The sequence below is a fragment of the Ranitomeya imitator genome, chromosome 3 (assembly GCF_032444005.1).
Source record: "Ranitomeya imitator isolate aRanImi1 chromosome 3, aRanImi1.pri, whole genome shotgun sequence".
NCBI classification, from domain to species: Eukaryota; Metazoa; Chordata; class Amphibia; order Anura; family Dendrobatidae; genus Ranitomeya; species Ranitomeya imitator.
The window spans coordinates 27,201,185-27,345,363 of record NC_091284.1 but is presented as its reverse complement, the minus strand read 5'-3'; the positions used below and the strand labels follow the sequence as shown (position 1 = coordinate 27,345,363).

Here is a 144,179-nt window from a genome sequence, read left to right as displayed (position 1 = left end):
TGTCAAAAACACATGTTTTGGTGTGTTTTTGGTTTTCCGGACCCTAAAGTTCAGCTTTGCTTCCACCACAGAAGCATGAACACAGTTCACCAATACAAGACATACGTTCATGTAAAAATACACAATTCAAATGTAACAGCGGAGGGAGGGGAAATTGTCTGGAATAATTTACCTAAGACACTGGCAGTGCATTGAGTTTGTGGGGCGCTGTTTAACTTTCACACTTTGGTCAGCCATTGAGTTGCTCATGCATTGTTCAATCTCACACCTTTGTTATCCAATGTTTACTTTTTGCGCATCACTAATTGAATAAAACTGTACCAATCCCAAATTACATCTCAGGTGACCAAGACAAGATGGTAAACCTGGAAGAAACACAAAAATAAATGGGTTTCATATACTGCTGTACTTGCTTTGTTTCATTTTGCCAGTATTTTCCTCATGACCCATTGCTTTCGATGGGTGAAAAACATCAGCGGAAAGAAGTGACATGCCTTATGGGTCAATACTTTGATGTACAGGGGCTCTTTATGGTGAGTTTGGGGGAAAATAATGACACAGAATCAGACCCCTTTTAGGTCAACTTTTGACAAGGATGTGTGTGAAGCCATACAACTAGTGATGAGCGAGCGAGTTGGGATAAGGTGTTATCATACTCGGGTGATAACGTACTTGAAAAATATTTTCGCGTCCCCACGGCTGAATGTCGCGCAACCTGTTTGTTAGGCAATCCCTGCATGTGTTTTGGTTGTCGAACAGCCGCGACTCCGCGAGACATGCAGCCGCGGGGACTCGAACACATTTTTGAAGCACGCCCAAGATACTTGGTTAGCACCCGAGCATGGTCGGATAAAACCTCACCCCAGCACGTCACTCAGCACTACATACACCCTCCACGCCCATTCCCTACCTTTCCACACCTTGTTCTCCACCGCGACACTTCATATTTTCTACTTCTCTGAATGAAAAAAGCGCTACTTTATGTGCATTTTCAGGCAGGTTCAGAGGGATTCCAGGGATTTGTTGATCCTTCCATTAGACCGAGACGTCTCCTCTTATTCCGGGAGCCTCCTGGACATTCCTGGAGAAGTCTAAGCTCGGAATACGCACCGATAAATCAACTCTTAGCTGTAAGGATCTCAAGAACCAAACCCCAAATCCTCAAATATCAACACCTCTAATGAATGGCATGAAATAAGGAATTTTGCGGTTGACTGAAGTCACACCTGATTTTACTTTTAGTCATGTATTCCAGACCTAGAAGTTATGCATCTACTAAAGAGGTTGGGAGAAGAAACATCATAAACCTCAATTTCCTCCAGTCCCACCGCTCAATATCCAGAAGGTGCGTAAATCTTCTGTAGTGTGAAAACCTTGCGGTGAACCATGACGCACTAAGCGCTCTCTCTTTTTCTCTAACCTATATACTTTTCCTGGGCTATTCTCAGAAATGGTGTCACGGCTTTACAGATTGAGAATTTCCTTTCCTGCTAGATATTTTCTTCTTTCTTTACTCAAATTTTTATGCTCGAATGATGGCTTACCAAAATACATATGGGGTCAGATATCCAATTCCTGTTCCCTCCAGGAGCTCTGACTCTTCCTGTGCAGGACTCCATAAAGTCACATAATTTTGGCTTCCTGCAGCCACCACTAGGGGGAGCTTAGTTACTATCTGCATACATGTTCATTATATAAATTAAAGGGGTTGTACTGTTAAAGAAAAAAAAAGGCCTCCACTGTGCAAAAAATCAAGTTATACTAGGAATGTACTAGTTTAAAATCAAAAGTGTCCACTTCTGGCCTTTTTTCGACTAAGGAGAGACACCTGACCAATGCTGTGTTTAGGGGGATGGTTGACAACGCTTTTTAATGTCCAAACCAGCCCCCCTCTACCATTGACGAAAAGGTGGAATGGAGCTACATTCTGTCACCTTAAAACCCAGCTTTGATTATAAGTCAACACCTGAGGATTGGTCCTGTACCAAGCACTATCCAAGGATCTAAGAGATTAAGTTTCTCCATGCAGTGCTCCCCAGGAGCCTCCTTCACAGGTTCTTCTCACAGGGTCAAGTCCTTTTGGTAAGGGCTTGTATGCCAAAAGCTTTTTAACAAAGGAAGAGAAAAGTATCCTTAGGGTACCGTCACACAGTGGCATTTTGATCGCTACGACGGCACGATCCGTGACGTTCCAGCGATATATCCATGACGTTCCAGCGATCTCGCTGTGTCTGACACGCTCCTGCGATCAGAGACCCCGCTGAGAATCGTACGTCGTAGCAGATCGTTTGAAACTTTCTTTCGTCGTCTAGTGTCCCGCTGTGGCGGCATGATCGCATGGTGTAACAAAGGTGTGCACGATATTGTATACGATGTGCGCATAGTAACCAACGGCTTCTACATCGCACATACGTCATGAAATTATCGCTCCAGCGTCGTACATTGCAAATGTGTGACAGCAGTCTACGACGCTGGAGAGATATTGTTACGATGCTGGAGCTGTTATGATCAGGCAATTCAGCACCACAATGGACATAGAAGTCAGAGCACATACAGTGACCTGACAATAACCCAAAAACATAGAACGAGCTCTGAGACGTGGGAACTCTGCTGACCGCAATCCCTAATCCTCTCCAACCACAGTAGAAGCAGCCGTGGATTGCGCCTAACGCTCCCTATGCAACTCGGCACAGCCTGAGAAACTAGCTAGCCTGAAGATAGAAAATAAGCCTACCTTGCCTCAGAGAAATACCCCAAAGGAAAAGGCAGCCTCCCACATATAATGACTGTGAGATAAGATGAAAAGACAAACGTAGAGATGAAATAGATTTAGCAAAGTGAGGCCCGACTTTCTGAACAGAGCGAGGATAGGAAAGGTAACTTTGCGGTCAACACAAAACCCTACAAATAAACACGCAAAGGGGGCAAAAAGACCCTCCGTACCGACTAACGGCAAGCTGGACAGAAAAAAACAGCAAACAAAAATAACAAAAGCGGAACTTAGCTATGCAGAGCAGCAGGCCACAGGAACGATCCAGGAGGAAGCAAGTCCTATACTAGAACATTGACTGGAGGCCAGGATCAAAGCACTAGGTGGAGTTAAATAGAGCAGCACCTAACGACTTCACCACATCACCTGCGGAAGGAAACTCAGAAGCCGCAGTACCACTCTCCTCCACCAACGGAAGCTCATAGAGAGAATCAGCCGAAGTACCACTTGTGACCACAGGAGGGAGCTCTGCCACAGAATTCACAACAGTACCCCCCTTGAGTAGGGGTCACCGAACCCTCACCAGAGCCCGCAGGACGACCAGGATGAGCCATATGAAAGGCACGAACAAGATCGGGAGCATGGACATCAGAGGCATAACCCTTCCACTTAACCAGATACTGGAGTTTCCGTCTTGAAACACGAGAATCCAAAATCTTCTCCACAATATACTCCAACTCCCCCTCCACCAAAACCGGGGCAGGAGGATCAACAGATGGAACCATAGGTGCCACGTATCTCCGCAACAATGACCTATGGAATACGTTATGGATGGAAAAAGAATCAGGAAGGGTCAAACGAAAAGACACAGGATTAAGAACCTCAGAAATCCTATACGAACCAACGAAACAAGGTTTAAACTTAGGAGAGGAAACCTTCATAGGAATATGACGAGAAGATAACCAAACCAAATCCCCAACACGAAGTCGGGGACCCACACAGCATCTGCGATTAGCGAAACGTTGAGCCTTCTCCTGGGACAAGGTCAAATTGTCCACTACATGAGTCCAAATCTGCTGCAACCTGTCCACCACAGTATCCACACCAGGACAGTCCGAAGACTCAACCTGTCCAGAAGAGAAACGAGGATGGAACCCAGAGTTGCAGAAAAACGGCGAAACCAAGGTAGCCGAGCTGGCCCGATTATTAAGAGCGAACTCAGCCAAAGGCAAAAAGGACACCCAGTCATCCTGATCAGCAGAAACAAAGCATCTCAGATATGTTTCTAAGGTCTGATTGGTTCGTTCGGTCTGGCCATTAGTCTGAGGATGGAAAGCCGAGGAAAAAGACAAGTCAATGCCCATCCTTGCACAAAAGGCTCGCCAAAACCTCGAAACAAACTGGGAACCTCTGTCAGAAACGATATTCTCTGGAATGCCATGTAAACGAACCACATGCTGGAAGAACAATGGCACCAAATCAGAGGAGGAAGGTAATTTAGACAAGGGTACCAAATGGACCATCTTAGAGAAGCGATCACAAACCACCCAAATGACTGACATTTTTTGAGAGACGGGAAGATCTGAAATAAAATCCATAGAGATATGTGTCCAAGGCTTCTTCGGGACCGGCAAGGGCAAAAGCAACCCACTGGCACGAGAACAGCAGGGCTTAGCCCGAGCACAAATCCCACAGGACTGCACAAAAGAACGCACATCCCGCGACAGAGATGGCCACCAAAAGGATCTAGCCACTAACTCTCTGGTACCAAAGATTCCAGGATGACCAGCCAACACCGAACAATGAACCTCAGAGATAACTTTATTCGTCCACTTATCAGGGACAAACAGTTTCTCCGCTGGGCAACGATCAGGTTTATTAGCCTGAAATTTTTGCAGCACCCGCCGCAAATCAGGGGAAATGGCAGACACAATTACTCCCTTAGATAAACCCGGAGAGTCGGGCACAAAACTCCTAGACAGGGCATCCGCCTTCACATTTTTAGAGCCCGGAAGGTACGAAACCACAAAGTCAAAACGGGCAAAAAACAGCGACCAACGAGCCTGTCTAGGATTCAACCGCTTGGCAGACTCGAGATAAGTCAAGTTCTTATGATCAGTCAAGACCACCACGCGATGCTTAGCTCCTTCAAGCCAATGAGGCCACTCCTCGAATGCCCACTTCATGGCCAGCAACTCTCGATTACCAACATCATAATTTCGCTCAGCAGGCGAAAACTTCCTGGAAAAGAAGGCGCATGGTTTCATCACCGAGCAACCAGAACTTCTCTGCGACAAAACAGCCCCTGCTCCAATCTCAGAAGCATCAACCTCGACCTAGAATGGAAGCGAGACATCTGGTTGACACAACACAGGGGCAGAAGCAAAACGACGTTTCAACTCTTGAAAAGCTTCCACAGCAGCAGAAGACCAATTGACCACATCAGCACCCTTCTTGGTCAAATCGGTCAATGGTTTAGCAATACTAGAAAAATTGCAGATGAAGCGACGATAAAAATTAGCAAAGCCCAGGAACTTTTGCAGACTTTTCAGAGATGTCGGCTGAGTCCAATCATGGATGGTTTGGACCTTAACAGGGTCCATCTCAATAGTAGAAGGGGAAAAAATGAACCCCAAAAATGAAACCTTCTGTACACCAAAGAGACACTTTGATCCCTTCACAAACAAAGAGTTAGCGCGCAGAACCTGAAACACCGTTCTGACCTGCTTCACATGCGACTCCCAATCATCCGAGAAGACCAAAATGTCATCCAAGTATACAATCAGGAATTTATCCAGGTACTCTCGGAAGATGTCATGCATAAAGGACTGAAACACTGATGGAGCATTGGCAAGTCCGAATGGCATTACTAGGTACTCAAAATGGCCCTCGGGCGTATTAAATGCAGTTTTCCATTCATCGCCTCGCTTAATACGCACTAGATTATACGCACCACGAAGATCTATCTTGGTGAACCAACTAGCCCCCTTAATCCGAGCAAACAAATCAGATAACAGCGGCAAGGGGTAATGAAATTTAACCGTGATCTTATTTAGAAGGCGGTAATCTATACAAGGTCTCAGCGAACCATCCTTCTTGGCCACAAAAAAGAACCCCGCTCCTAATGGCGACGATGACGGGCGAATATGCCCCTTCTCCAAGGACTCCTTCACGTAACTACGCATAGCGGCGTGCTCAGGCACAGATAAATTAAACAGTCGACCTTTTGGGAATTTACTACCAGGAATCAAATCGATAGCACAATCACAATCCCTATGCGGAGGTAGGGTATCGGACTTGGGCTCATCAAATACATCCCGGTAATCAGACAAGAACTCTGGGACCTCAGAAGGGGTGGATGACGAAATAGACAGAAATGGGACATCACCATGTACCCCCTGACAACCCCAGCTAGACACAGACATGGATTTCCAATCTAATACTGGATTATGGACTTGTAGCCATGGCAACCCCAGCACGACCACATCATGCAGATTATGCAACACCAGAAAGCGAATAACCTCCTGATGTGCAGGAGCCATGCACATGGTCAGCTGGGTCCAGTACTGAGGCTTATTCTTGGCCAAAGGCGTAGCATCAATTCCTCTCAATGGAATAGGACACTGCAAGGGCTCCAAGAAAAACCCACAACGCCTAGCATACTCCAAGTCCATCAAATTCACGGCAGCGCCTGAATCCACAAATGCCATGACAGAATAAGATGACAAAGAGCAGATCAAGGTTACGGACAAAAGAAATTTTGACTGTACCGTACCAATGGTGGCAGAGTTAGCGAACCGCTTAGTGCGCTTAGGACAATCAGAGATAGCATGAGTGGAATCACCACAGTAGAAACACAGCCCATTCTGACGTCTGTGTTCTTGCCGTTCAACTCTGGTCAAAGTCCTATCGCACTGCATAGGCTCAGGTTTATGCTCAGATAATACCGCCAAATGGTGCACAGATTTACGCTCACGCAAGCGTCGACCGATCTGAATGGCCAAAGACATAGACTCATTCAGACCAGCAGGCATAGGAAATCCCACCATGACATCCTTAAGGGCTTCAGAGAGACCCTTTCTGAAAATAGCTGCGAGCGCACCTTCATTCCATTGAGTGAGTACGGACCACTTTCTAAATTTCTGACAATATACCTCTATCTCATCCTGACCCTGACACAGAGCCAGCAAATTTTTCTCTGCCTGATCCACTGAATTAGGTTCATCGTACAGCAATCCGAGCGCCAGGAAAAACGCATCAATATTACTTAATGCAGGATCTCCTGGCGCAAGAGAAAATGCCCAGTCCTGAGGGTCGCCACGTAAAAAAGAAATAACGATCCTAACTTGTTGAACTGGGTCACCAGAGGAGTGAGGTTTCAAAGCCAGAAATAGTTTACAATTATTTTTGAAACTCAGAAATTTAGTTCTATCTCCAAAAAACAAATCAGGAATAGGAATTCTTGGTTCTAACATAGAATTCTGAACCACAAAGTCTTGAATATTTTGTGCTCTTGCCGTGAGCTGATCCACACATGAAGACAGACCTTTAATGTCCATCGCTACACCTGTGTCCTGAACCACCCAAATGTCTAGGGGAAAAAAAGGCAAAACACAGTGCAGAGAAAAAAAAATGGTCTCAGAACTTCTTTTTTCCCTCTATTGAGAATCATTAGTACTTTGGGCCTCCAGTACTGTTATGATCAGGCAATTCAGCACCACAATGGACATAGAAGTCAGAGCACATACAGTGACCTGACAATAACCCAAAAACATAGAACGAGCTCTGAGACGTGAGAACTCTGCTGACCGCAATCCCTAATCCTCTCCAACCACACTAGAAGCAGCCGTGGATTGCGCCTAACGCTCCCTATGCAACTCGGCACAGCCTGAGAAACTAGCTAGCCTGAAGATAGAAAATAAGCCTACCTTGCCTCAGAGAAATACCCCAAAGGAAAAGGCAGCCCCCCACATATAATGACTGTGAGATAAGATGAAAAGACAAACGTAGAGATGAAATAGATTTAGCAAAGTGAGGCCCGACTTTCTGAACAGAGCGAGGATAGGAAAGGTAACTTTGCGGTCAACACAAAACCCTACAAATAACCACGCAAAGGGGGCAAAAAGACCCTCCGTACCGACTAATGGCACGGAGGTACACCCTCTGCGTCCCAGAGCTTCCAGCAAGCAAGAAAAATCAAACAAGCAAGCTGGACTGAAAAAAACAGCAAACAAAAATAACAAAAGCGGAACTTAGCTATGCAGAGCAGCAGACCACAGGAACGATCCAGGAGGAAGCAAGTCCTATACTAGAACATTGACTGGAGGCCAGGATCAAAGCACTAGGTGGAGTTAAATAGAGCAGCACCTAACGACTTCACCACATCACCTGCGGAAGGAAACTCAGAAGCCGCAGTACCACTCTCCTCCACCAACGGAAGCTCATAGAGAGAATCAGCCGAAGTACCACTTGTGACCACAGGAGGCAGCTCTGCCACAGAATTCACAACATGGAGCGTCACGGATGGTGCCGTCGTAGCGATCAAAATGCCACTGTGTGACGGTACCCTTAGTGCTACCAATTAAAAGGAGCAATCCTAGAAGTCAATATTGGCCCTTGAAACTTGAACTAGGATTTAAGAACAGAATCTTCTCCAAAAGACAGTATAAAAACAACAGTGCAAAATAAGAGGCTGGTTTTCCAGTTAAGAGGCTGTTTGCATGTTTTTTTCCCAGAGAGTATATCATGACCTATACATATCCCCATTGATGGTGTCCTTAACGAGAAGCATTAACCTCATCAAAGTTCGCTCATCCATCCAACCAGTCTCCTACTTTGCTCTAATGAGAGGCGAAAAGACAGAAACAGCTCTGTGTAAATGGAGGTCTTTTCTTTTAGGAGTAGATTCAGGTTTGTCTATAGATTCGAAGTCATGTGGAATGGATTGATATCGGCTTTCTTTCTTCCGATAATAACAATTTCCGGTTTTGCAGACAGCAAAGATAATCGTTGCTGAAAAACCAGATAAGAGCTGCCCGAGCTGCCGCCTCACCACCATCCAAGCTGCCGCCTCACCACCACCCGAGCTGCCGCCTCACCACCACCAGAGCTAGAGCCTCACCACCTGAGCTGCCGTATCACCACCATCAGAGCTGCAGCCTCACAACCACCCGAGCTGCCGCCTCACCACCACCAGAGCTGCCGCCTCACCACCACCAGAGCTGCAGCCTCACCAGCACCCGAGCCGCTGCCACGTCACCACCACCAGAGCTGCTGCCTCACAACCACCCGAGCTGCCGCCTCACCACCACCAGTGCTGCCGCCTCACCACCACCCGAGCTGCCGCCTCACCACCACCCGAGCTGCCGCCTCACCACCACCTTTTTTCTTTTGCAAATGGAAAGAAATGTCCAGATGTTAATCTTCTATGATTGCCTAGCACAAACAAAGCCATAATTGCAAAAGCGGATGTATATGCAAACATGAATATATTAATATTTTACTGCTGAGCACTTTAGCCCGAGGTTTATGAAGTTCCTTGCACACAATATTACTGTATGAGAGACTCCTCTCTCTCTCATCACACGTTCAGTTTGTGGTCAGTATTTTACATCAGTAATCGTAAGCCAAGCTATAAGTGGGTGCAAAATGTCACTGCGCTTGATTGTTGGAGCGGCGCAGGGTTATACAGTTGAAACTCTTACGCACGCCAGTGTTGCACGTGGTTGGTGGACCCACTGAGCCCCAGGGCCAGACTCCCCTAGGAGTGGCATAGCTAAGAGGTTACCTGGTGTTCACTGGAGCCCCTGATGGTGGAGACAGCCTGGGCTGCAGGTAGTCTCCAGGTACCACTCCTAGGCAGGCGCCAGTACTGCAACTGCTAACCTCAGGGGTCAGGTACGCTGACACGGATAGGACTAGGGCTCCGTTCAGACTAATAGGTTCAGGATCCTTTGGAGAACGGTTAATGACATGGAGTCTCAGGCAGGACTGATTCGGAGACTAATTGTAGCATTCTGGATATATGGGGTACTCAGATAAGCACACGCTCAGGCACACAGGGTCTCGGATACTGATTCAGGGACTGACCACACACGGACCGAGGGACGAGGTTCAGGCACTGGCTGCACTAGGCCCAGGAACTTTGGGTTCAGGGCTGGTTGCAAAAGGACCCTGGACTTTGGGTTCAGGCACTGGCTGCACTAGGCCCAGGGACTTCGGGTTCAGGACTGGTCACAAAAGGACCAGGGACTTCAGTTTCAGGACTGGATGCAAAAGGACCAAGGACTTCGGGTTCAGGACTGGCCACAAAAGGTCCAGGGACTTTGGGTTCAGAACTGGCCGCAAAAGGACCAGTGACTTTGAGTCCATGCCTAGCTACACAAGGACCAGTGACTTTGAGTCCAGGCCTAGCTACACAAGGACCATGGACTTTGAGCTCAAGATTGGTTGCACAAGGGCCAAGGACTTCGGGTTCAGGACTGGCCACAAAAGGACTATGGACTTTGGGATCAGGACTGGCTGCAAAAAGACCAGGCACTTCGGGTCCAGGACTGGCCGCAAACGGACCAGTGACTATGAGTTCAGGCCTAGCTACACAAGGACCAGGGACTTCGAGTTCAGGACTAGCTGCATAAGAACCAGGGACTTCGAGTTCAGGACTGGTCGCACAAGAACCAAGGACTTCGAGTTCAGGACTGGCTGCAAAAGGACGAGGGACTTTGAGTTCAGGACTAGCTACACAATGACCAGGGACTTCGAGTTCAGGACTAGCTGCATAAGAACCAAGGACTTCGAGTTCAGGACTGGTCTCACAAGGACCAAGGACTTCGAGTTCAGGACTGGCTGCAAAAGGACCAGGGACTTTGAGCTCAAGACTAGCTACAAAATAACCAGGGACTTCGAGTTCAGGACTGTCCGCACAAAGACCAGGGACTTCGGTTTCAGGACTAACAGCACAAGGACCAAGGACTTAGTGTTCAGGATTGGTCACACAAGGACCAGTGACTACGAGTTCAGGCCTAGCTACACAAGGACCAGGGACTTAGTGTTAAGGATTGGTCACACAAGGACTAGGGACTACGGGTTCAAGACTAGCTACACAAGGAACAGGGACTTAGTGTTCAGGATTGGTCACACAAGGACCAGGGACTATGGGTTCAGGACTAGATGCACAAGGAACAGGGACTTAGTGTTCAGGACTGGCTGCACAAGGACCAGGGACTACGGGTTCAGGACTAGATGCACAAGGAACAGGGACTTAGTGTTCAGGATTGGTCACACAAGGACCAGGGACTATGGGTTCAGGACTAGATGCGCAAGGAACAGGGACTTCGAGTTCAGGACTGGCTGCACAAGGACCAGGGACTACGGGTTCAGGACACTGGCCACACCAGGATAAGGGGACGTCACGGCTCACTAGGAGACTACCTCACTCACTAATGATTAACTGTGTTGCTGGTCACCTCCCTGTAAGGGAGGGTGCTTCATATACAAGATGCCGCCCAGCTATTTGCTGGGAGCCATCTTGCAGGTGTACACTGTTACTAAATGCCTTGGCTGGGAGCATGTTACTATGTGTGCGCTGCTCGTTTAAGAGCAGGGGAGCGCTTTGCTGGTGTGTTGTGCGCTACACTAGGAAGACAGGCAGCATATCTTACACCACGCCACGCGGCCGGTGAGTATATCGGTGTCCCTGCATGTGGAGGGGGAAGGGAACCTCCATAGTCAGTGGCCGAGTGACCAGAAGGGAGCTCTGCATAGGCGGCAATGGAGAAGACATAAAATTGCATTGGGCTCTCCCACAGCTCCTGATCACTCCTCTTGCTTGTAAATTTGTGAGAATTGTCTCAAAATAATTAAGAAGACTGACATTATAATAAACTTTAATTTTGTATTTCCTTTTTTATCAGTGCTAGGGTTAGTGCTAGGTATAGGGGTAGATATAGGACCAGAGTTAGGGTAATAAAATAATTGCTTTAAATAAAACAAAAAAGTTAAGATAGCATTGTATAGTATAACGGTATTTTTATAATGTTCTGTTTAACACTAACGGGTTAGGCCTGGGCCATGGCAACTCAAGCTATGACAGTGCTTGTTCCGGAACAAAACAATGGATCGTCATAAAAGACAAGAGGCGTCCATCTGAGCACCATCTGTTTCATTGTACTGAATGGCTCCATCAGGGACAGGTGTGAATACGGGAACCTAAAAAAAACAATTAACTGTCACAATGAGAACGTTGATTTTTTTCCAAGCCTTTATCATTGAACAAATACATTTCAACAATAGAGTTGATGATCGTGAACTTCTCCTTGTGAATATGGAGGCAGGAGGATGTCTAAACACCAGAGTTCCCCGTGGCTTAAACATCAACATGGAACCAATGTTACACAACGGATTGATGATTTCTCTCAAGTTCTAATTAATTTTGACTAGTCCTGGTGATTAGTCCACTTCTGGCCCAACCGAAGCCAGAATCTATCATAACTGTGTCTATGCTATACTTCCTTGAGGCACCATGAGTAACTGTACATAACGTGCCTGAAACGTGTTGGTGATACAGATTTCTTTGGTATTTTCCATTATTTTAATGAATTTTGAATAAGGCATCTAATATTTTCACACAACTTTTGAGCCCGACCTTCCATCTTTTTGGATTGTTCATTGTACCAAGCCCCTTGTGTCTCTCTTGGTTAAGTGGTGTGCGTCAATTGAAGTTGCTAATGACGAGTCCCATCAATCTCTATATTTTCTGGTCTGAAGAGATGTCCTGTCGGGGTGGAAGGGGTTGTGGTTTCCCACAAACACTTTCGAAAGCTTATCCCCATTGTAAATGTGGCCTAGACTTCATCTCATTATAGGCCATGTCTATAAGTATTTCGCGTGACGAGAAGCCGCACATTTTAAAGCCTTTTTGCCGTATGTCAACTTTTCTGCCTATTTTTTAGGGTCCAGTTTAATTAATAAACTGTAAAAACTGCTTACTAAATATTGGGCCATAGAATTACGGACCGGCTACAGAATTTTTTTATGGGGTCTTACAACCCAAAGCCCCTGCCGGTCTTAAACTCTTTTATTTGTAAGATGTGTTGTGCATCTCGGATACTTCTAGGGTGTTTTTTTTTAGGCACTAACATGCACTCACTGTGTTTCCATTTTTTTTTTTAGCAAAATGTCATGCTATGATGCAAAAGTACACGAAGGCAAAAATATTTAGGAATCATGCGCTATGTTTTTTATTATTATTTTATGGTTTTGAATACCAGGTAGCAAAATGGTTAACGTCCACTTGGTCAATGTAATCTCAACCTGCTCGTAAATAATTGCCTAAGTGCCGTTTATTTTCAAAGAAATGTTTTATTACCTAGATGGTTTCCAGGAAGAAGGAACGAAGAGATTCGTTAATGGAAAACCACTTAGAAAAAAATCTCGTCATGACATAATTAACCGCTTTTCACTGTGTTATGACAATATAAGACTTTCATCAATTCTGGGCGTGACTGGTTATACTGGGAATACAGGATGGAGAGGACATTTCTGATCACTGGAGTGGATCATGGTATGACTGATCATGATCAGCAGAATAGTCCATCTTACTCATCGTGAGGGTCCGACCGTAGTGATCTCACAATCTGCAGGTTGGAGCAGCCAAGGTGCCAAGAAATGAGCCGTTTGTTCCCGTGATTAGCGGAGATCTGAGAGGTTGGATCATGTAGTAATAACACATCCAAGAGAAATGTCATAAGTGAAAAAATAATATCTCAAGTTCAATCGCTGTCAGATGAGAAGATTGGGGCTCATTCTGCCGATTGCTAGACTACCGTGGTAACCAATGCACATCCAAATGAGTGTTCTTCAATCCAAGGAGATTGAGCTTCTTCCAGTCCCCATGCTCAATTCCTCTTTCCTCCAATGTCTGCCATGGAGGAAGACTCAGGACACCATCATACACACTGAATTTTTGGTCAATCCTACATTTAGAGAAAAGTTTCTTTTAATGTCTACGGTAGGGTCATTTTGTCACCGTAGAACCATATTAGGTGATCCGAAATGTAAGTTTTAAATCCCGTTAAGATACTTTCAAATTTTCAGGTTGCCGATTAATTTATTTTTCATCAAGGTCAAAGTCGCTCGCTCCAAAGGTCTACTCTTACATGACAAGCTTCACTGGGCCATGTACAAACACATTAGTAGAGGGACGCAATCGGCAGTCATTGTGGATGAAGCAATAGCGGTCACACTTCATTACTCTTCCACTCTCTCCCTGCGGAGAATTCTGTGGACACAACAAACATGAAAGGAACAGTAAACCTAAAAATGAAAGTAACCAGAAGGAGAACGCTGGGAAAACGACAACATGTATCAGCAAGTGCCAAGGACATATGCGAATGACCCACTACTATCTCTAGGACAATGTTGTGGGCGAGCTGACATGGATCATTCACTTAGAGGAGAAATATGGGGCACATTGCATGGGTCATATCTTCTTGGTGGAAGAGCAGCATGATCATTGAGTAGACTTTGTATGGGGTTTTCTTATGTTCCCAGTGATGAAGGCCAAAATTGGATAAAACTCAGATCCTGGTAGCTTAAAACTTGTGACTGTGATGGACATCGGTTCTCTTTGCTCTGCGTTAACGAGATTGGGGGGCCTGACATTGCGTACCACCATAGGATGGATCCAGTAGCGTGACATGGCTACTGGAGTCAAATAAGAAAGAGAGCAAGTCAGACAAAATATTTGCCTATTGTGCTACCCAAAAGAAAATGGCACGCAAAGTGAGGCTTGCAAAATTTTTGCCATTTGAAACATGCCCCACCCTATGGCAAAGGAGCATATGACCCCAAAAGATACAAAAACTTTTCTCACCCTCTTGTGCTCCAGCCATACATAGAAGGACCACAGCAATGTAGGTGAAACTGGTGACTACAAGACTAATGCCCCATCACAATGCTGCCGAGGGGCATGCCTCCCGCCAAATATCAAGGCAGCCTCCCGCCAAAGATCGAGGCTTTCACCTTAGAGGTCAGTAAAAAAACATTGTTAGATGCTACGGTAAACAAGAATTGGATTTTGTTTCTCAAACAAGACATGAACACACTGGATTACATGATCAGAGGGTTGACAAATCAAGCCTTAGACTTAGACCACCAAGGATGTTGAGAATTGCTCGGTAAACTGCTCTCCACCATCAGTAGTATTAAATCATGAACCCATAAGCCACACAATGTAAAAATGTGAAGTACTACCTATACGGTCATGGTCTCCTTGTGGCTAGGGGGTGCTAAACACTGAATTATCATCCCTCCGACCCATTAAGGTCATTCTCTATTAAGTGTCCCCTGATGAACCCCAGAATGGTGGGAAGAAACGTGACAGAATAAAGGGATTGGGCATTAACCATGAATACTCTTTCCCCAATATCTGGGGGTTTCTCTTTTTATTAAGGGATTTTTACAGTATAAGGGATAATGGGTCAGGAAATATCTGGGGGTTTCTTTACGTATGGTGTCTACTTCTAGGTACTGTATTTATGGCTGTATCTCTAGAAAATGTTTATGTGTACCAACCTTAAAATATATGTCTTAGGTATTTTGGAGGACCTATGTATGTCATGACATTACTTATTCTGATTTCTTCGTAAGGCCACCAATTTTTACTTGAGATCCCCAGTAGGGTGGTGTATATGTACTCTATACCTTGTATTTATTGTTTAGCACAGGTGGCACAAGGGTTTACGGGACTGCTGTCATTGAGCGGGGGCTGTTATGATAGGCAATTCAGTAACACAATGTACATAGCGATCAGAGCACATACAGTGATCTGACAATAACCCAAAATAATAGAAAGAGCTCTGAGACGTGGGAACTCTGTAGACCGCAATTCCTGATCCTCACCAAACACAACTAGAGGCAGCCGTGGATTGCGCCTAACGCTCCCTATGCAACTCGGCACAGCCTGAGAAACTAACTAACCTGAAGATAGAAAAATAAGCCTACCTTGCCTCAGAGAAATCCCCCAAAGGAAAAGGCAGCCCCCCACATATAATGACTGTGAGTAAGATGAAAAGACAAACGTAGGGATGAAATAGATTCAGCAAAGTGAGGCCCGATATTCTAGACAGAACGAGGATAGGAAAGATAACTTTGCAGTCTACACAAAACCCTAAAGAAAACCACGCAAAGGGGGCAAAAAGACCCTCCGTACCGAACTAACGGCACGGAGGTACACCCTTTGCGTCCCAGAGCTTCCAGCAAAACAAATAGACAAGCTGGACAGAAAAAATAGCAACAAATAGCAAAGAAGCACTTAGCTATGCAGAGCAGCAGGCCACAGGAATGATCCAGAGAAACACAAATCCAACACTGGAACATTGACAGGAAGCATGGATCAAAGCATTAGGTGGAGCTAAATAGAGAAGCACCTAACGAGCTCACCAGATCACCTGAGGGAGGAAACTCAGAAGCCGCAGTACCACTTTTGACCACAAGAGGGAGCTCTGCCACAGAATTCACAACAGTACCCCCCCCCCTTGAGGAGGGGTCACCGAACCCTCACCAGAGCCCCCAGGCCGACCAGGACGAGCCACATGAAAGGCACGAACAAGATCGGGAGCATGGACATCAGAGGCAAAAACCCAGGAATTATCTTCCAGAGCATAACCCTTCCATTTAACCAGAGGAGTTTCCGTCTTGAAACACGAGAATCCAAAATCTTCTCCACAATATACTCCAACTCCCCCTCCACCAAAACCGGGGCAGGAGGATCAACAGATGGAACCACGGGTGCCACGTATCTCCGCAACAATGACCTATGGAATACGTTATGTATGGAAAAAGAATCTGGAAGGGTCAGACGAAAAGACACAGGATTAAGAACGTCAGAAATCCTATACGGACCAATGAAACGAGGTTTAAACTTAGGAGAGGACACCTTCATAGGAATATGACGAGAAGATAACCAAACCAGATCCCCAACACGAAGTCGGGGACCCGCACAGCGTCTGCGATTAGCAAAACGTTGAGCCCTCTCCTGGGACAAGGCCAAATTGTCCACTACATGAGTCCAAATCTGCTGCAACCTGTCCACCACAGTATCCACACCAGGACAGTCCGAAGACTCAACCTGTCCTGAAGAGAAACGAGGATGGAACCCAGAATTGCAGAAAAATGGCGAAACCAAGGTAGCCGAGCTGGCCCGGTTATTAAGGGCGAACTCAGCCAAAGGCAAAAAGGACACCCAGTCATCCTGATCAGCAGAAACAAAACATCTCAGATATGTTTCCAAGGTCTGATTGGTTCGTTCGGTCTGGCCATTAGTCTGAGGATGGAAAGCCGAGGAAAAAGACAAGTCGATTCCCATCCTACCACAAAAGGCTCGCCAAAACCTCGAAACAAACTGGGAACCTCTGTCAGAAACGATATTCTCTGGAATGCCATGCAAACGAACCACATGCTGAAAGAACAATGGCACCAAAACAGAGGAGGAAGGCAATTTAGACAAGGGTACCAGATGGACCATTTTAGAAAAGCGATCACAGACCACCCAAATGACTGACATCTTTTGAGAAACGGGAAGATCTTAAATAAAATCCATAGAGATATGTGTCCAAGGCCTCTTCGGGACCGGCAAGGGCAAAAGCAACCCACTGGCACGAGAACAGCAGGGCTTAGCCCGAGCACAAATCCCACAGGACTGCACAAAAGTACGCACATCCCGCGACAGAGACGGCCACCAAAAGGATCTAGCCACTAACTCTCTGGTACCAAAGATTCCAGGATGACCAGCCAACACCGAACAATGAACCTCAGAGATAACTTTATTCGTCCACCTATCAGGGACAAACAGTCTCTCCGCTGGGCAACGATCAGGTTTATTAGCCTGAAATTTTTGCAACACCCGCCGCAAATCAGGGGAGATGGCAGACACAATTACTCCTTTCTTGAGTATACCCACCGGCTCAGACAAACCCGGAGAGTCGGGCACAAAACTCCTAGACAGAGCATCTGCCTTCACATTTTTAGAGCCCGGAAGGTACGAAATCACAAAGTCAAAACGGGCAAAAAACAGCGACCAACGAGCCTGTCTAGGATTCAACCGCTTGGCAGACTCGAGATAAGTCAAGTTCTTATGATCAGTCAATACCACCACGCGATGCTTAGCTCCTTCAAGCCAATGACGCCACTCCTCGAATGCCCACTTCATGGCCAGCAACTCTCAGTTGCCCACATCATAATTTCGCTCAGCAGGCGAAAACTTCCTGGAAAAGAAAGCGCATGGTTTCATCACTGAGCAATCAGAACCTCTCTGCGACAAAACAGCCCCTGCTCCAATCTCAGAAGCATTAACCTCGACCTGGAACGGAAGAGAAACATCTGGTTGACACAACACAGGGGCAGAAGAAAAACGACGCTTCAACTCTTGAAAAGCTTCCACAGCAGCAGAAGACCAATTGACCAAATCAGCACCCTTCTTGGTCAAATCGGTCAATGGTTTAGCAATACTAGAGAAATTGCAGATGAAGCGACAATAAAAATTAGCAAAGCCCAGAAACTTTTGCAGACTTTTCAGAGATGTCGGCTGAGTCCAATCATGGATGGCCTGGACCTTAACAGGATCCATCTCGATAGTAGAAGGGGAAAAGATGAACCCCAAAAATGAAACCTTCTGCACACCAAAGAGACACTTTGATCCCTTCACAAACAAAGAATTAGCACGCAGGACCTGAAAAACCGTTCTGACCTGCTTCACATGAGACTCCCAATCATCCGAGAAGATCAAAATGTCATCCAAGTACACAATCAGGAATTTATCCAGGTACTCTCGGAAGATGTCATGCATAAAGGACTGAAACACTGATGGAGCATTGGCAAGTCCGAACGGCATCATTAGATACTCAAAATGACCCTCGGGCGTATTAAATGCAGTTTTCCATTCATCGCCTTGCTTAATTCGCACCAGATTATACGCACCACGAAGATCTATCTTTGTGAACCAACTAGCCCCCTTAATCCGAGCAAACAGATCAGATAACAATGGCAAGGGGTACTGAAATTTAACCGTGATCTTATTAAGAAGGCGGTAATCTATACAAGGTCTCAGCGAACCATCCTTCTTGGCTACAAAAAAGAACCCTGCTCCTAATGGCGACGATGACGGGCGAATATGCCCCTTCTCCAGGGATTCCTTCACATAACTGTGCATAGCGGTGTGCTCAGGCACTGATAAATTAAACAATCGACCTTTTGGGAATTTAGTACCAGGAATCAAATTGATAGCACAATCACAATCCCTATGCGGAGGTAGGGCATCGGACTTGGGCTCATCAAATACATCCCTGTAATCAGACAAGAACTCTGGGACCTCAGAAGGGGTGGATGACGAAATTGACAGAAATGGAACATCACCATGTACCCCCTGACAACCCCAGCTGGACACCGACATAGATTTCCAATCTAATACTGGATTATGGACTTGTAACCATGGCAACCCCAACACGACCACATCATGCAGATTATGCAACACCAGAAAGCGAATATCCTCCTGATGTGCAGGAGCCATGCACATGGTCAGCTGGGTCCAGTACTGAGGCTTATTCTTGGCTAAAGGCGTAGCATCAATTCCTCTCAATGGAATAGGACACTGCAAGGGCTCCAAGAAAAACCCACAACGCTTAGCATAATCCAAGTCCATCAAATTCAGGGCAGCGCCTGAATCCACAAACGCCATGACAGAATATGATGACAAAGAACATATCAAGGTAACGGACAGAAGAAATTTTGACTGTACCGTACCAATGGTGGCAAACCTAGCGAACCGTTTAGAGCGCTTAGGACAATCAGAGATGGCATGGGTGGAATCACCACAGTAGAAACACAGACCATTCAGAGGTCTGTGTTCATGCCGTTCAACTCTGGACAAAGTCCTATCGCACTGCATAGGCTTAGGTTTAAGCTCAGGTAATACCGCCAAATGGTGCACAACTTTACGCTCACGCAAGCGTCGACCGATCTGAATGGCCAAAGACATAGATTCATTCAGACCATCAGGCATAGGAAATCCCACCATGACATCTTTAAGGGCTTCAGAGAGACCCTTTCTGAAAATCGCTGCGAGCGCAGCTTCATTCCATTGAGTAAGTACAGACCACTTTCTAAATTTCTGACAGTATACCTCTATCTCATCCTGACCCTGACACAAAGCCAGCAAATTTTTCTCTGCCTGATCCACTGAATTAGGCTCATCGTACAGCAATCCGAGCGCCAGAAAAAAACGCATCAATATTACTTAATGCAGGATCTCCCGGCGCAAGGGAAAATGCCCAGTCTTGAGGGTCACCACGCAAAAAAGAAATAATAATTCTCACTTGTTGAGCTGGGTCACCAGAGGAGTGAGGTTTCAAGGCCAAAAACAGTTTGCAATTATTTTTGAAATTCACAAACTTGACTCTATTTCCAAAAAACAAATCAGGAATAGGAATTCTTGGTTCTAATATAGGCTTCTGAACCACCAAGTCTTGAATCTTTTGTACATTTATAACGAGATTATCCATTGAAGAGCACAGACCCTGAATATCCATGTCCACACCTGTGTCCTGAACCACCCAAATGTCTAGGGGAAAAAAAAAAAGACAAAACACAGTGCAAAGGAAAAAAAATGGTCTCAGAACTTCTTTTTTCCCTCTATTGAGAAACATTAGTACTTTTGGCTTCCTGTACTGTTATGATAGGCAATTCAGTAACACAATGTACATAGCGATCAGAGCACATACAGTGATCTGACAATAACCCAAAATAATAGAACGAGCTCTGAGACATGGGAACTCTGTAGACCGCAATTCCTGATCCTCTCCAAACACAACTAAAGGCAGCTGTGGATTGCGCCTAACGCTCCCTATGCAACTCGGCACAGCCTGAGAAACTAACTAACCTGAAGATAGAAAAATAAGCCTACCTTGCCTCAGAGAAATCCCCCCAAAGGAAAAGGCAGCCCCCCACATATAATGACTGTGAGTAAGATGAAAAGACAAACGTAGGGATGAAATAGATTCAGCAAAGTGAGGCCCGATATTCTAGACAGAACGAGGATAGGAAAGATAACTTTGCAGTCTACACAAAACCCTAAAGAAAACCACGCAAAGGGGGCAAAAAGACCCTCCGTACCGAACTAACGGCACGGAGGTACACCCTTTGCGTCCCAGAGCTTCCAGCAAAACAAATAGACAAGCTGGACAGAAAAAATAGCAACAAATAGCAAAGAAGCACTTAGCTATGCAGAGCAGCAGGCCACAGGAATGATCCAGAGAAACACAAGTCCAACACTGGAACATTGACAGGAAGCATGGATCAAAGCATTAGGTGGAGCTAAATAGAGAAGCACCTAACGAGCTCACCAGATCACCTGAGGGAGGAAACTCAGAAGCCGCAGTACCACTTTTGACCACAAGAGGGAGCTCTGCCACAGAATTCACAACAGGGGGCACCATGTCAATTATTTAGGGTGCCAACCTCCGCGGTTAGGTGAGCTAACAGGTACATAGGGTCTACTAAGGTCTATTAGCCTTACAATTGTTTTTCCCTGTGCACACCCTTTATTGTGTAGTATTTGCTTTTATTTCTCAGAGTCGCTCATATGCGAACATGGTTTTAGATAATAAATAATAAAGGTTATTTTTTTTTAGGATTTTTTTCCCCATTTCGTACCTAATCTTCTGAAACCCCACATGATTTATTTATACAGTATATACTTTTGGCTTTCTTCAGTAGTACCTATAGACAGTTATTAAAAAGCGCCTAGATTTGCTCATGATTATGATGTTCTGCAGCATTTTAAATGTCAATTCCAACAAAAATAGAAAGACTAAAATTACCGTCCAAGATAAGACCCAGCGTGCAGCCGTTCATTTAACCTTATTAAGTTTCTTTTTCTGGTTTCTCTGCCCGGTTTCTCATCATATGGAAATCCCCGCTCCTCAGATACAAGGTCAATCACGAATGGAAAAAGTCCAGATCTAAAAGAGACAGCACACATAAATTATTGGTAAGGCCGGAGGTGACCTCAACCACAGTGATTGTCTGCAGAATCTCCTGTTCCTCCTCAATAAAACAGTGTTGTAGGCATCATCCAGACCACAATGGGTTCACTTGTTCCCGTTCCCTTTGTCTCATGCTCGGTTTCTTTTTCTCTTTTTTGAAGGTAGAAAAATGGGGAACAGCTCCCGCCAAGATCAGTCACCTCACATCGGAGTCTATTGAGATGAGGATGGTAATGGCGGATCTCTTGGGACACACTTTCTACTTCTCTTTCTTCATTATTAGATATTCATCACTTTAAAAATAAGTAAATCTCCGAACATCAGGTAACATGATCGTAGCACCTCATGGGTTTTGGAAATGATTGTTTTTGCCTCCAGAAAATTGGAAAAAGTCTTTTGGCGGTAAAAGAATAATGGAAATGTAAGATAAAGACGGACGGGGAGTTTTCTGGACTTATGATCTTCCATCCCTTTAAAGAACAATACAGTAAATGTCTACTTGGTCTGAACAGTATCTTATACATCCCCACATATCAATTGCATGGATAATGGAATTTAGGTCCCTTTTATTAAACGTGGTCTGATTAGTAAGATTGTATTTTTTATTTATTATTTAAATTATTATTATCTATTATTATATTTTATTTATTTATTTGTTATTTATTATTTGCATTATTTAAATTATTAATATTATTATTTATTATTATATTTATTTATTTTTTATTTATTTTTATTTATTATTTAGGTTGGTGTGTCAGATTCTACAGGACTCCGCGTAGACTTCTTGCTCCTTGTATTTCCTTCTGTGTTTAGGTAAAAAGTAGTGGTTATACATAATTATCTGTAAATATCAATCATGTATATCAAGTCTAATTATTCTACGTATCGAGGGTAATTAATCTCCATTCACATCACACCCTAAACAAGTCTTCAGTTCTTCAGCTCTGGACGTCCCACGATGGTGGCAGCTCGGAGTCTTCAGTAAGAAGACGGCAGAGGAGATGCTCTAACACACACATACACTATACAGTTCCTTGCGAAAGTATTCGGCCCCCTGGGACTTTTCAACCTTTTCCCACATTTCATGCTTCAAATATAGAGATACCAAATGTAAATTTTTGGTGAAGAATCAACAACAAGTGGAACACAATTGTGAAGTTGAATGACATTTATTGGTTATTTAAAATTTTTGTGGAAATTCAAAAACTGAAAAGTGGGGCGTGAAATAATATTCGGCCCCTTTACTTTCAGAGCAGCAAACTCACTCCAGAAGTTCATTGTGGATCTCTGAATGATCCAATGTTGTCCTAAATGCCTAATGATGATAAATATAATCCACCTGTGTGTAATCAAGTCTCTGTATAAATGCGCCTGCTCTGTGACAGTCTCAGGGTTCTGTTTGAAGCACAGAGAGCATCATGAAGACCAAGGAACACAACAGGCAGGTCCGTGATACTGTTGTGGAGAAGTTTAAAGCCGGATTTGGATACAAAATGATTTCCAAAACTTTAAACATCCCATACATATATAATATTACGCTCACCATCTCCCCAGTGTGACCTTCCTCAGAGGGCAGGGAGAAGACGTGAGATCTCTTTTGAACTGCTACATATACTAACGTAGGACACAAAGCTGCATAACTTCACAAAAATAGTTATCAGAAAAATAAAAAAATAAAAATGAAAAAGTACTCAAAGGGTTAATGCAGCCTATAATTTCTCACCAGCATTATGTACGGTATATAACTATACAAACTCAATAAATATGTACACCCTTATGTATACCCCTTTTCACATGTAAAGTGCCATGGAATAAACGGCCCTATAATAATAAATAATCTACTATATAATTGTCTAAGGCTGGTTTCACACTTGCGTTTCAAAACGCATGCATTTTGAAAAAAAAAAACGCATGGTGAAAAAACGCATGTAAACGCGTGCAAACGCTGCGGTTTTTTTTACGCATGCGTTTTTGCATGTGGTGAAAAAAACGCAGCGTTTGCAAGCGTTTACATGCGTTTGCGTTTTTTGAACGCATGCTGAGAAATGTGTGACAGCTGCCAATCATCAAAATAAAGTAAAAAACCCACTATAAACAAATAGTTAGGGTTAGGGATAGGGTTAGGGATAGGGTTAGGGATAGGGTTAGGATCCCTTTAGGGTTAGGGTTAGGATCCCTTTAGGGTTAGGGGTAGGGTTAGGGTTAGGGATAGGGTTAGGATCCCGTTAGGGTTAGGGTTAGGATCCCTTTAGGGTTAGGGTTAGGATCCCTTTAGGGTTAGGATCCCTTTATCACCTTTATGGTGGGGGGTGGCATATCAGTGTGTTTTCTGTTTTTTTTTTTAAATAAAAACGCATGCGTTTTTAATGCAAACAAACGCATGTGCTTAAAAACGCATGCGTTTCCATTGACTCCAATGTATTTTTTGACACAAAAAAACGCATGAAAACGCATGCGTTTTTATGTGTCAAAAAAACGCCTCTCAAAAATACTACAAGTTGCATTTCTGAAAAAGAACGCATGCAGCAAAAAAACGCGACCAAACGCGTACAACAAAAAACGCATGCGTTTTCAATGTTAAATATAGGAAAAAAACGCATGCGTTTTTTTTGTGCAAAAAACGCTGCAGACAAAAACGCAAGTGTGAAACCACCCTAAGGGTCACTTCCGTCTATCTGACCTTCTGTCTGTCACGGATATTCATTGGTCGCAGCCTCTGTCATGGAATCCAAGTCGCTGATTGGTCTCGCCAGCTGCCTGTCATGGCTGCAACGACCAATCAGCGACGGGCACAGTCCGCTTAGTCCCTCCCTACTCCCCTGCAGTCAGCGCCCGCTCCATACTCCCCGCAGTCACGGCTCACACAGGGTTAATCCCAGCGGTGATGGACCACGTTATGCCGCGGGTAACTCACTCCGTTACCGCCGCTATTAACCCTGTGTGTCCCCCACGTTTTACTATTGATGCTGCCTATGCAGCATCAATACTAAAAAAATCTAATGTTAAAAATAATAATAATAATAAAAAAAAACCTGCTATACTCACCCTTCGCGAGACCGCTATGTCTTCTGTGTAATTTCGCAATGCATCATGGGAACGGAAGATGGCGGCAGCCGCGCGCCCATCGCCACAGCGCCGTTGGATCCCAGGGGGTGAGTATGTAACTAATTTTTATTTTAATTCTTTTTTTTTTAACAGGGATATGTGCCCACACTGCTGAATACTACGTGGGCTGCGTTCGCTACATGGCTGCTATATACTACGTGGGCAGTACTATATACTACATGGCTGCTATATACTACGTAGGCAGTACTATATACTACATGGCTGCTATATACTACGTGGGCAGTACTATATACTACATGGCTGCTATATACTTGGTGGGCAGTACTAGATACTACATGGCTGCTGTATACTACGTGGACAGTACTATATACTATACGGCTGCTATATACTACGTGGGCAGTACTATATACTACATGGCTGCTATATACTATGTGGGCAGTACTATATACTACATGGCTGCTATATACTACGTGGGCAGTACTATATACTACATGGCTGCTATATACTACGTGGACAGTACTAGATACTACATGGCTGCTATATACTACATGGGCATTACTATATACTACATGGCTGCTATATACTATGTGGGCAGTACTATATACTACATGGCTGCTATATACTACGTGGGCAGTACTATATACTACATGACTGCTATATACTACGTGGGCAGTACTAGATACTACATGGCTGCTATATACTACGTGGACAGTACTATATACTACATGGTTGCTATATACTACGTGGGCAGTACTATATACTACATGGCTGCTATATACTACGTGGACAGTACTATACACTACATGGTTGCTATATACTATGTGGGCAGTACTATATACTACATGACTGCTATATACTACGTGGGTAGTACTAGATACTACATGGCTGCTATATACTACCTGGGCAGTACTATACACTACATGGTTGCTATATACTACGTGGGCAGTACTATATACTACATGACTGCTATATACTACGTGGGCAATACTAGATACTACATGGCTGCTATATACTACCTGGGCAGTACTATACACTACATGGTTGCTATATACTACGTGGGCAGTACTATATACTACATGACTGCTATATACTACGTGGGTAGTACTAGATACTACATGGCTGCTATATACTACGTGGGCAGTACTATATACTACATGGCTGCTATATACTACGTGGGCAGTACTATACACTACATGGCTGCTATATACTATGTGGGCAGTACTATATACTACATGACTGCTATATACTACGTGGGCAGTACTATATACTACATGGCTGCTATATACTACATGGACAGTACTATATACTACCTGGCTGCTATATACTACGTTGGCAGCACTATATACTACATGGCTGCTATATACTACGTGGGCAGTACTATATACTACATGACTGCTATATACTACGTGGGCAGTACTATATACTACATGGCTGCTATATACTACGTGGGCAGTACTATATACTACATGGCTGCTATATACTACGTGGGCAGTACTATATACTACATAGCTGCTATATACTACGTGGGCAGTACTATATACTACATGGCTGCTATATACTACGTGGGCAGTACTATATACTACATGGCTGCTATATACTACGTGGGCAGTACTATATACTACATGGCTGCTATATACTACGTGGGCAGTACTATATACTACATGGCTGCTATATACTACGTGGGCAGTACTATATACTACATGGCTGCTATATACTACGTGGGCAGTACTATATACTACATGGCTGCTATATACTACGTGGACAGTACTATATACTACATGGCTGCTATATACTACGTGGGCAGTACTATATACTAAATGGCTGCTATATACTACGTGGGCAGTACTATATACTACATGGCTGCTATATACTACGTGGGCAGTACTATATACTACATGGCTGCTATATACTACGTGGGCAGTACTATATACTACATGGCTGCTATATACTAGGTGGACAGTACTATATACTACATAGCTGCTATATACTACGTGGACAGTACTATATACTACATAGCTGCTATACACTACGTGGGCAGTACTATATACTACATGGCTGCTATATACTACGTGGGCAGTACTATATACTACATAGCTGCTATACACTACGTGGGCAGTACTATATACTACATGGCTGCTATATACTACGTGGGCAGTACTATATACTACATGGCTGCTATATACTACGTGGGCAGTACTATATACTACATAGCTGCTATATACTACGTGGACAGTACTATATACATGACTGCTATATACTACGTGGGCAGTACTATATACTACATAGCTGCTATATACTACGTGGACAGTACTATATACTACATGACTGCTATATACTACGTGGGCAGTACTATATACTACATGACTGCTATATACTACGTGGGCAGTACTATATACTACATGGCTGCTGTATACTACGTGGCCTGTGTTAGATACTGCATGGGCTGCGTTATATACAAACGCATCGGGTATTCTACAATATGTATGTATGTATATTGCAGCCACATAGTATATAGCACAGGCCACGTAGTATTTGTCTGCTATATACTACATGGCTCCTATATACTACGTGGTCTGTGCTATATACTATGTGGCTGCTATATACATAAATACATATTCTAGAATACCCGATGCGTTAGAATCGGGCCACCATCTAGTAATAATAATAATATACTAAAAATATCTCCATTAGTGAAGAAACATAATGTAAAAATAATAGCTGATGGAAATAAAAAAGCAAAACAGAAGGTCGATTGTTAATGAAGAGTGATATAAACAGTGAGCACTTTGTTCTCTCCTGAGACAAGGACTGTTGTCTCTAGGCTTCTGAGAGGGGTCATGTCTGCGGATGGCGCCACAAGACGATGACTTGTCACTGGGGTCTGTGGGATGGTAAGCGGCTTTTCTACTTTGCTGCTATTAGTTGCATGTTCATACCTGTATGTACCTGAGCACGTATTAAAGGGGCCCAAGGCCAGAAACAGCGCCACTCCTGTGTCTGATATCGTAGTCCACCCGACTCATCTCAGAAGTGGGACTTTGTCCTGGAAAATATAAACACTGTAATTCCTGGGAACCCCTTTAAATTTACCAAAAATGTCAGTGTGTTAGACTGAAGCAGTGGTCATGACGGTCCGGGCCGAATGGAGAAGAAAAGGGAATGTGAATGCCTATAATCTGAGATGTGGCATGAGAGTCACTGGATTTATCTGTGCTGTATACTCATAGAAGGTCTGAGGAGAGAATCTGTACAGCCAGCACCGGGTCTACTGTCATGTATGGGGGGAATAGTAGCATTACATAGGACTGCAGGTGACATCTACTACATTATCTGTGGCCAGAGAGTTATCACTGTGTTAGCTGTGCTGTTACTTAGGACTGCTGGGGATATCTGCTACATTATCTGTGGCCAGACAGTAATCACAGAGTATTATCTGTGGTGTTACATAGGACTGTAGGGGATATCTACTACATTATCTGTACTCAGAGAGATATCACTGTGTTATCTGTGCTGTTACTTAGGACTGCTGGGGATATCTGCTACATTATCTGTGGCCAGACAGTAATCACAGAGTATTATCTGTGGTGTTACATAGGACTGCCAGTAACATCTAATATATTATCTGTGATCAGTCATCACCATGTTATCTATGGTGTTACATAGGACTGCAGGCGACATCTACTACATTATCTGAACTAAGAGTTATCACTGTGCTATCTGTGGCATTATATAGGACTGCAGGTGACATCTACATTATCTGTGGCCAGAGAGTCATCACAATGTGTTATCTGTGGGGTTACATAGGACTGCAGGGGATATCTACTACATTATCTGTACTGAGAGAGTTATCACTGTGTTATCTGTGCTGTTACTTAGGACTGCTGGGGATATCTGCTACATTATCTGTGGCCAGACAGTAATCACAGAGTATTTTCTGTGGTGTTACATAGGACTGCCAGTAACATCTAATATATTATCTGTGATCAGTCATCACCATGTTATCTATGGTGTTACATAGGACTGCAGGCAACATCTACTACATTATCTGTACTAAGAGTTATCACTGTGTTATCTGTGGTGTTACATAGGACTGCAGGTGATGTACTACATTATCTGTAGTCAGAGAATTATCAGTGTGTTATCTGTGGTGTTACATGGGACTTCAGTGGCATCCATTACATTATCTGTACTTAGTTATCTGTGGCGTTACGTGGGATTGCAGGTGACATCTACTACATTATCTGTACTCAGAGAGGTATCACTGTGTTATCTGTGGTGTTACATAGGACTGCAGGTGATGTACTACATTATCTGTAGTCAGAGAATTATCAGTGTATTATCTGTGGTGTTACATGGGACTTCAGTGGCATCTATTACATTATCTGTACTTAGTTATCTGTGGCGTTACGTGGGATTGCAGGTGACATCTACTACATTATCTGTACTCAGAGAGGTATCACTGTGTTATCTGTGGTGTTACATGGGACTGCAGGTGACATCTATTACTGTACATTATCTGTACTCAGTTATCACTGTGATGTGGTGTTACACAGAACACATACAGAATACTCCCACTGATCACAGTATTACTTGTCCCCTCGCCCAATACTATTATACCACGACCTCCTCACACGGCGGGACTGGCCATCTGGCAATTCTGGCAAATGCCAGAAGGGCCTATCTGGTCATGGGCTGCCTTGTCTACTATGTTGTTCACAGAATCGGTGTTCTCAAGACATCCCTATTATTAAGAGTTGTGATGGAGCACAAAGTCACCCCAGCAGGCCACGGGAATCATTAGAAATATTGATCATGTAGTAAATCTTGCTTTCTTCCATCCAGGGAAATATTAGTAATATATTCCATCTGGTGCTTGTGTGGCGCCCCAGGGTCCTGGTCATCACAGTAGCATTGCTTTCCTCACGGGGGGGGGGGGGAGTGATGTTACGTTTGGAAGCGATGAAGGAGATCTTTTATCAGGTAATCACATTGCAGAAAACATTTTCACACTCCAGGCCACAAGGGGGAGCTTTTGATCCTATTTACTAGGTGACTCCCCTATCTATATTGTTGTTTAGAGGGAAAGAGAGTTTTAGATTGTCAGAGAGACAGAAGAGAGCAGATGGGCCTAGAGTGTCAGAAGGTCTGAAGGGGCCGTGTGGTCTGAAGTACTACAGCTCCTTGAAAGGGACATACAAAAAGCCGATCATTGTTCAGTGAGCGTACAAGAGAGCGAAGCACAGGAGAGTAACATCAGGGGAGAACAGCTAAGAGCAGGCTGCCTCCCTCTGAGGCGCAGATAACCGGTAGCTGGACCACCGAGGTTGTAAGGGACTCTACGACTTACATCAGAGACTGGCAGGACAGCCGAACTGCAAGTTACCTGTCCGCCACACACACCTGAGACACAGTAACACATAGAGCCCGGGGCGTGCCAGAGTCCATGTAAAAAGGCTCGAGTTACCTGTCATGCAGGTATTGTCCTATCCTAAATGGGGGACAGAGAGAAGAACTGTGAGGACCTTATCTGAAGCCATAGGCAGTAAGGGACTACAACACCACCGGGCTAGAGGAAGGCTTATAACTCCACCTGGATAAGGGGACTCTGGATTATCTTCCAAGCCGGCCGGACCCTGCCTGCCCTGTGATCTGGTGCCCTGGACTGTGGCTGCCTGAAGTCTTCAGTAAACCAGGTAAAGAGACCGTAAACCTGTGTCCTCGTTCTTTACTGCGCCATTCACCATCCACCATCTACACACTGGGAGCCATGGGGACATACTTCACCTGTGGGAAGTTGTACCATCTAGCTGCCATAACACCACCCCAAAGGACCCCTTAAAGCAGCGTCGGTCCCCACTGACCGAATACCACAGGTGGCGTCACGAGCACAAACTCTAGTCACCAAATCCCTTTAAAGACTTTCCCCTTTTACATTGGCGCCCAGGGCCACGGACCGGGTCGCCACCGTGACATCCCACTGTGAACACCGGACCCAGTACCGAGTACCCCACGGCCCTGGTAGGGCCGCTCACTTGGGGACGGGGACAACACGGGCCTGTGTGATTTCAAATGCCAGGGCTGAATTTCAGTCCCAGTCCGTCCCTGCCTCCATGGCCAGTAAAATAATCACAGACCAGTCATAAGGCAAAACCAAAGAAAAATTAAGTGGACACACAAACTTTATTTATCATGACTATTCAGTTAGAACAATCCTTCACAGTATAAATATGCAAAGCACATGAGCACACCAGACACTCGGAGAAAGACCATAACCATAAGATGATCCCGTAACTAAATTACCCCCTACTAGAAGGACAAAAGCTCCCTAGTACCAATACAAGATAATGCCATGAAAAACAAAGGAAACAAATACCACATCAGCCACAGATTATCATAATGGAATTCAAGAGAAAATATAATGTAATGACATCCCGGAAAGTTATCAATGTATATAATCAGGCTAAAGATAAAGAAAATACACAAAATGAGACCATAAAATAGGCTAGGACTGAGGCTAGTGGATAGGGTTAAGGTTAGGTTTAAGGTTAGGGCTAGGGTTAAGGCTGCGGCTAAAACTAGGACTGAGGCTAGTGGATAGGGTTAAGGTTAGGTTTAAGGTTAGGGCTAGGGTTAAGGCTGAGGCTAAACCTAGGACTGAGGCTAGTGGATAGGGTTAGGGTTAAGGTTAGGTTTAAGGTTAGGGCTAGGGTTAAAGCTGCGGCTAAACCTAGGACTGAGGCTAGTGGATAGGGTTAGGGTTAAGGTTAGGTTTAAGGTTAGGGCTAGGGTTAAAGCTGCGGCTAAACCTAGGACTGAGGCTAGTGGATAGGGTTAAGGTTAGGTTTAAGGTTAGGGCTAGGGTTAAAGCTGCGGCTAAACCTAGGACTGAGGCTAGTGGTTAGGGTTAAGGTTAGGGCTAGGGTTAAGGCTGCGGCTAAACCTAGGACTGAGGCTAGTGGTTAGGGCTAGGGTTAAGGTTAGGGCTTGGGTTAAGATTGGAGCTTTGGCTAAGACTGCGACTAAACCTAAGACTGAGGCTAGGGGCTATGGCTAGGGTTAAAGTGGGAGCTTGGGCTAAAGTTGTCGCTAATCCTAGGGCTGAGGCAAGGGTTAGGACTGGAGATAGGTTTAGGGAAATCCAATTCCACCATTGTTTTTTGGGCTTTGTTTTTGTGGCGTTCATTGTGCGGTACGTACTTTTACAGCTATGTAAAACTTGCATAAATTTTATTTTTATTATTAAAGCAATGAAAAAAATTGTGGTTTGTTGAAAAAATAATTACATTTTGGTTTGTGTCACATTATTCCAAGCGTCTAAGGAGGAACGTTTCTTCTTGCAGACAGTGCCAATCCGGCGTAAGGAGACTTGTAGGCCATACAATGCTCCTCTGTGAGTTTTAATATGTAAATAGCATCTTCACAGAGGAAGAGGACCTCTAGCCCCAGCTATTGGGGGTAGAAAACCTAAAAGTCAATATTACGCTTTCATGAGCCTTGCTACATGATGTAGTATAAGACGCCAAACCAGAAACTCCATTTGCAGACACGTGGTGTTTCGGGGTGTTTGCCCCTCATCAGTGCAAAGCATGAGGTTTGATATGTTTAATTGTTTTTTTTTTTTTTTTTTTAGTTTTTAATTTCTTTCTTATTTTTTTATGGGGGAAAGTAATCAACACTTTAAAAGAACCCCAAATTGGTGTAAATCAAAATGTCAGCTTGTTAAACTAAAACTAAAGTAAGATAAAGAATATAATAAAGATCTCAGAAAATGGCGACAAAATAACAAATTCTTGATTCATAAATTTCAGATTGTTTTTAACCACTAATATATACGTGAACTGTACATGTTGACATCACTGTCATTGTACGGTCTTGGAAGATTTATGTGACGGGTTAATTTTATAATTTAATGAACCCTGAAAAAAGGTGGGGTTGCATCTATTTCATTATTTCACTGCAAGTTGTTTATTTTTCTATTTTTTTTTTCAACTCATTGTATGGTAAAATGAACGGTGTCAATCAAAACTACAACTTGACATTTTGACCTTAACTTGACATTGTGACTTTAAACCCTAATATCGTCTTAAATAATAAAAAAAAAAATGAAAATAGACAATATAACTGTAAGGCTATGTGCACACGTTCAGGATTTCTCGCAGAAAATTCCTGAGAAAAACCTGAAATTTTCTGCAAGAAATCCGCAAGAAATCTGCATGCGTTTTTGCCGCGTTTTTGATGCGTTTTTTTCCGGACATTTCCCACTGCATTTTGTAGTGGGAAATCCGCAAAAAAACACAAAATTAATGAACATGCTGCGTATTTACCGCTATGCGTTTTTTTCGCGGAAAAAAGCGCATCATGTGCACAAAAAATGCGGAATTCATTCTAAATGATGGGATGCTTATTGTATGCATTTTTTTTGCAGTTTTATAGCGTTTTTATCAGGAAAAAACGCGAAAAAACAGCAACGTGTACACACAGCCTAACAGATCATACTACCTGCTACATACTATACTTGATATAGTCATTGCTCTTCTTCACTTCTAAAGTTCATAAATAAGACCGTCGCAATGTGCGCATAAATAATACTGTTATACTGTCAAAATAAGGAATGTTTCCAAAATGTATAAAACGAAAATCAGAGCATAATAGAATAAGAATATCAACTTTTTATCTTAACCTATTCTCTAGTTCTTTGCCCCAGCCTGTTTAAAGGGTTTCTCGTAGAAGTAGTAAACCGCCGGCTGTCGGGCTTCCGCCGAGTCTTGCATTCCATAAAGCCCAACGTCATCATGTTGGATGTGGTGCAATTCAAAGATATGCATCTTTCCCCACATGACAGCGTGGGGCCAAGAGAAGGAAAGACCCCCTGGAAGGAAGATAGAGGAGTGACGAGCTGTTCAGAGGACTGATGGTGGTGGAACAGGTATGAGGAGGCCTGAAGAGAAGAGTTATGATAATAAAAAAAATTGAAATGTAAAGACACTGTAACAGAGAACCAAAGCGGCTTATTGGATAGGACTGATGGGGTCTTGGAGTCGTTTCCATTGTTTCTTCTTGTATTTTTTTGTTTTCCATCATGCTCCAAAAACATCTTGATTTGGCATCTGACGAAACGGATCCATTACAGACAGAAATTGTCCGTGACAGCAATCTGCAGACAGCAACACGGAATAGGGGTCTGCCACCCAAAATAAATAAAATATAAAAAATAATGATAAATTATAGGTGGTCCTGTGAACTGCTGTATGTTGGTCGCTGTGGGTTGTCGAAAAACTTTTTCTCCGTGAGGTGGGCTGAAGAAGGGCTTCTCAACAAGCCTGACATTAGCTATGAGCAGGAAGGTAGCTGATAGAGGTGCCGAGACAGAGGTCGTACTTGGGGTCCTGGGCTTAAGATTATACAAGTGATAGACCGTAGTTTCATTATTCCTTCCGCAATGTATGTAGCGATCTCAGGAGCTGTCTCTACCAACAGCAAGCAGAGCCGACCTCTGCTCCCTGCTGTCAACCCTTTAACTTCCTTGTCAATCTCTAACAGCGGCATTTAAAGGTGTATGGTCTTGGGGTGCAATTTTTCCATGTGCGCATCGGTACTCGGCTGCCAACTTGTCATGTAAGCCGGGGGTCTGCTGAAGGACAATGTGCCCTCCATGAAGGTAGTGCTTTGAAAATCAGACTGTTACTTAAAGCTTCAGAGGAGCATCTGGGTCCAGCGTCTTTGGCTTATTCTCTGTGTCATTTCTCATCATTTTTCATTTCTGTTTGGAAACAAAAGAATTGTAATATTATAGTGATGTCCCCACTCTAAACAGAAAAAAAGAAAGAGAGGATGAATAGGCAGGTAGTTACTAACTACCTGCCTGCTCTGCACGGGAATGATCTGTGCCAGCACAGCTGGCAATTCCCCAGATTCATTTCACCTCCCATCAACAGAGCAGCCCTTCCTCTTCAGCTCTGCTTTGTTGACAGAGAGTCACTGCTGACGTCATGCTGATTGACAGCCAGCTCCTTACTGCCTAACTGCTGGGAACTGGCAGTCAATCAGCACGATTGCCCCAAAATATTTAAATAAATAAACAAACAAAAAACAATAGTTTTAGTAAACAATTTTATTACAGGTGAATCATAATAATTCTTCTATCCAACCCTTATCAATTAACTGGAAAGTGATGTGAATGACTGCTGGGTATTTCTAGTATCACCAAGGTCATTGTTTAAAAAATAAAAAAAATCCTCCACCACTAGGGGGAGCTTACTGTATACTGATTTATTATTGCATTCAATGGGAGTTGTTTAAATCTCAATATAGTGAGCTCCCCCTAGTGGCAGATGGAAGCTGGCAAGTCTTTGCCTTTTAACTGGATTGTGTCTGAGAAATTGGAAAATGTCTATCACAGCAATACTACTATCTTCTCACCTTTCAGATTCATCATCACTGTCTTCCACATTTGTTACTTCTTTAATGTGTACCCTTTAAAAAAACAACAACATTTTTTAAGAGACCTTACTTTTTTCTGTATCAAGAAATTCAGACTAAAAACTGCATGCTAAATTAAGTTTCAATGTTATCATTCTAAAACAGAGGTGAAGAATCTCTGACCCGTGGGCCATTTCCTCCAGCATTTGGACATAATCTAGAGTAGAGGGCAGAATACTTCTGAACATTCTTTATGGGTGAAGGTAGCAAGCTCTGCTCTCCCGTTCCATTTCTCCTATAATAATGTAGCAGCTTTAGTGTCTCATAGGTGATGTATATACAGCAGACTTTGTCTCCCCTACCTGATGTATACAGCAGACTCACCGTCTCCTATGTGATGCATATACAGCAGTTGCAGTGTATCTTATGTGGCACCCCTAGGGGTATTTGCCACAAAAATAGTTACTGACACTAAATACAAATATTAAGATAGCAAAACTGCACTACCACCTCCGGCCAGAAGGGGGAGCTCCAGAGACTCCCCTTGATCCATTCTGGTCTGAGAGAAGAAATGGCAGTTGGGCTAAGGAGCTGATAGTGAGAGGTCATGCAGTTGAATCTCTAACAGCCCTGTGACTGTTTCCAGGCCCAAATCACTGGCCTGAGGAGAAGAGGGATAGAGAAAAAGGACATTGTGAGAACCGGGTAGCATTAATCACTACCCAGAACAGGTGCAAAGACGGATACCGGATCCGTGGCTGTATTCATTATATATAATACAGCAACCGGAAAAACGTGAGGTGATATCAGCTTCACTAGGGCCGGACGCAGCAACAGACACAGAGTTCAGCGGTACTCCCGGAGGGGGTAAACCGATAAAAGGACTCGGGTTGCCCGTCGAACCAGGACCCGGAGGGGACAGATTGGGCCGGCAGCCAGTTCACATACAGCAGCAGGGCCACACAGAAATTGCGCACAATAAGAGGCGAAGACCCCGGCAGGGTCAAAGTAACTCAGAGTTCCCATACAGACTCCGGTGACAGGACTGGTTGTAAATCCTTTTATGTTGAAGTAAACTGGTTAAACGTTTCAGTGCTTCAGTCTTTCATTTGGATAACAGCCATCTATCTAGGATCGGGATCATCACCGCTGGGAGAACCTGCTGCTGATCAAGTAAGTGCCTGTCCCCTCACGATACCCCTTACACTGTGCATTGCCTGAGGCCACAGCACCGGGTCAAGCCACCCGTGACATCCCCCTTAAGAGATAGACCCCATTGGTCCGGTGGTGGGTATCCCGGTCTCCTGGGCGTCACAATTGGCGTCACGAACAGGATTTAGCCAGCCCGTATACCGGGTATTGTGTGCCATGATTGGAGCCCAAAACTGTGAAAACTTGGATGAAAAATCTTGAAAATTGACTTTATTAAAGAAAAATCCATTCCCCATTGAAAACTATTAAAAGTGACTTTTCCCCATTGGTTATAATGAAGTAAAGATGGCCGCCATCCCCTGAGGTGATCACCTCATAACCGTTAGGCACGAGACTGTTAATTGAGCTACGCCATCACCTGAGCCCCAGTCTGACTGAAAAACTTCAGAATCCGCCATTACAGTGCGTGCGGCGGGCGGGAGCAGCAGGGGGCGTGTCATTGTGGGCGGCACCAAGCTGAGCGCTCTGACGTCAGAGCAAGGGGAAAACCGATCCTGCTGCACAGCGGAACGAATCTACACTATCCCGATGGAAGCGGAGGACCGGAAGGGTCCGGATTAACTAAGGGGGCACAGTATGTCGCAGCACGGAGACGCCGCAGCACCCGGCGACGCTAATGCAGCTGAAAGACAGAGTGTCGATAGAGAGTCCGGTAGCGCAGCGGTGCAAGGAGTGGCGCCCATCATGCCGGTGCTGATGCCATATACCCCGGGTGGCCCATGGCTTCCAATGTATGAAGGTGAGCCTAATACCCTTGACGATTTCAGAGAAAAGATGCTGGCCCATTTTGACATGTTCCCCGTGGGTGAAGTTCAGCGTGTTAGTCTCCTGATGATGCAGTTAAGTGGCCATGCTAAGCGAGAAGTCACAGCATGGGCAGCTGACCTAAAAGGCACTGTTGAACGCATATTTGCTGGATTAAAAGCTACATTTGAAACCACTGCCAGCAGCAAAGCTAAAGTACGATTCTTTAATTGCAAACAAAAAGCTAATGAGGGCGTGAGAGACTTTGCCTTAAACCTGCAGGAAGCCCTTAAATCACTTACACTGGCTGAACCCATTTTTAACACCGGAGCGGATAAACTGGTAAGAGATCAATTTATGGAGGGACTCTACACCCCTTCTCACCGGGGGCATGTGAGCATGCTTGTTTTTAAGAACCCTGAATTGACATTTGCCCAATTAAAGGAGAGCGTTATACGTCTCCAGCTGGCAGAGGCACCTCGGGATCAGGAGCCTGCGCAACTCATGGCAGAGGCTCCTCAACAACATGGAGTACCAGTGACATCAGCTATGTCCGGGGCCATTGCTAAGCCCCTGGGGCCCAGTACTAATGAGGCTCTTCAACAAAAGCTTGATTCTTTAACTGATGTTGTTGCTTCAATGGCTAAAACCATGCAGGAGATGAGAGGACCCAAGATGGAGTTGGCAAACCGTAGAGAAGATGTTCCATGGATGAGACCCCGGGGATACCCGACATGGAGAGGACGACCCTGCGACCGCTACCAACCGGATGGACAGCCCATTTGCCGCCGTTGCCAGCAGCCAGGCCACTTTGCACGAGATTGTGATTTAAACGGGAATCCCCTGGGAATGCGGGCCGCTTCGCAGGAATGAACTTTCAAGGCCCAACACCCTGGCACGACAGGTACATCGGAGGACGACCCATTATCCCTATCGTGCTGGACGGAATGCCCCTCAACGCTTTGCTGGACACAGGTTCCCAGATTTCATCTATACCGTATATCCTTTATAAGAGGTACTGGGCTGATGCAGATATTGATAAAGGGCCCTCTGATGTTGAACTAGATATATGGGCCAGTAATGATAAGTTGGTACCGAAACTAGGATTTAGGGAGATGACCATAAAGATTGGTAAAGTAGAATTGAAGAAACAGGGTATAATTGTTGTTGACCGGCGGAACTGTGAACCAACTGTATTGATAGGAATGAATGTGTTAGAGAACTGCTTTTCCGAAGTCATTTCTGTTTTACAGCAAATTGCTGAAACTGCCCAATCCTGCCAGCAGAGAGTTCTCCAGAGGGAAATAAAAGTATTGATGTTAAGGCAACAGGTAGAAGTTGCAGGTGGAGAAATCGGCAGTGTGAGGGTAAGTGATCCAACGTCTATTGTAATCCCACCAAAAACAGAAATGCTGGTATGGTGTAGAGCAGCCATTGGTGCTAAGGGACGAGATTATCAAGCCTTAACAGAACCAGTGTACACCGACAGCAGGCCCACTATACTCACAGCACGAGGGATAGTCGAGGTACACCGAGGACGGGTGCCGGTACGACTTTTGAACTGTGGAGAGGAAGAGGTCACTTTGCCAAGGTATGCTACAGTGGCAAAGCTATATACTGTTGACAACAATGCCATCACAACCATTGAGCCCTTAGAACCAACCTGTCAGGTGGAAGGCAACGGCTCAGATGGAGAATTGGAGGATTGGTGCCAACAGCTACACGTGGGCATAAATTCAACACCTACCCATCAAAAACAAGGGGTGTATAGGCTAGTGACGGAATATGAACAAGTCTTCAGTAAACACCCATTGGACTTCGGACGGATAGAAGGGGTAGAACACACAATCCCCACCAGTGACCATCCCCCAATAAAAGAAAGATATAGACCCATACCGCCCGCTCACTATCAATGTGCAAAAGATATGCTGAGGGAGATGAAACAGGCCGGGGTAATAAGAGACAGCTGTAGCCCCTGGGCGGCCCCTCTAGTGATTGTCAAAAAAAAAGACGGAACCATGAGAATGTGCGTAGACTACCGGAAGATTGATAACATCACCCATAAAGACGCCTACCCCTTGCCTAGGATAGAAGAGTCCTTAACTGCTTTGAAATCTGCTAATTATTTTTCCACCTTAGACTTAACAAGCGGGTATTGGCAAGTCCCTGTGGCTGAGAGAGATAAGGAAAAGACGGCATTCACCACACCAATGGGTCTAAGTGAATTTAATCGCATGCCGTTCGGACTCTGCAACGCATCCGGTACCTTCCAGCGGCTGATGGAATGCTGCCTCGGACACAAGAACTTCGAGACCGTCCTCCTGTACCTAGATGATGTGATCGTCTACTCAAAGACTTACGAACAACACTTAAAAGACTTGGCAGAAGTGTTCGAAGCCTTATCCAGGTATGGCATGAAAGTCAAGCCATCCAAATGTCACCTTCTCAAGCCAAAGGTACAGTACCTGGGACACATCGTGAGTTCGGAGGGAGTATCACCAGATCCCGAGAAAATAAGCGCCATAAGGGATTGGCCAAGACCTACCAGCGCAAAAGAAGTGAGACAATTCCTGGTATTGGTGGGTTACTATCGCAGATTTATAAGAGGATTTACCAAGTTGGCAGCACCCTTGCAAGACGCCTTGGTAGGGCAGACGAAGAAACCTTCAAACCGAAACCCTCCTTTCCAGTGGAACGACGAAAGGGAAGACTCCTTTGAACAACTAAAGAAGGCACTAACCGGAGAGGAGGTTCTGGCATACCCAGATTACCATCAGCCTTTCATCCTCCACACCGATGCCAGTAATGTGGGACTAGGAGCGGTGCTGTCACAAAAGCAAGAAGGTCGGGAGAAAGTCATCGCCTTTGCAAGTAGAAAGCTCCGGCCTACTGAAAGAAATCCAGAAAATTATAGCTCCTTCAAATTGGAACTACTGGCAGTAGTTTGGGCTGTGACTGAACGTTTCAAACACTATCTAGCCGCTGCAGAATTTATTGTCTATACTGACAACAATCCGTTGACCCACCTGGACACAGCCAAATTAGGTGCGTTAGAACAGCGATGGATAGCCCGGTTATCTAATTACAACTTCAAGATCAAGTATCGAGCAGGTCGCAAGAATGGAAATGCCGATGCCCTATCCCGGATGCCACACTTGAAAGATGTAGAAGAAGAAACGGGGGAGCTTGAAGAAATTGAACTACCAGCCTTCCATCATCCCAAGGCAAAACATCATCAGTCAAGTACCTATCAGAAACAACAAGAGGTGAATTTTAATCCGTTAGCACACCATAGATGGGCTGACACCCAAGACAGCAATCCGGCTGTGAAGTTGGTGAAGGAACTGTTAACTGAGCAAAGTGCATATCCCGATGAGGATGCCCCAGAAGAGACGCATCAACTCTGGAAAGAGAGAGGCAAAATGTTCCTGTATCAGGGGAAGCTCTGTAGAAGGTACACCAATCCGAAAACACATGAATTGGTTTGGCAGATTATCGTGCCTAAACAAGATGTCAAGATGGTCCTCGAAGCTTACCATAATGGTGCTGGTCACTTCGGTTGGAAAAAGTTAGAAGTAATTCTAAGAGAAAGATTTTATTGGGTCGGGATGAGAAAATCAATCGAACAGTGGTGCAGAAATTGTGGCCCGTGCAACCTCAGAAGAAACGATCAAAAGAACCAAAGAGCACCACTGCAGCCCATAATCACCAAACAACCACTTGAACTTGTAGCCATAGACCACGTGAAGTTAATACCAAGCCGGTCCGGCTATGTCTATGCCTTGACCATCGTGGACCATTATTCACGCTTCTTGGTAGTAGTACCCGTAAAAGATCTGACAGCAAAAACAGCAGCCAAAGCGTTCCAAACGTACTTTTGTAGACCCCATGGATATCCGGAACAGGTTCTCACCGACCAAGGTACAGCCTTTGAATCAGAGATCTTCAGAGAATTCTGTAATATGTATGGTTGCAAAAAGATCCGGACGACGGCCTATCATCCACAAACAAACGGCTTATGCGAGAAGATGAACCATATTGTAATAGACCTACTAAAGACTTTACCTGAGACAGAAAGGAATCAATGGCCAGAGAAATTGCCTGACTTGGTGGATCTGTATAATCATGTCCCGGTGAGCTCCACCAACTGCACCCCAGCTTACCTTATGCGTGCAAGACCCGGCCAATTACCAATCGATCTAGAAATGGGAATTCTGAAACCAGGCGCAGAAGTTCACGACTCTAATTGGGATATCCTACGGCAAAAGCAGTATCGCCAAGTGCAAGAGAGTGTGGAAAGAAGCCTTCAGCAAACTAGAGAAAGACAAGAGCGAACTTTCAACCAGAATGCTCTAGCGACCCCTTTAAGACCGGGTGACCAAGTGCTCAAGAGAAATCGTCGAACCAATAAACTGGACAATCAGTGGGAAGCCGTACCCTACACAGTTTTACCAACAAGAGTGGATAATCCTAAAATGTGTCTCATTAGCAAAAACGGAGGCTTAACATCTGTACTAGTGTCAAGAGACAATCTTAAATTATGTCCGGAAGCATTGAAAGAGCCAGACGTTGTCCAGCCAGAACCAGAAGTTATTCAACCCATACAGGTTCAACCAGTAAAGGAAAAAGAAGAGGAAGTGTATCACACCTGTATAGGAGACTTTCCCAAAACCCTACTAACATACCATGGTGCAGTAGTGGTTCCCATGGTGGCCTTTTACCCAACACCGAACCCAATACCAGAAGTCCCAAGACAGGAAGAGGCTGACCCCGTACTACAGGAGGTTCCAGGCCAGGAAGAACAGATTCCTGGTCAGAGTAATCCCATTCACGGTGGACTTGCCAACTCCATAGTCATGGAATTATCTTTAGCAGAGCGGGCAGATACTACATCCGCAGTAGACAGTAGTACACCACATGAAGAGACACCGCTATTACGTAGATCACAGCGTAGTACCCAGGGTCAATTACCGGCCAGGTATGCAGATTACCAACTATAAAGCTCATAATGTGAATTGTATATATGTTATGCCGTATATAGTTAAACAGAAAATGTAGTATAGTCATTGTTATCAGTCTGCAACGTTTAAGCCCAGTGCCTACAGAGACTTGTCTGTATGAACTTCTTGCATATTCTTGAACTTTTTATCAGCCTGGAGGCACTAAATCAAAGCTCTGGAAAGACTGCTTTTTGAACTTTGCTTTTTGCTCTTTTTGAACTTTCTTTAGACTTTATATTAATAACTCCGTTGGAAAAATGGAACTAAATTCCTGGACACAAAGTGCAGTGCCTTTCCTAGTACCTTCAAGGATAGAACTGTATTAATAGACGCTATTTGAAGTGACTTTTTACAGAACTCTATTTTTGTTTCCTTGAGTGGTTTTTGTAACTTTTCATTTTTAAGACTCTGTACATATTAATTGTTATTTCAAAATGTTATCGTCCCACAGTCCCGGAGTACTGTTCTTAACTAAGGGGGAATGTGGCACCGCTAGGGGTATTTGCCACAAAAATAGTTACTGACACTAAATACAAATATTAAGATAGCAAAACTGCACTACCACTTCCGGCCAGAAAGGGGAGCTCCAGAGACTTCCCTTGATCCATTCTGGTCTGAGAGAAGAAATGGCAGTTGGGCTAAGGAGCTGAAAGTGAGAGGTCATACAGCTGAATTTCTAACAGCCCTGTGACTGTTACCAGGCCTAAATCACCGGCCTGAGGAGAAGAGGGATAGAGAAAAAGGACATTGTGAGAACCGGGTAGCATTAATCACTACCCAGAACAGGCGCAAAGACGGATACCGGATCCGTGGCTGTATTCATTATAGATAATACAGCAACCGGAAAAACGTGAGGTGATATCAGCTTCACTAGGGCCGGACGCAGCAACAGACACAGAGTTCAGCGGTACTCCCGGAGGGGGTAAGCCGATAAAAGGACTCGGGTTGCCCGTCGAACCAGGACCCGGAGGGGACAGATTGGGCCGGCAGCCAGTTCACATACAGCAGCAGGGCCACACAGAAATTGCGCACAATAAGAGGCGAAGACCCCGGCAGGGTCAAAGTAACTCAGAGTTCCCATACAGACTCCGGTGACAGGACTGGTTGTAAATCCCTTTATGTTGAAGTAAACTGGTTAAACGTTTCAGTGCCTCAGTCTTTCATTTGGATAACAGCCATCTATCCAGGATCGGGATCATCACCGCTGGGAGAACCTGCTGCTGATCAAGTAAGTGCCTGTCCCCTCACGATACCCCTTACACTGTGCATCGCCTGAGGCCACAGCACCGGGTCAAGCCACCCGTGACATCCCCCTCAAGAGACAGACTCCATTGGTCCGGTGCTGGGTATCCCGGTCTCCTGGGCGTCACACTTAAGTTATGTAAATGCAGCAGTCACAGTGTTTCCTATGTGAATTATATACAGCTGCCTCCGTGTCTCGAATATGGTGTATATACATCAGTATCAGTGTATCCTATGTGATGTATATACAGCAGTCTCAGTATATCCTATGTGATGTACACAGCAGTCTCAGTGTATCCTATGTGATGCATATACAGCAGGTGCAGTGTATCCTATGTGATGCATATACAACAGGTGCAGTGTATCCTATGTGATTTATATACAGCAGTCTCAGTGTATCCTATGTGATAGGATTGGCTTGAGAAAGGCTCAGTTGTAGCCGAAACGTTGCATGGATATGTGGGCTCAATAAACACCTACATATTGCCTTTAAGAACATGGAGTGCTGCCTGCTTTTGTGATCTATCTGGATTCATAACAACCATTGGACGGGTTGATTTGGGCTTTGCACCCGAAGATAAGTATAGGATCTGTGCTGTTCCATTTTTTTCTAGTATATATATATATATATATATATATATATATAAATCTGTATCATAGCAAAACTAATATTTGCTTACCTTTCAGATTCTTAATCAATATCTTCCTTAGTTTTTATTTTTACACTCATTATTACCCATTTAAAAATAAATAGCTATTCTTCTCTACATGATATACACAGCAGTTTCAGTGTATCTTGTGTGATGTATATACAGACGTCACTGTTTTCTATATGATGTATTAACAGGAGTCTCAGTGTTTCCTATGTGATATTTATGTAGCGGTCTCAGTGTCTCCTATGTGATATTTATGTAGCGGTCTCAGTGTCTCCTATGTGATATTTATGTAGCAGTCTCAGTGTATCCTCATACATACATCCTCAGATATATCCTATATATATATATATATATATATATATATATATAAATAATCGGAACCGCGAGTTGGGACTTCCCATAAGGCACCACGGCAGTGTCACTTGCAAAGACGCAGTTCGTGGTCTTCTCCGCTATTCCCACGCAGGCGCAGTAACAGCCGTGTCGTTACTACATATGCGCGCGAATTGCAGTGACGTGTATGTCACTTGCACAGGCGCAGTTCCTGGCTGCAAGGCCACGAACTGCGTCTGCGCAAAAATACAAAAATGCAGAGGGATGATATAGAACAGATATGTTGGAAAGCGCAAATGGTGTGAGACATGTCCGCTGCTCCTGTCAGCACCACTAAGCATACACAGATGTTAATTTCACCGCACTCCCGATGCGATAGCATTGGGCCTATTTCTAGTATATACAGCAGTCTCAGTATATCCTATGTGATGTATACAGCAGTCTCAGTGTCTTCTACAGCAGTCTCAGTGTCTCCTATGTGATATTTTATATAGCAGTCTCAGTGTCTCCGATGTGATATATACACCGTGTTCCAAATTATTATGTAAATTGGATTTAAGTGTCATAAAGATTTAATTGTTTTGTTTTCAAAATAAACTCATGGATGGTATTGTGTCTCAGGGCTCAATGGATCACTGAAATCAATCTTTAACACGTGATAATTAGTTTTCCAGGTGATTCTAATTAAAGGAAAACTACTTAAAAATGACGTTCCACATTATTAAGCAGGCCACAGGTTTCAAGCAATATGGGAAATAAAAAGGATCTCTCTGCTGCTGAAAAGCGTTAAATAGTGCAATGCCTTGGACAAGGTATGAAAACATTAGATATTTCACGAAAACGTAAGCGTGACCATCGTACTGTGAAGACATTTGTGACTGAAACAGAGCACAGACAAAGTTCATGCAGATAAAGGCATAATGAGGAAGGGTTCTGCCAGACAAATTCATGGGATTAAGAGAGCAGCTGCCAAAATACCATTACAAAGCAGCAAACAGTTATTTGAAGCTGCTGGTGCTTCTGGAGTGCCTCGAACCTCAAGGTGTAGGATCCTTTAAAGGCTTGCTGTGGTGCATAAACCTACTATTCAGCCACTCCTAAACAGTGTTCACAAGCAGAAATGGTTGCAGTGGGCCGAGACATATATGAAGACTAATTTCCAAACAGTCTTGTTTACTGATGAGTGTCGAGCAACCCTGGATGGTCCAGATGGATGGAGTAGTGGATGGTTGGTCGATGCCACAATGTCCCAACAAGTCTGCGACGTCATCAAGGAGGTGGAGGAGTCATGTTTTGGGCTGGAATCATGGGGAAACAGCTGCTATGGGCATAAAAGGAGATAAACTCATGGTGCGGCCACCATCTTCCCCTGACCTCAACCCTATAGAGAACTTTTGGAGGATCATCAAGCCAAAGATCTATGAGTGTGGGAGGCCGTTCACATCAAAACAGCGACTCTGGGAGGTGATTCTGACTTCATGCAAAGAAATACAAGCAGAAACTCTCCGAAAACTCACAAGTTCAATGGATGCAAGAATTGTGAAGGTGATATCAAAGAAGGATCCTATGTTACATGTAACTTGGCCTGTTAGGAGGTTTTGGAGTTAAATAGCTTTTTTGTTCAGTGAATGTGACCTCCTAATGCTGCAAATTCCACAAATGACCATTTTCAGTTCTTTATATCAAATGTTTCGAAATTCTACTGAGCCTAATAATTTGGAACAGTGCATTGTGAGGTTTTATTTATTTTGGAGATTATACTGTTATCATTGGGAGGTTTCTTCAATAAAATGCGATGTATAATCTAACGGGTGATGACTTCTATTAGATTGACTGTCATTTGCACCGACCATTTAGGAAAATCCGAGAAAAATATAATAATTTGGAACACGGTGTATGTATACAGAGGGTACAGAAAGTATTCAGACCCCTTTAAATTTTTCACTCTTTGTTTCATTGCAGCCAATTGGTAAATTCAAAAAAGTTCATTTTTTTACATTAATGCACACTCTGCACCCCATTTTGACGGAAAAAAACTGAAATGTAGAAATTTTTGAAAATTTTTTTAAAAAAAGAAAAACTGAAATATCACATGGTCATAAGTATTCGATTCATGCATCCAACTCCATGTATTCCCCAGCCAGTGAGCGCTGTGAATGACAGCTGGGGATTTCTAGCATCATGAAGGTCACGGATTCACATTCTTTCCTCCACCACTAGGGGGAGCTGGTTTAGTATTGCAATCAGTAGGAGTTGTATAAACGTGAATACAGAGAGCTCCCCCTAGTGGCAGCTGCAAGCAGGAAAATCTTTTCCCTTTAACTGGATTGTGTCTTGAGAATTTAGAGAATCTCTATCATAGCAATACTAAAATATTCTCACCATTCAGACTTTTGTACGCCTCCCATAACTGTAGTTCTTTCTGTGCTGGGTTCTCTTTGCAAGAAAAAAAGAAATGTATAATTTTAGAAAGTTTTAATTCTTTTTTGGTATCAGTAAATTCCGAGATTAAACATAAATATGAACACTAAATTACTCATGTATTTCATCATCTTATAAGGAATCAGTGACTGAGAAGATAGAAGCGCACAATTGGGTAAAACCTTAATACAGGAGACAGTAAAACAATAGGTTTGCGGACATTGGGTAGTTGCGTGAAGACACTACCGCTATAGAGGTTTAGATCGCCAGTTGCCGCGTGACTGGGGGAAAGATCCGCCAGATGGAATTTACCATCCAGGATAAAAACAGGTTTAAAAATTGGTTCTAGTGATGAGCGAGCATGCTCGGGTGCTGAGTTCAGCGTGCTCGGATAAGATGTCCGAGTCCCCGCGCTCCATGTCTCGTGGCTGCTCGACAGGCGCAACACATACAGGGATTAACTAACAAACAGGTAATCAACGCATGTGTTGCGGCTGTCGAACAATTGCGAGACATGGAGCGCGGGGACTCGGGGATATTATTCGAGCATGCCAAAAGTACTCAGTCAGCGTGGCGGATAACACTTGTACAACCATTTCATACCAGCCCAGTTGTCTATGAACTTCATGTCGCTACTTTGAGTGTAGAGAACAGGACCCGGTATTTAGTCGGCTGCGCTGTCAGTGTGGTTGGGAGTAAGAGATAGTGCCGCTCTGGGTGTTAGAAGAGTAAATTAGGCATTTTCATACAAATGGAGAGGCAGTGGGAATAATGTTCTTAAGGTACCTTCACACATAAGAATTTCATTAACGATATCGTTGCAACGTCACGCTTTTTGTGACGTAGCAAAGATCCCGCTAACGATCTCGTTATGTTTGACAGCGACCAACGATCAGGCCCCTGCTGGGAGATTGTTGGTCGCTGGGGAATGATCAGGACCTTTTTTTGGTCGCTGATCACCCGCTGTCATCGCTGGATCGGCATGTGTGACGCCGATCCAGCAATGTGTTCACTTGTAACCAGGGTAAATATCGGGTTACTAAGTGCAGGGCCGCGCTTAGTAACCCGATATTTACCCTGGTTACCATTGTAAAAGTAAAAAAAAAAAACACTACATACTCACATTCCGATGTCTGTCACGTCCCCCGCCATCAGCTTCCCTGCACTGACTGTCAGTGCCGGCCGTAAAGCAGAGCACAGCGGTGACGTCACCGCTCTGCTTTACGGCCGGCGCTGACACAGTCAGTGCGGGAAGCTGACGCCGAGGGACGTGACAGACATCGGAATGTGAGTATGTACTGTTTTTTTTTTTTTTTTAACTTTTACAATGGTAACCAGGGTAAATATCGGGTTACTAAGCGCGGCCCTGCACTTAGTAACCCGATGTTTACCCTGGTTACCCGGGTGCTGCAGGGGGCCTTCGGCATCGTTGAAGACAGTTTCAACGATGCCGAAGTCGTTCCCCTGATCGTTGGTCGCTGGAGAGAGCTGTCTGTGTGACAGCTCCCCAGCGACCACACAACGATCACGGCCAGGTCGTATCGCTGGTCGTGATCGTTGGTAAGTCGTTTAGTGTAACGGTACCTTAAAGTCCGGTGAGTATTACAGGGTGTGAATAATATACTGATGGAGCGGTCCCCGGAATGAGGACATGACACCTTCACCTGTTCACCCTGTTGTGCGGCCTCTCCTTACACAAATTTGGTGGAAGGCTGTAACATAATGTGAACAGGACACTATTCTGTCTTTTTCTGAACAGTTGGCACCAAACTTTATACAGGGGGCAGCAACACTAATAGTGAGCCTCTGGCTAAACAGCCTTAAATTAACCTAAATACCTTTAGCATATCATTATGCCCAGATATGTACAGACAGTATATAAACATGTATCTAAATAGATTAAAAAAAATTAGAAAGAAAAAGCTAATTATTTTTTTTTATTAAATTCTCATTTCTAAACAATAAAAAGTTGCAAAAAAAAAAAAAAAAAAAGAAATCGAAAAATATTTCCATTAGAACATACGGTACATTTTTTAAAAAATTCACATCACAAAACAGTAAGAATATAAAAATGGACATTGTGCCTTTTAGTTTCTTTGTAAAAACAGTAGGTGCTGGGCACCAGTGCGCGCCTCCGATTGGTGCACTGGGGAGGAATTGGCGCCTGTCAGTTGCAGACTGTCACAAGGTTACTGGGAACGATCACAGCTTTTCTATAGTGAAATGAATGTTTGTCCCACTAACTGGAAACATAATCCTCAACTTCAGGGCCAAAGAGACGGAGGCCTTCGAAAACCCTCGCTGTGGGCCCCATGAGAGCTCGTCCCACTCCTGAGACCACCGGAGCGAATTAAAAAAAAAAAAAACACATTTCTGGCAGTGAGATGATTAAAGTCAGCAGCTGCCGAACAGGTTTTTTTCAAAAATATTGTGATTACCCTTTGTTGTTACAAAACAAAACATTTGACATCGCCAAAGATTGCAGCACAAGCCGACACAAACATCGGAATTTTCTTTTTTTGTATCTCTGTGCAATGGTGAATGACAACATTGTGCCACCACAAAGCTGGCGAGGTCTCTACAACTTTATGGTTTCCAAAAAATGCTGCCTAAATAGACTCCATATAATAGGACAACAGATATAGGAGCGTTATAGAGAGGATGCACTCCAAGCATTACTCTATGCTTTCTAGGGGAGTCATTGGACGCAGTATATCTCGATTTTTCCAAAGCATTTGATACCGTGCCACACAAGACACAAAATGAGAATGCTGGGTCTGGGGGAAAATGTGTGTAAAAATGGGTAAATGGGTAAGTAAGTGGCTTAGTGATAGAAAGCAGAGGGTGGTAAGAAATGGTATAGTCTCTAACTGGGTCGCTGTGACCAGTGGGCTACCGCAGGGGTCGGTGTTGGGACCTTTTCTCTTCAATATATTTATTAACGATCTGGTAGGTTTACACAGTAAAATATCAATATTTGCAGATGATAGAAAATTATGTAAAGCAGTTAATACAAGAGAAGATAGTATTCTGCTACAGATGGATCTGGATAAGTTGGAAACTTGGGCCAAAAGGTGGCAGATGAGGTTTAACAATGATAAATGTAAGGTTATACACATGGGAAGAAGGAATCAATATCACCATTACACACTGAACGGGAAACCACTGGGTAAATCTGACAGGGAGAAGGACTTGGGGATCCTAGTTAATGATAAACTTACCTGGAGCAGCCAGTGCCAGGCAGCAGCTGCCAAAGCAAACAGGATCATGGGGCGCATGAAAAGAGGTCTGGATACACATGATGAGAGCATTATACTGCCTCTGTACAAATCCCTGGTTAGACCGCACATGGACTACTGTGTACAGTTTTGGGCACCGGAGCTTAGGAAGGATATAATGGAACTAGAGCGAGTACAAAGGAGGGCAACAAAATTAATAAAGGGGATGGGAGATCTACAATACCCAGATAGATTAGCGAAATTAGGATTATTTAGTCTAGAAAAAAGACGACTGAGGGGCGATCTAATAACCATGTATAAGTATATAAGGGGACAATACAAATATCTCGCTGAGTATCTGTTTATACCAAGGAAGGTGACGGGCACAAGGGGGCATTCTTTGCGTCTCGAGGAGAGAAGGTTTTTCCACCAACATAGAAGAGGATTCTTTACTGTTAGGGCAGGAATCTGGAATTCCTTGCCTGAGGAGGTGGTGAACTCGAACTCAGTCGAGGGGTTCAAGAGAGGCCTGGATGTCTTCCTGGAGCAGAACAATATTGTATCTTACAGTTATTAGCTTCTTTATAAGGACGTTGATCTGGGGATTTATTCTGATGGAATATAGGCTGAACTGAATGGACAGATGGCTTTTTTTCGGCCTTGATTTGTTACTATGGGTGATATTTCTCTTGCGGAGACTTGCGTCTCAGCAACAGAATTTGACATACTGCAGTCTGTAGAGGCATGCCACATGTCCGTCTCCGCGGGTGAGCTGCAGGTGCCGCTGCACGCATAGTGGGCATGGGATGTCTTGAAATCCCATCCACTATGCTGTAACATCTGGACAACTGTGAGTTTGACGCTGCACAACTACACAGCGTCCGGCCTGCAGCGTTTACTGATCATGTGCACTTACCCTTACAGAATTGATTGTTCCTTTTTAAACTTTTTACTCAACTGATTTGACACACTTATTTCCACATGTCTGACCCCTACAAGCAGAACTTCCACACACTGCAAAATTCTCCTTCTATTTTTACTGCTTTGGTCTTCATGTCTGCTGATTTTTTTCTTTCAGAATAATCAGCCTTTCACATCTTCCATCCACATCAGTCGTTCTCTTCTCTCATGTGCCGCTCACACGCTCCAGTCACATTAATCCCTCTCTCATCGGCTCACATGCTGTATTCACATCAGTCCCTCTCCTCTCTCATCGGCTCACATGCTGTATTCACATCAGTCCCTCTCCTCTCTCATCGGCTCACATGCTGTATTCACATCAGTCCCTCTTCTCTCTCATGTACGGTTCACGTACTGAATCCACATCAGTCTCTCTGATCTCTCATGTACGGCTCAAACGCTCCATCCACATCAGGCCTTTTCCTCTCTCATCTATGGCTCACATGCTGTATCCGCATCAGTCCTTCTCTCTCATGTACGGCTCACATGCTCCAGTCATATCAGTCCCTCTCTCGTCTACTGATCACACACTGTATCCACATCAGTCCCTCTTCTCTCTCATGTACGGTTCACATGCTCCAGTCACATCAGTCCCTCTCTCGTCTACTGATCACACACTGTATCCACATCAGTCCCTCTTCTCTCTCATGTACGGTTCACACACTAAATCCACATCAGTCTCTCTGATCTCTCATCTACAGCTCACATGCTGTATCCACATCAGTCCCTCTCCTTTATCATGTACGGCTGAAACGCTCCACCCACATCAGTCCCTCTCTTCTCTCATGTACAGCTCACACGCTCCAGTCACATAAGTCCTTCTCCTCTCTCATCTACGACTTACATGCTCCATCCACATTAGTCCCTCTCATCTCTCATATACGGTTCACATATTTCATCCACATCAGCCCTTCTGCTCTCTCGTGTACGGCTCACACGCTCCAGTCATATCAGTCCTCTCTAATCTACGACTCACATGCTGTTTCCATATCAGTCCCTCTCCTCTCATGTACGGATCACACCTTTCATCCACATCAGTCCCTCTGCTCTCTCATGTATGGCTCACACGCTCCAGTCACATAAGTCCTTTTCCTCTTTCATCTACAGCTCACATGCTGTATCCACATCAGTCATTCTCGCTCATGTTTGGTTCATACACTCCATCCACATCAGTCCCTCTCCTCTCTCTCATGTATGGCTCACATGCTCCATCCACATCAGTCCCTCTCTTCGTTCATGTATGGCTCACACGCTCTATCCACATAGACTCTTGTATGTGATATGTGTTGGTAACATGAAGTATGGCAGTATTCCTCCCATGCATGTGGTCCGATTTGGCCACTATGTGGTTGTAATATGTGGTCAAGTCATGGTGTGGCAGTAATTCTCCCTTGTATGCTTTATTATTGGTCTTGGTATATGGAGCTCAAGCCATGGCAACTTGATGGATGAGAGCTCTGTAGGAAGATCGATCTTGTTCAAGCCTAGATAAGTCCATCAGGGTCTTCTCCACTGTTATCTTGATAGTATCAAGCCATCAAGTTGCTGGTCTTCCTCTTCGCATTGTTCCTTTTAATCTTGCAACCATAATGTCTGTCTTCAATAATTGCTCTCTTCGTATGATATGTCCAAAGTAGGCAAGTCGAAGCTTGGTGATCCTTGCTTCCAGTGACAAGCCTATCTTGATTTATTCCAAAATTGATTTGCTTGTTCTTCTTGACATCTATGGTATCTCTCCACAGCATTAGACACTGTGGATCATCAGCTCCTCCTCACTATGCTCCGCTCCATCGGCCTCAAGGACACCGTTCTCTCCTGGTTCTCCTCCTATCTCTCTGACCGATCCTTCACTGTATCTTTTGCTGGTTCCTCCTCCTCTCACCTTCCTCTTACTGTTGGGGTTCCTCAAGGATCTGTCCTAGGCCCCCTCCTCTTCTCTTTGTATACTGCCCCTATTGGACAAACAATCAGTAGATTTGGTTTCCAGTACAATCTATATGCTGACGACACCGAATTATACACTTCTTCTCCTGATATCACGCCGACCTTTTTAGTAAACACCAGTGATTGTCTTACCGCTGTCTCTAACATCATGTCCTCCCTCTATCTGAAACTAAACCTGTCAAAAACTGAACTCCTCGTGTTCTCTCCCTCTACTAACCTACCTTTGCCTGACATTGCCATCTCCGTGTGTGGTTCCACCATTACTCCAAAGCAACATGCCCGCTGCCTTGGGGTCATACTTGATTCCGAGCTTTCATTCATCCGATCACTGGCTCGCTCTTCTTATCTGCATCTCAAAAACATTTCTAGAATTCGCCCTTTTCTTACTTTCGACTCTGCAAAAACTCTTACTGTTTCAGTCATTCATTCTCGTCTGGACTATTGTAACTCTCTACTAATCGGCCTCCCTCTTACCAAACTCTCCCCGCTCCAATCTGTCCTGAATGCTGCTGCCAGGATCATATTCCTCACCAACTGTTACACCGATGCCTCTACCTTGTGCCAGTCATTACACTGGTTACCCATCAACTCCAGAATTCACTATAAACTTATTACCCTCATCCACAAAGCACTCCATGGCTCAGCACCACCCTACATCTCCTCTCTGGTCTCAGTCTACCACCCTACCCATGCCCTCCGCTCCGCTAATGACCTCAGGTTAGCATCCTCAATAATCAGAACCTCCCACTCCCGTCTCCAAGACTTTACACGTGCTGCGCCGATTCTTTGGAATGCACTACCCAGGTTAATACGATTAATCCCCAATCCCCACAGTTTTAAGTGTGCCCTAAAAACTCATTTGTTCAGATTGGCCTACTGCCTCAATGCATTAACCTAACGATCCCTGTGTGACCTATCATGAAAAAAAAAAAAAACATAATCAGGTTCCTCACATCATGTTCTCATACACTTTATGCAGTTATTAGCCCTCTGTGTCTGTACTGCTACATACTTAGGCTGATAACTGGTTCATGCAGCTTTACATGAACACCCGAGCCTTACACTATGGCCGGTCCGAATAACTAAAGCAATTGTTACCATCCACCTCTTGTGTCTCCCCTTTTCCTCATAGTTTGTAGCCTGCGAGCAGCAGGGCCCTCACTCCTCCTGGTATCTATTTTGAACTGTGATTTCTGTTATGCTGTAATGTCTATTGTCTGTACAAGTCCCCTCTATAATTTGTAAAGCGCTGCGGAATATGTTGGCGCTATATAAATAAAATTATTATTATTATTGATAGCAGCTTCCTTCTCCAGTGGAGTAATGCCAAAAGGTAAAGCCACCCTAATCGAAGGTACTCAATATTAAAGCTAGCGTCCGGATATTATGTGGTTACTTACATATTTAGTATCCATGAAAAAGATGGTTAATCATTAAAAATGGTTATCTCTGAAGTTTATTCCCGGATTGTCATTGAGAAGCCTGATCCAATGTAGCTCAGTGACTATCATAATTTCTTGTAGTTTAAGGTTTATTGTAATACTTGGTGGTCTTGTGTCTATTATAATCCCTGATGGTCTAATGTTTATTATAATCCCTGATGGTCTAGTGTTTATCATAATCCCTAGTGGTTTAGTGTCGATTATAATCCTTGATGGTCTAGTGTCTATTATAATCCCTGATGGTCTAGTTTTATTATAATCCCTGATGGTCTAGTGTTTATTATAATCACTGATGGTCTAGTGTCGATTATAATCCCTGGTGGTTTAGTGTCGATTATAATCCCTGATGGTCTAGTGTCGATTATAATCCCTGATGGTCTAGAGTCTATTATAATCCCTGATGGTCTAGTGTCTATTATAATCCCTGATGGTCTAGTTTTATTATAATCCCTGATGGTCTAGTGTTTATTATAATCACTGATTGTCTAGTGTCGATTATAATCCCTGATGGTCTAATGTTTATTATAATCCCTGATGGTCTAGTGTCGATTATAATCCCTGGTGGTTTAGTGTCGATTATAATCCCTGATGGTCTAATGTCTATTATAATCCCTGATGGTCTAGAGTCTATTATAATCCCTGATGGTCTAGTGTCTATTATAATCCCTGATGGTCTAGTTTTATTATAGTCCCTGATGGTCTAGTGCTTATTATAATCCCTGGTGGTCTAGTGTTTATTATAATCCCTGGTGGTCTTATGTCTACTAATATCCATGATTGCCTAGTGATTATTTTAATTCCTAGTTGTCTACTATCCATTATATTTCCTTGTGGCCTTAGAATCTATAAAAATTCCTAGCAGTCTACTAAAATCCATAGTGGTACAATGTCCATTATAATTCCTGGTGGTCCAAGGTCTAATATAATCCCAGGTGGACCAGCAATGGTTGCCGATAATATTATGACACCAGTTTGCATGCAATTTTCAGCAGGTTAGAAACCAGAAATCTGTACCATCAATACCTGAGTAAAGCAAGTTCAGTTTCAGGGGGGGAGAAATTGGGGAGTTGTGTAGGGATCCCATTCTCTACAAAGAAATTTTGTGTGATTTGTGAAAACATAAAAGTTAATCATTTCTCATGTTATTATTATAATTAATAATAAATCATCATTATCTGCTCACCTTGCATGTTTACTAACATATATAAACAGGAGGACAATGAGTCAAAGAAATATGCCAATAGTAACAAATGTGAAAAAGCTTTATTAATAGTGAGATAAAACTAAAAAACAGAACTGTTTAAAAAGTATCTATAGTTCGAATGAGCAATCAATACAGAATATGGCAATATTAACAACAGGTGTCAAGCGAGATTCCAATTAAAATAATGAACGGTACACCAAACCTAGATAACTGCATAGGATGTAACATGCTCTGTCAAAAAATGTCCATGACTACGGTACTGAAGGTTATATGCACAAGGAATATATCAAAGTGCATCCATAGACCAGACAGAAACGTATGTCCATGAATATGGGCAAAGAGTAAAGCAGTGAAGCAGGGGTGTATATGTGGAAGGAGTTAAACTAGTCCTAAGGCAGCATAAATAATGTGTCCTCCATTAGTCCATATCTTATCCACCCACAAACAACTCCCAGAGCATAAAGAGTCGGTCTAGACCAACAGTGTATGTCCTCCAGCTAAACCGCAGAGACAAAGAAGTAAAAAATAGCAGCTAGTAGTTACCCATGTGTTAGAAGGCAGGTGAAACCGATCCTATGTCCCCAACGCACGTTTCGGTGCGGGTACACCTTCCTCAGGGGGCGTGGTTTTGAAGGTAACACAAGACCCTCCCTATATATCCGGCCCTAGGTGTCACATGGTGCGGTTTCCACCAATCACAGTGAGATACCAACAGCCAGACGAAGTCAGAATCTGGGAGACATGCTGGTTAGTAGTCATTATGTCCCGGAAGCCAAAAATCCCTTTAACTCACGTGGGCCACCCTTGGGTTGTTTCCCTTGCGGGAAATGTATGGCATGTAAAAACACGTTGAGAACTGCCACCTTCACCTCATCCGATGGGAAACAGAAATTTGACATCAGACATCATATCACCTGTGCGACAACACAGGTGATATACTATGCCACGTGTGGATGTCAAAAAATATATATAGGTCTGACGTCTCAACAATTGAGAATACGCACACGTGAGCATGTGCGTGATATAGTAGCCTCTGCTTCAGCTACAGATGTGACCCAGCTTAAAACTATACCCAAGCATTTTCGCATATTCCATCAGAGTGATCCCAAATCCTTCATGGTCAGAGGCATTCAGCACATTCAACTTGGGATTCGTGGTGGGGACATTAAACGGATACTTGCCCAGAAGGAATGTCGGTGGATTACCGTCCTGGGTACAATGTCCCCCCACGGTCTAAATGAGTCACATGGATTTGCTTCGTTCCTCTGACCTTTTGTGGTATAGTGATACTGTACAGTGTATTATGTATCGTAGGTTGCCTCATGTGTCTCTATTGTCCTGTCCGTCGTTGTTTTGCTTTTTTACTGTTTTGGTTTTGTTTTTTATTGATTTTAATGGATATTCTTTTATCATTATCTCTTTAGCTAGTTGCTATATTGCAACATGTTGATTTCAATATCTATGATCGATCCGTTGAAGATGTATCCCCTTATCCGGCCTGTTGATGTCACGTTTTTTACATCTGAGGGAGCGGAGTTCCTGAAGAATACTATAACTACTATTGCACTGAGGAATGTGGAATTCCGGCATGGACTGAGTACCTCACAGCTATCCATACACATTTTTGTACTATGCGCTATGTGATTAATTAGTTATTGTTTATGTTATAATTTTTATGTTGCCTTATTTAATACTATGCGGACAATTGTAACACTCATGGGCACATATTATTTTGTTGACATATGGTTATACTTTTGGCTCTATTTAGATTCCTTTAAGCCCCCTGTTTTGGCCTGTTGCACGGGTGAGGTCTGGCGCCGGCCTCCCTGTTGTAACTGGCCGTCTCTAGGGTGGCTTATGGATAATTGCCCTAGTTTGGGCTGAGCCCTTCGTATTGTAGTATTTATATGTATATGCATGTGTACATATATTTGTTATATTGATATACTTTGTAGTTATGGTGATTTGTGTTCATGGGCATATACATAAATATTTCATCCTTTTTTTTTTTTTTTTTTTATATTTTGTTATGTGCTGCTGTCTGTATATTATTACCCTGCATTTCACTTTGTATGCCAGTGTGCGACTATTCCCCTAGTACGGCCGCCCCACCTGCTGGGTCTATGGGCGGTTCTTGGCGCCGTCCGTCCTATGGGTCCGTACGGTGATGCGTCTGTCAGGGGGGAGTGTCTGTGCACCATCATCGGTTTGTGAACTCTTTATCTAGATTGTGATGGTGGTGTATGTGAGCCGCTATAGTGTGACACCACATGTGACGCTCAGTTGCTCTAAGCTGGGCGGTTTCCCTTTTGTCAGTGATGGCATGGACTGGATGTCATCACTAGCTGCTTTATGTGATTTAGCCAGGGTAATATGGGGTTAATATGAGCGGCTGTGCATTTCTGTGTAATAGTGTTGGTATCTCACTGTGATTGGTGGAAACCGCACCATGTGACACCTAGGGCCGGATATATAGGGAGGGTCTTGTGTTACCTTCAAAACCACGCCCCCTGAGGAAGGTGTACCCGCACCGAAACGTGCGTTGGGGACATAGGATCGGTTTCACCTGCCTTCTAACACATGGGTAACTACTAGCTGCTATTTTTTACTTCTTTGTCTCTGCGGTTTAGCTGGAGGACATACACTGTTGGTCTAGACCGACTCTTTATGCTCTGGGAGTTGTTTGTGGGTGGATAAGATATGGACTAATGGAGGACACATTATTTATGCTGCCTTAGGACTAGTTTAACTCCTTCCATATATACACCCCTGCTTCACTGCTTTACTCTTTGCCCATATTCATGGACATACGTTTCTGTCTGGTCTATGGATGCACTTTGATATATTCCTTGTGCATATAACCTTCAGTACCGTAGTCATGGACATTTTTTGACAGAGCATGTTACATCCTATGCAGTTATCTAGGTTTGGTGTACAGTTCATTATTTTAATTGGAATCTCGCTTGACACCTGTTGTTAATATTGCCATATTCTGTATTGATTGCTCATTCGAACTATAGATACTTTTTAAACAGTTCTGTTTTTTTGTTTTATCTCACTATTAATAAAGCTTTTTCACATTTGTTACTATTGGCATATTTCTTTGACTCATTGTCCTCCTGTTTATATTAGTTATGTTCTGAGTCGTCTCTTGCCTGTTGTCAAATATGCTATTTAGCATATACATGCCACTGTATGCATGGTATTATTATTAGACTATAATGACTTCGGGACTATTTTCTATATGTTTACTAACATGTTTCTTTTCAAAACATTGATCCATACAGATGTCTACTTTACATATAGTACACAGCCACCTGTAAATACCAAGTGATCAAGAGATTAACAGCAAAAACAAACAATGGGCAATACAAGATTAAAAACAAAAACACTTGTAAAGACACATTTTTGAGTCGTCTTTTTCAGAATGTGACCTTGGGTGTAGAATAACTGTGTGAAGACCTGCGGCTTTTAGGGAGCTCTAAGTTTGTGCACAGATATACACCTGCTCTGAAATTGTCAAAAAAATTAAATATGCCATATACGTATTGGCAGTTCATGTTGTGATGCTCCGTTCTAATGCAAATACTAGTCTGCATATGTGAAATAATAGATATTATTATTGATATGATATGAATGATATATACAGTTAGGTCCATATATATTTGGACAGAGACAACATTTTTCTAATTTTGGTTATAGACATTACCACAAAGAATTTTAAACAAAGCAATTCAGATGCAGTTGAAGATCAGACTTTCAGCTTTCATTTGAGGGTATCCACATTAAAATTGGTTGAAGGGTTTAGGAGTTTCAGCTCCTTAACATGTGCCACCCTGTTTTTAAAGGCACCAAAAGTAATTGGACAGATTCAATAATTTTAAATTAAATGTTCATTTTTAGTACTTGGGTTGAAAACCCTTTGTTGGCAATGACTGCCTGAAGTCTTGAACTCATGGACATCACAGACGCTGTGTTTCCTCCTTTTTGATGCTCTGCCGGGCCTTCACTGCGGTGGTTTTCAGTTGCTGTTTGTTTGTGGCCTTTCTGTCTGAAGTTTAGTCTTTAATAAGTGAAATGCATGCTCAATTGGGTTGAGATCAGGTGACTGACTTGGCCATTCTAGAATATTCCACTTCTTTGCTTTAATAAACTCCTGGGTTGCTTTGGCTTTATGTTTTGGGTCATTGTCCATCTGTAGTATGAAACGACGACCAATCAGTTTTGCTGCATTTGGCTGGATCTGAGCACACAGTATGGCGGCTCTGAATACCTCAGAATTCATTCGGCTGCTTCTGTCCTGTGTCACATCATCAATAAACACTAGTGACCCAGTGCCACTGGCAGCCATGCATGCCCGCGCCATCACACTGCCTCCGCCGTGTTTTACAGATGATGTGGTGCTTTGGATCATGAGCTGTACCACGCCTTCACCATACTTTCCTCTTTCCATCATTCTGGTAGAGGTTGATCTTGGTTTCATCTGTCCAAAGAATGTTCTTCCAGAACCGTGCGGCTTTTTTAGATGTTTTTAGCAAAGTCCAGTCTAGCCTTTTTCTTCTTGATGCTTATGAGTGGCTGCACCGTGCAGTGAACCCTCTGTAGTTACTTTCATGCAGTCTTCTCTTTATGGTAGATTTGGATATTGATACGCCGACCTCCTGGAGAGTGTTGGTCACTTGGTCGGCTGTTGTGAAGGGTTTTCTCTTCACCATGGAGATCATTCTGCGATCATCCACCACTGTTGTCTTCCGTGGGCGCCCAGGTCTTTTTGCATTGATGAGTTCACCAGCGCTTTCTTTCTTTCTCAGGATGTACCAAACTGTAGATTTTGCCACTCCTAATATTGTAGCAATTTCTCGGATGGGTTTTTTCTGTTTTCGCAGCTTAAGGATGGCTTGTTTCACCTGCATGGAGAGCTCCTTTACCGCATGTTTACTTCACAGCAAAACCTTCCAAATGCAAGCACCACACCTCAAATCAACTCCAGGCCTTTTATCTGCTTAACTGAGAATGACATAACGAAGGGATTGCCCACACCTTTCCATGAAATACCCTTGGAGTCAATTGTCCAATTACTTTTGGTCCCTTTCAAAACAGGGTGGCACATGTTAAGGAGCTGAAACTCCTAAACCCTTTATCCAATTTTAATGTGGATACCCTCAAATGAAAGCTGAAACTCTGAACTTCAACTGCATCTGAATTGTTTTGTTTAAAATTCATTGTGGTAATGTCTATAACCAAAATTAGAAAAATGTTGTCTCTGTCCAAATATATATGGACCTAACTGTATTATAATTGAAAATGGGAGATATCACAGCTCACTTCTTCCTCCTCCTGTACAATAATTGGTGAAACAGTACCCATCATATACAATAAATGATATCATAGCTCACCTCCTCCTGTACAAAGACTGATAACACCTCTATATATACAGTAGATAACACAGGATCCACCAGTCACAATAGGTGATGTCACAGCTCACCTCCTCCTCCTGTACAATGACTGATATCACCTCTATATATAGTAGATAACACAGGATCCACCAGTCACAATAGGTGATGTCACAGCTCACCTCCTCCTCCTGTACAAAGACTGATAACACCTCTATATACAGTAGATAACAGGATCCACCTGTCACAATAGGCGATATCACAGCTCACCTCCCCCTCCTGTACAATAACTGATAACACCTCTATATACAGTAGATAACACAGGATCCACCTGTCACAATAGGCGATATCACAGCTCACCTCCCCCTCCTGTACAATGACTGATAACACCTCCATAGACAGTAGATAACACAGGATCCACCATTTACAATAGGTAATGTCACAGCTCACCTCCTCCTCCTGTACAATGACTGATAACACCTCTATATACAGTAGATAACACAGGATCCACCATTCACAATAGGTGATATCACAGCTCACCTCCTCCTCCTGTACAATGACTGACAACACCTCTATATACAGTAGATAACACAGGATCCACCATTCACAATAGGTGATGTCACAGCTCACCTCCTCCTCCTGTACAATGACTGATAACACCTCTATATACAGTAGATAACACAGGATCCACCAGACACAATAGGTGATATCACAGCTCACCTCCTCCTCCTGTACAATAACTGATAACACCTCTATATATAGTAGATAACACAGAATCCACCTGTCACAATAGACAATATCACAGCTCACCTCCTCCTCCTGTACAATGACTGATATCACCTCTATATACAGCAGATAACACAGGATCCACCATTCACAATAGGTGATATCACAGCTCACCTCCTCCTCCTGTACAATGACTGATAACACCTCTCTATATACAGTAGATAACACAGGATCCACCATTCACAATAGGTGATGTCACAGCTCACCTCCTCCTCCCGTACAATGACTGATAACACCTCTATATATAGTAGATAACACAGGATCCACCTGTCACAATAGGCGATATCACAGCTCACCTCCCCCTCCTGTACAATGACTGATAACACCTCTATATACAGTAGATAACACAGGATCCACCATTCACAATAGGTGATGTCACAGCTCACCTTCTCCTCCTGTACAATGCCTGATAACACCTCTATATACAGCAGATAACACAGGATCAACCATTTACAATAGGTGATATCACAGCTCACCTCCTCCTCCTGTATAATGCCTGATAACACCTTTATACACAGTAGATAACACAGGATCCACCATTCACAATAGGTGATATCACAGCTCACCTCCTCCTGTACATTGACTGATAACACCTCTATATATAGTAGATAACACAGGATCCACCTGTCACAATAGGCGATATCACAGCTCACCTCCCCCTCCTGTACAATGACTGATAACACCTCCATAGACAGTAGATAACACAGGATCCACCATTCACAATAGGTAATGTCACAGCTCACCTCCTCCTCCTGTACAATGACTGATAACACCTCTATTTACAGTAGATAACACAGGATCCACCAGACACAATAGGTGATATCACAGCTCACCTCCTCCTCCTGTACAATGACCGATAACACCTCTATATATAGTAGATAACACAGGATCCACCTGTCACAATAGACAATATCACAGCTCACCTCCTCCTCCTGTACAATGACTGATATCACCTCTATATACAGCAGATAACACAGGATCCACCATTCACAATAGGTGATATCACAGCTCACCTCCTCCTCCTGTACAATGACTGATAACACCTCTATATACAGCAGATAACACAGGATCAACCATTTACAATAGGTGATATCACAGCTCACCTCCTCCTCCTGTATAATGCCTGATAACACCTTTATATATAGTAGATAACACAGGATCCACCTGTCACAATAGGCGATATCACAGCTCACCTCCCCCTCCTGTACAATGACTGATAACACCTCCATAGAGAGTAGATAACACAGGATCCACCATTCACAATAGGTAATGTCACAGCTCACCTCCTCCTCCTGTACAATGACTGATAACACCTCTATATACAGTAGATAACACACAATCCACCATTCACAATAGGTGATGTCACAGCTCACCTCCTCCTGTACAATGACTGATAACACCTATATACAGTATATAACACAGGATCCACCATTCACAATAGGTGATATCACAGCTCACCTCCTCCTCCTGTACAATGACTGATAACACCTCTATGTACAGGAAATAACACAGGATCCACCATTCACAATTGGTGATGTCACAGCTCACCTCCTCCTCCTCCTGTACAATGACTGATAACGCCTCTATGTACAGGAGATAACACAGGATCCACCATACACAATAGGTGATGTCACAGCTCACCACCTCCTCCTCCTGTACAATGACTGATAGTGATAACACCTCTATGTACAGGAGATAACACAGGATCCACCATTCACAATTGGTGATGTCACAGCTCAGTTGATGTCACATAAAATAAAAATAAAAACTTACCGTATATACTCGTGTATAAGCGTAGATTTTCAGCAAATATTTTTGTGCTGAAAACGCCCCCCTCAGCTTATACATGAGACAGAAAGCTGGCAGGGATGGTGGAGTGGGGAGGCGGAGGCTATAGCACAGTGACAGCTGCCGGCCTCCAGAAGACATCAATACTCACCCTCCATCGCTGCATCTCAGTCCCTGCATCTCTGTCCCGGCGCCGGCAGCTCTTTCTGTTCCTGTGCTCAGTGGTCAGGTGGTACCGCTCATTAAGGTAATGAATATGCACGCATCTCTACTCCCACAGGCATGGCGCACATATTCATGACCTTAGTGAGCACAGGAACAAGGAAGAGCTGCCGGCGCCGGGACAGAGATGCAAGGACGCACAAAGAGGGTGAGTAGGATGGGGGAGTGTGGGAGCCATGCGAAACAGTGGAGCCATGCGGGACGTAGAGCCATGCGGGACAGTGGAGCCATGCGGGACATAGAGCCATGCGGGACAGTGGAGCCATGCGGGATGTATAGCCATGCGGGAGAGTGGAACCATGCGGGACAGTGGAGCAATGCGGGACGTTGGGAGCCATGCGGGATGTTGGGAGCGATGCGGGACAGTGGAGCCATGCGGGACGTTGGGAGCCATGCGGGATGTTGGGAGCGATGCGGGACAGTGGAGCCATGCGAGACGTTGGGAGCCATGCAGGACGTTGGGAGCCATGCGGGACAGTGAAGCCATGCGGGACGTAGAGCCATGCGGGACAGTGGAGCCATGCGGGACAGTGGAGCCATGCGGGACAGTGGAACCATGCGGGACAGTGGAGCCATGCAGGACGTATAGCCATGCGGGAGAGTGGAACCATGCGGGACAGTGGAGCAATGCGGGACGTTGGGAGCCATGCGGGATGTTGGGAGCCATGTGGGACAGTGGAGCCATGCGGGACGTTGAGAGCCATGTGGGACTTTGGGAGCGATGCGGGACAGTGGAGCCATGCGGGACGTTGGGAGCCAAGCGGGACAGTGGAGCCATGCGGGACAGTGGAGCTATGCGGGACGTGGAGCCATGCATACAACAGGGAGAGCCACACATACCAGGACAAAACAAGGGAGCCACATACCAGGACAGGATGGGGTTGCCACACATAGCAGGAAAAAACGGGGGAGCCACATATCAGGACAAAACAGGGGAGCCACATACAAGGATAAAACGGGGGAACCACACATACCAAGACAAAATGGGGAGCCACACATACCAGGACAAAATGGGGGAGCCACACATACCAGGACAAAACAGGGAGAGCAACATACCAGGACAAAACGGGGGAGCCACACATAGCAGGACAGGGATGAGAGGACAATGCATACCCGGCTTATACTCGAGTAATAAGCTTACTAAGTTTTCCGTGGCAAAATTAGGTGCCTCGGCTTATACTCGGGTCGGCTTATTCTTGAGTATATGTGGTATATAAAAAAAAAATACAAAGCCCATTTTCAAATACTTATAAATTCTAAGGTAAAGAGAGAGAAGAACAGTTATAAAGTGCGTCAGTTGGTCTAGAGCACCTGTACTGTCTTATATACCTTAACACAGGCAGGACATTGACGACAATGGCCGCTGTGTAATACTTCATTTCTCTTGTCGCCGCACAGGCAGAAGTGACGTCAGACCTTGGTAAGCGCTCTATGGAGGAGCTGAAGATTATATGTGTTAACACATAATTTTAGATAAGGGGGAGGGTCTGCATCACTGACAAGGAACATTATGGGAGGGGGATTGTGAAAGATGGCACCGTATAGCAAGGGGTAGTGGGGTGGGTGCACTTTATGAAGAAGGCAGCAGTGTGGAGGGAATATTATGGAAAGGGGCAGTTTTGGGGGAATATTTTGGAGAGGATTAATATGGGGGGTATATTATGGAATGGGGAACTATGGGGAGGTTATTATGGAGAGGCTTAGTCTGTGTGGGGGACAGTGTGGAGAGGGGCAGTGTGGAGGGAACATTATGGAGAAAGGCTGTGTGGGGGACATTGTGGGGATGGCTATATTATGTAGAGGGGCAGTGTGGGGGGAATATTTTGTGAAGGAAGCACAGTGAAGGGCAATGTAAACGTTTACTTATAATACTGACTACGTCTCATCAGTACTGTGGTGCCCGTATGGTCTGCAGTCTGATGGCTGGTAACAACTCCCAGTATCTCCTTACCATTGTTAAAGGCATACTGGGATTTATAGGTTCGAGTAATACTATTATACATGGGGTAAACTGACATCACATTTGTTCTAGCGCTGCACTCATGTAATAATGGTGGTTCTAGCACTGCATTCATGTACTGACGTTGGTTCTGGAATTGTATTCATGTACTGATGGTGATTCTGGCGATGTATTTATGTACTGACTATGGTCCTGACCCCTGCGTTCATCTACTGATGGTGGTTCTAGAGTCGCAATCATGTACTGACAACGGTTCTGGTGCTGCACTCGTGTACTGATGATAGTAATGATGCTGCTGTATTTTATGAGTAGGATTTGGTGAGTTTCTGCTCCAAAAACTCAGTTTAAGTTAATGTGTGTTTACACTGATTTTGGCGGAGCATAAACTCTCAAAATCCTTCCCAAATACTGTACTTAAAACCTGATTCTGGTGATGTATTAATGTAAGTACCCTTCACATTTTTTTTAGTGTTACTGATTTTTTCTGGGCTTCTACGCAATGTGATAAGCAGACAATTGAGGCTTGGAACTTTGGCTTTGAAACTACCTTTAAAAAATAACCAAATTTTTATTTTTTTATTTTGTCTCTTTAATTGCCTGCAGAATGCCGACCTATCAAAAGATTCCTCAGAAGTGGGCAGCTCAGGACAGAGGACATCACAGGTCTATGCATTCAACTGAATCTGTATTCCGCTGTGATTTTATAGGGGTCTTTTGAGTGATCATTGAGGGTCTCGGGACCCGGAACCCCCAGGGAACCACAGGCTATTATAGTGAAAGAAAAATTAATAAAAACTGTATTAAAAATGTAGCTCCTTTTATTCCTTGTGAATGAAGCCCATATTTCATAACGAGATTGTCATAGAATTCAATTCACTGTTATATTGGATTTTTTGAATTTTAAGCAGGTATTTTTTATGTGATTGTTATAATGTTTGAACAATTGGAAAACAGTCAGTGAGACAGCAATGATGGGAAAAATGAAAAATGCATAGTACTATCCTCCATCATTAACACATACCTCTTTCGGCATATGTAACAAGCACACATCAACAACAACAAACCAAGAATACTGATGGTGCTAAAGAAGGTCGCATAATAACGATGGCAAGATCCTAAAAGGTAAGAAAAAAAACAAAAAGCAGTGGTAAGAAGCGAAGAGTAAATGTTTATCTATTTATTCAACTTATGGTCAAGTATCGTGAAATGAGCAAAAGCGCTGATCCTCTGCAGCATTCAAAAGAGAACTTTATGCTACAGCCAAATACGTGACCCCGGATGTAGTCGCACATGACAGGGCCTGTTGTGCACACTTTGTATTATATTCCCATGGCCTTAATGACAGTTCATTACTAATCATCACATATATCCGCGACAGCTCCCATAATGCAGTGGGGCACTTAGTTTTTCTACATTATTGCCTGATACCAAGATAACACTTACCAGAATATAAATTACTGAAGAAAGCTCTGTACGGGCACTGAGTAACCAGTGAACTATAAAATCTTCAGAATTGAAAATACAGCTCCGGAGTACAGGATCAGTAATGTAATGTATGTACACAGTGACTGCACCAGCAGAATAGTGAGTGCAGCTCTGGGGTATAATACAGGATGTAACTCAGGATAAGTAATGTATGATATGTACACAGTGACTGCACCAGCAGAATAGTGAGTGCAGCTCTGGAGTATAATACAGGATGTAACTCAGGATCAGTAATGTAATGTATGTACACAGTGACTGCACCAGCAGAATAGTGAGTGCAGCTCTGGAGTATAATACAGGAGGTAACTCAGGGTCAGAACAGGATCAGTTTATATATGTATTGAGTGATCACGTGTAGCGGATTGTGCTACTTGGAAATCTTATAAAATGCTGTTTTATGCTGAATATAATCATCTTCTAGATTGACTTTGTTCTAGTGCTGTCAGCACCGCATCTCCCACTGCTTGGGTGATATTATGTCACGAGAGCTGCAGCCAATCCGCAGACACTAATGGGCTGCAGTGCTCAAAGCTCAAACCCAGAGATCTTGATTTTGTCATAGGTAAATGTAAGTGAAGTAGCCTTTTGGCGGTCACTGATTGCCTGCAGTGCTCACATGTCAATATGTCACATTTGCGTTGGTAGACGCAGCACCAACATGGCTGGAATGGTTTTCTTGTGGGAGAGGAGTCTAAGATCTTTTTAAGTTTACACTGGGGAACAACAACATTTAAGAAGGAGTAATCCAAGTAGTGGACAACCCCTTTAACTACGCTCAGTTTTTACCTTTTGATTTGTAGATGTAAAATATTCCTTTGTTAACGCCAAGTGTGTTTGATGCTTCACAAATGTACGATCCAGCATCGGGCGTGCCATTGAAGTTGAGAACCGCTGACGACGCGGAGAGAAAAGCTTCACTTTTCTGGTTGTCACTTCTGTAATAAAAATACAGCAAAGAGTTAATTAAAGGGAATGTCTGCCGTATATAATGTGAGTGAAATTCATTAGGCTTTAAATCATACAAGACAAATGTTGTAAGAATCCATGAACCTTTCTTGAACCTGATTTCTGCTCCTTTCGAGTGTCATTACGGCATCCCGCCATCACGTACAGGAAACCTTCCAGAAGTGATGTCTTCTGTGAGTTTAACGTGATCGTCGGGGTTCTCAAGTATTTCAGGAGTTTGGAGGTTTTTCTCTTGATTGGACAATAGTCGACAAGTATGGTACAGGGTTACTAAGTGGCCTAATCGTGTCCTCCGGCAGAGCGAGGGAGCAGCAATCTACGATAAAAGCTGCTGTCCATAATAATAATGAGAAGACTCCGCTCATCTTGACTCAATCTAAACAGCAAAGCTGAAATGCGAGTGGCAGAAAGCAGGAGATGTCAGCCTTTAGAATAGTCTAGTTACCAACGTAATAACCAAAATATTAAGAGGAAGTGGTCAAATTAGTCTATAATACTGTAATATCGGATCTACCATCATCAGATGATGACATGGTCGCTGCGTCATCGGACACGGGTCAATGAGTTTTGCAGGTACTCCAGTTTGGCCAAAAACTCCAAAAATGTATTAACAGAGTAATTGACTTTTTAAGAAGTAGACCCAAGTGTGTCCATTCTAAATAGGTAACGGAGGAGGGAACTATAGAGTCTAATACTGTTTAGGGGGGAATACTGTGCTTGCTGTTAATGAGGATACACTGTTCTGAAACTGTCTATGGGGCACAATGTTCTCGCACTGTTTATGGAGGGACACTTTTTGTACTGTTTATGGAGCAACACTGCTCTGGCACTGTTTATCAGGCACTTTATGGCTGGAAATGTTAATGGGGCGTGTAACAACACAGCATTTAATCTCAATTATCCAGATGTCTATTTGCAGTAAGCCAGGACGCAAAGACTGTTATCTTTATGTTGGCTCGTCTTGTAGGTTGAATTGATACTTGTAAATGGTTGTTATTTACCTCTTATATGAGCTCCTATGGTTTATTGTACTGTTATCTTTGCAAAACTGGGATGCAGGGTGACTGAACAATGATATTTGCTGACATGTTGATTACACATTTTACCAGGCCATGCAGTTTGTTGACTTGCAAACGCTGAAGGATAAACTAAATAATCAAACAATATGAGTAAATCTCATCACCTCTTCCCCTTGACCAGTGAATAATAGCTTGAAGAACAGTTGTGAACTATAAAAATGGATATGCCTCTGTAACAAGATACAACCAGTCATTCCAGGAGAAATAGAGATTCAAAGAACCAGAGACTCTTTCCAAAACCACAGGCAGGAATACTCTACAGGATAGAGGCCAGATCATGGCTCCATCACGAAGGACACAGAGTTGACATTCTACAGGATGCCAGCTTAGGGGACCACGGCCCCAGCTGAAAGAATACAGATCTGCTCCATTGACCATCACTGAACCCATGGATATGTTTGGGGTAGTCAGGATCTTAACCCACCGGTCACCTGAGCCCCATAGATACATTTGTGAAAGCCAAAATTGGGACCCACCGGTTACCTGACTCCATGGAGGTGTTCGGAGAAGCCAGGAGGCACCAGTCACCTGGCATTGTACATCAATGGACTGTCAGCTTCCTAATCTTGTCATTACCTTCTGTGCGTGCCTCAAGTGGAGGTAGTCGGCCCTGGAAGCTCTGAAGTCTCAACCGCTCCTATCAAAGTGAGTCAGCGGAAGGGTGAAACTGTAATTTGCACCATCTTGGGTATTTTGCTGGGAATGTTCTATGTGTTAATTGCCTGTTTTTTTGTGCTTGCCACACTGTTCCGCACTCACCCTGTGTTGTTTGAGTAGTATTATGCCCATGGTAAAAGGAGAGTGGGCTTTCAGTGGGATGAGCTCTGGTCCATGCACTTTCAGCTAGCGGACTAGAGCACCTGCTGACCCCCCATGTCTCTACATGGCACACTATGGTTTACACTGTTCATTGTGCACACTGTGACTGGCACTGCTTATGGGGTACGTTATGCCTGGCACTGTTTATGGGGGCACACCATATCAAACACTGCTTATAGAGGCACACTTCAGCTAGCACTATTTAAGAGGCACACTAGGACTGACACTGCTTACAGGACACACCATGACTGACAGTTTATGGGGCACATTGTGGCTTACATTATGGGGACACACTGTTGTTGCTACAGTTCATGGCAGAACTCTGTTTTTTTTGAGTACACATTGCATCTGACACTGTTCATGGGGGTACACTGTATAACGCTGTTCATGGGGGTACACTGTCTAACGCTGTTTATGGGGGTACACTGTTTAACGCTGTTCATGGGGGTAAACTGTCTAACTGTTCATGGGGGTACACTGTCTAGCACTGTTCATGGGGGTACACTGTCTAACACTGTTCATGGGGGTACACTGTCTAATGCTGTTCGTGGGGGTACACTGTCTAACGCTGTTTATGGGGGTACACTGTTTAACGCTGTTCATGGGGGTACACTGTCTAACTGTTCATGGGGGTACACTGTCTAACAGTGTTCATGGGGGTACACTGTCTAGCACTGTTCATGGGGTACACTGTCTAACGCTGTTCATGGGGGTACACTGTCTAACACTGTTCATGGGGGTGCACTGTATAACACTGTTCGTGGGGGTACACTGTCTAACATTGTTCATGGGGGTACACTGTATAACACTGTTCATGGGGGTACACTGTCTAACACTGTTCATGGGGGTACACTGTCTAACAGTGTTCATGGGGGTACACTGTCTAGCACTGTTCATGGGGTACACTGTCTAACGCTATTCATGGGGGTACACTGTCTAACACTGTTCATGGGGGTACACTGTCTAACACTGTTCATGGGGGTGCACTGTATAACACTGTTCGTGGGGGTACACTGTCTAACACTGTTCATGGGGGTACACTGTCTAACACTGTTCATGGGGGTACACTGTCTAACACTGTTCATGGGGGTACACTGTCTAGCATTGTTCATGGGGGTACACTGTCTAGCACTGTTCATGGGGGTACACTGTCTAACAGTGTTGATGGGGGTACTGTTGTTGCTACAGTTCATGGCAGAACACATTGCATCTGACACTGTTCACGGGGGTACACTGTCTAACAGTGTTCATGGGGTACACTGTCTAACACTTTTCAGGGGGGTACACTGTCTAACACTTTTCAGGGGGGTACACTGTCTAACACTGTTCAGGGGGTACACTGTCTAACACTTTTCAGGGGGGTACACTGTTTAACACTGTTTGTGGGAGAACACCATGTCTGGCACTGTTTATATGATCATACAAGGCTGAATTTTAAGAAGACTGGCTCTTTTATGCAGGCACGTCTTTCTAGAAACAGGTCAAGTAACAAAATATGAAGAGTCATGTAAAATTACAACCGCTAACTTGTCAGACGTAGAGCCGTGAAGCAACCAGCGCCACATCGCTTCCCCACCAGCTCAGCAAGCGATACAGGAGCCCCACAGCACCGAGCTACAAGACAAAGCCTCCGTGGCACAGAACCACAAGAACAATGGCCACCACATAGCACCCATTTCTAATATAATGATTTAGATAAAATAAAAAATAAAATAAAAATTTGGATTTGCAAACAAGTGATTAAAAAAATATCAAGAGTCTTGATAAATGCTTGGTGACAATATTTTGTCGAGTCATTAAAATTCCTATTTACTCACGGAAGAGTCAAGCATCTTGATACCCATAACGTTTTGTGGGGTGTTCCGAGAACTGCGGAATATGTGGTGAATTTGTAGACCAATGTGACTTTGTCAAGTCTCTTGCTGAGGGCTAAAGCCCATCATTGCCATGTGAATTCCATAACCAACTTTATTGTGCCACGTGCCATAGATTCCAATAGCCAGTGGTTATGTGTCACAGTAGAGAAGTAGTGGAAATTGTGATCCATGTGGCCTGCAAAGCACAGGATAATACAATCAGTATGGCATATATTGTACTCTATGGGTGTATACAACAGTGGTTGATCAAGAAAGTAAGGACAACCTCACTAGGTCTCATCTATTCACCGTTTAGTGATCAAGGATCAAAACCTTTCCTGGCTCCTGTCTGTCTGCTATTGTACATTGTGATATATTGATATAATTCCTAATCTCATCTTTTCCCAGCCTGGCTGGTACATGTAGCAGTCCTATAGACAATGAATGAGGAAGAAATCAAGAATGTGAACCTTGGTATCCATTCAAGATAACGCTGCAGAGCTTAGTTCTTTGGGTTGTAAAGCACCAATTTCGACATGGCAGAGGGTCCCAATGGTTGGACCCCAGTGATCAACAAGCTTTTCATTTTCCCATGGATGGTGGGTAGCTTTCTTTTTTTTTTTAGAACAACCCTTTAAATGTGTGCCAATTGTTTATGGACAAAAATTTTGTTACTGACATTGCTTCTGTCTCAGAACCTAGTCCTAGATATGCTTAGGCCATTTTTGAATGTAAATGGAACTGGATCGTGGCTTTCAACAGAGCGTATAAAGTCATACCCAAGATATAATCTGAGACTGAGCCACAACCTGTCCATGATAACCTAGTGGCATGAAACACATGCTTGTCTCGCATGTAGAGCCCAAGGTTCCCTTAGTTCTTTGGCATGAAGTTGTTTCGATCTTCAAGGATTAAGACTTTCCTTTACCAAGGGTAAAGGATCAAGTTGTTGCCTCTACCATGTATCTAAGAACCTAGATTAAGAAAAGTGTCATTTTGAACTCCCTATGGCCGACAAGATCCATTGTACCCCAGCGCTTCCTTACAGATAATGACTTTGAATACCTCTGCTAGCAACTCAATGTCCATGAACTATGATAAGGGGCACTAATATCACCACTATTTAAGACATCTGCTTGAGGTAGTCATCTTTTTGACCTTCCTCAGTAGTGGTGTCTTAAAGGCCAGAGACTCTAGATTTCTTTATTATTACAAATTGTGATATAAAAAAAATATTTCCAGCAAATGCATAAAAAAAAAATGTAGGTAATTTTTTGACAATACATTCACTTTACTGCCAAAAAATGATCAGTAATACATCTACTGTGTGAGGTTTACATTTTTGCCCTACCCTGATGATTAAGCGTCTGAGCCCCCTCGCACCCTATTAGTGAACATACACCCCTTGTTCTACCAGTATCGAGTAAACAATGACATTACATTCACCTTTATATTGTTCTAACCACTCATGGGAGAGGTTGAGACTATAGTCATTTAAGAAAAATAAAACTCTACTACGCTACTGATGTAATAGCCGCTAATGTGTTATTATAACAACTTGCTCAAGAAAGCTGCCGTGATGGATGCGGTGATCATGATTTGTCTGCATCGATCACGATTTGTCTGCGTCATGCAAGTTATGGCTGGATCATCTTGCATTAAAGCTGAGCTTTCTCCATCCCTCCATGAAATAATGTGTTAAGTGAGGGTTCCAGGATGGTTCAAAAGGTCACGGTGTTCCACTGCAGAAGCATAGCTTGTCCTTGTAAATCGAGAGTGTGTTTATTCTGTTGGCTACACAAAGGTGAAAGATGGTATTCCTCCAAGAACCTGCTGAACACAGGTCAGATCATTGCAAATAAACTCTATTTCTTTTCTTTCCAAAAGGCACGGACTTTATATTATTTGAAAACAGCATGAATCTATGGATCTTGGTATGGTGACTAGCATTTGTCTTTACACTTCTCTTCCAGATGATCAAACATAGTTCTCTGTAGGGTATGCCTAGATATAACTGAGACTGTTCAGAGAACCGTGTCTTGGTTTACACTCTTTTTAGTCTTGAATTACCCTTTACTCATGGCAATCCCGCCCAATACTCTACTCTCCATTGACTTTTTCAGAGAGACTTTATTCTTCACCTGCTTGGCCAAGAACTCAAACAATTCTCGGTAGCCTCTTTACTCGTAGCAAAATTTTCTTCGTTGAAAGAAGCAAAGCAATCTTATAGCAATGTGGTAAAAGGTGATGGCGCAAACTAAATTACAGCATGCAGAATTTAACCCCATCTAACCCCTATTGTCCATTATGTTTGAAACCCAATGGCACATGAGACTCTAGTCACTACTCAATGTGATCTAGTCACTCTTCACGGATTTATCATGAGGCAGGATAATAAAGAGATCGGGGGTCAGTAACAAGAGGGCTCGTAATAGACAAAGTGAAAAGACAAAAGCGTAGTAAGGTACTAGTCTGGGGTCAGAGAATTAGGAATGTAGCAGATCAAGATAAAGGGGTAAGTCAAACGGATGGTCAAAAAGGTAAACCCAAGGTCAGCAATAGAGATCAGAATACAACTCAGAGTAGAGATCAAACACACACACACCACTTGAGCAATGCTACAATTGGCAAAGATCTGACAATTGTTAGAGTGGTAAATAGCCCTGTAATAACCCAGAATAGATGACACCTGGAGGAGATCCCACAGACCCAGCCAGATAGGATGGTTGAGATGTCAATTATAATACTCACACCTCTGCCTCAGACTGGGCAGTCATTCGTAGCATCCCTAGAACACCGTAAGCGATGGAATCATGACAGTACCACCTCTTCTAGAGTGGGACACCGCCCCCCCCCCGGCTTCCCAGGAAAACTACGATGGAAGACTGACCAGACAATCGGCCTTCGTGGCTCGAGCTGACACCCAGGATCTCTCCTCTGGTCCGTATCACTTCCAATGGATGAGATACCGTAGGGAATTATGAACTTTTGGAGAATCAACAATTTTTTGTACCTCATATCCTAAACTGTCATTGACAGAAACCGAGGGAAGGTGTGGATGAGGGGAACAAAACTGAAGGGACAAACTCCTTTAGCAGTGATCTACGGAACACAGTCGGGATGCAAAAAGATGGAGGGAGTTTTAGTCTAATCCTACCTAGATTAACTGCCTCCAAAATCTCATATGGGCCAAAAAACTTAGGACCCAACTTCGCTAATGGCACTTTCAACTTAATATTTTTTGATGACGACCAAACCTTATAACCTACAGTGCTTTGAATATTTGACCCACTGAACATTTCATATCAGCATTACTTTCTGGAAAAGCTTAGCAACTCCAATATTTTTTTGAACCTCCCTCCAGACATCCCCAAGTTTCTGTATAGCAACCTCTACTCCAGGATTTATAGTAGAGATTTTACCAAAATGGGAATGAAAACAATAATTACAAAAAAAAACCATGAAGCTCCAGTAGACTGGTTAACCCAGGGCTCCCCAACCTGTAGCTCGGAAGTCACATGTGGCTCGCGGTCCCATGAATTGTGGCTCGCGACTGTCTGCCAACTTGTTGCATTAGGTCCAGGTCTAGCAAACAGGTATGTAGAGTACATCTCAAAATGGTGAATTTTGTGAGTATCCCTGCACAGAAGAGCAGATCTGGATGCACATTTACTGGTCTTTGGGGTTTAGAGATGCTTTAGGTATGTACGTATGTATGTATGCTGGAGGTTGGTACTACATGTTAGAAGAAGTGCTCAAAGCTGGATGTGACAGTGTGTTGGGAGTCCTTGCTGGGAGAATACTGAATGGGGGTATTGTGGGAACCTCTAGATCTCAGTCCACTGCTTTGGAGTGATGTCAGTGGAAAAGCTTTGGTTATCATTATACCCGTAACGGGGGCATTGGTTGACCCTACTTTAAAGGGGGTGGGACTGGATGTGGCTCGCGACCCTCTCTCTTAGCTGAATGTGGCTCTCAAGGTCAGAAAGGTTGGGGACCACTGGGTTAAGCCAACTGTTAAAGGTGAACTCAGAAAAAGGTAAAAATGAGAACCAGCCCTCCTGCTGAGCAGCAAAGAAACACCTTAAAACGTGTTCCCACGATTGATTCTTCCTGTCAGATTGTTGGTTTCAAGGCGGTAAGCAGAGGAAAATGACAAATCAATCCCCAATGTCTTACCACACTCTCTCCAGAATGTCGAAACAAATTGCACCACCTATGTTCAAAGGGATTCCATGCAATATCACCACATGATTGATAAAAAAATCTGGAAAATGTTTCAGCATTCAGTAACCGCAAAAAAGGAACAAAATGAACTACTACCTAAATAACAGTCTTCCCTCCAAAGGCAAATCCAGAATTAAATCCATGGACAAATGAGTACACGGTCTTTCTGGAACTGGCGATGAAGCCAATTCCCCAGACAACCGGTTATGACAGACAATAGCGTGTGCGCAAACATCAATACCAAAAAATTTTATATTGTTGTAAAGCTTTAAAGTCACGAGGTTTGGGCCACTCTTTCCTTTTTAGGAAGAGTTCATTCCATAAAAATGGTAACACTGCCTCAGTTTCTATATTTATTTTCTTCACTGCCAATTCCGATACCTTCCATGACTTTTAGAACACTCCACTCGCACATACGACATTTTATATGGAATAACGAAAAACCTCGCATTTCACAACAGATATTATTCAGACACAAATGACAGGGAGGTGTTTCTTTACTGACTTTTGCTCATTATTACAGAGCAGCCCGGATTGTACAATTGGCAGCTGTGAATGTAGATCAACACGCGCCTCTCTGGCCTCAAATAGAAGGCTCAAATCTAGCGCCTTCCTCTCTGGAGAGTCTCATTTGGGCTATTGGACCTTTATCAAAAGACCTGGCCATACACTCACCATACACATCCCACTCACTACGTATATGGAGACATTTTAAAAGGAAGTAACTAAATCTCGCTTACAGATTATTCCATAGAACTCATTATGTCCCTAGTTACCTACACAAAATTTATCCTACAGTTCCAGACACGTCAACACTTGGTGGACATGCCCCATAGTGAAATATCTTTGTATACCACAATAAACCTTCCAATAGGGTTGAGCGAAACGGGTCGAACATTTTCAAAAGTCGCCGACTTTTGGCTAAGTCGGGGTTTCATGAAACCCGATCCGACCCCTGTGCGGGGTCGGCCATGCGGTACGCGACTTTCGCGCCAAAGTCGCGTTTCAATGACGCGAAAAGCGCCATTTCTCAGCCAATGAAGGTAAACGCAGAGTGTGGGCAGCGTGATGACATAGGTCCTGGTCCCCACCATCTTAGAGAAGGGCATTGCAGTGATTGGCTTGCTGTCTGCGACGTCACAGGGGCTATAAAGAGGCGTTCCCGCCGACCGCCATCTTACTGCTGCTGATCTGAGCTTAGGGAGAGGTTGCTGCCGCTTTGTCAGAAGCAGGGATAGCGTTAGGCAGGGTCCATTAACCACAAAACCGCTTGTGCTGCAGCGATTTGCACTGTCCAACACCACCCTCGGTGTGCAGGGACAGTGGAAGTTTTTTTTTTTTTTTTTCCCCCTCAGCGCTGTAGCTCATTGGGCTGCCCTAGAAGGCTCCCTGATAGCTGCATTGCTGTGTGTACGCCGCTGTGCAAACCAACTGCTTTTTTCAAAGCACAAATCCTCTTGTTCCTTCCTTTCTGCACAGCTATCTTTTTTGTTTGTCCACACTTTTTATTTCATTTGTGCATCAGTCCACTCCTTATTGCTGCCTGCCATACCTGGCTGAGATTACTGCAGGCAGGGAGATAGTAGCTGCCTGCCATACCTGGCTGAGATTACTGCAGGCAGGGAGATAGTAATTGTAGGACATTCCCTGTTTTTTTTTTTTTTTTTTTTTTGGTGGGAGATTAAGATTGGCAATTTGGCATTTCTGCTAGAGTGCCATCCCTGTGTGTGCCATCTCTCTCACATAGTGGGCCATAGAAAGCCTTTTCATTTTTCTGTATTTTTTTTTGTGGGGTGTATAAATTCTCCCTGATAAAAATACAGTGGGAGATTAATATTGGCCTTTGGGCTTGTGTGCCAGTCCTGAGTGTGCCATCTCTCTCACAAATAGTGGGCCATAGAAAGCCTATTTATTTTTTTTTTTGGTTTTATAAATTCTCCCTGAAAAAAAGGGAGATTAATATTGGCCTCTGGGCTTGTGTGCCAGTCCTGAGCGTGCCATCTGTGCCAGCCCTGAGCGTGCCATCTCTCTCACAAATAGTGGGCCATAGAAAGCCTATTTAATTTTTTTTTTTGTTTTATAAATTTTCCCTGAAAAAAGGGAGATTAATATTGGCCTCTGGGCTTGTGTGCCAGTTGTGAGCGTGCCATCTGTGCCAGTCCTGAGCGTGCCATCTCTCTCACAAATAGTGGGCCATAGAAAGCCTATTTAAATATTTTTTTGGTTTTATAAATTCTCCCAGAAAAAAAGGGAGATTAATATTGGCCTCTGGGCTTGTGTGCCAGTCCTGAGCGTGCCATCTGTGCCAGCCAGCCCTGAGCGTGCCATCTCTCTCACAAATAGTGGGCCATAGAAAGCCTATTTAATTTTTTTTTTTGTTTTATCAATTTTCCCTGAAAAAAGGGAGATTAATATTGGCCTCTGGGCTTGTGTGCCAGTTGTGAGCGTGCCATCTGTGCCAGTCCTGAGCGTGCCATCTCTCTCACAAATAGTGGGCCATAGAAAGCCTATTTAAATATTTTTTTGGTTTTATAAATTCTCCCAGAAAAAAAGGGAGATTAATATTGGCCTCTGGGCTTGTGTGCCAGTCCTGAGCGTGCCATCTGTGCCAGCCAGCCCTGAGCGTGCCATCTCTCTCACAAATAGTGGGCCATAGAAAGCCTATTTAATTTTTTTTTTTGTTTTATCAATTTTCCCTGAAAAAAGGGAGATTAATATTGGCCTCTGGGCTTGTGTGCCAGTTGTGAGCGTGCCATCTGTGCCAGTCCTGAGCGTGCCATCTCTCTCACAAATAGTGGGCCATAGAAAGCCTATTTAAATATTTTTTTGGTTTTATAAATTCTCCCAGAAAAAAAGGGAGATTAATATTGGCCTCTGGGCTTCTGTGCCAGTCCTGAGCGTGCCATCTGTGCCAGTCCTGAGCGTCCCATCTCTCTCACAAATAGTGGGCCATAGAAAGCCTATTTTATTTTTTTTTTGGGTTTTAGAAATTCTCCCTGAAAAAAGGGAGATTAATATTGGCCTCTGGGCTTGTGTGCCAGTTGTGAGCGTGCCATCTGTGCCAGTCCTGAGCGTGCCATCTCTCTCACAAATAGTGGGCCATAGAAAGCCTATTTAAATATTTTTTTGGTTTTATAAATTCTCCCAGAAAAAAAGGGAGATTAATATTGGCCTCTGGGCTTCTGTGCCAGTCCTGAGCGTGCCATCTGTGCCAGTCCTGAGCGTCCCATCTCTCTCACAAATAGTGGGCCATAGAAAGCCTATTTTATTTTTTTTTTGGGTTTCAGAAATTCTCCCTGGAAAAAAAAAGGGAGATTAATATTGCCCTTTGGGCTTGTGTGCCAGTACTAAGCGTTCCATCTCTCTCTCTCTCTCAGTCAGTGGGCCATAGAACGCATATTTTTGGTTTTATTTGTTTTCTAAATTCTCCCTGAAAAAATCATTTTATTTTATTTGGTTTCTAAATTCTTCCTGATAAAATCATATTTTTTTTATTATTTTTATTTCTAAAGTCTCCCTGAAAAAAAAAAAAAAAAAACAACCAAAAAAACAGTGGGAGATTAATATTGGCCTTTCTGCTTGTGTGCCAGTCTTGACTCCTGGGTGTGCCATCTCTCTCTCTCTCTCTCTCTCTCTCTCTCTCTCTCTCTCCAATTGTGGTCCATAGAAAGCCTATATTTTTTTTCCTTGATTTGGGTTCTAAAATCTACCAGAGAAAATAACTACATCAATCATTGGTAGAAAAATATTGGCCTCTGGGCTTGTGTGCCACTCCTGATTCCTGTGTGCGTCATCTCTCACTCAGTGGCCCATAGAAAGCATATAGTTTGTTACATTTGTTTTCTAAATTCTCCCTGCAAAAATCTATTTTTTTTTTTTTGGGGGGTTTCTAAAGTGTTCCTGAAAAAAATAAAAATAAAAAAAAAATAATAGTGTGACATTAATATTAACATTTGTGCTTCAGTGACAGTCCTGCGTGTGGGGCATCTCTCTAATTTGCAGCCACCAAAAAAAGAGTGTGTAACATTGGGCCTGATTTTCGCTGTGGTCTCACCAACCTGTAAAGGGGTAGCTAAATCATACTGAAGTTATAGCTCACCGTGTAAGTTGTGTGACTGCAACAAATAACGTTAGTTTGGTTACGTTTTTAAAACAATGAGGAAGTCTAGTGGAAGAGGTCGTGGCCGGGGGCGTTCATTGTCAGCTGGTAATGAGGGTAGTGGTAGTGGTGGAGCATCAGGTGGTCGTGGGGGAAAAAATATTGCACCTAAGTCTGGAGCTGTGGAGCCAGGTTCGTCGTCCGGCTACACAAGGCCTCGAACGCTCCCTTTTCTGGGATTAGGAAAACCGCTTTTAAAGCCGGAGCAGCAAGAGCAAGTTTTGGCTTATCTTGCTGACTCAGCCTCTAGCTCTTTTGCCTCCTCTCGTGAAACTGGTAAAAGTAAAAGCAGCGCGTCGTTAGTGGATGTTCACGGTCAGGGACAAGTCACTTCCTTGTCCTCTTCAGCAAAAACAACAACAGAGAAGAATGCAGCAGGCGACACAACGGGTTACTCCATGGAGCTCTTTACACATACCGTCCCTGGCTTAGAAAGTGAAGCAGTTAACAGTCCATGCCCATTACAAATTGAATCTGACATGGAGTGCACTGACGCACAGCCACAGCCAGACTACTATGCTGGTCCTTTGACTCAGACCACAACATTGCCCTCGCAGGGTGCTGATCAAGAATCAGACCCTGATGAGACTATGTTGCCCCATCACGAACGCTATACCACCGAACGACACGGTGACACAGACGAAGTTGCGCAGGAGGTACAAGAAGAGTTATTAGATGACCCAGTTCTTGACCCCGATTGGCAGCCATTGGGGGAACAGGGTGCAGGCGGCAGCAGTTCTGAAGCAGAGGAGGAGGAGGGGCCGCAGCAGGCATCAACATCGCCACAGGTTCCATCTGCCGGGCCCGTATCTTGCCCAAAACGCGTGGCAAAGCCAAAACCTGGTGGAGGACAGCGTGGCCATCCGGTTAAAGCTCAGTCTGCAATGCCTGAAAAGGTATCCGATGCTAGAAAGAGTGCAGTCTGGCATTTTTTTAAACAACATCCAATTGATCAGCGCAAAGTCATCTGTCAAAAATGTTCTACTTCCTTAAGCAGAGGTCAGAATCTGAAAAGTCTCAATACTAGTTGCATGCATAGACATTTAACCACCATGCATTTGAAAGCTTGGACTAACTACCAAACGTCCCTTAAGGTTGTTGCACCCTCGGCCAATGAAGCTAGTCATCAACGCAACATCCCTTCCGGCAGTGTAGGACCACCATTTAGCGCACCACCTGCTGTATCTGTGCAGGTATCTTTGCCAGGCCAAAGCAGTCAGGGTCAGGGAATCACCAGTTTCGTAGTAGGAAACACTGCATCTAGGGCACCGGCGGCAACAATACCATCTCCCACCGTCTCTCAGTCTGCCATGTCCACCGGCACCCCCGCTAGTTCCACGATCTCCAGCTCTCCAGTCCAGCTCACCCTACATGAGACTATGGTTAGAAAAAGGAAATACTTAGCCTCGCATCCGCGTACACAGGGTTTGAACGCCCACATAGCTAGACTAATCTCGTTAGAGATGATGCCCTACCGGTTAGTTGAAAGCGAAGCTTTCAAAGACCTGATGGACTACGCTGTACCACGCTACGAGCTACCCAGTCGACACTTTTTTTCCAGAAAAGCCATCCCAGCCCTCCACCAGCATGTTAAAGAGCGCATCGTCCATGCACTCAGGCAATCTGTGAGCACAAAGGTGCACCTGACAACAGATGCATGGACCAGTAGGCATGGCCAGGGACGTTACGTGTCCATCACGGCACACTGGGTAAATGTGGTGGATTCAGGGTCCACAGGGGACAGCAAGTTTGGGACAGTTCTGCCTAGCCCACGGTCTAGTAAACAGTTGTCTGTAGCCGTTCGCACCCCCTCCTCCTCCTCCTCCTCGTCCTCCTGCAGAAGCAAGAGCTCGTCCACAGACCGCAGTCGCACAAACACTCCATCCGCACCTGCCACTGTTGCACACCAGGTCTCCCATTATGGGGCAGCTACTGGCATACGTCAGCAGGCTGTATTGGCTATGAAGTGTTTGGGCGACAATAGACACACCGCGGAAGTTCTGTCCGAGTTCTTGCAGCAAGAAACGCAGTCGTGGCTGGGCACTGTAGATCTTGAGGCAGGCAAGGTAGTGAGTGATAACGGAAGGAATTTCATGGCTGCCATCTCCCTTTCCCAACTGAAACACATTCCTTGCCTGGCTCACACCTTAAACCTGGTGGTGCAGTGCTTCCTGAAAAGTTATCCGGGGTTATCCGACCTGCTCCTCAAAGTGCGTGGACTTTGCGCACATATCCGCCGTTCGCCTGTACACTCCAGCCGTATGCAGACCTATCAGCGTTCTTTGAACCTTCCCCAGCATCGCCTAATCATAGACGTTGCAACAAGGTGGAACTCAACACTGCACATGCTTCAGAGACTGTGCGAACAGAGGCGGGCTGTTATGTTTTTGTGGGAGGATACACATACACGGGCAGGCAGTAGGATGGCAGACATGGAGTTGTCAGGTGTGCAGTGGTCGAAGATTCAAGACATGTGTCAAGTCCTTCAGTGTTTTGAGGAATGCACACGGCTGGTTAGTGCAGACAACGCCATAATAAGCATGAGCATCCCCCTAATGCGTCTGCTGATGCAAAGTTTGACGCACATAAAGGATCAGGCGTCTGCACCAGAGGAAGAGGAAAGCCTTGATGACAGTCAGCGATTGTCTGGTCAGGGCAGTGTACATGACGAGGTACCGGGCGAAGAGGAGGTGGAGGATGAGGAGGATGATGGGGATGAGTATATTTTTAATGAGGAAGCTTTCCCGGGGGCACGGGAAATTGGTGGCGTGGCAAGGCCGGGTTCTGGTTTTTTGAGGGACACAAGTGACGTAGATTTGCCTGCAACTGCCCCTCAACCAAGCACAACCGCAGATTTGACAACGGGAACTTTGGCCCACATGGCGGATTATGCCTTGCGTATCCTCAAAAGGGACACACGCATTACAAAAATGATGAACGATGACGATTACTGGTTGGCCTGCCTCCTTGATCCTCGCTATAAAGGCAAATTGCAAAATATTATGCCACATGAGAACTTGGAACTAATATTAGCAACAAAACAATCAACTCTTGTTGACCGTTTGCTTCTGGCATTCCCTGCACACAGCGCCCGTGATCGTTCTCACACGAGCTCCAGGGGCCAGCAGACCAGAGGTGTTAGAGGGGCAGAAATCAGAAGTGGCGTTGGACAGAGGGGTTTTCTGACCAGGTTGTGGAGTGATTTTTCTATGACCGCAGACAGGACAGGTACTGCAGCATCAATTCAAAGTGACAGGAGACAACATTTGTCCAGTATGGTTACAAACTATTTTTCATCCCTTATCGACGTTCTCCCTCAACCGTCATTCCCATTTGATTACTGGGCATCCAAATTAGACACCTGGCCAGAATTGGCAGAATATGCATTGCAGGAGCTTGCTTGCCCGGCAGCTAGTGTCCTATCAGAAAGAGTATTCAGTGCTGCAGGTTCAATACTAACAGAAAAAAGGACTCGTCTGGCTACCCAAAATGTAGATGATCTAACCTTCATTAAAATGAACCACAACTGGATTTCAAAATCTTTTGCCCCACCCTGCCCGGCTGACACCTAGCTTTCCTATGAAAAGGTCTTGCCTGTGGACTATTCTGAATGACTTTTCCAATCTCGTAATTTTCTTCACCTGATTGTCCAGCATACGACATGTTTCCACCTCACGAAATGGCCAAACTCCCCACACGGGGCCGTGCTATCGCCACTTTGCGCTTGGACCCTTGAGAGTGCTGTTTGTCTGAAGAGGTGGGTGTGGCCGCTTTTGGTCGACGGCACTGCCACTGGGTCCCTCATAGTACAATAAAGTGTCTCTGGCGGTGGTGGTGCGCACCCAACGTCAGACACACCGTTGTAATATGAGGGGCCCTGTGCCTGTACCGCCGGCCACAAGACAGTTCCCCCCCCCCAGCTCAAACAGTGCTCTACCACTAGCAAAATTATCTCTCACAGCTTCACCAATGTGTAGTCTAGCCGCTGACATCCTTCAATGCCTGGCACTGACAATACCATTGTTTTGACATTTTTGTTATGTTAGGCCTTCGAAGCCTGTCTGCGGTCCCTTCTTTCTACAACTACTACACTGACCAGGCCACTGCTGGCCGTGTTACCCTGGAACCAATTTAAAAGTGCCTACAGTCAGCCCAATTTTGTTATGTTAGGCCTTCGAAGACTGTCTGCCGTCACTCCTTCCACTAGACTTCCACTGACCATACACTGCTGCCCATGTACCCCTGGAACCAATTTAAAGTGCCTACAGCCAGCCCAATTTTGTTATGTTAGGCCTTCGAAGCCTGTCTGCGGTCACTCCTTCCACTAGACTTCCACTGACCAGACCACTGCTGCCCGTGTACCCCTGGAACCAATTTAAAAGTGCCTACAGCCAGCCCAAGTTTGTTATGTTAGGCCTTGGAAGCCTGTCTGCGGTCACTCCTTCCACTAGACTTCCACTGACCAGACCACTGCTGCCCGTGTACCCCTGGAACCAATTTAAAAGTGCCTACAGCCAGCCCAAGTTTGTTATGTTAGGCCTTGGAAGCCTGTCTGCGGTCACTCCTTCCACTAGACTTCCACTGACCAGACCACTGCTGCCCGTGTACCCCTGGAACCAATTTAAAAGTGCCTACAGCCAGCCCAAGTTTGTTATGTTAGGCCTTGGAAGCCTGTCTGCGGTCACTCCTTCCACTAGACTTCCACTGACCAGACCACTGCTGCCCGTGTACCCCTGGAACCAATTTAAAATTGCCTACAGCCATGTGTTATTATTTTAGGCCTTCGATGCCTGTCTGCGGTCACTCCTTCCACTAGGCCTCCACTGACCACACCACTGCTGTCCGTGTACCCCTGGAACCAATTTAAAATTGCCTACAGCCATGTGTTATTATTTTAGGCCTTCGATGCCTGTCTGCGGTCACTCCTTCCACTAGGCCTCCACTGACCACACCACTGCTGTCCGTGTACCCCTGGAACCAATTTAAAATTGCCTACAGCCATGTGTTATTATTTTAGGCCTTCGATGCCTGTCTGCGGTCACTCCTTCCACTAGGCCTCCACTGACCACACCACTGCTGCCCGTGTACCCCTGGAACCAATTTAAAATTGCCTACAGCCAGCCCAATTTTTTTATTTTAGGCCTTCGATGCCTGTCTGCGGTCCATTCTTTCAACTACTACTACACTGACCAGGTCACTGCTGTCCGTGTACCCCTGGAACCAATTTAAAATTGCCTACAGCCATGTGTTATTATTTTAGGCCTTCGATGCCTGTCTGCGGTCACTCCTTCCACTAGGCCTCCACTGACCACACCACTGCTGTCCGTGTACCCCTGGAACCAATTTAAAATTGCCTACAGCCAGCCCAATTTTTTTATTTTAGGCCTTCGATGCCTGTCTGCGGTCCATTCTTTCAACTACTACTACACTGACCAGGTCACTGCTGTCCGTGTACCCCTGGAACCAATTTAAAATTGCCTACAGCCATGTGTTATTATTTTAGGCCTTCGATGCCTGTCTGCGGTCACTCCTTCCACTAGGCCTCCACTGACCACACCACTGCTGTCCGTGTACCCCTGGAACCAATTTAAAATTGCCTACAGCCATGTGTTATTATTTTAGGCCTTCGATGCCTGTCTGCGGTCACTCCTTCCACTAGGCCTCCACTGACCACACCACTGCTGCCCGTGTACCCCTGGAACCAATTTAAAATTGCCTACAGCCAGCCCAATTTTTTTATTTTAGGCCTTCGATGCCTGTCTGCGGTCCATTCTTTCAACTACTACTACACTGACCAGGTCACTGCTGCCCGTGTACCCCTGGAACCAATTTAAAAGTGCCTACAGCCAGCCCAAGTTTGTTATGTTAGGCCTTGGAAGCCTGTCTGCGGTCACTCCTTCCACTAGACTTCCACTGACCAGACCACTGCTGCCCGTGTACCCCTGGAACCAATTTAAAAGTGCCTACAGCCAGCCCAAGTTTGTTATGTTAGGCCTTGGAAGCCTGTCTGCGGTCACTCCTTCCACTAGACTTCCACTGACCAGACCACTGCTGCCCGTGTACCCCTGGAACCAATTTAAAAGTGCCTACAGCCAGCCCAAGTTTGTTATGTTAGGCCTTGGAAGCCTGTCTGCGGTCACTCCTTCCACTAGACTTCCACTGACCAGACCACTGCTGCCCGTGTACCCCTGGAACCAATTTAAAAGTGCCTACAGCCAGCCCAAGTTTGTTATGTTAGGCCTTGGAAGCCTGTCTGCGGTCACTCCTTCCACTAGACTTCCACTGACCAGACCACTGCTGCCCGTGTACCCCTGGAACCAATTTAAAAGTGCCTACAGCCAGCCCAAGTTTGTTATGTTAGGCCTTCTAAGCCTGTCTGCGGTCCATTCTTTCAACTACTACTACACTGACCAGGTCACTGCTGCCCGTGTACCCCTGGAACCAATTTAAAATTGCCTACAGCCAGCCCAATTTTTTTATTTTAGGCCTTCGATGCCTGTCTGCGGTCCATTCTTTCAACTACTACTACACTGACCAGGTCACTGCTGTCCGTGTACCCCTGGAACCAATTTAAAATTGCCTACAGCCATGTGTTATTATTTTAGGCCTTCGATGCCTGTCTGCGGTCACTCCTTCCACTAGGCCTCCACTGACCACACCACTGCTGTCCGTGTACCCCTGGAACCAATTTAAAATTGCCTACAGCCAGCCCAATTTTTTTATTTTAGGCCTTCGATGCCTGTCTGCGGTCCATTCTTTCAACTACTACTACACTGACCAGGTCACTGCTGTCCGTGTACCCCTGTAACCAATTTAAAATTGCCTACAGCCATGTGTTATTATTTTAGGCATTCGATGCCTGTCTGCGGTCCATTTTTTCAACTACTACTACACTGACCAGGTCACTGCTGCCCGTGTACCCCTGGAACCAATTTAAAATTGCCTACAGCCATGTGTTATTATTTTAGGCCTTCGATGCCTGTCTGCGGTCACTCCTTCCACTAGGCCTCCACTGACCACACCACTGCTGCCCGTGTACCCCTGGAACCAATTTAAAATTGCCTACAGCCAGCCCAATTTTTTTATTTTAGGCCTTCGATGCCTGTCTGCGGTCCATTCTTTCAACTACTACTACACTGACCAGGTCACTGCTGCCCGTGTACCCCTGGAACCAATTTAAAATTGCCTACAGCCATGTGTTATTATTTTAGGCCTTCGATGCCTGTCTGCGGTCACTCCTTCCACTAGGCCTCCACTGACCACACCACTGCTGTCCGTGTACCCCTGGAACCAATTTAAAATTGCCTACAGCCATGTGTTATTATTTTAGGCCTTCGATGCCTGTCTGCGGTCACTCCTTCCACTAGGCCTCCACTGACCACACCACTGCTGTCCGTGTACCCCTGGAACCAATTTAAAATTGCCTACAGCCATGTGTTATTATTTTAGGCCTTCGATGCCTGTCTGCGGTCACTCCTTCCACTAGGCCTCCACTGACCACACCACTGCTGTCCGTGTACCCCTGGAACCAATTTAAAATTGCCTACAGCCAGCCCAATTTTTTTATTTTAGGCCTTCGATGCCTGTCTGCGGTCCATTCTTTCAACTACTACTACACTGACCAGGTCACTGCTGCCCGTGTACCCCTGGAACCAATTTAAAATTGCCTACAGCCATGTGTTATTATTTTAGGCATTCGATGCCTGTCTGCGGTCCATTTTTTCAACTACTACTACACTGACCAGGTCACTGCTGCCCGTGTACCCCTGGAACCAATTTAAAATTGCCTACAGCCATGTGTTATTATTTTAGGCCTTCGATGCCTGTCTGCGGTCACTCCTTCCACTAGGCCTCCACTGACCACACCACTGCTGTCCGTGTACCCCTGGAACCAATTTAAAATTGCCTACAGCCATGTGTTATTATTTTAGGCCTTCGATGCCTGTCTGCGGTCACTCCTTCCACTAGGCCTCCACTGACCACACCACTGCTGCCCGTGTACCCCTGGAACCAATTTAAAATTGCCTACAGCCAGCCCAATTTTTTTATTTTAGGCCTTCGATGCCTGTCTGCGGTCCATTCTTTCAACTACTACTACACTGACCAGGTCACTGCTGTCCGTGTACCCCTGGAACCAATTTAAAATTGCCTACAGCCATGTGTTATTATTTTAGGCCTTCGATGCCTGTCTGCGGTCACTCCTTCCACTAGGCCTCCACTGACCACACCACTGCTGTCCGTGTACCCCTGGAACCAATTTAAAATTGCCTACAGCCAGCCCAATTTTTTTATTTTAGGCCTTCGATGCCTGTCTGCGGTCCATTCTTTCAACTACTACTACACTGACCAGGTCACTGCTGTCCGTGTACCCCTGGAACCAATTTAAAATTGCCTACAGCCATGTGTTATTATTTTAGGCCTTCGATGCCTGTCTGCGGTCACTCCTTCCACTAGGCCTCCACTGACCACACCACTGCTGTCCGTGTACCCCTGGAACCAATTTAAAATTGCCTACAGCCATGTGTTATTATTTTAGGCCTTCGATGCCTGTCTGCGGTCACTCCTTCCACTAGGCCTCCACTGACCACACCACTGCTGCCCGTGTACCCCTGGAACCAATTTAAAATTGCCTACAGCCAGCCCAATTTTTTTATTTTAGGCCTTCGATGCCTGTCTGCGGTCCATTCTTTCAACTACTACTACACTGACCAGGTCACTGCTGTCCGTGTACCCCTGGAACCAATTTAAAATTGCCTACAGCCATGTGTTATTATTTTAGGCCTTCGATGCCTGTCTGCGGTCACTCCTTCCACTAGGCCTCCACTGACCACACCACTGCTGTCCGTGTACCCCTGGAACCAATTTAAAATTGCCTACAGCCATGTGTTATTATTTTAGGCCTTCGATGCCTGTCTGCGGTCACTCCTTCCACTAGGCCTCCACTGACCACACCACTGCTGTCCGTGTACCCCTGGAACCAATTTAAAATTGCCTACAGCCAGCCCAATTTTTTTATTTTAGGCCTTCGATGCCTGTCTGCGGTCCATTCTTTCAACTACTACTACACTGACCAGGTCACTGCTGTCCGTGTACCCCTGTAACCAATTTAAAATTGCCTACAGCCATGTGTTATTATTTTAGGCATTCGATGCCTGTCTGCGGTCCATTTTTTCAACTACTACTACACTGACCAGGTCACTGCTGCCCGTGTACCCCTGGAACCAATTTAAAATTGCCTACAGCCATGTGTTATTATTTTAGGCCTTCGATGCCTGTCTGCGGTCACTCCTTCCACTAGGCCTCCACTGACCACACCACTGCTGCCCGTGTACCCCTGGAACCAATTTAAAATTGCCTACAGCCAGCCCAATTTTTTTATTTTAGGCCTTCGATGCCTGTCTGCGGTCCATTCTTTCAACTACTACTACACTGACCAGGTCACTGCTGCCCGTGTACCCCTGGAACCAATTTAAAATTGCCTACAGCCATGTGTTATTATTTTAGGCCTTCGATGCCTGTCTGCGGTCACTCCTTCCACTAGGCCTCCACTGACCACACCACTGCTGTCCGTGTACCCCTGGAACCAATTTAAAATTGCCTACAGCCATGTGTTATTATTTTAGGCCTTCGATGCCTGTCTGCGGTCCATTCTTTCAACTACTACTACACTGACCAGGGCACTGCTGGCCGTGTACCCCTGGAACCAACATCAGAAAATATAAAAATAAGTATTTTGCTTATAAAAAAGAAAATACTGGTGAGATATCAAATGCAGACATTTTAACATTAAAAACAAACACACAACTCTAATCTGGTACAGTACTAAAAATGGCCACCAGCTACAATTACTTTCTCCTGCAAGTAGTTAACTGAAAGTTTTTTTAAATTGAAAACACACATATGGCATCCACCGAGTGTTGTCCTGTCGCGTCTTCTTTATATTATTGCCGAGAAGATGCAAAATAATGAAAATAATAAAATCATTAATTACCAAAATAATAGAGAAAGTCAACACCACATTGCAAATAAACATTCATTCCAAATAAAGAAGCAGGGCGCGTCCGAGGGTGAGTATATACCTAATAAGAATATAATCACCCTCGGACGCGCAATGCTTATTTCCAACAGCCTTCCTTCCTAAGAATCAGCCCTTCCGTCGTGTAGAGAGACGTTGTGTTACACTCCAAGGTGTTCCCCAGGTTGCCTTTCCTGAGCTTCGATCTTCCGGCTCTCGTTTAGTAGTTCTTGGAAACTACTCTGCATTAGGCCTTCAAATTGGGTATGGGGTGTAGAGAGATGGTGTGTTCCACTCCAAGGTGTTCCCCAGGTTGCCTTTCCTGAGCTTCGATCTTCCGGCTCTCGTTTAGTAGTTGTTGGAAACTACGCTGCATTAGGCCTTCAAATTGGGTATGGGGTGTAGCGAGAGGGTGTGTTACACTCCAAGGTGTTCCCCAGGTTGCCTTTCCTGAGCTTCGATCTTCCGGCTCTCGTTTAGTAGTTCTTGGAAACTACACTGCATTAGGCCTTCAAATTGGGTATGGGGTGTAGAGAGAGGGTGTGTTACACTCCAAGGTGTTCCCCAGGTTGCCTTTCCTGAGCTTCGATATTCCGGCTCTCGTTTAGTAGTTGTCGGAAACTACGCTGCATTAGGCCTACAAATTGGGTATGGGGCGTAGAGAGAGGGTGTGTTACACTCCAAGGTGTTCCCCAGGTTGCCTTTCCTGAGCTTCGATATTCCGGCTCTCGTTTAGTAGTTGTCGGAAACTACGCTGCATTAGGCCTACAAATTGGGTATGGGGTGTAGAGAGAGGGTGTGTTACACTCCAAGGTGTTCCCCAGGTTGCCTTTCCTGAGCTTCGATCTTCATGCTCTCGTTTAGTAGTTGTCGGAAACTACGCTGCATTAGGCCTACAAATTGGGTATGGGGTGTAGAGAGAGGGTTTGTTACACTCCAAGGTGTTCCCCAGGTTGCCTTTCCTGAGCTTCGATCTTCCGGCTCTCGTTTAGTAGTTGTTGGAAACTACGCTGCATTAGGCCTTCAAATTGGGTATGGGGTGTAGCGAGAGGGTGTGTTACACTCCAAGGTGTTCCCCAGGTTGCCTTTCCTGAGCTTCGATCTTCCGGCTCTCGTTTAGTAGTTCTTGGAAACTACACTGCATTAGGCCTTCAAATTGGGTATGGGGTGTAGAGAGAGGGTGTGTTACACTCTAAGGTGTTCCCCAGGTTTCCTTGCCATTGCTTCGGTCTTCCGACTCTCGTTTAGTAGTTGTAGAAAAGTACACTGCATTAGGCCATACAAAATGGGTATGGGGTGGAGAGAGATGGTGTGTTACACTCCAAGGTGTTCCCCAGGTTGCCTTTCCTGAGCTTCTATCTTCAGGCTCTCATTAAATTGTGGTTAAATGGAACAACTGCATTTGGCGTACTAGTTGGTTTGGGGCCTACTATCGGTGTCTGCCACTCCTTGCTGTTCTCCTCCACTGAACAAAGCTGTGCCGCCTGTTTACTACGGTTGCCAATTTTGAACTGCATTTCGACTACTTACTGATTTGGCCCTACTCTCTGTGTCAGCCTCTCATTCCAGTTGTCCTCCACTGCAATGCCCCCTGGTTATTCCTGTGTTACCAATTTTGAACTGCATTTAGCCCACTTTCTTCTTTGGGCCTATATCTGTGTTTCCACTTCATCGTGCCCATTGCCCAGCCAGTGATAGATGAGTCTGCTGGTACATTGACCCATAACGCAACATTCCCCGTGCACGCTACACAACAACATTGTGACCCTGCTGAAAGTCAGGTTGCTCTTCCCGCATACCATACCACCTTACACGGGGACAAAGAGGAAGGTGCAGATGAAAGTGCAGGTTCCTTCATCAGGTGGGGGGAGGAATACTAGTTGGCGACGTCACTGGCACAGGGCCTCTCATAGTACGCAAAAGTGTTGCTGCCGGTGGGAGGCGCCCCCGCCGTGCAAACACACCGCTGTACTTTGAGGGGCCCTGTGCCAGTGCCAATGCCAACGAGTGGGCCCCCCCTGCTTGCTCAGGTTCACAGCACTTGCAAAGTTGAAATACTTACCTCTCCCTGCTCCACTGCCGTGACGTGGTCCAGATTTCCTGGGCCCACTAATTACTTGAACCAGCCCTACCCCCCACAACTTTAGCCAAATGACCCCCAATTTCAAATGCCTTCCAATTATTATAAGGTAAATTACGCTTGACAAGCTTCATTAAGAAGAATGGATGGTTTTGACATTAAAATGGCCACTCTAGGTGTTTTCCTGGCCCCCACTCACTGCCGACTATGCTGCCCCATTGACTTGCATTGGGTTTCGTGTTTCGGTCGATCCCGACTTTACGTCATAATCGGCCGATTTCACTCGACCCGACTTTGGACATAGTCGGGTTTCGCAAAACCCGGCTCGACTCTAAAAAGGTCAAGGTCGCTCAACTCTACCTTCCAATAGTATCAGAGAATGTAATTCATAAAGTTTTGAAAGACTGCTGGTGCATTGGTTAACTCAAAAGGCATGACAAGATTTTCAAATAAACCCTCAGACGTCAAAAACACTGTCTTCCACTCATCATCCTCCTAGATACATAAAAAATTATAAGCCCCTCTAAGATCAAGTTTAGGAAACCATTTAGTCCCTGTAAACTGATTATATTGATGAGTGGAAGTGGGTAAGTGTTCTTAACCGTAATTTTGTTTAATTCACGGAAATCGAGGCAGGAACAAAGGCCGTCTTTCTTTTTAACAAAGAAAAAACCCCAGCAGCTACTGGCAAGGAGGAAGGACGAACATGACTCTTTCGTAAACTTTCATTTACATATTCTTTCATGGCAGTATGTTCAGAACCCAATAAATTATACAGGTGAGCGTTAGATAATGTAACAATCCTGCCGGCATCACTGCCTGGCCTCCCATCCCCCACCTGCCTTTTACTTACTCACTGCTCCAGGCCATGCTGTGAGTGAGTTCTGTCTGCTGCCGGCTCCATGTTGTGTACTTCATGTCTCCTGCCTGCTCTTTGCATACTTCCTGGCTGTGTGCATAGGGCGTTGCCGCCGACACTTACTGGGTCTTATGGAGATGGTGTGCACCTTCCTAAGGTGTCCCCAGCCAATTGCCATGCAGTCTCAGGTACTTAAGACATCCCAACCCCTAGAGTGGGGCCTGACCAACGTACTCTGTCAGTCTGTACTTTGCTGCTCTGTTGCCAGGTCCTGTCTTGTCTCTGCCTTCTCTGGGGGCGGCATGCCAAGAGCTGTTTCTGTACTTCTTTGTATGTTCTGTCTCTGCCTTCTCTGGGGGCTGCATACCCAGACCTGTTACTGTGCTTTCTATGTTTTGTTTCCGCCTCCCTGAGGGCTGCATACTCAGGCCTGTGTCCTTGCCCAGTCCTACTCTTGTATCTTATCCTGCTCCTGCACCTGACCTAGTCTGAACTCAGTTCTATACCAGTGGCTACTTGTAACCTTGTGCTCCACTCTCTGTGTTTACTTCTGCTCTGCTCAATGCACCCTGCGGCTTTGCTCTGCTCTGCTCTCGGTTCTGCTTCTTGCGGCTTCATTCTTCTCTCGGCACCACTCTGCACCTGGCTCTGCTCACTTGTGGCTCTGTTTTGCTCTCGGCTCCGCTCTGCACCTGGCTCCGTTCACTTGCGGTTCCGTCCTGGTCTCGCTCCACGCTCTGCGGTTCCGTCCTGCTCCTGCTCCACTCCTTTCAGTTCCGTCCTGCTCTCGCTCCACCCCTTGCGGTTCCACATTACTCTGCTCCTTGCGGTTCTGCCCTGCTCCGCTCCTTGCGGTTCTGCCCTGCTCCGCTCCTTGCGGTTCTGCCCTGCTCCGCTCCTTGCGGTTTTCCCTTACTTCGCTCCTTGTGATTCCGTCCTGCTTCGCTCATTGCAGCTCTGCCCTGCTCCGCTCCTTGCGGTTCTGCTTTGCTCTTGTTCAGCACCTCGCGGGTCTTTGTCCGGCTGTCTGAACAGGTCCCTGCCTGTTCCCATATATCACTTATACCTGTCCGTGTTCCTGTCCTCCCTGAATCTGTCCCTTCTCCTCCAAAGTGAACAGGTCCCTACCTGTCTCCATATACTACGCACACCTGTCTATGCTCCTGTCTTACCCGTACCAGTTCCGGTCCCGATAGCTGTGCCGTCCTGCCAGAGTGTCAGTCCTGCCCATCGACACTCGCCTGCACCTGTCCGAGTGTTCCGTCCCCCAGTGCGATCAGCAGCCACAGCCAGACACCACCCTGGAGTAGCACCTGGCAGCTGCCTGCCGCACAAGCCTGAGCTCACCATCAGTGGCTCCAGTGAACACCAAGGAAGCTACTTAGTCGCGCCCCTTCCAGGGTAGTCTGGTTTGTGGCACAGTGCCGCCACATTCCTGCGCCAACCAGTCTGGGAGCGAGCGTTACAGATAATATGGCATTAAGGATAAGATTTATATCATAATCATGAGGACATTGAGCAGGTAGTATCTCAGCCTGTCGTTCAGAGAGCACATCTCCTAAGTCTTTCGGGTACCTCGGAAGACCCTCCAGACTAGCGGAAAAAATTTGTACAGAACTAAGACATTTCTTATGACAGGACGCCTCTTAAGAATACCTTTATGACACCAATCAATAACAGGATTGTGAATGTGGAGTCATGGAAATCCAAATACCAACCCAGCAGGTAAATTCTCCCAAAAAATAGCAGAAGATGAACTCAGAGTGATGCCGTCACACGATTAGTATTTGGTCAGTATTTGACATCAGTAATTGTAGCCAAAACCAGGAGTGGAACAAATAGAGGAAAAGTATAATAGAAATATATGCACCACTTCTGCATTTATCACCCACTCCTGGTTTTGGATTACAAATTCTGATGTAAAATACTGACCAAATACTGTTAGTGTGACGGCAGCCTAAGTGTGAATTACACCATTTCCAGCTGGACAAAGTTCTGGAGTAATGGTGACTTGTTAATGGTGACAATTTGGATTGGTCTTTCTAATCTAACTATCCCTAATTCTAATTTACAAACCAGTAATGAATCAATGAAGTTGGTTGCAGACCCACAGTCAATTAAAGCAAATGCAGATAACCACAGGTTCTGGAAGTTCTACGTTTAACAGCACTTTATCAAAGGAACAAAAAGTTAACTGGAAGTCAGAGTGATCTCCTCGACAATCATCCAGCCTTAGGCATTTGAAGCCGGCTTGCTTGTTTGAGGGCCTATTGTGCAGTCCAGAATGACTCCTCTAAATGACCCAAGTGCTGGCAGCTCCAACTTCCATCAGTTCCGCCTCAGGTAAATGGACAGGTTCAGGGGCATGACCGGACTCCCCTGTCTCTCTTCACACCTCTCCCAAAGTCGGTGATCTAACCGAATAGCCTGGGTCATGGTCTCTTCCAAAGAACAAGGTGGAATATGGAGAGCCAGAGCGTCCTTGAGGATATCTGAGAGGCCTCTGCTGAACTGGCACCTGAGAGCAGCATTGTTCCACAGCACTTTGGTGGACCACTGTCAGAACTTGGTACAGTTATCCTCAGCGGTGCAGCCCCCTGTGTCAGAGTCATAATTTTTGCCTCCGTGACCTGGATCCTGTCAGGTTCTTCATAGCTAAACTATATCTCAACAAAAAAAGCACTAGCCGAAGACCATTCTGAGGATTGTAGAGACAAAGACAATGCCCTAGTCTGAGGAACTCCTCGCAGTAGTGACATGAGTCGTAATAGACAAAAGGAAAAGAAAAAGTGTAGTCCGGTAACAGTCCGAGGTCAGAGAATCAGGAATGTAGCGGATCAAGACAAATGGGAAAGTCAAACGGATGATCAGAAAGGTAAATCCAAGGTTGGCAACGGACATCAGAATACAACTCAATGTAGAGAGCAAACACACACCACTTGAGCAAAGCTGTAATTGGCAAAGATCTGACAATTGTTAGAGTGCTAAATAGCCCTGTAATCACCCAAAATAGATGACACCTGGAAGAGATCCCACAAACGCAATCAGATAGGATGGCTGATCTGTCAATCACAATACTCATAACAATACCTCTGCCTCAGATTGGGCAGTAGACCTGTCACTCACAATCCTGACAGCTCAGCCAGCCCTTGATCCCATAGGGCGGAAGAGCTGTTTTTCACAGCGTCCCTAGGACACCATGAGTGGTGGAATCATGACAGCACAAGCCATCATTTTTGTTGGATAACTGTAAGGGCTGGGATGTGATTGGGGATTTGTCATCCTTCTACTAACCTCTTCCAAGTGAACTCTGCTCTTGGGTTGGCATCAGATTTACATAAAAGATGCTGAACTTCTTGGTCATTTTTGAAGACCTCAATGTGGACCGTCTGTGGAGGAACTTTAAAAATAACAATTAGGCAATTGCAATGATTTATTTTATCATTATGCTTGATATCAATACATATCCACTTTGTGGCCACGTGGTACCTAAAATACTACACTGAACAAATGAAAAACCTTTCCAAAAACATTTTCGTCCAAATGTCTCTGCTCCTTCCCTTCACAGGGAGCTGCTAAGTTTAATTGTGTTTTATGAAAAATATCAGCATGTATGTGCATGCTATTCTTACTAATCAAATGTACAGACATTTTTAAAAAAGGAGATGGATTTTTTTTTCACGAAACGTTCATACCTTACAGAATTACAAATAGCACATATGACCCCATTTAGAACCTATAGAACAAATATACGGTAGATCTCATTTCCCCTAAATAAATTCTGAAGTTTGACTATTTAAATAAAAATAGACCTTACAAAAAAACTCCTTACATTAAAAACATGGCTGAGACTCCTCAAAATAAACAAAGACCTCTGACCTCCAAAATAAAGAGCTTTCTACATCCTCAGGATAATTTCAGATACCCAAGGCTTCTAAGCTAATATAAATCTCAGTTCAGACCTAATAAATAGAAACAAGCCTGGACCATCAAAAATAAATAAGGATCTCAAACTAGGCACCCCATAGTATATGTAAGATAACAAAACCCTTTTTATACAGACCGCAGAACAGCCCTACAAACACTCATCTTTCTCTATTCCTGACTACCTTTTCATGGAGACCTACCTTTTTTCGAGAAGTGTCTTCTGAAATCTGGGAGAGTTGTTAAGTGTAAGGAGCATCTAGATTTTGATGGTCACTCTCACAAAGTGGATACAATATCTAGAAACCTCAAATAAATTGGAAACCATCTCAGGCAAAGTCTTTTAGGTATAGGGTGTCCAAGGACCGAAGGCCAAGGAACATGAACAATGATAATGATGAGGTTTTTTCACTACCATTTGATGCATCAAGCCATGAGGAAAGTTTCTAGGCCTCACATGGTGGCTAAGTCAGTAAGATTCTAGTCGCCTCCTCTGGATCTTCTGCTCTGAAATGTCTAATCTCGAGCTGGGAGGAACACCTACCTTACAAGGTTGTGCTAAACCTAGTCACCCACCCACCTTTACCTTGACACCAAACACAGTCTTATATACATGGTCCTCAACCCCTCTCAGAAAGCATCACATAGCCACACTGCCATGTCAACCTGCTCTGAGACATCAATGTAGGCATCGAAACTTGTAGTGAACATGGCAGACAGGACGGTTTTACCCACCATCTTTCTGACAGTCACAGTCAGACGGTTTGTGGGAGCGATCTGTTAAAGGGACACTGTCACCTGAATTTGGAGGGAACAATATTCAGCCATGGAGGCGGGGTTTTTGTGTTTTTGATTCACCCTTTCCTTACCCGCTGGCTGCATGCTGGCTGCAATATTGGATTGAAGTTCATTCTCTGTCCTCCATAGTACACGCCTGCGCAAGGCAAGATTGCACCTTATGCAGGCATGTACTATGGAGGACAGAGAATGAACTTCAATCCAATATTGCAGCCAGCATGCAGCCAGCGGGTAAGGAAAGGGTGAATCAAACACACAAAAACCCCGCCTCCATGGCTGAAGATTGCTCCCTCCAAATTCAGGTGACAGTGTCCCTTTAACTAGGTCAAAATCCTCCATCAGGTAACAAGCACCAATGCTTACAAGTGTTCATACATAAAAGCTGCAGAACTTCTTGGTCACTTTTGAGGACCTCAATGTGGGCCATTTGTGGAGGAACTAAATGCCAAGGACAAGAATGAGACATATGACATTTTTTTTATTCCTTTTTACCGTATATTAATACACATCTACTCAGGGGCCCCTGAACACCTAAAATACTACCCTGTACAAATGAAAAACTTTCCTCAAAATTTTTTCCCCTTTCACAAAAATCTGCTAAATGTAAGGTCTAATAAAAATATCAGCACGGTGGCGTGTGATTGGGGATTTGTCCTCCTTCTGCCTCTTCCAAACGTACTCTGGTCTTTGGTTGGCATCAGATTGACACAAAAGCTGCCTAACTACTTGGTCATTTCTTTTTAGGTAGCCTAAACCCCAAAAGAAGACGTCAGACCTCCTAAATTAAGATCTCTACAGATCCTATAATAAACTAAATTTCAGACTACCCAAACCGTCTAAGATAACACAAACCCCAGTACAGGCTCCATGCTCAGTCGCTCCCCTCTGAATCAACATATTCGGCCAACTTCGATTCAACATTTGTGTAGACCGTTCTAACCAAGCACAGGAGGTCAGCGCACCCTCGTCATGGCTCAACAGTTTAGTGCACCTTCCCACCCTTCTCTTGCTCCTGTAAAGCCAGAATGGTCAATCAAGAAAAATTCTGTGAAACAAGTAGGTGACAAGGTGAACTGAACAGACTCATTACCAAGTAACATAACATGTGATGCACAAGTATACCACAAACAATAATACAAGAGCAAAAGAAAAAATAATATTCCACTCGTAGCGCACTCATCTTCATAAGCGTCAGTGGATTTATGCTGCAGGGTGAGTGTGCTTGTAAGTATCCGTTCACTTGCTTACAACCAGTAGATAATTTTTGTGATTCTGTGATCCTCACATATATGGGCGGGCAGTGACCCAATTAGTTGACTCTGCTACCTACTTTATTATTTTATTGCATTTAAATTAAAGTGCTGAATCTTCTTGCTCTGTACATTACTTCACCATGTTATTATATGTGATAAGTTACGTTTTTTCTTACAGAGACGCATCCACGAGGGTTGCTTTTTATTCCTTTGGTACATAATTCACAGTATAAAGGACTGAGGTGTGTGCGTATAATAAAAAACACAAACGTAAGTGGGAAATAATTGTATAACAAATATTTTGAAAAGGGCTCATACTTTTATAAATTAAAAAAAATAAAAAACAATACTCACCTCACCGATCCAGTTAGAAAATATATGTAGTCCTGGCTGGTCTCTGCTTCCTAGTTGTATTTTTATACACAGGAAATACTCATTCAGCCAATCACAAGCCGAGGTGGGCGGGCACATCCAACCATTATAAGACTGCACCAGAAAGCAGAGACTAGCCAACACTAGATATGTGTTGGAACTGGAGCTGCAAGGAAACTAGAGTGAATATCGATTTATTTTCTGTTTCTTTTTTTTATAGCAGTCTGAGCCCTTATAAAACTATTTTTATCCCCTTTTAATTAGTATGTATACCACTTTCTTGTATTTAGTATATGCACAAACATCAGAAAGGAAATTGCAAAGGATTGGAAAGGGTGAGTATTATTTATTTATGGTACTTTTTTTTAATGATGGGGCACCCCTTAAAGGTAAAGGTATAGAATCATATTAAAATATGTAAAAAGAACAACAAGATTCTCTTGATTCTCACAGGCCACGGTGTGGTGTGCTGAAGGAAGTGGCACGACTTTATCTTATTGGCTTTTAAACCATCTTTAAGAAGAGGGTAGTGGTTGGGAAACTTTGTGATGCCCCTTCTCATTAATTTTCATGTAATTTAATCTAGACATTTCAAGATTTTTGATTTATTAGTTGGAAGGACTCCAAGATTTGGAGCAACTTGTTGCAATAGTTTAGGAGGTTAACATCGAGAAGGGAAATTTTCTGTAGCAATTAGTGGTATTATCGTAGGAACAAAGGAGTCCATGTTTTCACCTGCGTAAGAGGGTTTGGAAATTCAATGTGAAAAATTTAAACGCTGCAGTTTCTTTCTCCAGTCAGTGAGTGGAATCTCGCTAGTTAGGGAAAAAGGTTAGTGGAAAGAAGAAAAAGCTAACCCTGTCAGCATAAACTACATGTATCAATAAACAATGATTGGCGACGCCAGAGTGAGTAATGAAGCTTAGTAAATACAGTAAGGTTAACGCTCTAAGAAACAGTCTATTTTGGGACTCTGCGGTACGTGCAAATTCCAAAAGCTACCATTTTAATTTCCCATAGACATTGTTGTAAGTTGTTTTTTTATTTCTGCAGGACTGAAAGACAGATAATAAACTTTCAAGATTTGTAGACTATTTCATGCTTCAGACATGCCTCGATCACACCCATCCAAAAAAGGCCCTCCCTTGCCCCATCCTCTCAGTCTCTATCGCCCCATATTACTTGTCCCCTATGCCTCAAAACTACTGGAACACAACTCCATCTTGAACTGTCATCCTACCTCTCTTTCTGCTCCCTCTTTGACCGCTTACAATATGGCTTCCGACTGCATCATTCACCCGAAACTGACCTACTAACCGTCAAATCCAAGCGACATGGTCGACCATTCCCTCTTCATACAGATTCTCTCATCTCTTGGCATCACAGATTTGGACCTATCCTGGATCTCTTCATACCTAACAGACCGGACAGTCACCATTTCCCACTCACACACCTCCTCCTCATCTTGCTTATCTTGCCTCCTATCAGTCGGTGTTCTCTAAGGCTCTGTTCTAGGACCTCTGCTCTTCTCAATTTACACCTTTGGCCTGACGACACACAGATCTACCTCTCTGGACCAGATATCACCTCCCTACTAACTAGAATCCCTCAATGTCTGTCCGTTATTTCATCCTTCACTGCACGATTTCTAAAACTTAACATGAACAAAACAGAATTCATCATCTTTCTCCCATCTTACTCAAACCCCAATTATCTATTTAAGTAAATGGCTGCCCACTCTCCCCAGTCCCACAAGCTCGCTGCCTCGGGATAATCCTTAACTCGGATCTCTCCTTTAAACCACATATCCAAGCCTTTTCCACTTCAACTCAATATTTCCCGAATCCGCACATTCCTCAACCTAGAATCTGCAAAAACCCTAGTCCATGCCCTCATCATCTCCCGCCGTGACTACTACAACCTCCTGCTCTGTGGCCTCCACTCTAACACTCGCACCCCTCCAATCTATCCTAAACTCTGCTACTACACTAATCCACCTGTCCCCCACTATTCCCCGGCCTCTCCCCTCTATCAATCCCTTCACTGGCTCCCCATTGCCCAGAGACTCCATTACAAAACCCTAACCATGACATACAAAGCCATCCACAACCTGTCTCCTCCATACATCTGTGACCTCGTCTCCCGGTACTTTCCTGCACACAACCTCCGATCCTCACAAGATCTCCTTCTCTACTCCCCTCTTATCTCCTCTTCCCACAATCGCATGCAAGATTTCTCCTGCGTATCCCCCATACTGTGGAACTCTCTACCTCAACATATCAGACTCTCACCTACCATGGAAACCTCCAAAAAGAACCTGAAGACCCACCTCTTCTTACAAGCCTACAACATGAAGTAACCCTCTTTCCACCAAACCGCTGCACAACCGCTCTGCCCTCACCTACTGTATCCTCACCCATCCCTTGTAGATTGTGAGCCCTCGCGAGTAGGGTCCTCTCTCCTCCTCTACCAGTTGAATGGTACTGTTTAAGATTATTGTACTTTTTTTTATTACGTATACCCCTCCTCACATGTAAAGCGCCATGGAATAAATGGCGCTATAATAATAAATAATAATAATAATAGATGGGTCATGACATTGTGAGTTCCAGAGAAAGCAGAAAAAGGTGAAACTGGGTGAAAACATTTATTGAGAGACTCTCTAAGAAGAAGGAGAACTATAGAACTATAGATATGACTTGGGGAAGGATTTTTAAAAAAAATAAGCAAATGTCTAGAGATTGTGCACTTTATTACAGCTCCATTCTCTTTTTGTTTTGTTGAGATTTTTTTTTTAGAAGAGATAGTCCATGGTTTTCTAACCTAGGACAACCCATGTAAGGATAATAAACTATCTTCATGCCAAGAAAAAACTAAGCTCCACCAGTCAGTGTAAGAGTAGTTTGAGTACACTGGTTTGGGGGAGGCATTTCAGGATTTGGAACTTCAAAACTTTTAGATTTTTTTTTGCTTGTTTTACAGAATTTTAGAGCTACTAAAGGTATAAAGTAGAACTGAACGGACAAAAAGGTTACTAATATATTTAGGAAATGGATTACTTATCTGCAACCTCCTACTCTCTGGCCTCCCCTCCAGCACTCTGGCACCACTCCGATCCATCCTTCACTCTGCTGCCTGACTAGTCTCCCCGTTATTCCCCAGCCTCTGCCCTATGCCAAGCCCTTCACTGGCTTCCTATCATCCAGAGACTCCAGTTCAAAACCCTTACTATGACATACAAAGCCATCCACAACCTGTCTCCTCTATACATCTGTGACATGGTCTCCCGGTACTTACCTACATGCAACCTCCGATCCTCTCAAGATCTCCTTCTCTACTCCCCTCTCATCTCTTCTTCTCACAACCACATCTGTTATGTTTGCTAATGAAAGGTGTTATGAAGGCAATCCAGAGACATAGTGTGCCTAGCGATCAGAGCGCACACAGTGATCTGACAAATACCCAAAAACAAAAGAACGAGCTCTGAGACGTGGAAACTCTGTAGACTGCACACCTGATCCTATCCTAAACACAACTAAAAGCGGCTGTGGATTGCGCCTAACAACTACCTATGCAACTCGGCACAGCCTAAGAAACTAGCTAGCCTGAAGATAGAAAAATAGGCCTGACTTGCCCCAGAGAAATACCCCAAAGGAAAAGGCAGCCCCCCACATATAATGACTGTGAGTAAGATGAAAAGACAAAACGTAGGGATGAAATAGATTCAGCAAAGTGGGGCCCGATATTCTAGATAGAGCGAGGACAGTAAAGCGAACTTTGCAGTCTACAAAAAACCCTAAAGCAAAAACCACGCAAAGGGGGCAAAAAAGACCCACCGTGCCGAACTAACGGCACGGCGGTACACCCTTTGCGTCTCAGAGCTTCCAGCAAAACAAAAGACAAGCTGGACAGAAAAAAAAAGCAACAAAATAGCAAAAAGCACTTAGCTATACAGAGCAGCAGGTCACAGGAACAATCAGGAGAAGCTCAGATCCAACACTGGAACATTGACAAGGAGCCAGGATAGCAGCATCAGGCGGAGTTAAGTAACGAAGCAGTTAACGAGCTCACCAGAACACCTGAGGGAGGAAGCTCAGAAGCTGCAGTACCACTTGTGACCACAGGAGTGAATTCAGCCACAGAATTCACAACACACATCCAAGACTTCTCCCGTGCTTCCCCCATACTCTGGAACTCTCTACTCCAACACATCAGACTCTCGCCTACCTTCAAAAAGAACCTGAAGACCCACCTCTTCCGACAAGCCTACAGTGATCCTCAACCTACTGAACGGCCACACAACCAGCTCTACCCTCACCTAGTGTATCCTCACCCATCACTTGTAGACTGTGAGCCCTCACGGGCAGGGTCCTCCCTCCTTCTGTACCTGTTAGTGCCTTGTTTTTTGCTCATGTTTATTGTACTTGTCTATATTTGCCCCCTTTTCCACATGTCACGCGCCATGGAATAAATGGCGCTATAAAAATGTATAATAATAACAATCTGGTCTGGACATGTAGTTTATGTATCTCCACCCAAACAAAGTATCACAAAAAACTCATGTAAATTAGTAGACACTTACATAGAATGTTGGTCAAGTTGACGTTGGTGGTGATATTGTCCTGGAAATCGAAAGGTATCTTGGGCTGATAGACCAAACAAAATATTTGACGGCCAAACAAATCCGGTGTCGTCGTCATGTACAATTGACTCCTCTTACTCATTGTTCCATTAGCGTGCGTAATGGAGTCTTCTTCTGAAGAGTAATTTATTCCATTTGTAATCCACTGGATCTCTGCGGCTGGTTTTGCCGAGGACACCAAACACTCGGCCACCAAATTAACACAAGGAGTAATTAATCCTTTCTTAAGCACTTGATTTACTGTAGGTAGAACTGCAAAAAATATTAAGTGCTTATGTTAATATTTATCATCTATGTGAAAACTTAATTGGCATTGTCTGACTACAAGATTGTTGACTATTTCCCTACAACCAGTACAGCTCTGGGGTATAACACAGGACGCAACTCAGGATCAGTAATGTAATGTATGTACACAGTGACTGCACCAGCAGAATAGTGAGTGCAGCTCTGGAGTATAATACAGGATGTAACTCAGGATCAGTAATGTAATGTATGTACACAGTGACTGCACCAGCAGAATAGTGAGTGCAGCTCTGGGGTACAATACAGGATGTAACTCAGGATCAGTAATGTAATGTATGTACACTGTGACTGCACCTTCAGAATAGTGAGTGCAGCTCTGGAGTATAATACAGGATGTAACTCAGGATCAGTAATGTAATGTATGTACACAGTGACTGCACCAGCAGAATAGTGAGTGCAGCTCTGGAGTATAATACAGGATATAACTCAGGATCAGTAATGTAATGTATGTACACAGTGACTGCACCAGCAGAATAGTGAGTGCAGCTCTGGGGTATAATACAGGAGGTAACTCAGGATCAGTAATGTAATGAATGTACACAGTGACTGCACCAGCAGAATAGTGAGTGCAGCTCTAGAGTATAATACAGGATGTAACTCAGGATCAGTAATGTAATGTATGTACACAGTGACTGCACCAGCAGAATAGTGAGTGCAGCTCTAGAGTATAATACAGGAGGTAACTCAGGATCAGTAATGTAATGTATGACCAGCAGAATAGCGAGGGCAGCTCTGGGGTATAACACAGGACATAACTCAGGATCAGTAATGTAATGTATGTACACAGTGACTGCACCAGCAGAATAGTGAGTGCAGCTCTGGGGTATAACACAGGACATAACTCAGGATCAGTAATGTAATGTATGTGCACAGTGACTGCAAGAGCAGAATAGTGAGTGCAGCTCTGGGGTATAATACAGGATGTAACTCAGGATCAGTAATGTAATGTGTGTACACAGTGACTGCACCAGCAGAATAGTGAGTGCAGCTCTGGGGTATAATACAGGAGGTAACTCAGGATCAGTAATGTAATGTATGTATACAGTGACTGCACCAGCAGAATAGTGAGTGCAGCTCTGGAGTATAATACAGGATGTAACTCAGGATCAGTAATGTAATGTATGTACACAGTGACTGCACCAGCTGAATAGTGAGCGCAGCTCTGGGGTATAATACAGGATGTAACTCAGGATCAGTAATGTAATGTATGTACACAGTGACAGCACCAGCAGAATAGTGAGTGCAGCTCTGGAGTATAATACAGGAGGTAACTCAGGGTCAGTAATGTAATGTATGTACACAGTGACTGCACCAGCAGAATAATGAGTGCAGCTCTGGGGTATAATACAGGATGTAACTCAGGATCAGTAATGTAATGTATGTACACAGTGACTGCACCAGCTGAATAGTGAGTGCAGCTCTGGAGTATAATACAGGACGTAACTCAGGATCAGTAATGTAATGTATGACCAGCAGAATAGTGAGTGCAGCTCTGGAGTATAATACAGGATGTAACTCAGGATCAGTAATGTATGTATATAGTGATTGCACCAGCAGAATAGTGAGTGCAGCTCTGGGGTATAACACAGGACGTAACTCAGGATCAGTAATGTAATGTATGTACACACTGACTGCACCAGCAGAATAGTGAGCGCAGCTCTGGGATATAATGCAGGATGTAACTCAGGATCAGTAATGTAATGTATGTACACAGTGACTGCACCAGCAGAGTAGCAGAATAGTGAGTGCAGCTCTGGGGTATAATACAGGATGTAACTCAGGATCAGTAATGTAATGTATGTACACAATGACTGCACCAGCAGAATAATGAGTGCAGCTCTGGAGTACAATACATAGTAACATAGTAACATAGTTAGTAAGGCCGAAAAAAGACATTTGTCCATCCAGTTCAGCCTATATTCCATCATAATAAATCCCCAGATCTACGTCCTTCTACAGAACCTAATAATTGTATGATACAATATTGTTCTGCTCCAGGAAGACATCCAGGCCTCTCTTGAGCCCCTCGACTGAGTTCGCCATCACCACCTCCTCAGGCAAGCAATTCCAGATTCTCACTGCCCTAACAGTAAAGAATCCTCTTCTATGTTGGTGGAAAAACCTTCTCTCTTCCAGACGAAAAGAATGCCTCCTTGTGCCCGCCACCTTCCTTGGTATAAACAGATCCTCTGCGAGATATTTGTATTGTCCCCTTATATACTTATACATGGTTATTAGATCGCCCCTCAGTCGTCTTTTTTCTAGACTAAATAATCCTAATTTTGCTAATCTATCTGGGTACTGTAGTTCTCCCATCCCCTTTATTAATTTTGTTGCCCTCCTTTGTACTCTCTCTAGTTCCATTATATCCTTCCTGAGCACCGGTGCCCAAAACTGGACACAGTACTCCATGTGCGGTCTAACTAGGGATTTGTACAGAGGCAGTATAATGCTCTCATCATGTGTATCCAGACCTCTTTTAATGCACCCCATGATCCTGTTTGCCTTGGCAGCTGCTGCCTGGCACTGGCTGCTCCAGGTAAGTTTATCATTAACTAGGATCCCCAAGTCCTTCTCCCTGTCAGATTTACCCAGTGGTTTCCCGTTCAGTGTGTAATGGTGATATTGATTCCTTCTTCCCATGTGTATAACCTTACATTTATCATTGTTAAACCTCATCTGCCACCTTTCAGCCCAAGTTTCCAACTTATCCAGATCCATCTGTAGCAGAATACTACCTTCTCTTGCATTAACTGCTTTACATAGTTTTGTATCATCTGCAAATATCGATATTTTACTGTGTAAACCTTCTACCAGATCATTAATGAATATGTTGAAGAGAACAGGTCCCAATACCGACCCCTGCGGTCCCCACTGGTCACAGCGACCCAGTTAGAGACTATACCATTTATAACCACCCTCTGCTTTCTATCACTAAGCCAGTTACTAACCCATTTACACACATTTTCCCCCAGACCAAGCATTCTCATTTTGTGTACCAACCTCTTGTGCGGCACGGTATCAAACGCTTTGGAAAAATCGAGATATACCACGTCCAATGACTCACCGTGGTCCAGCCTATAGCTTACCTCTTCATAAAAACTGATTAGATTGGTTTGACAGGAGCGATTTCTCATAAACCCATGCTGATATGGAGTTAAACAGTTATTCTCATTGAGATAATCCAGAATAACATCCCTCAGAAACCCTTCAAATATTTTACCAACAATAGAGGTTAGACTTACTGGCCTATAATTTCCAGGTTCACTTTTAGAGCCCTTTTTGAATATTGGCACCACATTTGCTATGCGCCAATCCTGCGGAACAGACCCTGTCGCTATAGAGTCCCTAAAAATAAGAAATAATGGTTTATCTATTACATTACTTAGTTCTCTTAGTACTCGTGGGTGTATGCCATCCGGACCCGGAGATTTATCTATTTTAATCTTATTTAGCCGGTTTCGCACCTCTTCTTGGGTTAGATTGGTGACCCTTAATATAGGGTTTTCATTGGTTCTTGGGATTTCACCTAGCATTTCATTTTCCACCGTGAATACCGTGGAGAAGAAGGTGTTTAATATGTTAGCTTTTTCCTCGTCATCTACAACCATTCTTTCCTCACTATTTTTTAAGGGGCCTACATTTTCAGTTTTTATTCTTTTACTATTGATATAGTTGAAGAACAGTTTGGGATTAGTTTTACTCTCCTTAGCAATGTGCTTCTCTGTTTCCTTTTTGGCAGCTTTAATTAGTTTTTTAGATAAAGTATTTTTCTCCCTATAGTTTTTTAGAGCTTCAATGGTGCCATCCTGCTTTAGTAGTGCAAATGCTTTCTTTTTACTGTTAATTGCCTGTCTTACTTCTTTGTTTAGCCACATTGGGTTTTTCCTATTTCTAGTCCTTTTATGCCCACAAGGTATAAACCGCTTACACTGCCTATTTAGGATGTTCTTAAACATTTCCCATTTATTATCTGTATTCTTATTTCTGAGGATATTGTCCCAGTCTACCAGATTAAGGGCATCTCTAAGCTGGTCAAACTTTGCCTTCCTAAAGTTCAGTGTTTTTGTGACTCCCTGACAAGTTCCCCTAGTGAAAGACAGGTGAAACTGTACAATATTGTGGTCGCTATTTCCTAGATGCCCGACCACCTGCAGATTTGTTATTCTGTCAGGTCTATTAGATAGTATTAGGTCTAAAAGTGCTGCTCCTCTGGTTGGATTCTGCACCAATTGTGAAAGATAATTTTTCTTGGTTATTAGCAGAAACCTGTTGCCTTTATGGGTTTCATGTTATGATTAGGTAATTCAGAACCACAACGGACCTGGTGGTTAAGAGCACACAAGTGACCTGATAGTTACAAATAAAATAGGACAAGCTCTGAGACGTGGGAACTCTGCTGACCGCAATCCCTAATCCTATCATACCACACTAGAGGTAGCCGTGGATTGCGCCTAACGCTCCCTATGCAACTCGGCACAGCCGAATCCAAAATCTTCTCTGTTGTGAGCTCCCTCCTGTGGTCACAAGTGGTACTTCGGCTGATTCTCTTTGTGAGCTTCTGTTGGTGGAGGGAAGTGGTACTGCGGCTTCTGAGTTTCCTCCCTCAGGTGATCTGGTGAGGTCGTTAGGTGCTTCTCTACTTAACTCCACCTAATGCTTTGATCCTGGCTTCCTGTCAATGTTCCAGTGTTGGACTTGCTTTTCCCTGGATCATTCCTGTGGCCTGCTGCTCTGCATAGCTAAGTTCTTCTTTGCTATTTGTTTGCTATTTTTTCTGTCCAGCTTGTCTAATTTGTTGCTGGAAGCTCTGGGACGCAAAGGGTGTACCTCCGTGCCGTTAGTTCGGTACGGAGGGTCTTTTTGCCCCCTTTGCATGGTTTTCTTTAGGGTTTTGTGTAGACCGCAAAGTTACCTTTTCTATCCTCGATCTGTTAAGAAAGTCGGGCCTTACTTTGCTGAATCTATTTCATCTCTACGTTTGTCTTTTCATCTTAACTCACAGTCATTATATGTGGGGGGCTGCCTTTTCCTTTGGGGTATTTCTCTGAGGCAAGGTAGGCTTATTTTCTATCTTCAGGCTAGTTAGTTTCTCAGGCTGTGCCGAGTTGCATAGGCAGAGTTAGGCGCAATCCACGGCTGCCTCTAGTCTTGTTTGGAGAGGATTAGGGATTGCGGTCTGCAGAGTTCCCACGTCTCAGAGCTCGTTCTATGATTTTGGGTTATTGTCAGATCACTGTATGTGCTCTGACCGCTATGTCCATTGTAGTACTGAATTTCCTTTCATAACACTTCTCCACTATATACTCCAACTCCCCCTCCACCAAAACCGGGGCAGGAGGATCAACAGATGGAACCATAGGTGCCACGTATCTCCGCAACAACGACCTATGGAATACGTTATGGATGGAAAAAGAATCTGGAAGGGACAAACGAAAAGACACAGGATTAAGAACCTCAGAAATCCTATACGGACCAATGAAACGAGGCTTAAACTTAGGAGAGGAAACCTTCATAGGAATATAACGAGATGACAACCAAACCAAATCCCCAACACGAAGTCGGGGACCCACACAGCGTCTGCGATTAGCGAAACGTTGAGCCTTCTCCTGGGACAAGGTCAAATTGTCCACTACATGAGTCCAAATCTGCTGCAACCTGTCCACCACCGTATCCACACCAGGACAGTCCGAAGACTCAACCTGCCCTGAAGAGAAACGAGGATGGAACCCAGAATTGCAGAAAAACGGCGAAACCAAGGTAGCCGAGCTGGCCCGATTATTAAGGGCAAACTCAGCCAACGGCAAAAAGGACACCCAATCATCCTGATCAGCAGAAACAAAGCATCTCAGATATGTTTCCAAGGTCTGATTGGTTCGTTCAGTCTGGCCATTTGTCTGAGGATGGAAAGCCGAGGAAAAAGACAAATCAATGCCCATCCTAGTACAAAAGGCTCGCCAAAACCTCGAAACAAACTGGGAACCTCTGTCAGAAACGATGTTCTCTGGAATGCCATGCAACCGAACCACATGCTGGAAGAACAATGGCACCAAATCAGAGGAGGAAGGTAATTTAGACAAGGGTACCAAATGGACCATCTTAGAGAAGCGATCACAAACCACCCAAATGACCGACATCTTTTGAGAGACGGGGAGATCCGAAATAAAATCCATAGAGATATGTGTCCAAGGCCTCTTCGGGACCGGCAAGGGCAAAAGCAACCCACTGGCACGAGAACAGCAGGGCTTAGCCCGAGCACAAATCCCACAGGACTGCACAAAAGAACGCACATCCCGCGACAGAGACGGCCACCAAAAGGATCTAGCCACTAAATCTCTGGTACCAAAGATACCAGGATGACCAGCCGACACCGAACAATGAACCTCAGAGATAACCTTATTCGTCCACCTATCAGGGACAAACAGTTTCTCCGCTGGGCAACGATCAGGTTTATTAGCTTGAAATTTTTGCAGCACCCGCCGCAAATCAGGGGAGATGGCAGACACAATTACTCCCTCTTTGAGAATACCCTCCGGCTCAGACAAAGCCGGAGAGTCGGGCACAAAACTCCTAGAGAGGGCATCCGCCTTCACATTTTTAGAGCCCGGAAGGTACGAAACCACAAAGTCAAAACGGGAGAAAAACAGCGACCAACGAGCCTGTCTAGGATTCAACCGTTTGGCAGACTCGAGATAAGTCAAGTTTTTGTGATCAGTCAAGACCACCACGCGATGCTTAGCTCCTTCAAGCCAATGACGCCACTCCTCGAATGCCCACTTCATGGCCAGCAACTCTCGATTGCCAACATCATAATTTCTCTCAGCAGGCGAAAACTTCCTGGAAAAGAAGGCGCATGGCTTCATCACCGAGCAATCAGAACCTCTTTGCGACAAAACAGCCCCCGCTCCAATTTCAGAAGCATCAACCTCGACCTGGAACGGAAGCGAAACATCTGGTTGACACAACACAGGGGCAGAAGAAAAACAACGCTTTAACTCTTGAAAAGCTTCAGAAGACCAATTGACCACATCAGCACCCTTCTTGGTCAAATCGGTCAATGGTTTAGCAATACTAGAAAAATTACAGATGAAGCGACGATAGAAATTAGCAAAGCCCAGGAACTTTTGCAGACTCTTCAGAGATGTCGGCTGAGTCCAATCATAAATGGCCTGGACCTTAACAGGGTCCATCTCGATAGTAGAAGGGGAAAAAATGAACCCCAAAAATGAAACCTTCTGAACACCAAAGAGACACTTTGATCCCTTCACAAACAAAGAATTAGCACGCAGGACCTGGAACACCATTCTGACCTGCTTCACATGAGACTCCCAATTATCCGAGAAGACCAAAATGTCATCCAAGTATACAATCAGGAATTTATCCAGGTACTCTCGGAAGATGTCATGCATAAAGGACTGAAATACTGATGGAGCATTGGCAAGTCCGAATGGCATAACTAGGTACTCAAAATGGCCCTCGGGCGTATTAAATGCAGTTTTCCATTCATCGCCCCGTTTAATACGCACAAGATTATATGCACCACGAAGATCTATCTTGGTGAACCAACTAGCCCCCTTAATCCGAGCAAACAAATCAGACAGCAGCGGCAAGGGGTACTGAAATTTGACCGTGATTTTATTTAGAAGGTGGTAATCAATACAAGGTCTCAGTGAACCATCCTTCTTGGCCACAAAAAAGAACCCTGCTCCCAATGGCGATGATGACGGGCGAATATGACCCTTCTCCAATGATTCTTTTACGTAACTCCACATAGCGGCATGCTCAGGTACAGATAAATTAAACAGTCGACCTTTAGGAAACTTCCTACCAGGAATCAAATCGATAGCACAATCACAATCCCTATGCGGAGGTAGGGCATTGGACTTGGGCTCATCGAATACATCCCGGTAATCAGACAAGAACTCTGGGACCTCAGAAGGGGTGGATGATGAGATAGACTGAAATGGAACATCACCATGCACCCCCTGACAACCCCAGCTGGACACAGACATAGATTTCCAATCTAATACTGGGTTATGGACTTGTAGCCATGGCAACCCCAACACGACCACATCATGCAAATTATGCAACACCAGAAAGCGAATATCCTCCTGGTGCGCAGGAGCCATGCACATGGTCAGCTGGGTCCAATACTGAGGCTTATTCTTGGCCAAAGGCGTAGCATCAATTCCTCTCAATGGAATAAGACACTGCAAGGGCTCCAAGACAAACCCACAGCGCCTAGCAAACTCCAAGTCCATCAAATTCAGGGCAGCGCCTGAATCCACAAATGCCATGACAGAGTAGGAAGACAAAGAGCAGATCAAAGTAACGGACAAAAGAAATTTCGACTGTACCGTACCAATGGTGGCAGACTTAGCGAACCGCTTTGTGCGCTTAGGACAATCGGAGATAGCATGAGTGGAATCACCACAGTAGAAACACAGCCCATTCCGACGTCTGTGTTCCTGCCTTTCAGCTCTGGTCAAAGTCCTATCGCACTGCATAGGCTCAGGTTTATGCTCAGATAATACCGCCAAATGGTGCACAGATTTACGCTCACGCAAGCGTCGACCGATCTGAATGGCCAAAGACATAGACTCATTCAGACCAGCAGGCATAGGAAATCCCACCATGACATCCTTAAGGGCTTCAGAGAGACCTTTTCTGAAAATAGCTGCCAGCGCACATTCATTCCATTGAGTGAGCACGGACCACTTTCTAAACTTCTGACAATAAATCTCAATCTCATCCTGACCCTGACACAGAGCCAGCAATTTTTTCTCTGCCTGATCCACTGAATTAGGCTCATCGTACAGTAATCCGAGCGCCAGAAAAAACGCATCAATATTACATAATGCAGGATCTCCTGGTGCAAGGGAAAATGCCCAGTCTTGAGGATCGCCATGTAATAAAGAAATAATGATCCTAACTTGTTGAACTGGGTCACCAGAGGAGCGAGGTTTCAAAGCCAGAAACAGTTTGCAATTATTTTTGAAACTCAGAAATTTAGCTCTATCTCCAGAAAACAAATCAGGAATAGGAATTCTTGGTTCTAACATAGAATTCTGAACCACAAAGTCTTGAATATTTTGTACTCTTGCAGTGAGATGATCCACACATGAAGACAGACCTTTGATGTCCATCACTACACCTGTGTCCTGAACTACCCAAATGTCTAGGGAAAAAAAAAGGCAAAACACAGTGCAAAGAAAAAAAAATGGTCTCAGAACTTCTTTTTTCCCTCTATTGAGATGCATTAGTACTTTAGGCCTCCAGTACTGTTATGATTAGGTAATTCAGAACCACAATGGACCTGGTGGTTAAGAGCACACAAGTGACCTGATAGTTACAAATAAAATAGGACAAGCTCTGAGACATGGGAACTCTGCTGACCGCAATCCCTAATTCTATCATACCACACTAGAGGTAGCCGTGGATTGCGCCTAACGCTCCCTATGCAACTCGGCACAGCCTGAGAAACTAGCTAGCCTGAAGATAGAAAATAAGCCTACCTTGCCTCAGAGAAATTCCCCAAAGGAAAAGGCAGCCCCCCACATATAATGACTGTGAGTTAAGATGAAAATACAAACATAGAGATGAAATAGATTTTAGCAAAGTGAGGCCCGACTTACTGAATAGACCGAGGATAGGAAAGAGAGCTTTGCGGTCAACACAAAACCCTACAAACAACCACGCAGAGGGGCAAAAAGACCCTCCGCACCGACTAACGGTACGGAGGTGCTCCCTCTGCGTCTCAGAGCTTCCAGCAAGCAAGAAAAACCAAAATAGCAAGCTGGACAGAAAATATAGCAACAAAAGTAACACAAGCCGAACTTAGCTTATGCTGGGCAGACAGGCCACAGGAACGATCCAGGAGAAAGCAAGACCAATACTGGAACATTGACTGGAGGCCAGGATCAAAGCACTAGGTGGAGTTAAATAGAGCAGCACCTAACAACTTAACCTCATCACCTGAGGAAGGAAACTCAGAAGCCGCAGTACCACTCACATCCACCAACGGAAGCCCATAGACAGAATCAGCCGAAGTACCACTTGTGACCACAGGAGGGAGCTTGAGCACAGAATTCACAACAGTTTCACAGGTAATACAGGTAATACAGGATGTAACTCAGGATCAGTAATGTAATGTATGTACACAGTGACTGCACCAGCAGAATAGTGAGTGCAGCTCTGGGGTATAATACAGGATGTAACTCAGGATCAGTAATGTAATGTATGTACACAGTGACTGCACCAGCAGAATAGTGAGTGCAGCTCTGGAGTATAATATAGGATGTAACTCAGGATCAGTAATGTAACGTATGTACACAGTGACTGCAACAGCAGAATAGTGAGTGCAGCTCTGGGGCACAGGATAAAGAATCTGTCAGTACTGTAACCTCAGGCTTTGGGCTCATCAATTGGCTAAAAAAATCTCTCATGGATCTAAAATATTATAAAATGGAGAGAGCTACCAAATAAAGTCTTCTTACCTAAAACTTGTAACTGAATTCTTCCTTCAATGGGATCGGATGGGAATGTAGTAAAGACACACTTGAAGAAGCCTTCATCGACCAGGCTCACGTTGAATATCTCGATGGATCCATCTTTGTATCCGTTACCCTTGAACCTGACTCTTTTTCCATACGACATGTGATACCTGGCTCCGGTATCGTTCCTGTAAGTAAGCAGTGTCACGCTGCCTCCGCTGCTCTGGATTTCCCAGGTGATTTGCTTGATTTCTTCATTGGTGTCAGCTTGGCATCGTAGCGTCACTTGTGATTCCAACCAAGCGTAAACCATTCCTGGAACTCGGACTGAAAAAGAAGCCCATGAGTCATGAACTCTTAGCCAAGTCGGGTAAATAACAGGGTTACAAAAGAAAGAGGTCCATGTATCACCGTCCCGTGGGAACCTCTCCACCATTGGGGACGTGTTTGTGACACAGTCGGGACTAGTTTCTTCCATGGGTTCTCGTTAACTCAACTTTTTGAAAGCCCAAAACTGGGCACAGCTGGAAAGATCGCCTCGTTACTTTTGCCTCCTCCTTCTCCAATAGAAGGATCAGAGATGGAGTTGTGCTATTGTCTGGTATAAAACACTGGCAGATGTAATGGGAGGTCCAGGGCCTCCCCCGGGGGGCTTGGATGTAGTAATTGGATGCAGACATCTAAAGACTTTTGATCCTCTCAGCTTTACGTACATCATTTGAAAATGTGTGAACCAACCCACACTAACTCTTTGGTCTGTGATATGTTGGTTTCTGTAGATTTCGGGGGAATCCAAAACAGATTTTGTTCAGGAATTGGAAAAATAGCATGGTCGAGTGTTCCCACGGGAAATCTATTCATGCAGAATGAAAGTCACCAACACTCTGCTGACCCCATAACTGCAGAGTCCAGACCTCCTCTGGTATAACATGAGCACACACACTGCGCCCCTGCCGGGAGCTTCATGGCCGGGCAGCTGCATGCAGCCGTACATCACCAAGCACAATGCTGAGCGTCGGATGGAGTGGTTTAAAGCCGCCACCACTGGACACTGGAAGAGACGTCTTCTGTGCAGTGATGGATCACAATTCTCTATCTGGAATCCGGTGATTCCAGAAGGACGTTTCCCCCTGACTGCATTGTGCCATTGTACAGATGGTGGAGGAGGATAATGCTATGTGCTGTAATCAGGGGGCGGCCTCGGACCCTTAGTTCCATTGAACATAAACAAGACATCGTGGACACTTTGTATCTTTATACCACTATATTTAAGATGCACAGAAATGGCAGAGAAATATACTGTAGGTATAATACAATGCCAAAGATTTCACTTACTTCTTACATTATTGTAAATTCTACAATACCGTACATAAAGTATAAAGCACAGCCCATAGTCATCCATGTAGTATAATGCACCCCCATAGTCATCCATAAAGTATAAAGTACAGCCCATCGTCCTCCATATAGTATAAAGCACAGCCCATAGTCCTCCATAAAGTATAAAGTACAGCCCATCGTCCTCCATATAGTATAAAGCACAGCCCATAGTCCTCCATATAGTATAATGCACCCCCATAGTCATCCATAGCACAGCCCTTAGTAATCCACATACCTACATATATAATGCACAGCCCAAAGTACTCCATATAGTATAACACACTCCCATAGTCATCCATATCATCCTTGTAGTATAATGCACAGCCCATAGTCATCCATGTAGTATAATGCACCCCCATAGTCATCCATAAAGTATAAAGCACAGCCCATAGTCATCCATGTAGTACAATGCACCTCCATTGTCATCCCTAAAGTATAAAGTACAGCCCATCGTCCTCCATATAGTATAAAGTACAGCCCATAGTCCTCCATATAGTATAATGCACCCCCATAGTCATCCATAGCACAGCCCTTAGTAATCCACATACCTACATATATAATGCACAGCCCAAAGTACTCCATATAGTATAACACACTCCCATAGTCATCCATATCATCCTTGTAGTATAATGCACAGCCCATAGTCATCCATGTAGTATAATGCACCCCCATAGTCATCCATAAAGTATAAAGCACAGCCCATAGTCCTCCATATAGTATAATGCACCCCCATAGTCATCCATAGCACAGCCCATAGTAATCCACATAACTACATATATAATGCACAGCCCATAGTAATCCATATAGTATAATACACTCCCATAGTCCTCCATATCATCCTTGTAGTATAATGCACAGCCCATAGTCATCCATAAAGTATAATGCACAGCCCATAGTCATGCATAAAGTATAATGCACAGCCCATAGTTCTCCATAAAGTATAATGCACAGCCCATAGACAACCATATAGTATAATGCACAGCCCATAGTAATCCATATAGTATAATGCATAGCCCATAGTCCTCCATATAGTATAATGCAGAGCCCATAGTCATCCATAAAGTATAATATACTCTCATAGTCCTCCATATAGTAAAATGCAGTCAGTTCATAGTCACCCTTGTAGTATAATGCACAGCCCATAGTCATGCATAAAGTATAATGCACAGCCCATAGTCATCCATATAGTATCATGCACAGTCCACAGTAATCCATATAGTATAATGCACAGCCCATAGTCCTCCATAAAGTATAATGCACAGCCCATAGTCATCCATATAGTATCATGCACAGTCCATAGTAATCCATATAGTATAATGCACAGCCCATAGTCCTCCATAAAGTATAATGTACAGGCCATAGTCATCCATAAAGTATCATGCACAGCCCATAGTCCTCTGTATATTATAATGCACAGCCCATAGACCTCCATATAAAGTAATGCACAGCTCATACTTATCCATATAGTATAATGCACAGACCATAGTTATCCATCTTCATCTATAAAGTATAATACACCACCATATACTGTATTATGCACAGCCCATAGTCCTTTGTATAATATAATGCAAAGCCCAGTCATCCATGTACAGTCATGGCCAGAAGTTTTGAGAATGACACCAAAGTTATATTTTCACATGATCTGCTGCCTTCTGGTTTTTATTAGTGTTTGTCTGATGTTTATATCACATACAGAAATATTATTGCAATCATATTATGAGTACCAATAGGTTATATTGACAGTTAGAATGAGTTAATGCAGCAAGTCAATATTTGCAGTGTTGACCCTTCTTCTTCAAGACCTCTGCAATTCTCCCTGGCATGCTCTCAATCAACTTCAGGACCAAATCCCGACTGATAGCAGTCCAGTCTTGCATAATCAATGCTTGCATTTTGCCAGAATTTGTTGGTTTTTGTTTGTCCACCCGTCTCTTGATGATTGACCACAAGTTCTCAATGGGATTAAGATCTGGGGAGTTTCCAGGCCATGGACCCAAAATCTCTATGTTTTGTTCCATGAGCCATTTAGTTATCATCTTTGCTTTATGGCAAGGTGCTCCATCATGTTGGAAAAGGCATTGTTGGGCGCCAAACTGCACTTGGATGGTTGGGAGAAGTTGCTCTTGGAGGAAATTCTGGTACTATTCTTTATTCATGGCTGTGTTTTTAGGCAAGACTGTGAGTGAGCCGATTCCCTTGGCTGAGAAGCAACCCCACACATGAATGGTTTCAGGATGCTTTACAGTTGGCATGAGACAAGACTGGTGGTAGCGCTCACCTCTTCTTCTCCGAATAAGCTGTTTTCCAGATGTCCCAAACAATTGAAAAGGGGATTCATCAGAGAAAATGACTTTGCCCCAGTCCTCAGCAGTCCACTCCCTGTACCTTTTGCAGAATATCAGTCGGTCCCTGATGTTTTTTCTGGAGAGAAGTGGCTTCTTTGCTGCCCTCCTTGAAACCAGGCCTTGCTCAAAGAGTCTCCGCCTCACAGTGCGTGCAGAAGCACTCACACCAGCCTGCTGCCATTCCTGAGCAAGCTCGGCACTGCTGGTAGTCCGATCCCGCAGCTGAAACAGTTTTAAGATACGGTCCTGGCGCTTGCTGGTCTTTCTTGGGCGCCCTGGAGCCTTTTTGACAACAATGGAAGCTCTCTCCTTGAAGTTCTTGATGATGCGATAGATTGTTGACTGAGGTGCAATCTTTGTAGCTGCGATACTCTTCCCTGTTAGGCCATTTTTGTGCAGTGCAATGATGGCTGCATGTGTTTCTTTAGAGATAACCATGGTTAACTGAAGAGAAACAATGATACCAAGTACCAGCCTCCTTTTAAAGTGTCCAGTGATGTCATTCTTACTTAATCATGACTGACTGATCGCCAGCCCTGTCCTCATCAACACCAACACCTGTGTTAATGGATCAATCACTAAAACGATGTTAGGTGCTCCTTTTAAGGCAGGACTGCAATGATGTTGAAATGCGTTTTGGGGGTTAAAGTTCATTTTCTGGGCAAATATTGACTTTGCAAGTACAGTAATTGCTGTTAAGCTGATCACTCTGACATTCAGGAGTATATGCAAATTGCCATTAGAAAAAATGAAGCAGTAGACTTAGGAAAAATTAATATTTGTCTCATTCCCAAAACTTTTGGCCATGACTGTAGTATAATACACAGCTCATAATCATCCATGTAGTATAATACACAGCCCATAATCATCCATGTAGCATAATGCACAGCTCATATTCATCCATGTAGTATAATACACAGCCCATAATCATCTATATAGCATAATGCACAGCCCAGTCATCCATGTAGTATAATACACAGCCCATAATCATCCATGTAGCATAATGCACAGACCATAATCATCTGTATAGCATAATGTACAGCCCAGTCATCCATGTAGTATAATACACATCCCAGTCATCCATGTAGTATAATGCACAGCCCATAATCATCTATATAGCATAATGCACAGCCCAGTTATCCATGTGGAATAATACACAGCCCATAATCATCCATGTAGTATAATACACAGCTCATATTCATCCATGTAGCATAATGCACAGCCCAGTCATCCATGTAGTATAATACACAGCCCATAATCATCCATGTAGCATAATGCACAGCCCATAATCATCTATATAGCATAATGCACAGCTCATAGTCATCCATCTACTATATAATTGTCTAAGGGGTACTTCCGTCTTTCTGTCTGTCCTTCTGTCTGTCTGCAACTTCCGTCACGGAAATCCCGCGTAACTGATTGGTCTCGCCAGTTGCCTGTCCTGGCTGCCACGACCAATCAGCGACGGGCACAGCCTGGCCGAGAATTAGTCCCTCCCTACTCGTGCCCAGTCAGTATCCGGCGCCCGCTTGCTCCATACTCCCCTCCAGTCAGCGCTCACATAGGGTTAATGACAGCGTTAACAGACCGCGTTATGCCGCAGGTGACGCACTCCGTTAACGCTCCAGAAAGAGAGGGGGGGAGAGGGAAGGGTTGGAGCTTGACACGCCGAGACATGCATCTGTAAGCCTTTGCAAATTAATGTAGCTGGTAGGTGCCGTACCTGCTGGTGATTTCAGCTGAAGCAGAAGAAAGGAAAAGGGAATATCCAGCACATCCATCCAGTGTAAGTAAAATATCCAAAATGTATTAGAACATTTTAAAAAACAATAGTAAAAAAGAGAAAGAGAGAGAGACCCTCTCTGCCTGACGCGTTTCTGGCGCACCACGGCGCCCTTAGTCATAGGAACTAATACCATCTAGATGAACATTTGAAAAAAACTTTTATTGATAGCCATGATGTGGGAGTTTTTTTCTCCTAGCCACTACTCTGCTTCCATTCTGAAGAATTGTGCATAAAGATTTGTCCTGATTGACTACAGGGAGATATTTAAGAAGGATCTGTCTGATTTTATTGCACTGACTGCTATAAGCGGTAGAAAAAGTTTTTTCAAATGTTCTGGTAACAGATGTAATGTCTGCCAATTTGCAGACAACAAAAGAACTACCTTTTCCTCGAATCACAATGTTACTTATAATATAAAATCATTTATTAATTGTGATTCTGACCACGTCATATACTGCATAAAATGTAAGGCTTGCAATATTTGCTATATAGGTTACACCACAAGGAAAATCCAAAAAAGAATTTCAGAACACATAGCAAATATAAATAACCATAATTCAGGCTATTCTGGGGCTACGAAACATTTTATTTCTGTACATAAAGGAGACCTATCAGATTTTTCATTTTTTGGCATAGAAAGGGTTAGTCAGTCACCTAGAGGTGGAGATTGGAAGAAACAATTAGCTCTGCGGGAAGCCTTTTGGATTCTGACTTTAGACACTAAACATCCACATGGTATGAATTACAGGAATGACCTTTTTTACATATATTGAACTGACAGATAGATTTAAAGTATATATTTATGCAATTTCAATATATTTGAAATAAGAAAAAAAAAGTCTTGTTATGTGTGTTTAGCTGCAGCTTTTATAAATGTAATTGATTGCTATGTCTGTGATTGGTTCATTGCTATATATACAGGTCCTTCTCAAAAAATTAGCATATAGTGTTAAAGTTCATTATTTACCATAATGTAATGATTACAATTAAACTTTCATATATTATAGATTCATTATCCACCAACTGAAATTTGTCAGGTCTTTTATTGTTTTAATACTGATGATTTTGGCATACAACTCCTGATAACCCAAAAAACCTGTCTCAATAAATTAGCATATTTCACCCATCCAATCAAATAAAAGTGTTTTTTAATAACAAACAAAAAAACCATCAAATAATAATGTTCAGTTATGCACTCAATACTTGGTCGGGAATCCTTTGGCAGAAATGACTGCTTCAATGCGGCGTGGCATGGAGGCAATCAGCCTGTGACACTGCTGAGATGTTATGGAGGCCCAGGATGCTTCAATAGCGGCCTTAAGCTCATCCAGAGTGTTGGGTCTTGCGTCTCTCAACTTTCTCTTCACAACATCCCACAGATTCTCTATGGGGTTCAGGTCAGGAGAGTTGGCAGGCCAATTGAGCACAGTAATACCATGGTCAGTAAACCATTTACCAGTGGTTTTGGCACTGTGAGCAGGTGCCAGGTCGTGCTGAAAAAATGAAATCTTCATCTCCATAAAGCATTGACCCTGCCCTTGATGAAACACAGTGGACCAACACCAGCAGCTGACATGGCACCCCACACCATCACTGACTGTGGGTACTTGACACTGGACTTCAGGCATTTTGGCATTTCCTTCTCCCCAGTCTTCCTCCACACTCTGGCACCTTGATTTCCGAATGACATGCAAAATTTGCTTTCATCAGAAAAAAGTACTTGGGACCACTTAACAACAGTCCAGTGCTGCTTCTCTGTAGCCCAGGTCAGGCGCCTCTGCCGCTGTTTATGGTTCAAAAGTGGCTTTACCTGGGGAATGCGGCACCTGTAGCCCATTTCCTGCACACGCCTGTGCACGGTGGCTCTGGATGTTTCCACACCAGACTCAGTCCACTGCTTCCTCAGGTTCCCCAAGGTCTGGAATCGGTCCTTCTCCACAATCTTCCTCAGGGTCCGGTCTCCTCTTCTCGTTGTACAGCGTTTTCTGCCACATTGTTTCCTTCCAACAGACTTACCATTGAGGTGCCTTGATACAGCACTCTGGGAACAGCCTATTTGTTGAGAAATTTCTTTCTGGGTCTTACCCTCTTGCTTGAGGGTGTCAATGATGGCCTTCTTGACATCTGTCAGGTCGCTAGTCTTACCCATGATGGGGGTTTTGAGTAATGAACCAGGCAGGGAGTTTATAAAAGCCTCAGGTATCTTTTGCATGTGTTTAGAGTTAATTAGTTGATTCAGAAGATTAGGGTAATAGGTCGTTTAGAGAACCTTTTCTTGATATGCTAATTTATTGAGACAGGTTTTTTGGGTTATCAGGAGTTGTATGCCAAAATCATCAGTATTTAAACAATAAAAGACCTGACAAATTTCAGTTGGTGGATAATGAATCTATAATATATGAAAGTTTAATTGTAATCATTACATTATGGTAAATAATGAAATTTAACACTATATGCTAATTTTTTGAGAAGGACCTGTAAACCTGTTCATCTAGATGGTATTAGTTCCTATGACTAAGGGCGCCGTGGTGCGCCAGAAACGCGTCAGGCAGAGAGAGTCTCTCTCTCTCTGTTTTACTATTGTTTTTTAAAATGTTCTAATAAATTTTGGATATTTTACTTACACTGGATGGACGTGCTGGAAATCCCCTTTTCCTTTCTTGCACTCCACTACCGCCGCTATTAACCCTGTGTGACCAACATTTTTTTTTACTATTGATGCTGCCTATGTAGCATCAATAGTAAAAAGATCTAATGTTAAAAATAATAAACAAAAAACCTGCTATTCTCACCTTCCGTCGTCCGCCGAGGCGCGCGCGGCTGCCGCCAGCTTCCGTTCCCAGAGATGGATTGCGAAATTACTTAGAAGACTTAGTGGTCTCACGAGACTGCTACGTCATCTGGGTAATTTCGCAATGCATCCTGGGAACGGAAGCTGGCGGCAGCCGAGCGCGCATCGACAGAGCTTCGCTGGACGCTGGAGGGTGAGTACGTTATATAACTATTTTTTATTTTAATTATTTTTTTTAACAGGGATATGGTGCCCACACTGCTATATACTGCGAGGGCTGCGTTATATACTACATGGCTACTATATACTAGCAGTGTTATATAATATGTGGGCTGTGTTATATACTACGTGGGCTGCGTTATATACTACATGGCTGCTATATACTACGTGGGCAGTGTTATATACTATGTGGGCTGTGTTATATACTGCGTGGGCTGCGTTATATACTACATGGCTGCTATATACTACGTGGGCAGTGTTATATACTATGTGGGCTGTGTTATATACTGCGTGGGCTGTTTTATATACTGTTTGGACTGTGTTATATACTATGCGGGCTGTGTTATATACTGCGTTGCTGCTATATACTACGTGGGCAGTGTTATATACTACATGGGCAATGTTATATTCTGTTTGGGCTGTGTTATGTACTGCGTGGCCACTGTATATATACAACGTGGCCTGTATTAATGCATCGGGTATTCTAGAATATATCGTGGCCTGTGCTATATACTATGTGGCTGCTATATACATACATACATATTCTAGAATACCTGATGCGTTAGAATCGGGCCACCATCTAGTGTAGTAGTGTAGCCCATAATCTTCCATGTAGTATAAGGCACAGCCCATAATCCTCCATATAGTATACACAGCCCATAGTCATCCATATATAGTATAATGCACAGCCCATAGTCATCCATATATAGTATAATGCACAGCCCATAGTCATCCATATATAGTATAATGCACAGCCCATAGTCCTCCATATATAGTTTAATGCACAGCCCATAGTCATCCATATATAGTATAATGCACAGCCCATAGTCATCCATATATAGTATAATGCACAGCCCATAGTCATCCATATATAGTATAATGCACAGCCCATAGTCCTCCATATATAGTATAATGCACAGCCCATAGTCATCCATATATAATATAATGCACAGCCCATAGTCATCCATATATAGTATAATGCACAGCCCATAGTCATCCATATATAGTATAATGCACAGCCCATAGTCATCCATATATAGTATAATGCACAGCCCATAGTCCTCCATATATAGTTTAATGCACAGCCCATAGTCCTCCATATATAGTTTAATGCACAGCCCATAGTCATCCATATATAGTATAATGCACAGCCCATAGTCATCCATATATAGTATAATGCACAGCCCATAGTCATCCATATATAGTATAATGCACAGCCCATAGTCCTCCATATATAGTATAATGCACAGCCCATAGTCCTCCATATATAGTATAATGCACAGCCCATAGTCCTCCATATATAGTTTAATGCACAGCCCATAGTCATCCATATATAGTATAATGCACAGCCCATAGTCATCCATATATAGTATAATGCACAGCCCATAGTCATCCATATATAGTATAATGCACAGCCCATAGTCATCCATATATAGTATAATGCACAGCCCATAGTCCTCCATATATAGTATAATGCACAGCCCATAGTCATCCATATATAGTATAATGCACAGCCCATAGTCCTCCATATATAGTATAATGCACAGCCCATAGTCATCCATATATAGTATAATGCACAGCCCATAGTCATCCATATATAGTGTAATGCACAGCCCATAGTCATCCATATATAGTATAATGCACAGCCCATAGTCATCCATATATAGTATAATGCACAGCCCATAGTCCTCCATATATAGTATAATGCACATCCCATAGTCATCCATATATAGTATAATGCACAGCCCATAGTCATCCATATATAGTGTAATGCACAGCCCATAGTCATCCATATATAGTATAATGCACAGCCCATAGTCCTCCATATATAGTTTAATGCACAGCCCATAGTCCTCCATATATAGTTTAATGCACAGCCCATAGTCATCCATATATAGTATAATGCACAGCCCATAGTCATCAATATATAGTATAATGCACAGCCCATAGTCCTCCATATATAGTTTAATGCACAGCCCATAGTCCTCCATATATAGTATAATGCACAGCCCACAATCATCTATATAGTATAATGCACAGCCCATAGTCATCCATATATAGTATAATGCACAGCCCATAGTCCTCCATATATAGTATAATGCACAGCCCATAGTCCTCCATATATAGTATAATGCACAGCCCATAGTCATCCATATATAGTATAATGCACAGCCCATAGTCCTCCATATATAGTATAATGCACAGCCCATAGTCCTCCATATATAGTATAATGCACAGCCCATAGTCATCCATATATAGTATAATGCACAGCCCATAGTCCTCCATATATAGTACAATGCACAGCCCATAGTCAACCATGTGGTATAATACACAGCTCCTAGTGATCCATGTAGTATAATGCACATCCCATAGTCATCCATGTAGTATAATGCACAGCCCATAGTCCTCCATATATAGTATAATGCACAGCCCACAATCATCTATATAGTATAATGCACAGCCCATAGTCATCCATATATAGTATAATGCACAGCCCATAGTCCTCCATATATAGTATAATGCACAGCCCATAGTCCTCCATATATAGTATAATGCACAGCCCATAGTCATCCATATATAGTATAATGCACAGCCCATAGTCCTCCATATATAGTATAATGCACAGCCCATAGTCCTCCATATATAGTATAATGCACAGCCCATAGTCATCCATATATAGTATAATGCACAGCCCATAGTCCTCCATATATAGTACAATGCACAGCCCATAGTCAACCATGTGGTATAATACACAGCTCCTAGTGATCCATGTAGTATAATGCACATCCCATAGTCATCCATGTAGTATAATGCACAGCCCACAATCATCTATATAGTATAATGCACAGCCCATAGTCATCCATGTAGTAGTATGGCCACTGTGTAATCATTGATTTAAACAAACTACAGCGCTATGCACACAGTGCCTCCATCACACCTCCATATACAGTGTTAAGGTTTATCTGGGGTCCATCATAGTGTGTGGAGGGCTGTGTGGGGCCATTATACTGCCTTGGAACTGGTGGACCAGACCTGGAGACACTGCACGAGCGGACTGTAACCCAGCATGAGTGGACCAGTCCTGGTGACATGGCACAGATGGACTGGATCCGGCACGGGCAGACTGGACTTGGTACTGGCAGACCAGACTCGGCCCAATGACTCAGCATGAGAGGACCGGACTCGGCGACTCAGCATGGGTGGAACAGGCTGAGCACAGACGGACCAGAACTGGCAATGGCGGACCAGATCCGGCGACACAGCACGGGCGCACAGGACCGGACACGTCAAGACCGGACACCGCATGGGCGAACCAGACCCAGCACAGGCAGACCAGACTGACCGGACCCGGACCGGGACCCAGCAAACTGGACCTGGTGACTCGGCAAGAAGAACTTATCAGGAGGGTGATCGGGAGCAATTTGGATATGATGTTTTTTAATAAATCACTCTATTGCAGCAGAGATCTTCTCTCCATCCGGCTTCATAGCAAAAATGAGCTTATTAGAGCCGCCCATAATGATGGCGACTGGACTGTACAAACACAGCTATTGTCTGCAAGGAACAAAAGCCCCTGCCAGTAATGTCTGCCGGTGCCTAGCAAGTGTCACACAGTGAGATCCCCGAGACAGAACAATTACAGCAAGACCAGATCATAAATATTATTACTTTTATAAAACAGAAAACCTTCTGAGGACGCGGCTACGTGAGGACAGGTGCGCTGCATCTTTTGTAGGGTGAGACTTTTACTAGGACCATTTTAATGATCATCAGAATTTATTATTGCTATTATATTTTTGGGAAGGGGACAAGGTACATAAAAAGCAGCAATTCTAGGTGACGTTAAGAAGCAGCAATTGGAGCTTATGGATGCGATGACATCACATGATTATATTTAATATTTGTAGGTTTTTATTTCCAAAATGTAAGAAAATTGGGGTCACTTACAGGTTTGTTTGATTTTTTTAACTGGTGAAATAAATGTCTCTTCAGGTCCCCAGCTGCCATAATAGCCCATCATAGGGGCGGACATGTCACTGGAGCAGCTGAACTGGGGCACAGGGGATCGGGGGGCGACTTCTACCACCAAACCAGCAAGAAGCTGAACTACTGGCCCTCAAAGGACCCTTATACCGCCCTCAGATGGGAGCTGTCTTCTACCGGGGTCTGACACTGACCCATTGAAAATCCCAAATGAGGCTACTTTCACACAGCAGTTGTTTTGTTTCAGGCACGGATCCGTCGCAAATAGTGAAAAACTGATGCGACGGATCCGTTTTTCTGCTGGATCCGGTTTTTCTTTTTCACAGAGGAATACAGTAACTTCCTGTTCTGGGGATGAGAGAGAAGAGAGAGAGGAGAGAGAGAAGAGAGGGAGAAGAGAGGAGAGAGAGAGGAGAGAGAGAAGAGAAAGAGAAGAGAGAGAGGGGAGGGTGAAGAGAGGGAGAAGAGAGAGAGAGGGGAGAGAGAGGGGAGAGAGAAGAGAGAGAGGAGAGAGGGGAGAGAGAGAAGAGAGAGAGGGGAGGGTGAAGAGAGGGAGAAGAGAGAGAGGGGAGAGAGAAGAGAGAGAAGAGAGGAGAGAGAGGGGAGAGAGAGGGGAGAGAGAAGAGAGAGAGAAGAGAGAGAGAGGGGAGAGAGAAGAGAGAGGGGAGAGAGAGGACAGAGAGAGAGGGCAGAGAGAGAAGAGAGAGGAGAGGGGAGAGAGAGAAGAGAGAGAGAAGAGAGAGGAAAGGGGAGAGAGAAGAGAGAGGAGAGATAGAGGAGAGGGGAGAGAGAGAGGGGGAGAGGGGAGAGAGAGGAGAGGGGAGAGAGAGGGGAGAAAGGGGGAGAGAGAGGAGAGGGGAGAGAGAAGAGAGAGAGGAGAGAGAGAAGAGAGAGGAGAGAGAGGGGAGGGAGAGAGAAGAGAGAGGAGAGAGAGAGAGGACAGAGAGAGAGGGCAGAGAGAGAAGAGAGAGGAGAGGGGAGAGAGAGAAGAGAGAGAGAAGAGAGAGACGAGAGGGGAGAGAGAAGAGAGAGGAGAGATAGAGGAGAGGGGAGAGAGAGGGGAGAGAGAGGGGGAGAGGGGAGAGAGAGGAGAGGGGAGAGAGAGGGGAGAGAGAGGAGAGAGAGGAGAGGTGAGAGAGAAGAGAGAGAGGGGAGAGAGAGTAGAGAGAGGAGAGGGGAGAGAGAGTGGGGAGAGAGGAGAGAGAGAGGAGAGAGAGAGGGGAGAGAGGAGAGAAGAGAGAGAAGAGAGAGAGGGGAGAGAGAGAGAGAGGGGAGAGAGGAGAGAGGGGAGAGGGGAGAGAGAGGGGAGTGAAAGGGGAGAGAGAAGAGAGAGAGAGAAGAGAGAGGGGAGAGAGAGAGAGAGAGGGGAGAGAAGAAAAGGAGAGAGAAGAGAGGAGAGAGAATAGAGGAGAGAGAAGAGAGAGAGAGGAGCGGAATAGGAGGCAAAACATATGATGTCATCCGAAGCTCCTACACAGAGAACAGTTGCATTGTGAAGGTCAACGGAAGGAGGATGGCCTATTTCCAACAGAGTTGAGGAGTGAGACAGGGCTGCAGCCTCAGTCCAACGCTCTTTAACATCTACATCAATGAGCTGGCAGTGGCCCTAGAGTCCTCCTCAGCACCAGGACTCACCCTCCATGACACCCAGGTGAAATTTCTGCTGTATGCAGATGACCTCGTGCTGTTATCACCAACTGAGAAAGGCCTCCAAGATCATCTGAAAATCCTAGAGACCTTCAGCAGCACATGGGCACTGCCAATCAACGAGAAAAAACTAATATCATGGTGTTCCAGAAAAGAAAGCAGAAACCCACTGGCAATCCTACCTTTATGATAGACAACCGTCCACTTACTGAAACCAACAGGTACACCTACCTGGGCCTAGAACTCAGCCAGTCAGGGAGCTTCAAGCAAGCCATAGAGTCACTAAAAGACAAGGCATCCAAAGCCTTCTATGCCATCAGAAGGCGTCTGTACCACCTCAAGGCACCAGTAACCGTCTGGCTAAAAATTTTTGACTCCATCATTGCCCCAATTCTTATATACGGTAGTGAGGTCTGGGGCCCAGTCTCATACCCAAACTGGTCAAAGTGGGACGCTGGGCCGACAGAAATATTCCACCTAGAGTTCTGCAAGCATCTTCTCCAAGTCCATTGGAGCACATCAAATAGCGCCTGCCGAGCAGAGCTGGGCAGATTCCCACTACACATCGCAATAAAGAAGAAGGCGCTGTCATTCAAGGCTCATCTACAAAGTAGCAGTCCCAGCTCCTACCATCACAAAGCCCTCCTACACCAGGAAGCCTCAGGAAGCCTCCCAAGAAAAAGTACCCAAAGCCGGTCTGACCAAGCCATCAACCTCCATGGCCTGACAAAAGGCGAAATCCGGAAGATGGTACACAAAGTCAAAGAGGAATATCTCAGCATCTGGAGGAACGACATAAACAAATCCCAGAAACTGACAATATACCGGAATCTACAGTGGGAGTACAAACTGGCCCCATATCTAGAGAAACTAGAAAACCCCAAAGATCGACAGATCCTGAGCCGGTACAGACTGAGCGCCCACAGCCTACTCATCGAATCCGGGCGGCACCGACAGAACTACAAGCCCCGAGAGAACAGACTCTGCCAGCAGTGCCCCCAGGAGGCCGTGGAGGATGAGGCAGACTCTGCCAGCAGCGCCCCCAGGAGGCCGTGGAGGATGAGGCAGACTCTGCCAGCAGCGCCCCCAGGAGGCCGTGGAGGATGAGGCAGACTCTGCCAGCAGTGCCCCCAGGAGGCCGTGGAGGATGAGGCAGACTCTGCCAGCAGTGCCCCCAGGAGGCCGTGGAGGATGAGGCAGACTCTGCCAGCAGTGCCCCCAGGAGGCCGTGGAGGATGAGGCAGACTCTGCCAGCAGTGCCCCCAGGAGGCCGTGGAGGATGAGGCAGACTCTGCCAGCAGTGCCCCCAGGAGGCCGTGGAGGATGAGGCAGACTCTGCCAGCAGTGCCCCCAGGAGGCCGTGGAGGATGAGGCAGACTCTGCCAGCAGTGCCCCCAGGAGGCCGTGGAGGATGAGGCAGACTCTGCCAGCAGTGCCCCCAGGAGGCCATGGAGGATGAGGCCCACTTCCTGCTGAGGTGCCCCAAATACTCCGCAGTGAGGGACACTCACTTCAAGAGACTGTCTGATCTCCTCCCAGACTTCACCTCCAAGGAGGAGGAAGAGAAACTGCCGATAATACTGGGGGAAGAGGAAAGTGCAGTGGCCGTAGCAGCGGAATATGTCAGTGCCTGCCACAGACTAAGAGGAGCCTAATATGTCATGGACTCCTGTATCCCAACACTGGACAAATCCCTATCCCCCGACTAAAGAGCCCGATATGTTATGGACTCCTATACCCCACCCTGGACCTGTCCCCTATCCTCTAAAAGGAGTCTGATATATCCTGGACCTCTATATGCCCCCCTCCCCCACCCCCGTATTTTTACCATATGCTTTGGCAATGCTAACATGTGCTTAGTCCTGCCAATAAAGCTCATTTGAATTGAATTGAATTGAATTGAATTGAGAGAGAGAGAGAGAGAATGGAGGAGAGAGTTTCCAGAATGGAAAAGTAAAAGAAAAAATGAATGATTTGTGTGCAAAACTGGATCCGGTCGCCGAATTCAGTAATTTCACCTTGCGTTTCAGGTGTTTTTGGCCGGATCAGTCGCTGTGCACTTTTCAGCCGGACTGAAAAAACGTTCCTCTGGACGTTTTCTCTGTCTGCCAGAAAACAAATTTTTGACGGCTCCGGAAAAAAACAGATGAAATGTTATGACATCAGGCGCAATCCGGCGCTAATACAACTCTATGAGAAAAAACGGATCCGGTGGAAAAAAAAACGGATCCATTTTTTTTTTCAAAACTCACCGGATTGTGACTGATGGCAAAAACCTGATGTGTGAAAGTAGCCTAAAAGTGTTAGGCTACTTTCACACTGGCGTTTTTTTTAATACGTCGCAATGCGTCGTTTAGGGGAAAAAAACGCATCCTGCAAAGTTGTTTGCAGGATGCGTTTTTGCCCCATAGAGATACATTACCGACGCGTTGCATCGTATTGCAACGTATTGCAACGTACTGTATTGCAAAGTTGCAAAGTTGTTTGTAGGATGCGTTTTTGCCCCATAGAGATACATTACCGACGCGTTGCATCGTATTGCATCGTATTGCAACGTATTGCATCGTATTGCATCGTATTGCATCGTATTGCATCGTATTGCAACGTATTGCAACGTATTGACACACGCCGCAACCGTCTTACGACGGTTGCGCCGTGTTGTGGCGGACCGCCGGGAGCAAAAAACGTTAAATGTACGGCATGCGCGGCCGGAACTCTGCCCCCACCTCCCCGCACCTCACAATGGGGCAGCGGATGCGCCGGAGAAATGCATCCGCTGCACCCGTTGTGCGGCGCAACAAACGCTAGCGTCGGAATCTCGGCCCGACGCATTGCGACGGGGAGATTCCGACCAGGGGCGGATTATCAGAGGGTCAATATGGGCGGTAGCCCAGGGCCCAGTGGTCTGGGGGGGCCCTGGGCTACCGCACAGATTAACCCTCTGATAATCGTCTGTGAGACTGTGAATGCCCGCCGGGCGGCGTTTATGTGCCCCCGGACCCGGTGGGCAGAGAGAGGGGGCCCGCATTGGGCCCCTTCTCATCTGCTCACCGGGCCCTTTCCGGCGCTGCGGCGGTTTCCTATTGATGTGCGGGCGCGCGCCCGCACATCAATAGTTAACAACAACAGCCGCCAGCCAATTGGAGGCTGGCAGCTGAAGTCGGCCGCAGCACACACGTCGCCGGCGTCTGACGTCAGTCGCCGGCGAGTGTGCGCTGCTGAAGGGAGCTCGCCGCCTGGAGCGCGGACAGGTGAGGAGGAGACTGTTTTTTTTTTTTTTTATCAGTTAACGGTGGACAATGCTCGTGGGAGGACACACTGGGGGGCAATGCTGGAGGGAGGACACACTGGGGAGCAATGCTGGAGGGAGGACACACTGGGGGGCAATGCTGGAGGGAGGACACACTGGGGGGCAATGCTGGAGGGAGGACACACTGGGGGGCAATGCTGGAGGGAGGACACACTGGGGGGCAATGCTGGAGACACTGGGGCAGGTTGGAGGACACACTGGGGGCAATGCTGGAGGACACACTGGGGGGCAATGCTGGAGGACACACTGGGGGGCAATGCTGGAGACACTGGGGCAGGTTGGAGGACACACTGGGGGCAATGCTGGAGGACACACTGGGGGGCAATGCTGGAGGACACACTGGGGGGCAATGCTGGACACACTGGGGCAGGTTGGAGGACACACTGGGGGCAATGCTCGAGGACACACTGGGGCAATGCTGGAGGACACACTGGGGCAATGCTGGAGACACTGGGGCAGATTGCTGGAGGACACACTGGGGGCAATGCTGGAGGACACACTGGGGGGCAATGCTGGAGGACACACTGGGGGGCAATGCTGGAGGACACACTGGGGGGCAATGCTGGACACACTGGGGGAAATGCTGGAGGACACACTGGGGCAATGCTGGAGGACACACTGGGGCAATGCTGGAGACACTGGGGCAGATTGCTGGAGGACACACTGGGGGCAATGCTTAAGACAGTGGGGCACATTGCTGGAGACAGTGGGGCAGATTGCTGGAGACAGTGGGGCAGATTTCTGGAGACAGTGGGGCAGATTGCTGGAGACAGTGGGGCAATGCTGGGGACAGTGGGGCAATGCTGGAGACAGTGGGGCAATGCTGGAGACAGTGGGGCAATGCTGGATACAGTGGGGCAATGCTGGGGACAGTGGGGCAATGCTGGAGACAGTGGGGCAATGCTGGAGACAGTGGGGCAGATTGCTGGAGGACACATTGGGGGGCAATGCTGGAGACACTGGGGCAGATTGGAGGACACACTGGGGGCAATGCTGGAGACAGTGGGGCAGATTGCTGGAGACAGTGGGGGAGATTGCTGGAGACAGTGGGGCAGATTGCTGGACACACTGGGGGTAATATGCTGGACACACTGGGGCAGATTGCTGGACACACTGGGGGCAGGACTGGAGGCATGGGCAGAATGTAGACTCGGGGCATGATTGGAGACACGGGGTAGAATGAAAGACATGGGGCAGGATTGGATCATGGGGCAGGATGGATACGATGGAGACAGATGGGGCAGGATGGGGAGATCATATGGGGCAGGATGGATACTCATGAGTGCAGGATGGGAGAACATATGGCTGGAGCGAGGAATGAGATACATGGGGTGGGGAATAGTATTACCATAGGGGCTAATTAAGGGATATTATTACTGCAGTGATGTATTTATTTTATTTTTTGAGTATACTGTTTTAAATGGGGGGGGCGGTCCTGTTACTGTGCAGAGTGACACTATATCGCCTTTTTCTCTTCATGTGGTGTAATGTAGAAGTTGTGAAAAATTAAGTAATGTGTTCTACAAGCGGAGCTCGAGATAACTGTGTTATTTCCTGCAGAAACGAGTCCTGGCTGGGAGAAATGATGGCGGTCTGTGCTGGATGAAAGATGAAGGACTTCACCTAGAGACGTCACTGGTGAGTCAGTGTTACCTATACACTGACACTATACACTGTATACTATATACAGAGGTCCTGTGTATAATGTCACCAGTGATCACTGTATTACCTCTACACAGACACTGCATACTAAGTACAGATCTCCTGTGAATACTGGCACTAATGGTGATAGTATTGTGTTTTTTTTTTTTGTTTTTTTTTACTGATCAGTATTGTAGTATTCAGTCACTATGTGGTGGTAATATGTGGTCTGGAAATGGTGTTGTGGTATTTGTCCCTTGTATGTGCTATTTGGTCACCAAGTGGTAATATGTGGTCTTGACATGGTGCGGTGGTATTTGTTCCTTGTATGTGATATTATTGGTCAAGATATACCTAAATTGTATTGCAGATTTTAACAAATATTTAATAGGTTACAGTAGAGTAGGGCCCGGCCATTTTTCTGGAATAATCTGGTTCAGGTATATCATGACCCCCGTCACATGACCCCCGTCACATGACCGGGTGGGCCCACAGTGTGTAAACAGCCCGGGGCCCTGGCTACCCTTAATCCACCCCTGATTCCGACGCTAGTGTGAGAGTAGCCTAACGGAGGTTGTGGGGCGGCAGGACGGGGACAACGGTTTCTTTTCTGTACCCGTCTGTTCCCGGAGAAGATGCTCATCATTTTAGTAACTGTCCTGGAACCGTATGGTGAAGACTTGTCCAAAAATATCCCCAAAAAAACAAACGTCAGAGTCTCGGATTCCTCATAGAATGAGTGAATAGAGAACACTATACAGTGGAGAGATCCCAGCCGAGCCCACCCTCGCCCTGTATCCCCCCTGATGGGGACCCCACATGTCAGAGCTATTCTCACACATATGTAATATTATATTCAGCAGTGAGACAGTGTACAGAGCAGAGGCAGAGATGTGACAGGAGCCACAGAGGACTCAGAACAGCAGAGGACGCAGAACATGCAGGAGACAGCATCTACAGGGTTAACAGAGATAATCCTGGAGATTACTCACCCTGGAAGGACACACAGAGGAGCAGAGACAGCATCTACAGGGTTAACAGAGATAATTCTGGAGATTACTCACCCTGGCAGTGCCCGGCTTGGAGTAACAGAGACACACGGAGGAGCAGGAACAGCAGAGACATGGTGGACTCCCAGCACTCCAAACATCTTTGTCTTGTTCTTCTGCTGTGCGCAATGCAAATTCTCTCTTTAGAGAGTTACTAGAACTCTGGTGCCAACTACTGGAAGCAAATATAAAATTCACCGCACTCTCTTAGGAAACATAAAGTATAGTGTGAATTTATTGTATAAACAATCTGGGAGCGGAACAGAATATACAATTTTATGCGATCTTTAACTCAACGTTTCGGCTCAGCCTGAGCCTTTATCACGTGATCGCTTATTTCAATATATATGCATAAGTAACGAATAGTTATCCACATGGAGATCCTAATGGTATGTAAGAGTCCACCTGAAGCAGTCAAAAGCATGGATCTGTGGTGTCCTAGTAGAAAAGTCCCGAAACGTTGAGTTAAAGATCGCATAAAATTGTATATTCTGTTCCGCTCCCAGATTGTTTATACAATAAATTCACACTATACTTTATGTTTCCTAAGAGAGTGCGGTGAATTTTATATTTACTATACTTGAGACCTTTGGTCTATTACACCAGCACCTCGCTATAGGCTGAGTGCACTCCATTACGTTCTTTCTATACCTACTGGAAGCAGACATCCTAAAAGTTTTATGTTATTGTTAACCCTTATGGCTACTTTCACACTAGCGTCGTTCGACGCACGCCACAATGCGTCGTGCATCCTGCAAAGTTGCCTGCAGGATGCGTTTTTTCTCCATAGACTTGCCAAGAGTGTGCAAAGCAGTCATCAAAGCAAAAGGTGGCTACTATGAAGAACCTAGAATATAAGACATAATTTCAGTTGTTTCACACTTTTTTGTTAAGTATATAATTCCACATGTGCTAATTCATAGTTTTGATGCCTTCAGTGTGAATGTACAATTTTCATAGTCATGAAAATACAGAAAAATCTTTACAAGAGAAGATGTGTCCAAACTTTTGGTCTGTAGTGTGTATATATATATATTTGTATTTCATAGAAAGTTAGCAGAAAAGCCAATAATTCAATTGTCGGCTTCTGCATAATCATTGCAGAAGCCAACTGGATATGAGACATGGTTTACATACAGTAAACCATTTCATATCCGTTTATATTTTTACATATTCCTCACTAATAATGTTAGTAGTGTATGTGTGCAAAATTTGGGAGCTGTAGGGGTTAAATTAAAGGATTAATTCACGGAAAAAACTGGAGTGGGCTCCAGCGCAATTTTCTCCGCCAGAGAGGGAAAACCAATGACTGAGGGCAGTTATTAATAGCCTAGAGAGGGACCATGGTTATTGCCCCCCCCCCCCTGGCTAAAAACACCTGCCCCCAGCCACCCCAGAAAAGGCACATCTGGAAGAAGCACCTATTCCAGCACTTAGCCACTCTCTTCCCATTCCCGTGTAGCGGTGGGATATGGGGTAATAAGAGGTTAATGTCACCTTGCTATTGTAAGGTGACATTAAGCCTGGTCAATAATAGAGAGATGTCAGTAAGACACCTATCCATTATTAATCCAATAGTCTGAAAGGGTTAAAAATACACACACATTAAGAATAAAGTATTTTATTGAAAGAATCAAACATACAGGTTTTAACATCTTTATTGTACGCTCAATCCAAGCAAAGCCCTCGTTCATCTGTAAAAAAAAACAAAAACAAAATAAAAAAGCAACAATTTCCCATACCTGTCCGCCGTACAGTCAATTCCCACGCAGTAATCCATATCTGGGGGCATTTACATTTACAACCGGGAGCGCTGCTAATGAGGCCGCTCCTGGCTGTAAACAACTGGGGAATGAATGAAATGCAGGGAGCGGAGCTTCGGTGACTAGCGGTGCAGTCACCGAAGCTGCGCCCTCTGGCGTCATGAACTCAAATGAACTCTGTAGCGTGGGAAAATATTCAGAAACTTTCCCACGCTACAGTTCAAATGAGTTCATGCCACCAGGGGGCGCAGCTTCGGTGACGGCACTGCATTAGCAGCGCTCCCGGTTGTAAAAGTAAATGCCCCCAGATATGGATTACTGTGTGGGACTTGACTGTACGACGGACAGATATGCGATATTGTTGCTTTTTTTATTTTACAGCTCCCAAATTTTACACACACACACACACACTACTAACATTATTAGTGAGGAATATGTAAAAATCTAACGGATATGCAATGGTTTACTGTATGTAAACCATGTCTCATATCCTGTCGGGTTTTGCAATGATTATGCAGAAGCCGACAATTGAATTACAATTGAATGGATGTCTGTCCATTTACCACAAGCCCACCGGACGTCCGGCTTATCTTAGATGGAACAGCGTTCATCCAAGACACACAAAAAAATCCATCATCTACAGTCAAGCTCTGAGGTATATTCGGATCTGTTCAGACAGCAAAGACAGGGAACTACAGCTGCGATCACTGAGGAACACATTCCTACAACAAGGATCCCATCCACTGGTAATAGATGAGCAGATCCACAGGGCTACAAGGATCCAAAGAAACAGCCTCCTGGATTACAAACAGAGAGAGGATAACAACCTCCACATACAACCCCCACATGAGCATCCTAAGGAAAATCGGTGCTGATCTCCAACCCATATTCCATAGAGATCACAAATTGAAAGACATTATGTCACCGGTGACGTCACTGCTGTGCTCTGCTTTACGGCCGGCGCTGACAGTCAGTGCAGGGAAGCTGACGGCGGGGGACGTGACAGACATCGGAATGTAAGTATGTAGTGTTTTTTTTTTAACTTTTACAATGGTAACCAGAATAAATATCGGGTTATTAAGCGCAGCCCTGTGCTTAGTAACCCGATATTTACCCTGGTTACATCCAGGGCCGTATTTAGAGTTTCTGCTGCCCTAGGCACTTTTAGTGCTACCTCCCCCATTGGTGAGTATGACACTATCGGCAGTGACTTTGGCAAGAATCGCTGTTGTGAAAGTCGCCTTTTGCAGCAGATCGGGCAGTTTTTCTGCATCTGCCGCGTAACGGATCACTTACGGCAACACCGTGTTTGGTTTCATTCATTCCCTATGGGATTTGCGGTACTTGCTGCGATCTGGGAAATGCGGTACCATACCTCCCAACTTTTGAAGAAGGGAAAAAGGTGTAAAGGTTGCGGCAAATTTTAGGCCACGCCTCTGACCACACCCATTTCACAACTAATCACACCCATATCCAAGTCCCAACCACACCCATTTAGCACTGCTGATCTCACTGTTTCATATACAATAATTAAAACCAAAAAAATATGGCCACGCAGTGCTCCACATACTGTATAATGGCCACACATGATGCTCAATACTGTATAATGGCCCCACATGATGCTCAATACTGTATAATGACCTCACATGATGCTCAATACTGTATAATGACCTCACATGATGCTCAATACTGTATAATGACCTCACATGATGCTCAATACTGTATAATGACCTCACATGATGCTCAATACTGTATAATGGCCCCACATGATGCTCAATACTGTATAATGACCTCACATGATGCTCAATACTGTATAATGACCTCACATGATGCTCAATACTGTATAATGGCCCCACATGATGCTCAATACTGTATAATGGCCCCACATGATGCTCAATACTGTATAATGACCTCACATGATGCTCAATGCTGTATAATGACCTCACATGATGCTCAATACTGTATAATGGCCCCACATGATGCTCAATACTGTATAATGACCTCACATGATGCTCAATACTGTATAATGACCTCACATGATGCTCAATACTGTATAATGGCCCCACATGATGCTCAATACTGTATAATGACCTCACATGATGCTCCATACTGTATAATGACCGCACATGATGCTCAATACTGTATAAAGACCTCACATGATGCTCAATACTGTATAATGGCCGCACATGATGCTCCATACTGTATAATGGCCACACATGATGCTCCATACTGTATAATGACCGCACATGATGCTCAATACTGTATAATGACCTCACATGATGCTCCATACTGTATAATGACCTCACATGATGCTCAATACTGTATAATGACCGCAAATGATGCTCCATACTGTATAATGGCCGCACATGATGCTCCATACTGTATAATGGCCGAACATGATGCTCCATACTGTATAATGGCCGCACATGATGCTCCATACTGTATAATGGCCGCACATGATGCTCCATACTGTATAATGACCGCACATGATGCTCTATACTGTATAATGACCACACATGATGCTCAATACTGTATAATGACCTCACATGATGCTCAATACTGTATAATGACCTCACATGATGCTCAATACTGTATAATGACCGCAAATGATGCTCCATACTGTATAATGGCCGCACATGATGCTCCATACTGTATAATGGCCGCACATGATGCTCCATACTGTATAATGGCCGCACATGATGCTACATACTGTATAATGGCCGCACATGATGCTCCATACTGTATAATGACCGCACATGATGCTCAATACTGTATAATGGCCCCACATGATGCTCAATACTGTATAATGACCTCACATGATGCTCCATACTGTATAATGACCTCACATGATGCTCCATACTGTATAATGACCGCACATGATGCTCAATACTGTATAAAGACCTCACATGATGCTCAATACTGTATAATGGCCGCACATGATGCTCCATACTGTATAATGGCCACACATGATGCTCCATACTGTATAATGACCGCACATGATGCTCAATACTGTATAATGACCTCACATGATGCTCCATACTGTATAATGACCTCACATGATGCTCAATACTGTATAATGACCGCAAATGATGCTCCATACTGTATAATGGCCGCACATGATGCTCCATACTGTATAATGGCCGAACATGATGCTCCATACTGTATAATGGCCGCACATGATGCTCCATACTGTATAATGGCCGCACATGATGCTCCATACTGTATAATGACCGCACATGATGCTCTATACTGTATAATAACCACACATGATGCTCAATACTGTATAATGACCTCACATGATGCTCAATACTGTATAATGACCTCACATGATGCTCAATACTGTATAATGACCGCAAATGATGCTCCATACTGTATAATGGCCGTACATAATGCTCCATACTGTATAATGGCCGCACATGATGCTCCATACTGTATAATGGCCGCACATGATGCTCCATACTGTATAATGGCTACACATGATGCTCCATACTGTATAATGACCGCACATGATGCTCAATACTGTATAATGACCTCACATGATGCTCCATACTGTATAATGACCTCACATGTTGCTCAATACTGTATAATGGCCATACATGATGCTCCATACTTTATAATGGCCCCACATGATGCTCCATACTGTATAATGACCTCACATGATGCTCCATACTTTATAATGGCCCCACATGATGCTCCATATTGTATAATGACCGCACATGATGCTCCATACTTTATAATGGCCCCACATGATGCTCCATACTGTATAATGGCCACACATGATGCTCCATACTTTATAATGGCCCCACATGATGCTCCATATTGTATAATGGCCATGGCTCATATCCCCCCCCCTCCTTCTGTATGCATGGCTCATAATTCCCCCACCCTGTATGCATAGCTGATGGCTCATAATTCCCCCCCTTCCCCGTATGCATGGCTGATGGCTCATAATCCCCCTCCTGTATGCATGGCTGATGGCTCATAATCCCCCCCCTGTATGCATGGCTGATGGCTCATAATTCCCCCCCTCCCTATGCATGGCTGATGGCTCATAAATCCCCCCCTCCCTCCCTAAGCATGGTTGATGGCTCATAATTCCCCCCCCCTCCCTTCCTATGCATGGCTGATGGCTCATAATTCCCCCACTCTCCCTTCCTATGCATGGCTGATGGCTCATAATTCCCCCCCCCTCCCTCCCTATGCATTGCTGATGGCTCATAATTCCCCCCCTCCCTCCCTATGCATGGCTGATGGCTCATAATCCCCCCCCCTCTATGCATGGCTTATGGCTCATAATTCCCCCCCCCCTCCCTCCCTATGCATGGCTGATGGCTCATAATTCCCCCCCTCCTGTTGTGAATTCTGTGGCAGAGCTCCCTCCTGTGGTCATAAGTGGTACTTCGGCTGATTCTCTCTATGAGCTTCCGTTGGTGGAGGAAAGTGGTACTGCGGCTTCTGAGTTTCCTTCCTCAGGTGATGTGGTGAAGTCCTTAGGTGCTGCTCTATTTAACTCCACCTAGTGCTTTGATTCTGGCCTCCAGTCAATGTTCTAGTATTGGACCTGTTTCCTCCTGGATCGTTCCTGTGGCCTGCTGCTCTGCATAGCTAAGTTCCGCTTTTGCTATTTTGTTTGCTGTTTTTTCTGTCCAGCTTGCTTTTTGTTTTTTCCTTGCTTGCTGGAAGCTCTGGGACGCAGAGGGTGTACCTCCGTGCCGTTAGTTCGGTACGGAGGGTCTTTTTGCCATCTTTGCATGGTTTTTGTAGGGTTTTGTGTTGACTGCAAAGTTACCTTTCCTATCCTCGCTCTGTTCAGAAAGTCGGGCCTCACTTTGCTAAATCTATTTCATGTCTACGTTTGTCTTTTCATCTTAACTCACAGTCATTATATGTGGGGGCTGCCTTTTCCTTTGGGGAATTTCTCTGAGGCAAGGTAGGCTTATTTTCTATCTTCAGGTTAGCTAGTTTCTCAGGCTGTGCCGAGTTGCATAGGGAGCGTTAGGCGCAATCCACAGCTGCCTCTAGTTGTGGTTGGAGAGGATTAGGGATTGCGGTCAGCAGAGTTCCCACGTCTCAGAGCTCGTTCTATGTTTTTGGGTTATTGTCAGGTCACTGTATGTGCTCTGACTTCAATGTCCATTGTTGTACAGAATTGCCTGTTCATGACAGTACTGGAGGCCCAAAGTACTAATGATTCTCAATAGAGGGAAAAAAGAAGTTCTGAGACCATTTTTTTTTCTCTGTACTGTGTTTTGCCTTTTTTTTTTTTCCCCTAGACATTTGGGTGGTTCAGGACACAGGTGTAGCAATGGACATTAAAGGTCTGTCTTCATGTGTGGATCAGTTCACGGCAAGAGTACAAAATATTCAAGACTTTGTGGTTCAGAATTCTATGTTGGAACCAAGAATTCCTATTCCTGATTTGTTTTTTGGAGATAGAACTAAATTTCTGAGTTTCAAAAATAATTGTAAGCTATTTCTGGCTTTGAAACCTCGCTCCTCTGGTGACCCAGTTCAACAAGTTAGGATCATTATTTCTTTTTTACGTGGCGACCCTCAGGACTGGGCGTTTTCTCTTGCGCCAGGAGATCCTGCATTGTGTAATATTGATGCGTTTTTCCTGGCGCTCGGATTGCTGTACGATGAACCTAATTCAGTGGATCAGGCAGAGAAACATTTGCTGGCTCTGTGTCAGGGTCAGGATGAGATAGAGGTATATTGTCAGAAATTTAGAAAGTGGTCCGTACTCACTCAATGGAATGAAGGTGCGCTCGCAGCTATTTTCAGAAAGGGTCTCTCTGAAGCCCTTAAGGATGTCATGGTGGGATTTCCTATGCCTGCTGGTCTGAATGAGTCTATGTCTTTGGCCATTCAGATCGGTCGACGCTTGCGTGAGCGTAAATCTGTGCACCATTTGGCGGTATTATCTGAGCATAAACCTGAGCCTATGCAGTGCGATAGGACTTTGACCAGAGTTGAACGGCAAGAACACAGACGTCAGAATGGGCTGTGTTTCTACTGTGGTGATTCCACTCATGCTATCTCTGATTGTCCTAAGCGCACTAAGCGGTTCGCTAGGTCTGCCACCATTGGTACGGTACAGTCAAAATTTCTTTTGTCCGTTACCTTGATTTGCTCTTTGTCATCTTATTCTGTCATGGCATTTGTGGATTCAGGCGCTGCCCTGAATTTGATGGACTTGGAGTATGCTAGGCGATGCGGGTTTTTCTTGGAGCCCTTGCAGTGTCCTATTCCATTGAGAGGAATTGATGCTACGCCTTTGGCCAAGAATAAGCCTCAGTACTGGACCCAGCTGACCATGTGCATGGCTCCTGCACATCAGGAGGTTATTCGCTTTCTGGTGTTGCATAACTTGCATGATGTGATCGTGTTGGGGTTGCCATGGCTACAAGTCCATAATCCAGTATTAGATTGGAAATCCATGTCTGTGTCCAGCTGGGGTTGTCAGGGGATACATGGTGATGTTCCATTTCTGTCTATTTCATCATCCACCCCTTCTGAGGTCCCAGAGTTCTTGTCTGATTACCGGGATGTATTTGATGAGCCCAAGTCCGATACCCTACCTCCGCATAGGGATTGTGATTGTGCTATCGATTTGATTCCTGGTAGTAAATTCCCAAAAGGTCGACTGTTTAATTTATCTGTGCCTGAGCACGCCGCTATGCGGAGTTACGTGAAGGAGTCCTTGGAGAAGGGGCACATTCGCCCGTCATCATCGCCATTAGGAGCGGGGTTCTTTTTTGTGGCCAAGAAGGATGGTTCGCTGAGACCTTGTATAGATTACCGCCTTCTAAATAAGATCACGGTTAAATTTCAGTACCCCTTGCCGCTGTTATCTGATTTGTTTGCTCGGATTAAGGGGGCTAGTTGGTTTACCAAGATAGATCTTCGTGGTGCGTATAATCTTGTGCGTATTAAGCGAGGCGATGAATGGAAAACTGCATTTAATACGCCCGAGGGCCATTTTGAGTACCTAGTAATGCCATTCAGACTTGCCAATGCTCCATCAGTGTTTCAGTCCTTTATGCATGACATCTTCCGAGAGTACCTGGATAAATTCCTGATTGTATACTTGGATGATATTTTGGTCTTCTCGGATGATTGGGAATCTCATGTGAAGCAGGTCAGAACGGTGTTTCAGGTCCTGCGTGCTAATTCTTTG

The 144,179-nt window shown here is 44.6% G+C and overlaps 1 protein-coding gene across 4 annotated transcripts; it reads right to left on the bottom strand.

Moving 5' to 3' along the window:
- Positions 1 to 32,023: 32,023 nt before the first annotated feature.
- Positions 32,024 to 135,360, bottom strand: LOC138672545 (nectin-1-like). 4 transcript variants are annotated; one of them, XM_069760623.1, is made up of 9 exons: positions 135,252 to 135,360; positions 115,091 to 115,414; positions 104,232 to 104,543; positions 96,597 to 96,702; positions 68,029 to 68,177; positions 66,779 to 66,872; positions 46,802 to 46,855; positions 35,233 to 35,286; positions 32,024 to 34,573 (listed from the first exon to the last, which is right to left on the bottom strand). In XM_069760623.1, the coding sequence occupies exons 1-9, from the start codon at positions 135,310 to 135,312 to the stop codon at positions 34,561 to 34,563; spliced, it is 1,167 nt and encodes a 388-aa protein (XP_069616724.1). In that variant the 5' UTR covers positions 135,313 to 135,360; the 3' UTR covers positions 32,024 to 34,560. The 4 variants fall into 4 exon arrangements, with proteins under 4 accessions (XP_069616724.1, XP_069616727.1, XP_069616726.1 ...); XM_069760626.1 differs by lacking the exon at positions 66,779 to 66,872; XM_069760625.1 differs by lacking the exons at positions 35,233 to 35,286; positions 66,779 to 66,872.
- Between the last annotated feature and the right edge of the window lie 8,819 nt (positions 135,361 to 144,179).

Excerpts from the sequence above, each read along its gene's own strand:
- LOC138672545 (XM_069760623.1), bottom strand. The coding sequence starts at position 135,312 with ATGTCTCTGCTGTTCCTGCTCCTCCGTGTGTCTCTGTTACTCCAAGCC. Across the intron at positions 96,703-104,231 it reads CAACTTGACCAACATTCTAT|TTCCTCCACAGACGGTCCAC; the intron begins GTAAGTGTCTAC and ends TTATTTTTAAAG. Across the intron at positions 66,873-68,028 it reads TTACATCTACAAATCAAAAG|GATCTTGCCATCGTTATTAT; the intron begins GTAAAAACTGAG and ends CTTACCTTTTAG.